Source organism: Triturus cristatus, chromosome 6, assembly GCF_964204655.1.
Source record: "Triturus cristatus chromosome 6, aTriCri1.1, whole genome shotgun sequence".
In the NCBI taxonomy this organism is placed as follows: Eukaryota; Metazoa; Chordata; class Amphibia; order Caudata; family Salamandridae; genus Triturus; species Triturus cristatus.
In genome coordinates this window covers 1055832765-1055976943 of record NC_140589.1, presented here as the reverse complement: position 1 = coordinate 1055976943, position 144179 = coordinate 1055832765, and the positions used below count along the sequence as shown (strand labels likewise).

Genomic DNA, 144179 nt, shown 5'->3' with positions numbered 1-144179 from the left:
TTAGAGCGTATGCCCACTATATTCCATGATAAAATAAAAAAAATGTCCATGGCAACAACTGCCTGCTGAGCAAGGCCCTGGTCTAGACTGTCAGGCACCTCAGGTATTCCACGATCTAAAGTAGCCACTTCTTCGGTTGCATTCACCTCTTCACATGTCATACCCCATTGATTTTTACATGAGTTGGCCAGGCTTCCCTCATTGTCTGGTTGACAGGGCAAAACCTGCAGTCAATCAATCTCAGTTAGACCAGAACGTGCTTCAAAATGGTTTGTCAGGGTGATAGGCTGGGGTTAATTAAATTGTCAAGATTGGGTCTAAGTTGGTCTTGCCCTTTCAGGGGGTATAAACCCGACTGGGGAGGGTAAAAGAACCCTAGGAGTTATGCCCTTACAGGGCAATTCACTCCCGTAGCTTCCTTTACATTTCAACATAAAGAATGCACATCTAGGGTCCCTGAAGTTGAGGACCACACAGTCACCCCCCAAAGATTTCGAGGTGCGGCCTAACCAGCCCACCTGCCATGCCATAATGATGTTATCGAGCTGACACTTTATTTTGCTAGTACACCAATGGGCAGATTTATTTATAAGACTTTGGCAATCTTCACGCAACCCTGCTGGCAATAAGGGGACTCCACCTAGTACCAAGGTAAAAGGGGTTCTGCCTGGCGGTAAATGTAATAGATCTTGCACATCATCCCTGCCCCAGTTAATAGGTGAGAGTGTTGGACAATTAGGGTTTGCATGATGCATCCTACTACTTGTCCGCCAGACCTGAACAGCAGTGCTACCCCCTTGGCATGCATCTCGCGTTTTCCTAAGTGGAATTTTTTCCCGGGAATCCCAGTCAGTTGGCAAAATAGATTTGTTAGGGGAACTACATTCGAAGTAGGAGAATGTGTAGCAGTTAGAAGGGCACTCCTCTCAATGAGGGGCTTCATGATTCTCAGTGTGTAAAGCCACATCCCTTAACAGGCTATGTTATGTTTTCTTTTTGGAATCCCTCACCACTAAACAAAGCTGTTCTTCAATATGACCCAGATGTTCTAGGATAGGGCTCAAGGCCTCTAATATCATTTGATTTACTTTAGCAAGGAAGGAGGTATCCAGTGTCTCTAAAGAGGCCCCCCCGCCCATACCACCTCTTGCCCTATTGGCACTCCCCTTTAAAGTCCCCTTCCTGTTATTTTTTGCACAGGGCACTGTCCCGTTGACTTAGGATCTGCCTCCACCACCTCTACCCTTTTTCTTTTCCCTCCTATAACCTGTGCGCATCTAGGCTCCTCCATAAACAGATCTGATTTCAGTCAATTTAAATCAACATTTTCACAAGCATTTTCTTTAACAATGATATTTACCTCTGGGGAGAGTGGTATTGGGGGCCTGGACTTAATGTCGACGGTGGAAATATCAGCCGAGGGCAGAGGGAGTACTGATGAAGTAGGGGCAAGTGAAAAGCCTTTTCTCCGTCATTTCAGTTTCCTTATTAATTACCCCCTCAGCTTTCTGTAGAAAACCATCCAATGTGGCACTAGTGGGGGTTACGACTGGAGCCACTTTCTGTCTACCCATGACTAATAGACCAAATACACAAAATATTTTAAAAAGAGGCAAAATGTCACCTCAAGGAATCTTAGTTCATCTCACCTCTGCTGAATGCTTCGAAGATGAAGTCTAGAAACTAGGAAACGGGCTCGAAACAGAACATCCAGGAGAATTGACCCAGCCCAGCCTCGATCGGCCGCGAACAGTCTCAGAAGAGCCCGCTCTTTGACCAGTCTTCACACAGGCACGCGCTCTGGAGCCTCCCGCGCTGCGGGAGCCCAAGGGAGTTTTTGTACGTGCCTCCACGCACTGGAGTACGTTGGCAGCGTCCGCCGCGAGTGTCACTGGGGCTTGAGTTCCTGCTTCCACCTCATCTCTGTGCAACAGGCGTCCCGCGCTGCGGGAGCCCAAGGGAGTTCTTGTACTTGCCTTGGGGCACAGGAGTACATTGGCGGCATCTGCCGTGAGTGTCACTGGGCCTTGAGGCCCTGGCCCCACCTCGTCTCTGTGCAACAGGCCTTACACGCTGTGGGAGCACAAGGGAGTTCTTTAATGTGCCTCCGGGTGCGGGAGTACGTTGGCGGCATCTGCAGCGAGTGTCACTGGGGCTTGAGTTCCTGCCTCCGCCTCCTCTCTGTGCAACAGGCATACCATGCTGCGGGGGCCCAAGGGAGTTCTTGTACGTGCCTCCGAGTGCGGGAGTGCCTCCGAGTGCGGAAGTAAGTTGGCGGTGTCTGCTACTGTAAGGATCAATGGTTTTGTTCCGCAGGAGCGCCAGGAATCCTGAAGAGAAGTCCTCTGTCGTCCCTCACGCCCCTTCCGCTCTATCAGACTCTAGAGCCAGGAGGGACGCTAGGGAAAACAGGGAAACAAAACAAGGGTAGGCGGGGGAAAAAGGCAGATCGTGCAGCACCCAACTTCTAGGTAACAGGCAGAACTTCACAGCTGTAAGACAAAGACACTTCGTTAATGTGCATTGATTTCCCCTCTTTCAGTCTAACCTTGTGTGAGTGAAAATACACATACCATGCTGTTTTTGACTTTGGGGATTCTCAGCATGTATCCTATTGTAGACGTCAAGACCCCTATGTGAATACACAAAGATTACAACCAATGTTCACCACTTTCCTGGACCAACAATCTATAACTGTAATGGTGGCTCTTACCCCTATCTTCTAATGAGTGTGAATCGGCGGAATGCTAGTCTCCTTGTGTGTTCACTGATAATTGGAGATGAATATGACAACGAAGAGCTGCAGGGAATATGGGTGGAAAAGAATGTAAGGGATATGCGTGAACAACTTTCTCCCAAATATACTCATGCAATGACCAATGGTTACCGTGTTTAATGATGAAGTACCACTGTAACCTATGATACACCCCAAGGGTCCACGCCAGTTTCTCCTGCCTAATGGGGAGGGTAATGAAATACGAATGGAACTAAAGAGAAAACAATATTGCTCTGGCCAGAAGAGTCAGAGAGAATCCTTAACCGCAGGATTCGTGTAAAACAAGCACAAGAAGTCCACAACAGCGAAGAGAACCGCCCCGTGAGTAGCACCACGCTACTAACACCGAGGCCTTACTTGACAGAGGCTTCTGGACCGTGGGCGACCTCAGCAGGGCAATTGGACCAGCGTGCGGCTACCGTTGATGTCCCCCAACAACTCCGGGAAATACAACCACTGCCGCACAAGGAACAGCGCGGAGCTCGTACGGTCCGCGACACAACGACCTCTGAACCGGAAACAGGAAACGCTACTAAACAGGAAGTCAGGCAACACAATGAAGGGACGGAAACGGGCTAACAGCTAGAACGCTAAGCAGCGTTAGAAGCCCTCGATGCTCCTTAAATACCTTCCGCATCTCCAGGCTTGTCCGCGGGGCATGACAGCACACTCCCCCTAAGAAACTCTCCCCTGGGTTTGGGTTTGTCGGGGTACCGATGATGGAACTGCCGTACCAACCGGGGGGCATGTACATCACGAGCGTATTCCCATGTGCGCTCTTCCACCCCATACCCTTTCCAATGCAACAGATATTGGAGAGAACGTCCCCGGGTACGCGAGTCCACAATGTCCTCCACTTCATATTCCTCCGTGTCGGAAACAAGGACAGGAGCGGGTGCGCTAGGGAGACTCGTGCCAGGCTCAACAGGTTTTATCAAGGACACATGGAAAACCGGATGAATCCGAAACGAAGCAGGTAACTCGAGCTTCACCGCCACTGGATTGACCACCTTAAGGACAGTGTATGGACCGATATATCTGGGAGTAAACTTGCGAGGACCCTTGAGTGTAATGTTCTTTGTGGAAAGCCACACTTTATCCCCTGGAGCATAGATCGGTTCCAACCTCCTGTGCAAATCAGCCCCCTCTTTATATCGTGTTTTGGCCATGTCTAGCTCCTCCAATGTCTTAGTGTGTAGGTTCTGTAGTTTCAGCACTAGATCAGTGACAGCGGGAGTAGGGCAGTCAATCGAGACCCCCTCAGGCAACAACTTCGGATGAAAACCGTGAGAACAAAAAAAAGGTGTCATAGTGGTGGATGTATGTGGACTGTTATTATACGATATTTCTGCCAACCATACCCACTCGTCCCAGTCAGCCACGGAGTGTAAAGCTTGATTTCTGACATATTGCTCAAAACACTGATTGACCCTCTCGGTCTGGCCATCTGACTGCGGATGATGGCTAGAAGAGAGTCGCACATCAATCCGTAGCAGAGCACATAAGTATTTCCAAAACCGAGATACAAATTGAGCCCCTCTATCTGAGATCAGAACCGAAGGCAAGCCATGGAGGCGGACAATGTGTTGTAGGAAAATAGAGGCTAATTCTGAAGCTTTGGGTAGACCAGGTAAAGGGATGAAGTGTGCAGTCTTAGTGAAATGATCCACAACTACCAGCAAGGTGTTATTCAATTTCTTTGTTACTGGTAGATCCACTATAAAATCTAGGGAGACCGTATGCCAGGGACCCGGAGGAGAGGCAATAGGCAGGAGAAGACCCACGGGATTCTGATGGGAACTCTTGGTTTGGGCACAAACATGACATGTCTTTACGTAGTGTTCTATGTCTCGCAACATGGTTGGCCACCAAAACTTTTCCCGTATGGTCTTAGTAGTTTTCTTTATTCCGGGATGCCCTGACAGGGGATGTGAATGATACCAATCTAGTACCTGGGCTTGCAAATCAGATGTAGGTAATACTACTCCTCCCTGGACGCAAACATACCCATCCACCGTGCGAGTCTCATGCGACCCTACAATGGCCCGCATGTTCGCCGAGAGCTGACTCTCCTTAACATGGTCCTGAAATATGTCTCCGGTGATCACTCCTCCTATGATGTGTTTCTCGGGAATGATAGATGGCGCTTCAACCGGATCCTCTAAATGTTGAAACCCCAGCCGGGATAGGGCATCTGCTTTGCCATTTCTAGATCCAGGACGGAACTGTATAGTGAATTCATATTCACAAAAGAATTGAGACCAACGAAGTTGTCTCATAGACAGTGCCTTAGTTGTCTTAAGGTATTGAAGGTTGCGATGATCTGTATATACAACAACAGGAAACCTGGCTCCCAGTAGGTATTGCCTCCACTCCTCAAAGACCTTTTTTATCGCCAATAATTCTTTATCACCCACAGCATAGTTGTATTCAGCCGGAGTGAATTTATGAGAGAAATAAGCTACAGGATGACACTCGCCACTCTCTGGATCCGTTTGACTCAGGACCCCTCCCACTGCCACCTGCGAGGCGTCCGCCTCCACCACAAAGGGCAAGGCCGGGTCAGGATGTCGCAAGACAGGTGCGCATGTGAAGGCCGTCTTCATGCGCTGAAATGAGGATTCAGCTGCAGCAGACCACACATACAAACTCCCCTTTCGCAATAGCGCAGTGAGAGGAAGTGCCAATTCCGAGAAATTCTGAACAAAACGCCTATAAAAATTGGCGAACCCTAAAAACCTTTGAAGCTCTTTGATCGAACCAGGTGCCGGCCACGAAAGGACTGCTTTGACCTTGATGGGATCCATGCGGAGACCGTGGGGCGTAACAATAAATCCCAAAAAGGGCACTTCTTGCGTATGGAAGGAGCATTTTTCCAATTTGCAGTACAGATTATTATCACGCAAACGTTCTAATACCTTTCGGACATGACCCATATGTTCAGACAGAGAAGAGGAATAGATCAGTAGGTCATCAATGTACGCGATGACATGAACGTCCAGCATATCCCAGAGCACCTCATTGATGAAGAATTGAAATGCCGCTGGGGCGTTACAAAGCCCAAAGGGCATCACTAAGTACTCGAATAATCCGTATTTCGTGCAGAAGGCCGTTTTCCATTCGTCTCCCTCCTTGACCCGTACCAAATGGTAGGCGCCCCTCAGATCTAGTTTAGTAAAATACCTGGCGTTGCGTATTCTGTCAAGGAGGGAGGCGATCAGAGGCAAGGGATAACGGTTTTTGATGGTGATATTATTCAGTCTCCTATAGTCAATACAACATCGCAAGCCCCCTTCACGCTTGGGAATGAAAAACAGGGCCGAAGAGGCAGGTGATCTAGACGGTCTAATAAACCCCTTCTCCAACATCTCATCCAAGTATTCTCTGAGATATAGGTTCTCCTTCTCCGTAAGGGCATAGACTCTACTGCACGGAATCCTGGCTCCAGTCTCAAGGTCTATTCTGCAGTCATATACCCTATGCGGAGGAAGGACCTCTGCTTCCCTGGGATCAAAAACTGTGTACAAGTCATTATAACAGGCAGGTAATTCGGGTACAGGGTTGGTCACTTCAATCTCGAGCGGATGCTGGACCACTGCCACCTGAGCCTCACAGTGTGTATGAGGGCGGAACGTGAGGGTCCCTTCTTTCCAGTCAATAATGGGGTTATGCGTGTGTAACCATGGAATGCCTAGGAGAACAGGTATTTGTGGTGACCGAATTAAGTCGAATTCAAGGACCTCGTGATGATCAGGTTGTATGTGCATATGGAGATCAACTGTCTTATGAGTCACTGGCCCCGAGACAAGCGAGCTCCCATCTATCGTAAAGACCTTGGTGGAAACGTCTTTCACGACACAGGGAATTAGATTACTCCTTGCCCACTCCTCATCCATGAAATTCCCAGAAGCCCCTGAATCAATCATGGTGGATACATGGATGCCAAGATTTTCTACAGTGAGATAGGTTGATACATAGAGGTGAGGGATAGGTGTAATGTCATGTTCAGTAGAGGAGACTGTTAGACCAGAACTGCCCAAGGCTCCCGTCTCCACGAAACCCCGGCTTTCTAGTTTCCCGAACTCTTGAATGTATTGGGTTTGACTGGGCATGTCCTTAGGAAATGACCAGCCTTTCCACAATATAAACAGAGCCGATTAGCTCTTCTCCTTTGCCTCTCCTCCGCTGACAATGGCCCTCTCACTATCCCTATCTGCATTGGCTCGCTGTCATCTGTACCCTTCACAGCTTCCACTCTCTTCTCCTTAGCAGGCACAAAACGTGGTTCACCCTTCCCTTTTTCAAGTTTTCGTTCTTGGAGGCGGTGTTCGATCCTAACCACTAAATCTATCAGCTCATTACAGGCAGAGGGCAAGTCCACAATTTGAGAGAGCGCATCCTTTAAATCGTCACGGAGCCCTCTATAGAATAAAGTGCTCCGTTTCTCCTCGGGCCAATTGGCCTCGACCACTAATCTCTGAAAGGAGGTAATGTAACCCACCAAATCCTGGTTACCCTGTCTCAAAGCTAGCAGTTCGGTGTCAGCTGAATGGGTGTACGTATGCCTGTCGAATAGTTTACGAAATTCCCCTGTAAAGGCAGAGTAATTATATAAGAGGGGATCATCTCGATCTATCAAGGGTATAGCCCAATCAGCGGCTGCTCCACTGAGGTAAGACACTAGAAAGGCTACACGGGCTTGATCCGTGGGAAAGCAAGAGGCTTTACACGAAAAGTGCAACTGGCAGTGACTGAGGAAAGCCCCGCACCTGGAAGCATCACCCGAGAATCTCTCTGGAGGGGCCAGAGGGATGGAGGTAGGGGTAGTGACATGGATCACGGAGGGCGTGGGTTCGACTCTTCCCCCAGCAGCTCCTGGCTCATGCCTGTGCTGCAGAGAGTCGAGTCTGGTTGACAAAGCCTGTGTCTCCGCCTGTAAATTACCCAACATGCCAGCTAAATCAGCGAGTGTGACTGCTCCCAGGTCCATGGCGCTCGGGCAGAACTATCTATTTTAGGCTTAGCGTTCTGTAAGGATCAATGGTTTTGTTCCGCAGGAGCGCCAGGAATCCTGAAGAGAAGTCCTCTGTCGTCCCTCACGCCCCTTCCGCTCTATCAGACTCTAGAGCCAGGAGGGACGCTAGGGAAAACAGGGAAACAAAACAAGGGTAGGCGGGGGAAAAAGGCAGATCGTGCAGCACCCAACTTCTAGGTAACAGACAGAACTTCACAGCTGTAAGACAAAGACACTTCGTTAATGTGCATTGATTTCCCCTCTTTCAGCTACGAGTGTCACTGGGGCTTGAGGTCCTGCTCCCACCTCCTCTCTGGAACTCTGTGAAGTCTACCCTGAAAGCAGAACCCAGCAACCTGTCTGGGCTGGAAACTAAGAGAATTAACTCTAAAGCCCTACATCTTGCCCACCATGCCTTGCACGAAATTGGCTCTCAATATCTGAAAAAGAGAGTCCATCTGAACTCCCCCGGCAGGGCGTTCTGCTCAGGAAAGGCTCAACTGATTGCCATCCTCTGCTTTTAAAAAACAGGGAAGGGGGCACATTCTTTTCAGTGCGTGTGGCCTGGATCTGGAAACATCTTCCTGTGTTTCTCAGAAATATGTTAAATGCATATGTTTTCCGAAAACAACTGAAAACGTATCTATTCTGCCTCTGATGTCTTCACTCCCTTGGTATGCACATTATCCCTGGGCCACTTTCGAGTAACCGTGCACAGTATACATTCTTTCTTTCATTCATTCATTCAGCAAGCTCTTGACACATAGACCAGAATCAAACTCTCTAAGGGAATGTATAACTAACAGATCTATCTCTGTGGCACAGAGATAAACACCCAGTGGGACCTTTGTGCCCCAGAGTGTATGGAAGGTTATCCAAGAACTCTGGAAAAAGGAGACAGTGAAGAGTGCAAGAACAATGATGTGATCTCTTAGCATGACATAGAAAAAAACAAAATGTACCCTCTGGGCCACCATCAACCTCACGAGTCATGCTAACATGGCACCCTCTTATAACATTTCTTCATCAACAGGTCAGTGTAAATAGTTACCTAGGTTTTTCAGCCGAGTATTCAAGAGACTTCACGTAGGTCCATTGCATCTTCAGCCTGATCATACCTGGCCTTTGGATTCCCTGCAGTCAATCTTAGCTTAGTAGACTACAGGACAAATGATAGGCTTCTGTCTTCACGGCTTTCCTTCTGGCCTCCTTCATTTTAAGGCTTCTAGCTATGGCTATGTGGCTTAAGTCTCGAAATAGGAGTATTTGGTTCCCCGATAAAGTAACTCCTTTTTTAGTGTGAGTATCTTCAAGATCTGTTTCCAGATATCTTACTTGCCAAGGACCACAGGATTATGCTTCTTTTCCGGAGCTCTTTGTTGTAATCTACATAGTCCTGTCTTTGAATTGTGCAGAACCTCTTGCTAGAGAAATAACTCAAGTACATTGCCAAATCTGGCTTGTTGACCTTTAGGGTTCTAAAATCTGATGATTTTGCATCTGTAGAAATGTTCCATCTGCTCAATTTAATACTTCAGATTTGACAATCGAGGTTAGAATGTACTAATGGATCCTGGAACGTCCAATAAATGTACTCTTCATTATTGCACTATTGATTCTCATCAGTCAAACCATCCCTCCTGTTGGAAGGTACTCCATCAGCAGTGAATCACCGCTTTATAACTTGCATTCATAGGTCATTTTTTGCTCTGTGGCTTCTACCTTGTTGTGTGGTTTTTCTATAAAAGCCACCAAAATCATTTCACTCTTTGTTATTTTGAACTGATGTTCATCCTCCTCTTCAGATCATTTAGAAGAAGAAGGTGGCATAAAGTGTGACAATCTGCAGTTGAAATACTAATTACAACTATATTTATTTCTAAGGGTGGCCAGTAAGCATTCAAATAAAAAACGAAGGAGTGGTAGACAGTTCTGAAGAGGTTAACTTGAAGACATGTGAACCATGTTTGTAGAGAGTTGATGGGGGAAATATCTTTTGAACTTCATTGTTTCCAGACCAATCTGACAAGCTTTCTTTGTAGAAAAAAGATCATGTGGATTTATATTTAAATGTATTCTGATGTGCTCGGTTCACCGTAACCTAAGGACCTGGCTGGATCCTGTGCATTGTCACGCCGCCTCAACAATTCGAAGCATCGCTTGGACCATTAACTTTTGGATAACCCCTCCATCAATCTAGTGGACCTTGACCTTACCTGGCCTACATTGTTGCCCTTGGCTCCGGCCGGATCGTGCATTCGCCTTCAGCTCATACTAGTGAACCTTCACTGCACCTGATTACCGTTGTTGCCCACGTCACTGGACGGCTCGTGTATTCTCACGACTCCAGGCAATTTCGGTTACAATCAGGCATGTACACATTAATGTCCTGATGATGATCCTGGTACCCTTCTGACAGGATCGAAACGTCGTTGACCCTTTCTAAAATAGCATGCACGTTAATCCATTGTGTTAAAAAAGTGCATTAGCTGTTTTGAAAAAGCTTACAACATTGGATAATGTAAAAAGCTCCTTTTGTCTTGCCTGAAATGCCTTTGTTTGTTTTGTAATGTTATTGTTCTAATCGGATACAGGACTGTGTCCCACAAGTACTTTGTTCCTATATGTGTGCATATTGTTTTATTGAAAAATTAAAACGGTTGTCCGGCTGGACTTCCAGAATATAGTATCGATTCTGAACTATATTTATCTAATCATTATCCTAACTATTTGAGGATCATTTTTGTTTGTACTGAACTATTACCCAAGGTCCTCAACTACCTTTTTGGGTTCCCTTGTCCCTTATAAATATATCAACTACTGTTGTGGCAGACATCATGTCACATGCAAATGCTCATTGTACTTCAAATTGCATCATATGTCCACTACCTGAAAAGTCAAAAGAAAGCTGGACACATGTAGTTTAGCTTTGTATCACATTTAACAGATACAAAGCCCAGAAAACACTGAGGTCCAAACAATCAAAAGATAGATGCTCTGAATTCACACAGCACAACACTCCATATAGCCATATGGACATCCCCAATCCTGCTTGGTACAGGTGATGACGCCAGCCAAAGTTTGTTTATCCACAGGCCAATACACCTTTGAAGGTTTTGGATGTCCCTGAACATCTATAACATAAAGATATGCAAACACTAGAGTCCCAGTGGGCAAGCACTTCACACCACACTTTGGTATTGCATACTCAGATTGTCTTGTAAGGATCAGTGTAGACACCCACATATGATCCCCACATTTCTACATCACACTAACTAATGAATGTCACCAATCAGTGAATGAGTGTAATACTATTGCAGATGAACCATCAATTGGCAAATACACCCTGGTCAACATGTAGGCACTAATGTTCATGGCACCAGTGATGTTTGCACTCTCATTTCATTGTATAACCAGTACTTACCAATGAGAACTGTTGTACAGTCACTGTATGTACTGTGAGCTCTATGGCATCACATGCAATAGGGCAACCATCACATGAGAGACGAGACAGTAGTGAGGCTACATCACTCCTCACACAAGCAAGACCAGTTGCCTGTCTGGTACATTTGTCACCCAAATTTACTGAGAAATATACTCACTTCATTCAGCCAGGTATCTGCTCAAAAGGAGAGAATTGAATTTGGACAAAACTCTGCTGTCTTCCAGGTCAGAAAGACAATAGACACAACACAGCAGCAGGCATTCACTACCACATTTAAACTAACAATGACTCATCTTGTGTGTGGCACATAGGCCACCACCAATTTGTTTGGTGAAATGCCTGTCAGAAACACTCTGAACGCTACCAATGATATGCATGACTCTGGCCAGGATTCCCTCCCCCCCCCCTTGTCACTGTTGTTGGGCCCTCAACTGCCCATCAAGGTCTGGGTAGACTATTGCCAGTATGCGGGTCATCAGGAGGTCAGGGTCTTGCGCGTGCCCCTTCCATGATGTGAGGACTTCTCCAGCTGGACATCCACGATCTTCAGCTTCTCCCACCTGTTTATGCAGTGGGCACTACGCTGGTTGAAGAACCCAAGGATCCACACCTTGTGGGCGATGGCTCTCCAAATAGCCTTATTTTGATGGGCGTTGACCTGTATAGATGCAATAGATATAGAAACAGATTGTAACTGGAAGTTTGAGGATAACTGTCAGCCTGATACACATTACGTTGACATATAGCACAAGCCTTCATCAGGAGTCAACATATTACATGTGTCCATGTCACATGCTACGCACAACTAAAGCATGGATACACGCTTTTGTGGTCATCTGGTGCCTAATCTCAACCCTGGTCATGACCTACACTGACTGAACTGGCCCACTAACATCATGTAGGCCACGGGCATCCTACATTGAATGTGATGTGAGGTACCATGACACACAACACATCGTTTTGATCTTCTTAAGGGTAAACTACCTGTGCATGACTGTCCAGACACCTTTCCTGCCAGGCCCGTTGCATTGATGCATATGGGCCATAGAGGGGAGTACCATAGTATACACAACATCTTAAGGCTAAGGTCACAAGGTAAGGGCGGGTATGTATGACACTAAGAGGTACCTCTATGGGGGCTATGTAGACATGTGAATTACTTATATGAATATCCTAGTAAGTCAAACTAAGTTTGTGTTGTTTGTACTGCCTTCACAGGATACTCCTTTTGTCATATAAGGCACTGTATACCATTGTAGGCGTTGTGTGATAGGGAGTATTGTAGCCAAGCAGATGATTCACATTTCAAAATCTATTCAAAAGTAATCCATTGTCTACACTGTTCATGTCTCCGTTGTGCAAAAGGCCTGTACAGTTGAAGCAACACTATTAGAAAAGTGTCTACAGACTTGTGTGAAGGGACAGTCATTAGTGACAGGCACACATTGACACTGTGGGTCAATGGAAATAAGTATCAGGTCAGGGCATCACCTCAGTCACCATGCCTCATATTATCCATGTAACAGCTATCAGGGCAACTAGTGAGACAGATAACTCTTTCTGGGAACATCCATGGATCAGCAGGTTTACAAGGACATTAGTCTGTGCATCAGTTCTCCTACCACAGTAACTCTGGTCCAGGCTGGGCCAACCCAGACTGCCCACGATAAATGTCATGGCTTTCTCTCTGCAGGCTGAGGTTACTTATCCCACATGAACCTCACATTCCCACCAGTTCAATACAGAAATGTGAAACTTCTGGCCATTTCATATGTGAACATACAGTTGTTTGGCATTCTGAAGGGGTCTGTGAGGTATAGCTACCTCCTAGACAACTGTTTTACAAAGTCTGAAGTGGGACTGAGTCATCATGAGCAACTTGGCTAACATCATTCTCAAATGCTTATAACAGTGTAAGACATGACTCATGGTGTGAGGCCTACACATACCAATGCACATATACCATGATGTGCATTGAGAACTAATTGTAGCTACTATGAACTTGAGCCCTGCATAGAGATATGCATGTAACACAAGTAGAAATCACCCTTATCACACATTCCAATGGTGGCCTTCTCTCCACAAAGTCCAGGGCACCATAATCCATTACATGTGTGCCCTATGTAGGGGCCATACAATGTATGCAAGCAACACAATGCTGACACTCAGAGGCACATTGCAGTCAATGGGAATAGAAAGAAGCAGCGAAATGGAGTTAAATATGTATTTGCAAAACGTACCTGTTCCTCTGGTGAGCTATAGAGCTGAAAATACAGGGGAAGGACCTAGTCTACCAGGGCATCCAGGTCCTCTGGAGTGAAGGGACGGGCCCCCTCCCCTGTAGTTCGTGCCATGATTGCTCTCAGAGATGGCAAACAGCAACTAAAATAAAGGAAGTGTTTATACCAGCAGTGTCAGAAGGCAAGTGAGATTTTTGCCAATCGCTTCGTACATGTATGTCACCTACACAGTCATCAGCAAAGGAGAACACAGCCATTGGGCTGCGACCGTCACTATCCCCAACGTTAACCTATGGCTGTGTCCGCCATGCATGCGACTGCCCACCGCACGGTTGACTACCACAGGTGGTGTACATTCGACATTTCCTATTAGCGAGGTCAGGCATCTGCCATGCTAGTGGTTGGGAAAACTGTACATAGGCAAAATGTGCGCGGTGCACTGTACACCGCTGTTGGCAGTATTTTCACGAGCTACCCTCATTATAGTGACAAATTACATTTTCAGAATTGATAATGTATACAGTTCTGTTACAGACCTGTGAAGACCACCTTGGGGGTGACAGGTGAATGTTCAGGATTAGACAATGAAGATGTAAAATTTGTACTGCTTCATTAAGCATTGATGTCCAGACACATGCCTTTTGCCTTACTCTTCACATGTGTTACTCTGCAAACTGTGGCCAAAATACATGTGTTACTTCTCAGGTAGGTACCCTGGGAGAGGGAGGAGAGGCCAGCTTCCAGTATATCACCCATTCCACACGTACACACCATGGAAGAACGACATGTCATCTACAAGTTCCGTTTGAATAGGCAAACAATCATGGATTTATGTCATCAGTTGGTGCTGTGACCTTTTAAATCATATCAATAAACCTACATCAATAGCACCACTGGTTAAACTCATGTCCGTTCTTTATTTTTAGTCCACAGGCTAATTTCAATTCACTGGCTTTTTCAGGTGGAATGTCACAACCTATGTTCAGTCAGGTATCACAGAGGTTCTAGCAGCACTTTCGAGACACATGGCCAGCTACATCAAGTTCTCCAGGCGTGAGGATTTAGCTACTGTGAAGGCATATTTCTATGGATGTGGTCACAGCCCTCATGTAATTGGATCTATTGATGGCATCCATATTGACTTAGTACCACCAAATGACAGGGAGCAAGTGTGCCAGAACAGGAAGCACTTCCATTCTATCAACATGCAAGTTGTCTACTTACGGGATTTGTACATCTCAAATACCTGTGCCTGGTTCTGGGATCTGCACATGATTCCTTCGTACTGCGCAACAGCACCTTACCCCAGCTGATGTCGCAACTACTAAAGGAGAGGGACTGGCTTGTAGATAAGTGTAAGCTGTCCTAAATTTGTGTGGGAAATGTCAGGTAGTATGAACTGAAAGTGTGTATCTAAATGTTGCCCTTCCGTCTATCTTCCATCTAGGAGACTGAGCATATCCCAACGTGCCATGGTTGTAGGCACCGCTGAGGAATCCTTCAACGCCAGGGGAAGTCGGCTTCAATGAGTCACATGGGAAAACCCAGCAGCCAGTGAAGCTCCTGAAAGCCAGATTCAGACGTCTGGACAGGACAGGGGAAGACCTCCTCTACTCATCCGGGAGGGTGTGCAAGATCACCTTGGCCTGCTGCATAATCCACAGCATTACCCTGCGACAGAACATACCTTACATCGCAGAGGATGCAGGCCATGAAAACCCACCAGGTGGGGTCCCTGAAATGCCAAAAGATGATAGTGGTGAAGAGGCAGGAGCTGACTTCGTTCAAGATCTCATCCAAAACTACTTCTCCAGACTGTAAGTATGGTGCAAGATGTGATGACTTTAACTATTCTTGCAGCTCTTGTAGTGATGATGTGAGTAGGATATTAATGCTACTTACTAGCAGTATATGGGTCTAGAAATATATGGGGAAAGGTGTTTGCATTATAAGTGTAGCTTTGTTCAGCTCTAAAAAATTTCTTGGACTGTGTTCTCTAGAAGTTGACAATATGATGTGTGTCATATGTATGTTTTCTTAGCTAATCTCTCTGTTTTGGTTTGTATTAGGTACCTTCTCTATGTCATCTTAATTTTGACATTTCAGAGTTGTGACATTAGCAGGTATATGACACTCACGGAGAACTTTTGAAGCTGGTCTTTGTCCTGTTTGTTTTGCCCAATCTGAGGGGACGCTGCATTGATTGAGGAGGGCCCGCTACGGATGCTGCTGAATCCGGGACTGCGAGTTCCAGGGTGCTTTGTGACCAACTTAGTCGGCACACCTGGTTACTCTTCCCGGCCACGCCCCCATCGTCATTACTACCTCTCACGGCCCCCGCTTCGCGGGAGCCGCTCGCTACACTCACGGAGAACTTTTGAAGCTGGTCTTTGTCCTGTTTGTCTTGCCCAATCTGAGGGGACGCTGCATTGATTGAGGAGGGCCCGCTACGGAGGCTGCCGAATCCGGGACTGCGAGTTCCAGGGTGCTTTGTGACCAACTTAGTCGGCACACCTGGTTACTCTTCCCGGCCACGCCCCCATCGTCATTACTACCTCTCGCGGCCCCCGCTTCGCGGGAGCCGCTCGCTACACTCACGGAGAACTTTTGAAGCTGGTCTTTGTCCTGTTTGTCTTGCCCAATCTGAGGGGACGCTGCATTGATTGAGGAGGGCCCGCTACGGAGGCTGCCGAATCCGGGACTGCGAGTTCTAGGGTGCTTTGTGACCAACTTAGTCGGCACACCTGGTTACTCTTCCCGGCCACGCCCCCATCGTCATTACTACCTCTCGCGGCCCCCGCTTCGCGGGTGCCGCTCGCTACACTCACGGAGAACTTTTGAAGCTGGTCTTTGTCCTGTTTGTCTTGCCCAATCTGAGGGGACGCTGCATTGATTGAGGAGGGCCCGCTACGGAGGCTGCCGAATCCGGGACTGCGAGTTCCAGGGTGCTTTGTGACCAACTTAGTCGGCACACCTGGTTACTCTTCCCGGCTACGCCCCCCTTTCTGACCCCTCCTACTGATTGAGGTCTCCGCCCATACGCGCCAGCGGGACGCGCCAGGGACGCACACCGGGGCGAAGACCGGGCCGTTTGAGGCCGTTCGAGGACGGTCGAGATCGGTCTCGGTCAGCTTCCCTGCCACTTTGTCCTCTCGTGCCCCCTGATTCCTGTCCTAAGGCAGCCCTGGGAAAATGGCCTTGAGGGAGACACGGAGTAAGACTCTGATAGCCGCTGGGAAGTCCCAATGCACCCTGGACAGCTATTTTGCTAAAGCTTGCTCTTTATTAATTGAGGACATTACTACACTTGAACGACGCATCTCCCAAGAAATTGAATGGGTAAGGAGATCATCGTTGGGCCCCCTAGCCTCCGCAAGGACTCCGGCTCAGAGACTTGATGGCAGTCAATCAATGGCTGGGAGAGAGGGCTCAATTGAAATGTCTGAAACAGTCAGATTACCATGTCCCACTACAGCAGGCGCCTCTAATATTGATTGTACCATTCCATCTCAGGTAGATTTTAGCATATTATCCCTTCCCTCACCAAAGCCCCCTCATTCTAATTCCAGCCCCAATACCATTGTACACGGCAGGGAGGAAAATAGTTCAGGGGCTAAGTTGTCAGATCTTAACATGGTAGGGGCGAGAGAAGGAGCTATTCCTAAAAATAGTAAGAAGCCCCAGACGTCACGGGGGAAAAAACGTAAAAACACCAAATTATTAACTGCACCACAGAGCCAGAAACCTGAGACAACCAACAAACGTCGAACCCCACTACAACCTAAAGGGTTCTTGCCACCTAATGTATCATTTCAGAAATCTGATAATATTGGATCAATTTCTGGGGAGGAGGATATCACACTCTCTGACATTCACAAATTGATGAGGCTGCTGCTCAAACCACTAGAAGCACGCCTGGGGAAAATTGAAACCTCCCTAAGTTGTATTGCAAAGGAATTGGCACATATAACATCTCCTTGTGTAAAAGATGCCATAGCCCCAGATATTGACTTGAGTGGTGTGACGAATAAAATACCCCTCCCAGCTATAAACTTGAATCCCCCTACTATTCCCTCAAAACCCCATATTCCCCCTCTTCAACTCAAATTACCAGTCACAGACCAGGCATTAAATAGAAGTTTAAAAGAGAACCCGCCTGCGCCTGGCATTAAGGGCCTGAACAACAGTAATATTGGGAAACAAATGATCATTAATTTACCGCCTGAGGCCAGCCCATTTACAGTAATTTTAGCAGGTGTCCCTGCCTTAAAAGAATCAACGCAAGAGTCAGTTGAATCGCTCAAAAATAAGGTTATCAATTGGCTCACAATTAACAGACCACTTCCCGATGGAATAAGCAGCCAGGTTTTGATGGTAAGAAGAGCTTCATGGCTGGGTGGTGTAAAGAAATCCATCCAGGGAGACTGTGTCTTGGTCAATTTCAGGGACCCTAGGACAGTCTCCCATATAACCAACTGGCCCTATTGCGATAGGGGAACTACAATCCAAGCTCTACCACTATCTTTCTTCTATCCATCCCCACTACAAGTGCAGGGAGAGGGTGATTGGGAACTTGTACGCGGCCGAGGCTGCAGGCGGAGCTACGAGAAAAGGGGTATCCACTATATGAACGATCTATCACACCTTGACTATTTCCCCACGCAGAATAGATTTGGGAGTTTAGATTGGGTGGATTGACTGCTCTGGACAAGCAGTAAAGAGGAATGCGTCCCACTTTCCCTAACCAAGGAATCTAATTCTGCGAAGGTTGAGATCAAGAACCTGATAGCCAATTACCCTGTATATCCTGATATCCCGCAATGTGAGGCGGTGATTTCCGTAGCCCCTATTCCTGCTACGAATACATCCCCAATGCACGAGCTGTGCAGTACTCCAGTTGTAGACGAATCCACTGGCAGCATTAACTCCCCCGTTCTAAAAGTGCTCTCATGGAATGTGGCGGGCCTCGTTAACAAGTTGCATTGCCCAGAATGGAACACATTTGTCAGGAGTAAAGACATTTGTATGTTCCAGGAAACCTGGGCTTGTGACGAGGTGACGTATCCAGGATACGCGTCATTTTCCATGCAGGCGAAATGGGGAGGGAAAGGACGTCCCTCGGGTGGACTTGCAACATGGTTAGCAGCAGACTTGGGATGTAGCGCTGTTTTACACCCACTTTCCACAGAGGATATTCTTGTGGTATTACTGGAATGGCCAAACCTTAATAGACTTATGTTGGTAAATGTCTATTCCCGCCCAGTAATTAATGGGCTCGAATCCCGTACTATAGAGGAACTCGCTTTAGTTCTAAGTGAAATTCCTGCAGATACTCCCTACTTAATTGGGGGTGATCTTAATTGTCATTATGAGCCTCTCCATGGCCCACTAGACGGATTGGCCGACGAGGAGGATGCGCTTTGGTCTATACCCCCTCTGGAGGCGTCCGGCCCAAGAGCATGGACACCCCTTGCGGTCCAAATTACAACACTAACCTTAAAATTCGGTTTGCGGGCCTGCAATGGCCGGAAAAAATCCGACATTCCACCAAAATACACATATAGCCGGGGTGGGAGGGAATCAAAACTGGACTATATTATTGTTCCCCTAGCAGCCTGGCCTTCTATTAAAGACTTTAGGGTCTTGCCAGGTGTGGATAGTGACCACCACGCTCTGGAAGCAGAATATATTCTTCCCGATAGTGCGGCCATGAGGGATCAGACCTCGTCCCTTCGGACGGGTCTAACACTAGCTAATAATAGACGGAGAGTGAGATGGGAAAGACTACTTTTAGATCCAGACAATCTTCCCAGTCTTTATGCCCGGGTAATTCCCATACTCACAAAAGCTCTGGAAATTACTGATCGAGATGATTGCCCTGATAACCGGACGGAGTGGGGAATACTCCACACAGACTTAATTCTGGCACTGTCTGACATCCTCTTTACAACGCAGCAATGACCTATCAAACGCCCCCCCCCCCCAGTCCCTCCTGGTATAATTGTGCATGCCGGGAGGCCAAATCGAACCTTCTGGCTGCAATAAAAGAGGGCTTAGGGATTGAGGTCATTAGGGCTAGGCGCTCAGCTTATAAATGTATGATTGGCCTTGCTCAAAAGGAATGGGAGCACAACAAGTGGGAGAAACTCAAAACCACATTAGCACGTGCAGACTCCCGCTTATTCTGGCGCCTTGTAAATACAGGGACAGAAACACAACCTGATGCAATTGAGCCAAATATTTCAGCCATTGCATGGCAAAACCACTTTAAATCCCTATATAGCACATCAGGTTTACCGAAGTTAACCAATTTTAATATTGACGAAATTAAAGGGCATCCTTTCACTTTAAAGGAGGTACGCGAGGCGATAGATAGTCTAGCTCCTGGCAAGGCACCTGGCTTAGACGGTCTGCCTGGTGACCTATTTAAATATGAACCAGCCGTCTGGGCTCCATACTTGCTGTGTCTATTTAACTCCATTTTGGGCGGTATGGAGGTCCCAAAAACTTGGTTGGGAGCAGAGATCGTCCCAATATTTAAAAAGGGATCTCCTCTGCTCCCTTCCAATTATAGACCAATAAGCCTAATAGATGTCCCACAAAAGCTGTTTGGTAGACTGCTACTGAACCGTCTCCAAGTATGGATTGCAGAGAAGGACATACTGAGCCCATATCAAGCTGGGTTCAGAGAGGGTGTCTCTACAATAGACCAGATTTTCCGATTCGATATTTTATATTGGAAAACTGTGACTTTTCTGGGCAGAGGCACGCTGTATACGGTCTTTGTCGACCTGCGAGCAGCATTCGACTTGGTGCCCCGCGCCAAACTATGGACAGTACTTAAAGACCTAGACGTACCGGGTGACATCCTATCCATGTTGATGAGGCTTCATCGGGGCAATTATGCCAAAGTGAGGTGTGGCAGGGGAGGTGCTCTTTCAGAGGGTTTTCCCGTGGACACAGGGGTCAGACAGGGTTGTGTGTTGGCACCGACCCTGTTCTGCCTCTTCGTGAACGGTGTTATAGACTTCCTGACAGGGCTAAGCTATATTGATGCCCCAGTGTTGAATGGCAGGAGGGTACCCGCAATTATGTTTGCGGATGATACTCTCCTGCTTTCAAAATCCCCGATGGGCCTTCAGAGAATTTTGGACGGATTTATGAATTTTTGCGAGCTTCGTGGCTTGGAAGTGAACGCGACTAAAACCAAGTTCATGACCTTCAACCCATCCTTTTCAACCCACCCAAACCCCACGATAGGACACGAAAGACTAGACCGGGTTTCCACATTTGAATACCTAGGTGTTACCCTGAACCAATCTCTGACCTGGGACACTCACATTACCAGAGCAAATTTGAAACTTGCCCAACTTGCAGGTGGCATATCTAGGATGATATCTAGGTCCTCCTACAAGCCACTTGGCCCACCTCTTCATATTTACAAAACCCAGGCTAGAGGTGCAGTAACTTACGGGGGTGAGATATAGGGACATGCAGCGTGTCAGAAGTTGCAGGTAACCGAGAACAACTTTATCAGGCAATTGACCGCTCTACCATCAAGCACCCCGCTTCTCCCGCTGAGACTGGACCTCGGCCTAAGACCAATCACTGAAGAGTTGGGACTTAAGCCCCTGACCTACTGGCGTAGAATATGGAGTTCTTCAGAGTTATCTAGCTACAGAGCAGAATTAGAAGAAATCTTGCGCCTCCCAAAGGTGCTGCAAATATTCTGGTTTAAATACATTAAGAACACTTTTGAAAGGATGGGGAAACCGGAGCTGTGGCTCGACCCGCGGAGTGCTTGTCCCAGGATCTCTCGTAGATCGTTGGCGGAGGCATACCGCGAGTATAAGCTACAGGCAGCAATCGAATCCCCCTGTCAAGATTCGCTGTCTAGACACTTCCTTGCTATCAAGGATCATTACCATCTGGAATTGGTCCTTGATGATGTCAGCCCACCACTAACACGGAAATTGTATTTGCAGTGGCGCTATGGAACACTCCCTTTGAGGGCCCACACAGAGCACTGGCTTAAAACGCAGACCACTCCGAATTGACAAGTATGCCCTCTTATGCGAGAAGATGATTTACATATGATTTTTTTTTGTCCTGCATACAACACTCCACGCAAATATTGGCTTGTCCCACTTCTTAGGAACCTAGGCTTTAGGGAACATCGTCCTGCATTTAGAGTTTTAAAATCTGATCTGTCTGCCCCCACTGTATGTGCAGTAACCACATTTCTAACTGCAGCATGGTTTATTCGTAATCGTCTTATGTCTAGATAACAACACACTTTTAAAATGTTTTAAGATCGGTTCATGATTTTATCATTGTTTATGTTTCATTGTTAAATTGATATTGTATTTTTTTTTTGTACCTTTTATGGTCCTTAGCGACCGAAATAAAGATTTGATGATGATGATATGACACTGTTCAGATGAATGAAGTGGACATTGGATTGGTCCTGGGAATGTCTGTTACAGAGTTTGGGTGTGAAAAGCTAATACCAAGACAGCTTGCACAGTTATTATGGAAGTTACCTGGCTTCCATTGGACTTGTTCCTTCTGGTGTGTTGGTCCTAATGCAATATGTGTGCCATCACATGATCCAACAACATGGGTTGTGCCCAATTCATGCTATCCTGCCTTCACATTGGCTAATTCCTCATTGTCTATAAACTGGATGTAGCTGTTGGTGTGTCTTCTCATTGTAGGCCAAAGTGCTTGTAGCACATCACTGGCATATGGAATATACAAATCTTAAGGTCCAACCATACCTAGAAATACCATGGTCTGCAGAAACAAAAAACACTTTTATGAAAGCGCGATTTGGCAACTTACCTGGCTTAAAACATGCGGTGCCCTGGTTGAGACCATCTAAGCCGTCTATGTGCAGATTATGCAATGTATGGGATGAAAGTATTCTACATCTTGTTTGTATATGTACAGTAATGATGGTGGAAAGAAAAAGATACTTGAAAAACTGCTTTATTGACAGAGGTGTTCGTACCTGCGGACACGTCATGGTAGTCTGTTTTGGACCAACGGATATTCAAATGATTTCCAATTTTACAACATTTTTAATACTTGCTAAAAAGAAGTTGAATGCCTGTGAGTTGGCCACAGGAAATCTGGAAGTCCAAAATAGCTAAGGACTAAACTTAGGACGAAATTTATGATCTCATGCGCAAGTTATAGAAATATTAATTGATATATTTTATATTAAGTTTTGGAAAGCTGATGGTTTGATGTAATGTTTATATATTGTATTTATGTCAAAGAAAACATTTAACTTTTTAAAAAAAATTGAACTATATTTCTAATTGGTGCATTTTCGCAAAGAAAGTAGTTATTGTTAGATTTTTATTAATTATGCAAATAAATTTACCTACCTACATCACTGGCATGTGTTTGTGACATAACACCTGTAGCAAGCAATAATAGATTGAAATGACCATGTGGTCAGAAACTGTTGTACTGACATGCTGTTCTTTATTTGATGTAGGATTCTTTTTGTGAGATATGCAATATGGCTCCAGCTGATGACGTAGACCTAATTTATTGTTGCCTATTGAGTAGGATATTGTCAGATTTATCTCCTCCTTCCATTTTTGTGAATGTCTGTATGTGATCATTGACACAGGATAACTGAGTAATGTCTTATTTGCTGTGTGTCTGACATCATGTCAACCTATGATTTGAACAATGGAATAAAGATGTTGCCAGCCCAGACACTTGTTGTGACATGGTACTGAACCTGAGTTGGACATTGTTTACATACAACATATCCATGCCTACAGAAGTCCTTAGTTTTGACATTGCAAAGTTAACATAGTAGTACATTTGCATAGTTATTTGTGAGAATTACAACAGGAGACAACGCTTTGGTGAAGTGTGTTTTTAATGAAGTGAACAAGGATAAGATCAAGAAATTCCCTTAAAATAACACAGTGCAAACAAAAATTGAAGTCTTTAGTCATGGTGAATGAAACCATTGCAGTTGTGTCCAAATTGTCAGGAGTCCATAGTTCAACATACTCCTCCCATCAGATATGGAAAAGTGGGCAGGAATAGTCCACAAAGTAAATGTGCAGCACACACAGAACACAGGAGCAAGGTTTCATCCTGGTGGTGGTGGGTGTATTGCCATCCTGAGCTTCTGGATTTTTCTTGGGCGTCCCTTCGGTTTGCCAGAGGTAGGATCTGGAGCTACTGAGACAGGGGCAAGTGCAGGCATCTCCTCCTCTGATATGGAATCCCTTCCTGTGGCTGCACAAGATGTTAATGGTCCGGATGCACTTGGACCACAGGAAGGGGTAGATGCAGGTGGAAAAGCCCTGCGGAGAGTAGTGTTGATGTCCTGCAACACACAACCAGGAGGGCCACCTCAGTGTGGATGCTGACCACCTCAGTGTGGATGCTGGCCACCTCGGTATGGATGCTGGCCACCTCGGTGTGGATGCTGGCCACCTCGGTGTGGATGCTGGCCACCCTCTGCAGCTCCGTAATTTTCCGGATTTTAGTCAATACCTGGCCCATAACACGTTGGGAGTCCTAGTAGACTCCAAGGACTTGGGTGATGGCAGCCTGGGTGTCTGTAAACTCAGTGGGTTCACTCCCACTACGCCTATCTCCAGGGCCCAGTGCCCTTGACCCAGACTGCACCCTCCCACTGGGCCCTGGTTCCTCCATGACTGGTGTGGTGATAGCCGTCTCAGAATCCAGGACTGAGTGGGACAGGATGTGACTGACTGTGCTAGGTGCACAGGTTGGGGGGCAATGGTTGGATATGTTGTTCTAGCTAGGGTTGGAGGAGTTGTTGGGTGCACAGTGATCTCCACTGTTGGCTTCTGCCCAAGCTGACCACATGGGCCCGGACCATCATCAACGTCCACCTCTTCAGGAGCATTGTCATAACTGAGGGCTTTGTCCTGGGGTGGGGAGGAACTCTGTTCGAATTTCAGCCTATGTGCAGGTACAGTGGCGGATTGACCTGTTGACAGAGAACATTGTTAATGGTGGATGTGAGATATCTACATCCACTTTGTTTGGGTCAAAGTAAATGGGGAACTAGAATGGAACAAAATAGATAGAGATTAGTATTGTCATCTATTTGTGTGGAGTTAAAGTTGGTTACTAGACATTTGTTGACATTCAATAGATGTAGTAGACATCATCTGCTCATTAGATGTGCAGATATGTGGCATTTTGGCTTTAGAAATAAATGTGATATCTCCAAAACTCTGCTACAAACACAATGTAGTCATAACATTTGTAGTTGTCCTTTCCATGCCTAGTTGTGTCTAATACAGGCAAACACCCAGCTTGGTTGCATATTTAGTAGTATTCATGTGAGGATTGCAGAGTCAAGGAATCACCTGGCACTGCTGAACTGCTGAGTTTCCTTCATGGCTCACATATATTAGGGGTACCCCCTTGTTATAGTGTAACACACGCAATCAGTAGTTCCAGTTGATAGGTCCAGGACACCATCCAGCTAAGTATTGAGCCGTATATCTGAGTGGAGCATTGTCTGTACATTGTACAGTTCATGATGAGGGAAGTTCAGTAGTGACATGGCAGACAAGTGAGATGGAGCAAAAGGAGTCCAGAATCTTTGTTACAGTTACAGTTACAAGGATTCATGGTAGATATAGTCAGTTGAATCTCACTTCACCATCTCTTGAGAAATGGTAACCTGCATGACAGTGGAGATCAGTAGTCACATGACAGACACGTGAGAAAGGTCAAAAGGAGTGTAGCATCTTGGTTAGAGGTGGAGTGACAGGACATACATCATGGTAGTTGTAGTCACTTGAACCTCACTTTACCAACTCTTGAGAAATGGTAACCTGCATGACTATTGAAGATCAGTAGTAACATTGCAGACACGTGAGAAGGGGAAATAGGAGTCTAGCATCTTGGTTAGAGTTGGAGTGACAGGGCCTCATGGTAGTTGTAGTCCTTCAATCTCACTTTACCCACACTTGACAAACGGTTACTGTACTATACCTGATGGTAACATGCATTTGAGATGGACCATGCATTTACATTTTATCACATAATATGGGTCCTGGATTGATGTTTTGATGGCAATACACTTACAGACAGCATTGCAACATGTTGCATGTCATGGAGTTGGATACATGTGCTCTTATATGCAGCAATACACATTGCCACAGACGAACCAACATCTCGGATACTTTGAGTATTGCATGTTAGGAAAGTAGATAGAGAGCACAATAGCGGAGGCAGAGTTGGAAGCAAACAGGACATTGTGAAATTGTGGCATTGATTGAAGTGTAACTTACCACAGCCCACTCTCCTCTCTATTCCTGTCAAGCCCTCAGACTGCAAAATGGCCAAGACCTCCTCCCAGGGAAAGAGTTCTAATGGTGTGCTGGAGGGCCACCGCCAGTCCTCTGAGCCTCTAGGTGGTGATTGTTGTACCTTGTATGCACTCTCAGCCTGAGATTGTTCCACCTCTTCCTAATGTCACCCTGTGTGCGCAGGGTGGTACCAACAACATTCACTCTGTTGACTATCCTGTATCACATTTCTGTTATCCCATTGAGAGGTGTATGCTGAACTTGGGATCCAAAAATGTGTGGCTCTACTCTAATAATTTCATCCACCAGGACTGGCAACTCTTGCTCAGTGATGCATGTTTTTCCCAGGCATGGTGAAAAAATATAATGTGAGTGAGTATATGAATGAAAAACAAGCAAGTGATAGAGGTAGAATGGTGCACAACAAAAATTACAGGTGGTGGAGGGTGCTAAATGGGATGATGAAAATGAGTAGCAGAGAAAATGTCTGTCTGGCTTGCTTTGCTGCAGTTGTGAAGCAAAGGATGCTGGCCAGGGATGGGGTGCGTTTTATAGTGTGATTTGCAGGCGTGTCTACTTGCCAAAGCACATGAGGTGTGTAGTATTTAAATCCATCCAGTGATCACTGTTGTGGGGGGTGTTCCGCGTGTACCCCGGCGTTAAATCGCTGTTGGGTAACCGCCATTTATTAACCACCGCTGTTAGACAGCGAGTACGACTGTGTAGTTGTAACATTCTAGGCGAGTGGACCACAGACCTGACTGCGTCGATGGACACACCACCAGCATTGCAGATCGCTGCAGTCCTGCCGGGTAGACCGCCATGGCTGCGGTTGGCATTTCAGACAGCACAACTCGTGATACAGCAGGCGGTAGATCGCCGGCACAATGGTGTCATACACGATGTGGACATGGCGTTCAGGCAGTCGGACCACCAAACTCGTAATTGGGCCCTTAAAATAGGTAAGATGGGCGTCTGTATGATTTTTAGGGCTTCAGTCACCGACATGCTGCGTTTTGATCCTTGTGCAGTAAACAATCTAGTACTCAACCATGATTTAAAAGAGCACATTTACAGAGTAGTGTTTACAATTTACCGGGTAGCAAATTCCTTATGTGTGTTTTGAGAAAAAGGAGAAGATGTTTCCTGAACAAGTGTTCCTGAAAAAGCAGCAGGCAAAGCAATTTCGTCATTCATTGCATCGCTGCAGAACAATTTTGTAACATTTGATACCTAGGCACCCTTTACCCATTCATCTGGTAGACCCCTTTCTGCAGATTCATCAGACTTCCGTGGCAACGGTGGTATTTTGACCAATACCCACACGTATGCTTGCATCTTCTGCACAGTCTGCAGACTTGGTTGTATCAAAATAAGTTGTGCAGCAGCCTCCTCAATCACCACAATGATACTGTGATGGATTTGAAACTTTTGCGGTCAGTGAAATCTGGTTTTGTTTTTAGAAACCTATTGCAAACTAAAGTAGCGCACAACAATAAATAACTTACTGCATCGGAGGTAGAAAGCAAAAATGCTGCGCTACGGGCTTGTGATTTTTTTTCTTTAAAGCAGACGCGAAACCACTCTTACTAACTAAATTCTATTTTTTAGGTCTTGCCTAGCGAACGCAGCGCATGCGCTGCATTTGCCTTGACGAGACTATTGTTGTTGGTTTGATTTCGGAAGGGAGGCAAACCATGTGCGCGCACGGACAAGCGATGTGCACGTGCATGGCTTCTCCTCTGAAGGGGGACAGGAAATGTGCACTGTGTACACGTGCACATCTCCTGTCCCCTTTCATCCCTGTTAATTTCACAACTGTCCCCAGGCTCTTACAGTGAACCAAAGCGTTGCTTGTTTGTTTCAGCAGCGGTATCAGCTGGTGCAAGAAAACGAAAAGCAAGACGGAGGTAATTAATTTAGCATTTCGGGAAAAAGGGAGAGGGGAAACAAAATTACATTTGGCAAATGAATGTGTGAGTAAGTTCAGGATGGCCAGTGGGTGCTTGAATCTACAACACCATTAAAGTCAAGGGCCATTTATCTCGGATGATTGGGAAAAGACGGTTTGACAAACTGCAGATTTCTAATCAATAATAATAATAAACAGGACAGCAGAGCGCGTTGCGGCGGGGGAAACATGCCTGCTCTGCCGACATCAAGTGATATGTAAGGGCTTCGCCAGCAATTGGAAATCAGCGCCAAGCCTACGCTTTTATAAAAGTGCAGCCTGATTTTACGGAATTCCTGTCACTGAAGAAGGGAAACAAGGAACGTTAACCTGGAAAATGTGAGAAGTGTTGATGTCAATGAAAGACATTTCCAATGAGAACACACACGTAAATGCATCCGTATCAGTGCTATGTTTTACATAACTTAAAATTAGATGGTTCGTTTTAATATTTTCTAGAATCTTGGAGCAGTCGGGGTATTTGGGCATCCTGTCAGCATGTGTTAGTCCATACAGTATGGCATGTAAGCTAACCCATGCATGCACAGCACTGACCAAAAAGGTCTGCGAAACTGATACTAAACACATTTGCTACCAGCTACCTTTTTTTTTTCTTCAGCTGCAGACAGGGCTTTACGGGGAATGAGAAAACTAGGGGGTTTCTCAAAGGGGCGTGGCCGGTGTAATTAAGGGCGTGGCTTAAAAGCACGTAAACTAAAAAATCTGTGCTTAGCATAGTGTGCCGCCCGACTGGTAAATTTGCTGCTTCTGTCACTGCATCCAGATAAATAATACAACAAGTAACAATACACCTACAGCAAGCCAAGACTATTGCCTTTGCTAATAGTTGTTAGGTGCACAAGCTAAATAAGCAACAACTTTTGCTTCGTTATACAGCATATGGAAAATGCGTCCGTTCTGAAATTATGAGACTGTGAAAGAACTATAACGAGTCTCTTTGAAGTTAAATCAAAGGCAGCAAAGGGTGGTACTGCTGCAGAGTTAAATAAGCATTTGCAATGCAATACGTCTCGCATTTACGCTAGTTTGAGCTATTGACATTGCAAACAACAATGCCTTTTATATTTGTTTTCATTTTAAAAACATAAATAAAAGGCATTGTCATTTACAATGCCAATAGCTTTAACTCGTGTAACTGCGAGACCTATTGCATTGCAAATGCTTGTCTTGCTTCAGTGACTGGCTGGGGTTTGTGAGAGGTTAATAAGGAAATTGGGACTTCAGAATTTGACAGCACAAATACACTTTCGTAAAGCAACCGTTCTGGTAACTTCTTTATAAAATAATGTTTATGAACCAAGAACTTTGTTACCCTAGATATCTCTTTGCATGTGTAAGGAATGTGTAATTTACAGACAGTTTATCAGTTGACGATGACAAGCTCTCATAGTAGTGAATGTGGAGTGTGTATGGAGAGTGGTAGGGGGTGGAGAGGTTGGTGTTGTCAGTCACTTAAGTTAATGTTTCGTGTGATTAACAGTGGGATGGGAGCATATACATAGCAAAGCCAACACGTCATTCTTTGCCTTATCTGGGTGCTAAACCTGTGACTTGTGCATGAAGCAGAACATATAGTGATTGTTAAAGTTGTATTGCAAACTCTTTTGTGAGGGTATAAAGAGGTCAGTTCAATTTCCATTTTGATGCTTGATTCTTCAAGGTGCGAGAACTGGCAATGCCCATCCAGGTTTGCATGCTGCTCCTCACATCATGCACTCTAACAATCTACATGTGTGTACTTACCAATGACTGCAATTATTATATTATAGACCCTGTTGTCAGCAATCGATAGTCAACAGCCAGCTGCTGGCTCGATATCTTCAGACATGCTGTGGTGTTATTGCACCATCTAGTGGACAAACACAAAAACAGCTTCCCTTTGCAACACAGTGAAACGTAATCAGAACAATTCGAATGGAGGAGAGATGTCAGTTTCTGTGCATGATGTAGTGAAGTACCCTACCCCGTGTTTATGCCTTTATTCATTTAAGTGTTTGATATTGCGCAAAATAATGTTTTAGCCACTCCCAACCTTCTTTAGATAATAACCACGTAGGTGTGAATGACTTATTGACCTTAAAATGGAGAGCACTACAAGGCTTCAATTATAGTCCCCACTTTCCGCAACACCGAGGGGTGACCTGGTATTAAGACAGTGATTGTAACTTCAGCAGGTCATTCACGAACAAGGCACAGGCATCTCAACACAATGAGTATCCCCGGACCTCCCCCGTGGTATCTAACCTAATACCCCACAAGAAAAATCTCTCAATACCTTTCAGTAACACATGGTACAGGTACACAGCCCATGCTACTCCACGCCTCCGTCCCACCTCTCCCTCCAGCCTAGTCACCTCAGACTTCAGTCTGGACATGTCACTCAATGACTCTTCAGTATCTGTTTCCCGATAACCTTCTCCCTTCTTCTTGCCTCCCATCCTGCACTTCAACATTCTCTCTGCCACCTATCCTCCTTCAATTTTTGACTGCCTCCTAACCCTTTCCATTCTCTCCCCTCTCCACCTTCTTTTCAAGTTGTCTCCTGCTGCTTTCCATTCTGTCACATGTCCTGATCTGGCTCCTTGCCCCTCTCACCTTGCAGTTTTACCGTAGTCCCATTCAACAATCACCCGAACACTTTCCCCTCTCACCACACCGTCTGTCTCCCCCTCCCACCACTTCTACTATAGCCCCACTTTCTTCCTCCGACATCTCTCCTTTCTTCTTTTCACTCATTCAACTTACCTTCTCCCCATCACATATCTTTCTGATTTTGTCATTTTATTCTGATGTTGCACATTACTGCACCACACCAGGCCCTGGATCGATGGATGGGGTCCAGGGGCGCAACTAGACCTGTACTTCGGGAAGGGGAGGGGTGCTTATACTCCCAGCCAGGGCTGGCTCGAGAGCTGGTGGCAGCCATTACAGCAGTCTTTTTTGGCACTCTCCTCACCCATATCCTCCTTCTCCATAAATTCCCTCACTACCACTCTCCAACAGTGCACCTCATCTCTCCATAGCCCCTCTCTGACGTACATTCATTTTTTTTATAGTGCTACTCATAGTTCACTCACACTCAGTTCTTTGATCTGCATGGTACATGTTCTTTGCAGCAGGCACATTAACCCCCTGTGTGGCTTTACAATGAGCCAAAACAGCAACCAGACAAAATTCTGAGCCCTCACAAGTAGAAAAATGAATCACTAGAGTTATCTTGATATTTTTACTGTTGCCAGAAAACTACTTGATGCACAAATACTCACTCCGCTGTAAACCCAAAAATATAAATAGAAAACATTATAATTTATAACGCCAATAGCTTTAACTTTTACAAACGCGAGACCTATGGCGTTGCAATGCTTGTTTACTTTTGTTGTAGTCGAGTTATTTTAACACTTCCATGTTGGTATTCAACACCATCAAGTATGTTACTCTCGTTTGACGGAGCCCCAGTCACAATAACAGTCCTGATTGTCGAACTCTAAGGGGGATATTCTCAAGAACGTGTGATAACTATCGCAAAATTTGCTTAACGCAACTTTGCACATCGCAGTCTATCGTGGGAAAATAATGCTGTGTTAACATTGTATTCTCAACCCGGCGGCACCATGCGGTAGTCTCATAATAACGCGCCAAATGACAGCGTTAAAATGAACACGACGCCGAAAAAACATGAAACACGAATGCGAAAAAAGTTGCGATGTGGCCAATCGCGTTACAAAAATCAGAGATAACCAGCGACAGGCCTGCAATTCCCACGCGTCATGTGGGAAAATGCACTATGAAAACACAGAAAAACACAAACAAAATAATTCAAACTGCGTAGCACCATGGAGGAAGCCGGAGCAAGTACAGAAGACGACCAGACCCCACAAGCCCCCAGGAGGACATGCCTGGGACCTCGGGATCATGGAAGGGCAAGGAGAAGACGAGGAAGACGAGGTTCGGTCTGCAGGAAAACAGGATCATCATCACGGAGGTGATAGAACACCACCAACAACTGTTCGTCACCTCCAACGTGCCATTGGAAAATATATAATGCAATATGGCAGGCCATCCTGGACAAGGTGAATGCAGCCGGAGTGAGGAAGAGGACAATTGGAGAGGTCAAGAGGCGCTGGAATGATGCGAAGCACAAAGCAATGAAGAAACTCGCTGACAACCATCAGGCAGCAATGCAGACTGGAGGTGGCAGTCCAGCGGAACACCAGGAGTTGGATGAGATGGAGGAAATGGTGTCCACAGTCATCAGTGGGGAGACGGTGGCAGGAGTTGGGGGTCCGGGCACTGCTCGACATGATTTGACACAACAGCACCAGGGTGAGTACCGAACAGGGGATGGGGGAGATGGGCACAATGGCACACATGCACAATTACGTACAGCACACTGCACACCCACAATGACTCTTGAGCATGTCCCTGATCCCCTTGACACAGTGCGGCACACATACAAACAGCAAAAGTGGCCCCCTTCCACTATGGGCATAAAGGTGTCCGCCACCACACAGCACCAATCTCACAACCAACCCATGCACACATGTGAAAACCAGCAAATCTGCGTGTCTGTGAGCCACACTGACAATGCAAGTGACACTGGATGACGAATAGCATGGCTGCAGTCCAATAATAGTGACATGCTGCACGCCAGGACACTGAGGTGGCTGAATGTGGAACACATCCAGAAAGGATTTGTGAAAAAAGGGGTGCCCCTGAAATTCCTAAATCAGGGCGCTTGTAACATTTGTTAACAAAACAATTTAGGAACAATGATTAAAATGACATGGACCTGCAAAGCGAACAAAGTAAATAAATGTATGTACCAATGGATACAAAAAATATAACATTTGCTTTATTATTATGACATTAGTTATGAACTATGGAGGGATTACATGTACATGTTCATGTTTCTTCACACATCCAAAGTTGAAACAAAGAAGGAAGGACATATATTTCATAAGATTATTGAATATTTTAACCTATGGTTCCTTTTTTCAACTTAATCAATAGGCTTGAATATATATCAACATACATTTTGAAAAGAATAACAAATTCATGTGGTCATGGCTTTATCTGTGTTGAATCCTGATAAAAAAAGGAACCATAGGTTCAAATATTCAATAATCTTATGAAATATATGTCCTTCCTTCTTTTTTTCAACTTTGGATGTGTGAAGAAACATGAACATGTACATGTAATCCCTCCATAGTTTATAACTAATGTCATAATAATAAAGCAAATCTTATATTTTTTGTATCCGTTGGTACATACATTTATTTACTTTGTTCGCTTTGCAGGTCCATGTCATTTTAATCATTGTTCCTAAATTGTTTTGTTAACAAACACATCCAGAAAGGAGCAGGTCACACCCTGACACATCCATGTGCACACACAACCCCTGGCGGCAACAACACATCTGCGGATAAACCATGCCCAAGATCCCAAATCAGCCAAGTCTGCAACATCTCAGCACTGTAGAAGCACAGTAGTCAAAGGCACTCTGCCTCAAATTGATAAGGGGCAGCAAAATCACAGCTGCAGGGGCAACTCACCCACAATGCAGCACACACATTGCAACAACAGCACATCAGCATTGACGACAATGTGGAATGAAGTGCAACACTTTCACTGCAGAACAGAGGACGCAACTGGTTCCGCTTGTGCATGGAAACTGGTAAATCACATCTGGCATAGCAGGAAACTGAGATGAGAGTGTACGCGTACAACCTCACATCCCTTATGTAGTTCAAATGTCCACTGTCCAGCATGAAATATCCAGCTCCTCCCAAACAGTCACAATGTACATTGTCATGCAGTCTGTATGTAAACATTTACAATACGTCAACATACATGGAACACCCTGTCAACCAGCATCTCCCCTTTACATTGCAGAGGGCCAATCAACACCTCCTGCAGAGCAGACCAGACATCTCTTAAGTGATGATGAAGAGGACCCCCTGGACATTTGCCCCGGCACCCTCCAACGTCTCGTGAACAGGCTCCACACCCCCAGGAGCAGTGCAAGCCAGCTGCATCGAGGTTACCCACCCCCTGCACAGACCACACAGCAGGAAGCACCCACCACCATGGCTGGCTCCCAGCACCTCACCCAAGAACACATGGCATTCCAAGGCCAGGTGTTAGACTGCCAGAAGGAGGTGGCTGAACATGTGCAGGTGGGGTTTGACAACATGGCAGCCAAACTGGATGACATACGTGGGTGTCTGAGTGACATCAGGGACCACTTACACTCACTAACAGACACACACAGTTCTCTCCATGATGTCCAACAATCCATGCCCAACACCGCTGGAGTCATGCCTCTGAGAGGAGAACTGTCTACTCAGAGTGGCCTCAGCGATGTCAGCCGAGAGTTGGCACAGATGATGAGGATAATGGAGAACATGGAACATATGCATGCGGAAAGAATGGCTGCCATGGATGCACACCAGTGGAAAGTTGTTGGTATCTTCCATGCCCTGCAGATCCTCATCATGGCATTGCTGCCAGTGAGGCAGTCGCAGATGAAGGCTGCTGGTACTTCTGCACACACATCTCCGGCCCCTGATGTGTCAGTGGCACACAGTGCTGCAGACCAAACATCAGCACCCACATGTCAGACAGATGATAGAGAGGATGAGGATGCGGGTGATTCCACCTGTGTAGTAAGAAGGAGACAGTAGCAATCCTCTTTGCCATATGCCCTGTTCCATCTTGGTGCTGCCCTCTGCATCATGCCCTGTAACAGCACCTCCCACTGTCCCCCGAAACACTCCGCGAGACTCACCTTGGACCTCGACATGGACTGCCATATTCTGTTTGCTCAACAATGACACAGCAGTCACACTGCGGACTGTCCTCTACCTCTTTCGATGTACTTGTCAATCCCTAAATGACTCTGGCTGGCCCTACACTGGTCTACAATGTAATGTGGTGTTTGCATGGCCATGTACTGCTCCAGCTCCGACAACCCCAACGAATGTGAATAAAACATTCAAATTGACACAGATGTGTCATGTCCGTAATCGATCAAGTTTGAAAGTATGGATAAATGTAAGGGCATTGATTGAACAAAAAGGTACACCCTGGGAAATGAAAGCAATGCGCATGTGTGACCGTGACACACATAGGCAGTGAGATGACTGGGAATGTGTGCACTAGCTGTGGCCTCAATGCACAGAAACAACACTCGCGCACTTTCACAACTATGCCCCACGCAATGTTAGGAATAGGGCTGTGTATGTAATGTCTAAGTCGTTGGCAGGCCTAAAGTAATGTCCCCCATCACATTTGACAACAGAACATCTCTTAGCATACCTACTAACACTCAACTGGGTGGACACAGCCTGTAGTGATGGATCACATTGATACACATGGCAAGAAGTTGGACACCATACTCACATTGCTGAAGACACGTAGGAGCACAGGTCTATCAGCAACTATCCCAACCACAATGTCTGGCTCACAGAGGTGGAGCTGGCAATAGAGACTCACCCCTCAGTGAAATGTGTCAGTCAGGCCCTCACTGTGTACGGACAGTGCTCATTGAGGCACACGATTTGTCATTCTAATCAACACTCATCACAATTGAACACTAGTGAAGTTGCATATACTTAATTTGCATGTGCGTGTCAGTACGGGCAAGACAAGGGCCACAACATGCAGACCAATGCATCAGACACTAGCAGGCAGCATTTGGTCATGGTACAGTTCCACGTGACAGCCGTTGTGCATGTGCCCAGGATGTTCGGACAGGGCGTTGGTGGCTCTCGTAAAAACGGCACCCCTCAGGCCTGCGGCAGTTATGTGGATGATTTGCTACAGTTCGGAGCAATGAGTCGTATGTGTGTGCAACGTTTAGACGTATGGGTAGTTGTGTACGTAAGGGTCAAGGGCATTCCATGCAAGAGTACCTTGAGCCAGGACTTCTGTGTGTGTTGTGTGGATACGTTGCTCTTTCATTTGCGCTGTGCTTAGTTTGGGAGTCATCGTCATTTGCTATGGTATCTCTCTCAGGGGGTACCGGCAGCATGCAAGACCAAGGTCGGAGGTTCAGATGTCCTTCCGCATTATGTATTGAGATAAAGGTGCTTTCATCCCTAATGTTAGTCTGACAACTTCTTGCATTCTGGAAATGTGATGTGGCTTTCGCGCTGCAAATGATGCTAGGCCTTAGGCTTATGGTACACCACTGGCGAAACACATACAAGCACTGATGGCGTGTGCAATGATGTAGACTCTGCCATTCATGATTCGGGAATCTGTTTCAGATAAGGGACCTGGTGGACTGCAGTGTGTACTGGCACGTGGTTGGAGACACACCGGTGGCAGAAGGTGAGCAGTGAGGCCTGGGTCCGCAGTTTCTGCACACTCTCTCTCTCTCCCCTCTTCGCTGTCTGTCTCTTTCTCGCTCTCTTTCTCTTTCTCTTTCTCTATCTCTTTCTATTTCTCTCTCTCTCTTTCTCATTCTCTCTCTCTCTGTCTCCCTCTCTTCCTTTCACTCTCTCCCTTTCATGCTCTCTCTCTTTCTCTCTCTCTGTCCTTGGATGAGCTCATGACACACCTTCTTATCTTTAAATTTTGTCTTGCAGGCTGTGACTTACAGATTGTCCAGAGAAGACCCGCCATGACTCTTCCACATAGTTGAATTTAGTTTAATTTGAATAAATTGTTTTGTTTTAAAATTCAAAGATGAATGACTGGGGGCTCCTTGGGGTGGTTGTGATGGGTGTTGAGGCCTTCTTGGGACTCCGAGCTGCATGATCAGTGGCTCCATGGCATCTGTCGTTCTGCAGGTGTGGCTCTGGGCTGGACTCCCTTTCATGGTGCAGGTTGTCGTCCGACTTAACACTAGGTAAGAGCAGGTGTTAAATCCCTCCTGCTAACGCGCCTTATCGCATGTTTTGTAGACTTATCGCCGATCTGGCTGGTCGTTGAGAATGTTACGAAGTGGTGTTGTCACGGCTTTTTGCACGAGAACGCCTACTTTGCATCTCATTAGTGTTAGTTGCCGGTGTCATCTGTGGCGATATTTTTTGCGGCTGTTATCGCCGGAAAACTGGTGATATCGGATGTTAGCACCAGCTTGTGAATGGTGCAATTAATTTATCCCCACTTTGGCGGCGATAAAGTGATGTTAACTCGACGATAGGTCCTTGAGAATATACCCCCCAGACTCTTGATTCTGTTGTTATTAGGATCCTGTTTTCTTTTTCTACAGGTCTTACCAACTATAATGTCTTTTCAGAAGATTTCATGTTCAAAGAGAAGTGAGCAGTAGGCCAATGTGCGGCATAGCTAAATACATATGGTCCCAAAGGCGAGACCGTTTGTATTGCAAATGCTTGTTATTAGGACACTCCTTAGTTATTTCAATTGGCCTCTGCACTGTGTGAGATGTCAGAGGGAAATGTAGTAACATTTATGGGCTTGGAACCCCTATATTGATGTTGCATGCTAAAGGACATTCCTCCAGAATGTTCACCTATAATTCAGCCACAGATCTCCATACCCTTCTCAGTTACTACTTCTCTTAGTTGGTACTGCTATACAAATGCTTTACAAAGATATTGCTATTTAAGAGAACTAAAGCAGGTAAAGAAGCAGCTCTTAGCTTTAGGAGCTGTATTGATGACTGTCCTAGAGATTCAAACACAGTCATACCCAAACTTTCCCGTCGTTCCTTGCTGGAGTACAATGTGCCCATCTTGCTTGAATGATTTTCTGATCTTCCTCTACAAAATTTAGATTTATGGTGATCTTGGAGTTCTTCAAAGAGAGTTGGATGATGGGTTCCAGCAGTGATGCACTTCTGCCATGGAAGAATTGTATTGAAGTTAAAAAAGGTCATATGGTACCTTTTTGAAACTGTGACTTACATGAGACGAAGTAGTCCGAAGATTCATTGTTAAGTTAATAATGTTTGGAAATACAGAGTTCCTGTGGAAGGTTTGCATGCCTTGTTTTGTGCAATCATCAGTGCTTTAAATGGGGGGAAAATAGTGCAGGTACTCATTTAAATGTGGCGAGTGGGCGGGACTTGGGGGGCGGGGCTTAGGAGATGTCATGCAATACTTCTTGACTTCTATACTACTTGCAGCACATACCAAAACACATGAGAAATGCATTTTAATAAACATAGAAGGTTTGTTTACTCAGTACACAACGAAAGCCAAACGCGACGATATTTTAACATTTCCTTGTTTTTTAATATTTGCAACATCAATCTGTTCATTGCTGTTGCTTGGCACAATACTATATATTCTCGAGGGACACCGAAACATGCAGACGTGCACACACAAGCATTCCACTCATTTGCTTTAATATATCTTCCATGAGTGTCTCTATTCTCTCCCCCTTTCTCTCGTATTTCTCTCACACAAAAACAATCACAGGCAAGCAGACAAACATAAGCAGACTCCTACACAAAAGAATCAGGTGGGATTAAAGCCATTTGAATCTGGTTAACTCCCACGGCTTTCTGAATACCGCTGTCACTGGGCTGCCTCAATTTCTGTGTTTGCAACACAGCATGATGGTGAACACCCCGACATTATGCTGATGAGCCCAAGCTGAATAGTTCAGCGGGGGCCCGGCTCAGGTCTACAGAAGTGCCTTAGCTGTCAGAGTCAGGCCGCCAGCACCAGCGTTTAATGAGTATCGGTACTCTCCTCAGCAGTAGAGAAGTGCCGGTACTCAGAGAGATAAAACTAAGAAGTGCCGGTACTCAGTACCTGTGAGTACCGGCCCATTTAAAGCACTGGCAATCATACTATGTTGCAAAGTGGAAAAAAATAGCCTTGAGATAGCAGGAATCACAAAAGAGTTGTTTCATTTTCCCATGGCGCCCCAAAGCAGGATGACTTTGTTTGTAGCTTCCAGCAACAATTCAGAACTATTTATGCATCTGCTGGCGGTGCAGTAAGGCAGCTATTTTACCCGCACCTTACGGAAGCCCCTGACTTTACCGAGAGACAGGTAGACAGAAATTGTGTGGTTATTGTGCATAGGGATGTTAATTAAACATTGACTGAAAATCAATTGATGCCTTGTATGGATAGTCATGGATTACTTTGTGTCTGGTTGACAGTGCTTTATCTCAAGTATAATTCTCTGCATAAATATATGAGAACCTTCACACACATTTAAGGCAGTTTAATTCTATCATATTTGCATTCTCAAGGAAACTGCACTGTTTATACTTGTCATTTAGGCTTTCTAAATACTAGAGAAACTGGAATATACATCGCCAATTAAAAATGAATGAACAGAATACCATTAACTGTAGTAAGAAGTCTGAACATACTTCCTAGGTATCAATAAAAGCAACATTAGCACATTTAACCTCAATAAAAGAATTGGAAAATAACCAGCTTTAAGTGTATACTGACAATGTGCAGATACAGCACAATCAGCTTGGTAATATCAGGAAGTTCTATATAGTTGGAACCCCCTGTAAAAAATACTAATTTTTTCCCACATTGTTACCTTCCTTAGGTTATGTGATATATCAATTTTAAGTCTTGGAATATAATTCAGAGGATTCCAAAATCTCTTGCATGCAATCCAAGGCCAGTCAGACATAATCGCCAGTTAATTAATTCATTGTTTCTTTTGGCTTCTGACATTTTCCTACAAGGGACACAGTTGAATAAGGAGATAAAAGCAAATATAAAGGTAACTATTCTGTCAAGAAAATCAGTTCTTATCACTTTTAGGCCATGATCCTCCCCCTCACCCAGTCCTTTACAAGATAAAATTGAAACAATGTTGGAAGCAGTCCTTCCTAAATATAGTTAAGCGCAATCAACTCCAAGCGTAAACACCTAAACAGGTAGCCATCAGAACACTGCCAGATGGGTGCGTGTAAACTTTGCAGACCTTTAAACGACTCTGCATGTTAGGTGAGAGGTATATTTGTACAAAAGTGATATAGGAGACGTGTGATCCCTAAAATGTTCATTTGTGATTCTGGGTAACTTGGTTCTAATCCCAGTTTCTACACTAAACAAAAGATAATCTACCTATTTCTCATGTTATACGCATGCTTAATATAAATATGTGCAAAAGAAACAATTGATGGATGGAATGCTGGACAATGCAAACATTCACCCCCAGGTCTAAACTGAGGTGGCATGGTGAGCAAAAGAATTATGGATTTAACCCAGATCTCTTGACCGGGGGGTGAATGTTTTGATTTGTTCTGCATTCTGTTCATCAATTTTGTGTCTTTTGGGGTCTTGCCCTAAGTGCGCCGGGTATGCCCAGACGTGGGTCCCGGGCTCACTGTGTCCCTGGAATCAAGCTATCCCGTCTGATAAGGGGTGAAACCCCGAAACCTGTCCTATGATGCTTGTTTCCGGTCCAGGGAGGAACTGGCTTGGCAGTTCGGGCTGGACTGTTCCCATGAGACACAGGGTCAAGACTGATTTACATATGACCAGGTCTAAACTAGGGTGGCATGGTGAGCAAAAGAATGATGGATTTAACCCAGATCTCTTGACTGGGAGTGGATGTTTTGATTTGTTCTGCATTCTGTCCATCAATTGTGTGTCTTTTGCTAATATGAATATGTAGCATTACAAAAAAACAATAGTTTGGTTTTCTTGGGTTCTCCTAATTCCAATATCTTACCCATGTATCCTGGTTTGGTTAAAGGGACTACACATGCCATAAAATCTGTGCACAGTACCTGGTATTTGACAATCTCTTGCTAGATTAAAAATGTGCTCTGTGCCCGCTCAGCTGCTCTTTAGACTGAAGTTTGCAACATGTAAAGATACTTTTAAAAAGAGTTTTGATGTTGGTCATAAGAAATGGTAAATGCCTTTTTGGATCTGTACAGAACACCACCCCACTTTCCCATCATTTTGCAGTTGTCGTCAGACAAGAGAAGTACTTTTCTGTTTCCATAATCCATTGTTCGTAATCTCAAACTTCAAGCTGGCAGCTTCTTTAATTTCTGGCAAGCATGCATCAATGAAATATTTTTCCAAGATGTTTCTATTTTCCTTCATAAACATTTTTTATTATAATGAGGGCATGTACATAATTCTAACACAAATGTCGCAATCAGGAATAGTCTGCTACCTGGTCTAGTAATGTTTTCTGTGAGGCAGTATGTTTTTTAATGGTTCTGGCTATCCATGACAAGCCATCCATGATATCCAATATAAAGCACTAATCTGTAGGAGTGTTCAAAGGACCATCTATGACAGCGTATTGTTAAACGTCTTTGTTATGATGACCTTTGCAGAATCCTGGCTCAGGAGTTAAAGGTTAAAGCTCCTTTGTTCCTGAGATAATCTACACAGCAAAGTGGCAAACCACAACATGCTTGGCAGCAAAGCAAAGTGGAAGGTGCTGATAATTGAATCTATACCAACATTTTCAGATGTCTGCTTTCTGAAGCCAGAAGTTGCCCAGGCTTAGTTCAAGAGGAGGTCTGGTAAGGAACACTCATTAATATTGGAGGCAGCCTTGTTGATGTGGACCTTGGCAGAGGAGCTCCACATGAAAATCACAGGAATGGCCAAAAAAGGTCCAGATTAGATAGCATAACTGGCCGAGATGGTGGATAGTCTGGTGGGGTAGGAGGGGAAATTGACTGTCCCCCTCTCCTTACTGAGTGCAGCTTCCAGTGACCAAGAAAATGTGTAAATACCAACAGGGGCAAAGGAAGGTAGTGTTCGAAGGGGTTACCTTGAGGGGATTTCTATCAATTTGACTGCTAAATAATATAGATGTGAAATGTGTGTGAAAGCAAATCTCATGCAAGCTAGAAGATCAAAATAATGTGAAAATAACAGCATCAAAGATTGATACAAATGTTGTGGACATTGACAATGGTTATTATGTTTTGTCTTCCAAAACAATAAATAAAGATGATAAAAAAATTGGGGGCAGGTACAGTTGAGGAATATGAGAAAGCCTCATATGATCACATCCATGATGTTGTTGCAGGTAGGCAATCGGACTTTCTTCATCATTGTCACCTTGGCATGTCGACATACAAAGGCTAGGAGTCCTTAGGTTATAGTACCAGTTATATAATCTGCCTGGGCATTTTAATAAACTATTTTTTATTAGTTGAATTGTTTCATCACTTTTCTTTTTTGCAGAAACAACAGATCACGTCTGAAGAATTTTGACAGTTTCTAAGTCCATAATGCCACCACTGATATGAGTTCATTTTACCAGAATTTTAAAGATGACCGGAATTATCTGAAGGTTGAGATAACAACACAGGACCTCAACACAGTATCTGTGACCAATACTGCTACATTTCACCCTGCGTGTTATTTTTTATTACCACTTCTTAACACTCTTAGCTTTTTTATGAAATTTACGTATGGATCATACCTACTGTTTTTATAACAGAATCTTTCTTACAGGACAGTCAATGAAGTAATGCATAAACAAAAAAACTCAGCACTGTTATCAAGCAAGTGTTGCACGGAAAAGATAATCTTTGACTTATTTAAATACAGTTTTTTCCAAAATATTTCAAAGTATCGTACTGGAATACTTTACAGATTTTGTGACGTATCAGGTGACACACTCTGTTTGCATTTATTGAGAAAAGAACATTTTGTACTGTGTGATTTAATTTTAAACCCTGTTTTATACCATCCCGAAAACCACTTAATTTTACAAGAGGGTCTTTTACTTTATCAGTTCAATTGATTGTTGGATTGTACAGAAATATGGTTGTGAAGAATTATCAACTACTAAGCACTTTCTTTTAAACAGTGCTTAATTTGTAAAATATGAAGTGCAGGTGCTCCCAAAGTTTTTAGGAGGCCACCCCCCCCCCCCCCCCGGCTCCACCTACTACCTCCCCTGACTGACCAAGTACAACACTTTCCCAATTAGACAAAGCTATCAATGTAAAACAGCACAGTGACAGACATCACTGACTCACTCTTTAGGAGCTGGCATTAGCACAGGCGGTGCCCAGTGCAAGAAACATTTTTGGTGCCCCCATCAATTACCTCCTTCTCCACGGATTGCCTTACTACCACTTTCCATTATGCCCCTTACCTCTCCATGGTTCATTTCCTCTCTCACAAACATTTCATTTATTTTTATAGCGCAGTTCATACCAGTGCAGGGTGCAAGAGCACTTTATACCATACACACATTGTACAGAGACAATGAATCATTCTAGGAAATGTTTTTAAAAATATGAGGATTTCAAGGTGTAAGATCACGTCATCTATAGTTAGGTAGGCATTATATTTTAAGAGTGGTCTGGAAAAGCACAAACTCAAGGTTTAAAATGTACCACAGTAATTGGGGTTGTCTTTACTAATGAGAATGTTTTTTACCCAAACTAACTAATGACAGTTTTAAGGCCACTGTGTGGAATAGGATTGTAATTTATGAATTATTGGTAACTAAAGGATCTCTGTTACAAAGCAGTAACCCACCGAACTTTTTGCAGCAGGCATGTTAACCCTCTGTACTACTGGTGAGTTCTAACTTGCAGTACACAAAACTCTAATCCCTCTCCAGAAGGAACATTATTACCACGTTATCTTTGACTTACCAAGAGGAGTCACTGACAGTGGTGGGTAAATAATGTCTGCGGCCTCGGGATGGTCTATGTAGTTGTAGTCTGTGGAGTCCCTCACTGCAAACAGCTGCTCTGACTGCCATGATGATGTACTGGAGACAGGAGTCAGTTACCGGTCTTAGAAGGCCGGCTGCCACAGTGAAATAGACAACTCTGGCTCTCTTCTCTGCAGATAGTCCTGTACTGCTTTGCATCTAATATGCCGCAACAACTTTAAGTTGCTGTGAGAGGGCATGGTGTGGCATGTTGTCTTCAGAGCCGTGACTCGGTCTTTAGACACTCAGCGCCAGCTCTCACCATGACCAGCAAAGCCGCCAGCAAACCTCCAAAAGCAGGAGGGCACTCAGGGCAGCACAGGTCAAGAAGTTCATGGCTGTTCCTTACTGTAATTCCAACAGCGGCAGCAGCAATTCCTGGTGGCAAGACAAGAGTGCTTGTGCATCGGCCTGTGCCAGCCACAACAGAGGCCTGAAGGGCTCGCGAAACCATGATTTCCTGAGGCTGCTGCAGCAACAGGCCAGAGAGCAGTGCATGGTTTGTGGAGGCAATGCCCACTCTAATCAAAATGGGCCGCAAACAGCACCACTTGTCCGGTCAGGGGAAGCTGCAGTTAAGAAAATTGTGAATCCAGGCTGGAACTGCCACCTGGATATTCAACAGGAATGTGCGCTTTGTGTGGAAAACATGAAAAGCATCCCCGAATCCAAGTGAGCTGTGGTCCGGCCCGTGCAGGGCAGATTCTGTCTTTGCCTCCAGGGAAGAATGCACCCAGTACTGAATGCACCGGAGCCACTTGTCCCTGAGGCTGTGGTCGGCCCTCAAAAAGACTGATTTGAGTTTTTTTTTTATATCTGGAGCTGTTTCGAAAACAATGTGTCAAAAGACACAGTACAAATCCCCTGAGGCCAACTACTGTGAGCTCTGAGGCAGGTAAATGAATTGCATGGGGAGCGCAGCAGCAGCACTTTTCTTTTTTAATTATGTGCAGGCCGCAGTGCTTCATTCGGATTCAATTTGGGTAGATGTGAATGCGTGACTAATGCATTTTAGTGCGGTGATGCGGACACAAGCGCTAAAATGCATTAGTCTAATCCCTGATGGGTGGTACTTGGTAGGGTTGTCCACTGCCCAGGGAGGTAAAGTTGATTCAACAGCCTGGGAAATAAGTGCTGGTGCTGAGCACCGGAAAGCACTGGCACAAATTAAGCACTTCATTTAAATAAGTATTTTTGTACCACATTGCTCTTGCTGAAGCATCTATAGACCTACATCTAATTAACATTTCAGTGGAGAATGGAAAGGCGTTTAAGACCAAACCATCCATGCCTCCACCACACTCACTTTCTCTCAATGGCTGTTTTTGACAGAGGAAAACGTTTAAGTGTTTTTTTCTTTAACATGTCAATTCTGTCATTATTCAAGTACTTGTATAGAATAATTGCTTTCTTTAACCCCTTGTCTACATGTTATATCTGACAGTGCTGATGTAAACTAAGTGCATCTATTTCCAGTTGTCTAACAAGTCCATCAGGTTTTCAACAACGCTAAACCGTTTATCAGGCAGTCATAGGAAAACCTGTTTTGGATGTTTACTTGAACGGATTTGTTGTTGACCCTGTATATAGTTATGAAATGGCAAATTAGATTTATAACAGCTTTAAGTTGTATTAAGTGATATTTTTCTTTCTGTAATACGGTTAATAAATAAAGTTTGTTTATTCAACTCCTTTCTTACATTTTTATGAACCTTAGAAAAATATGTCCTTCACATCTTAGTACTCTTTTGATTGTAATAAATATTAAGGGTGTATTTAGCTGTTTGTGGCTTGGGATGACTTCAGAACATGAAGTTATCTTTGAACATTCTAATACTTCAATCTTACCTTATTGACTGTTCTTGTGCATTGTAAGACAAGATAACAACATTTTCATAAAAATACAATGTACAATTGTCAAGCAAGTAAAATTCAGTTCTATTTTGCTCTATTTTCTGAGGTATTTTAATTGACCAACACAATAAGATGTACAGCACCCAGTTGGAGAATTCAAAACCCTTTTTTAAAAGGCTAAAATGTTCAATATACTACTGGTACTGGTAGCGTGAGAGACTGAGTGCAGGTACACAGAATCTTCTCTTCCCTTATGCTCCTACGCTACAATGTGCTGCACTCATGCCCGCCCACAGCAGCAATGTACCAAGTACCATGGATTCTCGAAGGCAGCAGGAACAGCAGTAGTTAACGTCGCTTGCCCTTTGATAGGAGAACCCCAGAGTGCATTGTGCAGATGGCTAGTGTAAATTGTCCTGCTCATTTTTGCAGTACTGCACTTAAATTCTCTCTTGGTTATCTGTAGCCAACTAGCTCAAAGGGCACCCTTTTTTTTGCACTGTTCCCTCCCTCCAAGAGCGGTCGTGAGAGAGCTGGGCGTGCATCAGGGTTGGTGAGTGGAGTGTCGCCGGTGCTGGTATTAGTTGAGTCTGTAATTGCAGAGAGGACAAAGCTATAAAGGCCTGGGCAAATGGAGTGTTGCCTACATCTCCTGGCTGGGCATTATTAATGCCATCAAGATGAACGTGCTCCCCCGTTTGCTTTACCTCTTTCAGGGGCTACCCACTCCATTGGAAAGTGGTCTCTTTAGAGAGTTGCGACAAATGATTACTAGATTATTTGGTTGGGGAGGAAAGCTCGCTTGCCCCATTGCCTGTTCACGTGGCCACGCGAGGCAGGGGGTTTGGTGCTGCTGGAATTTAAGGGATACTACAGGGCGGCACAGCTGTGCGTAATCACAGAATGGTCGCTGCGTGCCTCTGAGAAGCACTGGCTTCATATAGACAGACAGATTACCGGCCGAACCATATGAGATCTACTGTGGAAGCCAAAACAGACCGCCCAACGCCTACATCAGCACACCCACATCCACCACATTACGGGTATGGGATGCTATCACAAGGAGGTTACAGCTGACCACCTTTCCATCTCCTTACACGCCCATACATTTTAATGCTGTCTTCCCCCTGCGCTCCAAGAGGGACACTTCGAGGCATGGCAGGAGGGTGGTTGTCTCACAATTTCCCACCTCTTTCATAAAGGCGAGATTCTCACCTTTCAAGAATGCATGAAACAATTCACATTAACTGCCAAGGAGGAATTTTACTATTTGCAGTTTAAACATTGGGTACAGCAGCCCCTGGTGCGGCTGGCCGCCACCAGGGACCTGCTCCCCATAGAGAAGTTTGCCCAATCCGGGTCCTCCTCCAAGGGATGTATTTCCTTTTTGTATGCTCTCATGCAAGCTCTGAGCCCCAGGAAGACCCCGCAATATAAACGCTTTTGGGATGCACTTTTAGATAATCCTCTAGGGGACAAACAGTGGGAGCATTTAAGTAAAGACATAGCGAAATTTAACCGCTCGATGTATCTAAGGGAGGCGCACTACAAAATCATGTATGACTGGGACTTGTATCCCCAGATCCTACACAAGATCTTCCCTAAAACTTCGGATGGGTGCTGGAGGGGGTGTGGTCTACTGGGCGACTTTTGTCATATCTAGTGTGACTGCCCCTCCATGCAGCCCTTTTGGAAAGAGATCCTGTCCCAAATTAAACTCATGTTATGCTACCCTATTCCTCATTCCCTGGAACACACCTTGCTGGGGGTGAGAGATCCAACCCTGAAACGCTAAACGCAGAGTGATAGGTCTATCATGTGGCTCTGCCTGGGGGCAGCAAAAATGGCAGTAGCTGCTGCATGGAAAAAACAAGAGGCAACATCTTTAACCCAACGGCACGCTAGGCTGTGGAGGGCGTTGGCCCTGGAGCGCTTGGCTGACATAGTGGATGACACCAGAAAAGGATTCGAATATATATCGTCCCCGATGTTTGATCTACTAGTTGGAGGGGCTCCCACTGACGCATGTGCCCCACGGCTAAGAGCCCTCAACATGTTTCATATATAATGCCACAACAGCACAGATGGTAGCTTGCAACTAGGATGATGCCCCATCATGGGCCCAGGCGCCCATCCCTCATGTCCACTTCATTATTATTTGCACCATGACATCACGTTTTTTAAATTTATTTTTTAGGTATGTTAAGTTTCCTTTCTAAGTTCCTCTCCTTAGAGGGTGGATTGACAGAAGGTCGTAGAATACTAAATGCAACACAATATCAGTGTAAATATCAATACGTTTTCCAGGCCACAGAACTCGTGAACCAGCTGTGACCTACATGTGATTTCTGTAACTCTTGTCCTATTTTGAAAACTGTTGCAGTGTTCTACTTTTCTGTATCAATCTAAAAACTCAATAAACAGAATTTGAAACAAAGCTATAAAGGACTGCCACTAAGTGAAGATAGCAATTAAATTGGGAGAAATCCAGTGTTTGGGTGCTGGTGGTAGCATGAGCAGAGCATTAATGGAGGAGGTAAGACAGTGTTGATTTAGTTACGTTGTTTGGTAGCTAGCATTGATGCAATATTTGATTACTTTGTCCACAAGTTTGTAACCGGCCCTACCAAGGAGTTCAATAAGCCCATCAATAATGCGGATTATGAGACACCCCTAAGATAAAGGGAAGACGGGATGTGTCAAGGTGAATTAAAATTGCTGAGCAGTAGGCTCAGACTAAGGCCAAGATCAAAGTTGGCAGAGTAGCCCAGGTAGAAGATTGGTAGAACAGTTTTGAAAAGGCAGCAGATAAATCTAGTGTACAGGGATGTGTTGAAGCTTATTCCTGTAACTAAATGTTTATTAAGCTTAAAGCTTGCAGTTCTCCATTTCTACAGATTTTTACAGGTAAATACCATCAGAAAACAACATTTTCCCCATCTGTATTTATTTTCAGAAGTGTAAAAATACAATAACTGTGCTTCTTGAGGGTGACACTCCATGCTGTCTGTCGTGATTTCCAGAACAACAGCTGACCGCATGAGAAATAAAAAAAACGAGTTCACATTTCCCTAAATCCAGGCATATTTTAACATATATGTGTAGCATAATGCTAATATTTACCTGTGGTGTAATGTTTTGCTATGCTTGGCTGCTTAACCCCATTGCTGCTAGACCTCCCCCCCATGTGCTAAGCCTTTTTTTGGCTATTTTGGGTAGTTTGTGCTTAGGCCCCTGTAACCTTTTGCCCACGTAAGGTATCCACGTCAAATTTGCCCCCTTTTTTCCTACACCCTGAGGACTCTAAAGGTACCCAGGGTTTGTGAATTCCCTAGGAGGGGACCAGGAAATTAGACCAAATACAGCTAAATGTGTCTTTTTTCCTGCAAATGGCATCAACAAAGAGGTTGTAGTGCTGAAATCACCATCTTGTCAGCTTTCAGAGACAGGCAGACATTTGTCAGAAAACCAACATTTTCTACACAGTTTTATCATTTTACTGGGACATAGCCTATTTTTCCTATTTTTTGAGCTTTCAACATCCTCCCAGTTAGTGGTAGAAAAGGGTGTGAAAGCAATATATTTCTGAAAAGTAGACAGAATTCTGAATTCAGCAAGGGGTCATTTTTGTAGAACCTTCAACTTTTTTCATAGATACTAACAGTTAAAAATAGAAAATGTTGAAATTGAGTTGAAATAAACAGCCATTTGAACCAATGTTTTCACCTGTAACTTATTCTAAGTAGGATAAAGTTTTGAGAGCAATACACTGTTACATTTGCAGGACCCTTATGGTTTTGGGATATATAGGACTTGTAGGTTCACCTGGAACCTGAGGAACCCAGAGTCAATAACTGAGCTGCGCGTTGCAATGGTTTTTCATTGTGTACCAGGTATATAGCAATTCATTTGGTAAAATATAGAGTGAAAAATAGCTACCAAGGAAACGTATGGTTATTTGCACATATCAGTTTTCAAAATGACTTCATTTTTTACAAATTGTCTTACATTTGGAAGGCAGAAATGCAAAGAAAGTCAATTGGTAATACAACTTGTTCTACTATTCTGTGTTCCCCTATGTCTCCCAATACAAATGCTACCTCGTGTGTGGGTAGTCCTAGTGCCCGCGAGAGGAAACGGCCCAAAATGCAACATGGACACATCCCATTTTTTAGCTGTAGATTTTGAACTTTAGCTCAGCCGTTACCTAGGGAAATATAGCAAACCTATACATTTCTGAAAAATACACACCCAGGGGAATCCAGCATGGGGTGGCTCAAGTGGCTCCCACCAGGTTCTTTTACCCAGAATCCCTTGCAAATCTCAAACTTTATTTAAAAGAAAAACAATTTCCTCACATTTCCTGTGATGGACAGTTCTGGAATCTGCATGGATCCACAAGCTTCTACCCCCCAGCATTTCACAAAGTCTACTGATAAAAATGGTACCTCACTTGTGTGGGTATGCCTAGTGCCCGCGACAGGAAACGCCCTAAAATGCAACGTGGACACACCACATTTTTACAGTGAAATCTGACCCTTTTTATGCAAAGTGCCTAACTGTGGATTTTGAAACCTAGCAAACTTATACATTTTTTTAAACTAGACACCCAGAGGAATCTAGGATGGGGTGCCTTGTGTGGCTCTCACCAGGTTCTGTTACCAAGAATCCCCTGTAAACCACAGACTTTGTAAAAAAAAAAAAACATTTTCCTCACATTTCTGCGATGGAAAGTTCTGGAATCGGCGTGGATCCACAAAAGCCCACCCACCCTGCTTTCCCCAAAGTCTCTTGATAAAAATGGTACCTCACTTGTGGGGGTCGGCCAGGTGCCCGTGTCAGGGAAAGGCCCAAAACATATTGAGGAGAAATCAAAATTACCAATCACAAAATGACCTGCTTTTGCAAGGGGGATCACCTGGATTTTTTGCCCCGTGCTCGTGGCCATCTAGGGATACCTACCAAACCCACACATTTCTGGAAACTAGACACCCAGGGGAGTCCAGGGAGGTATAGCTTGCATTGACCCCCCTACGTTTTCCTACCCAGAATCCCCTGCAAACCTTATATTTAGTTGAAAAAATCACATTTTTCTCCAATGACTGTGTGGGAAAGTTGTGACAACACTGGGCTGACAAAAATTTCCTACCACCCAGTGTTCCCCCAGGTCTCCCGACAAAAATGGTACCTCACTCTTTTTGTAACCTTTACGGTTAGAACGGATTGTGCCACAAGCAAAAGTGTCCACTTTGAAAAATTCCTTAAACAATTGCACAGCAGTGTGGAAGGTATCGAGGTACAAAGAGTGACCTTTTGTTAAAAAGACCTCTACCAAGATCTCACACAATTTTCTCTGAAACTCCTAAAATGGAGGGACAACCAGAGGGGGTCAATAGTGGAATCCCTACCAGTGTACATCTAAAAATTATAGATGTATCCTGTCCTACTCTCAGATAACATATCGAACCTAATTCCATAACGCGCCCTCTTGCTAGGAATGTACTGCCTAAAAACAAAACGGCCCTTGAACAGGACCAAATACTCATCAACAGCTATTTATTTCCCTGGAGTATAGATCTCTGAAAATAGATCTACAAAGTGATCAAGAACAGGCCGAATCTTAAAAAGACTGTCACAGTCAGGGTGATATAGTGGAAATGCTGAAGTATTATCACCAAAATGCAGCATCCGAAGTGAAAGTAAATACAGATAACGACTTATAATTGCCGGAAATATGGCCGTTGCCATCAAGAGACTGGTAGACCAATATGAAGACAGGGGCAGGTTTCCATATCAAGTCCATCAAAAAAGTTAAACTCAAAAATTTCTTCATCTCATCCAGATTTGTGGGAGTCGACCAGATAGCTTTAGAGTGGGGCCTAAATCTGGCACTGTGGTCCCTCAAAAACTGTTCAGCATACAAATTAGTCTGCTCAACAATCTCAGCCAAAAATACATCATCCATAAACAACTGAAAAAACTGTATAGGCAAAAAGTTTCACAATTCACTCTACACCCTGCAAGACCACTAAAGGCAGGCAACATCGGCTGCACCATGTTTGGATCAACCCAGGTTCCAGCACTTCTAATGGGAAGCCTTATAGCCCCGGGCTGCAATTCAGATGCCTCTTGCTGCACCATCGACACATTAGTGTTCTCCTCTAAAACAGGCACTTCATAGAGACTGAGAGTAGCTTCATCATCAGATGATTCCTTGTGGACAGATAACTCACTGTCAGAATCTTGCACTTCCTCCTCTGCCTCAGATGCACTCAGTCTCATAATCATGGTCAGAGGAAGATTCGAAACGCATACCAACCACCTGCTGAGCAGTAATCCTGTGGCTAGCCATAATCCTTACTAATAAAGGTTACTTGACAAATGAGTCAACAACAAACACTTTGTTAAATATGTAATAAACAAAATGTGGCTTTATCACACAGACCTATATACTCCACATGATACCACTCACCTGCCAGCAACACCCGGACTCCCCACCACCTACTCTGCACAGACGCAGCAAAAAAATAGAAAAAGAAAATCACAAATGGGACAACACAATACACATTGTGCACAAATCCCAAAACAATGTCACACTCAAAACATAAGCTAAGTACACTGCTATTATGACACCACTTACAAACAATTCATTCATGCATGACAATAATACTCATTTGGAGTAAACACAACAATAATGTTTTTCTTAGCAAATACCTGTAACTACGCAAATTGCAGATCAACCACTGCCGAAACCACAAGGAGGAATCAAAAGCTTTGCACTAGAATAAAAAGGAGAAATAAAATATTACAATCACATATGCAAATAATGCATCAGTCCACACACAATCTACCAGCCAAGCTAGGAAGCAGAGGGGCCTAAATATAAAGCCAAAACATGCACACACAAAAGGGGTCTCTCTCCAAAAACAACTCAGTAAAACCAATGTCCCCGGTGTCTAGTGGCTTCTACCCCTTAAGGGGGCAAGTGGGCCTAAAAGCATAAGGCCAGTCTGCCCCCAAGGGGGGCAGAAACAGCCACAATAATACCCCCTGAAAGGGGAATGACCCTTGCCCAAGGGGCCGCTCCCCAACAACAACATTAAGCCATCCCTGGTGTCTGGTGGATTCTGCCTCACTTTGGGGGCAAATGGCCTAAAAACATAAGGCTGATCTGACCACAGTAGGGGCAGAAACAGCCACAATAATCACCTCAGTAATGGGGAGAAACCCTTGCCTAAGGGGCTACCCCCCAACATCACCAAAATTGATCCAGAAAGAAATCCCTGGTGTCTAGTGGCTTCTGACCCCTTTGAGGGGCAAATGGGCCTAAAACATAAGGCCTATCTGCCCCCAAGCGGGCAGAAGCAGCCAAAATATTCACCCCCTGGAAGGGAAACAACTCTTGCCCAAGGGACCGCTCCCCAAAAACAAAATTCTGCTTCCACACGCTCAACCTGCTCCAGAAAATCTACAAGTGGCTCCCCACAGAGTCCAGGAAAAGGGTCACAAACACACTCATCAGCAGCAGACTCAACTACAGCATTGCACTCTATGCCGGCACCAGGCAAAGATTCCAAAAGAAGCTGCAAAACATCCAAAATGCCTCTGCCAGACTCATCCTAAACATCCCCCGCTACAGCGGCATCACCAGCCAACTGAGAGACCTCCACTGGCTCCCAGTCAACAAAAGAAGCACCTACAAGATCCTCACATATGCTTACAAGGCCCTTCACAACGCCAGACCCAAATACCTCAACCACTGCCTCTCCTTCCACATCCCCACCAGACATCTCGGCACCGCTCATCAGTCCCTGGCCTCCCACAGATTCACAGGACCACTGCTGGAGGAAGATATTTCTACCTCGCTGCAAAGACCTGGAACTCCCTACCACAGCAACTCAGGCAATTTCCATCTCTGCCTCAATTCAAGGAAAGACCTCAAGACCTGTCTCTTTGACTGAACAGCAGATCCCACATCCCACCGCTCAGCACCTTGAGACCCTTACCGGTGAGCAGTTGCGCTTTATTAGAACACTGATTAATTGTTTGATTGGTTGAAGGATACACCAGTGAAGAATGAGGTAGATTAGGGCAAAGGATCCTCACACACCATTTAAAGGTCTTGAAGGGATTTCCATGGATTAAAAATAATTTCAGAGACTAAGTGTTGTAGGATCATCAATCTATTTGTTTACAGGAGACTTGGTTGCACAAGGAGACTCCTATATTACAAGGAATTTTCTGATCATAAAGGAGGACAACTTATAACCCCTCATGCTCAGGTCATGCTGCATTAGGGGGTACTATCTCTAATCTCTCAAGGGTAGCAAGAGATTTTAGCACTTTGACCATAAGTAATGCATTTCACTTGCTCATATAAAATTATATAGGAAATATAAATTTGGCAGATGTGGGAAATATTTGTGAACTTGGTGAATAATGTAAATAATAAGGAACAGTTTTCACTCTTTGAAGAGGATCTAACACAATGTCAGCCTATCTCTAAACTCATAATCCCAAAACTCTAATGGTGATTATGGCGAAGTAAGTCAATAAAAATGTTATGGGCTTAAGTTACAAACCCATAAAAGCTAAATACACATAAATACAATAAATTCATAAACACTGGCAAATTTTTCTAAAAAAAACAACAAGACTATACACGCAATGAGACAGCATTTTCTTTTGCACATATTCAGATCATGGATCCCCCATAGAATTTCTGATTTATAAGGAGTGTGTACGGCATGCCATACATAAGGTGAAACACAGGCACAAACCTGAGGGTATTGCAGTTGTTATAAAAAAGTTAGAGCCATTCTACAATATCATAAACTGCATTGTTTAAGGAAAGATATCCTTGGGACTTTATAAATTCCAAAAAACAATGTAAAAACGTAACATCCCTTAAGATGAGGAATTCTTGCATGGATATTTGACTAGCGTTTTTGATTAGACATTTCTGCACTTACAAGTAACAATGAGGTAAACCATGTTAAGTCTAAAACAAATTAAAGGCTATTTGCACTGAATGGTAATTATTTCTGATAAGAAGGGTTACTGTCAAACTAGTATATGCTTTGAAACTCACTTTACTACCAATGATTGATCCCCTTTTGTGAGCAAAAAGATGATGAGACACATTTTTTAACTCTGCCTTACTGGCATCCGACACAGATTCTGGATCATGAAATAACTTTTCTCTATTTATTCCACAACACAGTGTGTATGTTTTTGATCCAGGGTATTTCCAGTGCCCAGTCATGTGAAAGGCAGCCCACCATTACTCTCCTGTTTAACACAACCTCTTGTATAGCCCATATATCATGCAATAGGAGTAGGGGCATTACTCTAATGTCATCTATATGCGGCAGCCCTAATTCCCTGTGGCATAGGGTAAACATACAAACACACAAAAGGTGATGGGAGGATGCTAGCAATAAGCCTAACCACTGGCAATTGCCCGGGGTAGCATTCCAACCAATCAGATTTTTGCCCACCATGCCTCCTCGGATTAGACCCAGCTACATGCATATCAGTCTTGACCCGGCTCCTGTAGTTAACAGTCCAGCCTCAACTGCCAAGCCAGGTCCCCTCTATACAGAAACATGAGCAACCCAGGAACGGTTTCGTTCTGATTGGGGCTCTTCAGCCAGGTGTAGCTTCCAGTGGCACAGTGAGCAAGGGACCCACGTCAGCATACCCTTGGCCACTTAGTGTGTTACATCAAACACACAAAAGCCATGTTCACTGTATCACCGAAAACAAGCTGTACCTGGATGATAAGCCATAACTAGGGTGAAACCGTTCCTGGTTTGCTTGTTATATGGATCAGGAAGGACCTGGACCGACAGTTCGGCAAGACCGTTCCCATGAGGAGAAGGTCAAAGACTAATTTGCAGATGTCTGCATCCAAACTGAGGTGGAATGGTGAGCAAAAAAACGATTAGACAAATTGCAAGCATTCCTCCCATCACTTGTGTGTGTTTCCTAAGGTAGACAGCTTATTGGAATAGACAGAAGTCCCTTCAGTCAGAAATTCTCATACGGAATTAGTCTCTTAACATTTGCATTTCCCCATATTCGCAGCTACAGAAATACACTTAGCACAATAAATTGTGCCGGATTCCTTTCAAGGTTTTTAAGCTCAGTATTGACTAGAAAGAAAAAAAGTGCAGTAGTTGCCTTTGCACATTGGTCACATCTTGTTTCAACCTGTTGCGTGTAAGTCCCAACAGAGTTAAAAATAACACCCAAAAGAAACCATGCATTTGTTATATGTTAAAATCTTGCTATGCTATATTAAAACATTTTTTCAGGTGCCTAGGATCCCCACAAAGCATTTCTTAAAGCTAACCTTACATCTAGGTCTCCCATTTAGGCAGTAGATTTATCCATCAAACACTGAAGTGCTATTGGATGCGGGCCAAGAGGACCATGTTATCTGCATAAAAGGGCGCTGGTATTGGGTAATGGCCAACCTGGGCCATGACCGTTCCTCCCTTTGCCATCACTTTCTTCAAGTTAAAGAGGATGTTTGCAAGGACACACACCTGTCTCAGCCCCTAGCTATAGAAAGCTCCTCAGTGCATTCCACATTTATACCAAATCTTACTCTGGCAGTTGTCCCTGTATAGATATATCGAGTGACATTAATTATATGCACATCCACCCCCATCTCCTCCATTAAACGGCACAGTTTGCTGTGTGAGACACATTTGAAAGCACTGGATAGATCCATAAAACCTAGACAGATAGTTTCCCTTTTTGCAACTGTGTATTTTGAAATTCATAGGGACAGATTTAGACCTTGTTTCACTGTGTATTTTGAAATTCGTAGGGACAGATTTAAACATTGTTTCACAGTGCCTATGGCCCTCCGAAATTTGTATTGGATGTGCGTCATGGTATTTTGCTCTTCCACCCACACCTCTAACCTGGCTAACATGACTCTCTCCAACACCTTGACCAGTGCATCCAATAGGGAGATTGGACTGTTTCATCATGGGTTGATCCCCTTTCTTAAAGATGGGTATGATTAATGACTGGGACTATGTGTACAGCAACCCGCTCTACAAGTTGCTTTTAGAATGTTGGTCAACAGGGGACCCCAGAAGTCTTAAACACATCTGACAGTCCCCCATCTGGGCCTGGAGCTTTGGAGTTAGCACATTTTTATTGGATTAACTTTCTTCTAAAATGGGCTCAAACGTCCCGCCACTAGGGGAGTAAATATTCCAAGTGGCCATGCCCTGTCTTCAGAGTGAGGCCTCCTTTCCTCACCCGCATTTAAGATTCTAAAGTAGCCTTTCCATTCACTTGTCGGTATCACTACATTCAAGGTTTCAGCACCAGTATATCTCTCTCTCAAAAAAGGCAGATTAATCACATTCTAGAATACCTGATTATTTCTTACTTTGATAGCAGCCACAGGGTAGCCCAGGCCTCTTCCAGTAAGGTTCTCTTCCTATTTATGAGTGCATGTTTATATAATCTCCTGCACTCTATGATCTCCATTATGGATCGTCTGCATTACATAAGTGCCCCTTAATCCTTTATATGCCGTAGTACATTCACAATTGAACCAGCCTTTTGGGTTTTTGCCTTGTCATTAGGGGGGATGGAGAGCTTTATTCCAATGTCAGTCGACATGTTGATGAAAACCTCTTTACTTTTCATATCATTAGCATTCTTATCCAAACAGATGTTTACTAAAGATTTGTCTGCTTTATTAAATTGGCCCAAAAAAACAAGATGGTCCATTCTGTTCCACTGAATTTGAGGGGCCTTGTTCTCTGAAACCTCAATGCCTCCCACATTTTTGCATAGATTAGAGTCAACATCTCATAAGTGACTGTCAATCTAAAAGCTTTGAGGACAGTGATCACTAAACTAATTGACATAGGTTTAAAAATTCTGGATATGGTGACTCCAACTGTTTTATACGAAAATAAAATCAATCACACTTCCCTCCAGCTGTAAATGTGTCTGCGAAAAGGGCAGCTGGTATGCTCAATTCATTCCCAAACAGCAAGATGTGTTTAACAAAAACGTGGTTGATCAGACTACCATAACCCTCTTGAGTGAAGTGAATTTGATAATTGACCTTAGCATCACTAAAACCACAGACCTCCCTAACAGAGACATGACATAAATGACTATTAAAGTTCCCATCCCATTTTGTATGAGTCATGTCCTCCCCCATTAAGTGCACTTAAATCTCTGTCCAGACTTTCAACCACGCCACTTCTCTGTGTATCTAAAAGATAACATTTAAACATACTACCCGCACTCCCCTTGAAGCTTCTATTCCAATAGTTCTGATAGACGGACTCGCAAATCTAAAACTTATAAACACATCCTTCTATAAGGGTAGAAATATAAATCTTCAGTCCACAACTAAGGCCTCCTCGAATTGTAGTGGACTGAAGGTAAGTGGAATGTCACAATATATATAGTTTTTAACCTAAACATTTGATGTTACCCAATATATTCTGCAGGGCCGCCACTTAAAAAAAAAAATGAAAAGCGAGAAAGAACTTACAAAGTTTAATGGCAGGCCTGACTGAGTCTCCCCAGGGTTAGCAAGCATTCCCTTCTAGGTAACGGGGCATGTGTCCTGCAGTGTTCAGAGGTGAATAGTTATCCCATTGCCTCTGACCCTGCAGACTTTACTCTGTCATCAACTACTCCTCTCCATTAGCAAAATTACTTATCACCTGGGAGTGCCTGAGTAAATCAGTATTCACACAAGTGTTGAGGCAACTAAAACCAATGGCAATAGAAAGGGCATAGTTAGTAAGGTTAATGCTGTGGGAGATTGGCTGAAGAGATGACATTTCATTGGACCTTTTTGAGACGGTTATGAAAAGGATGTGTGGTCGAAAGAAATAACCAAAGGGACAGGTAAAATCTGAATATTTTCTGTGTGAAGAGGTCTAAGTCGCAACAAAATCCTCTCAACCAGATTTGGGGTTCACAAATCGATATCCCACATTCCACTTGAGAAGACCTAACCCCTCATCCCACCCAGTTCACCTTTCCTGCATATATGATGTCCTGTGCCATTTCATTTGTAAGTCCCACTTTCTGGCCTAAATAGTTTACAGATTTATATTTTAAGTCAGACCAACTTTCAATCTTCCCTTCAGAAAAAGGTGGTACATTTGTCAGGACAAAGACACCCGGGGCTGCAACGGGAGGGGGAGCTAAATTCTTCATATTACTCATTTTTAACATTTCCAAGCTGGGGTTGTTAACAATGGGTGCTATAAAGTTGTAACAAAGAGGACGAAGTCCCATCACCCACCAAAGTGGCATGCTTCATCATCTGGGGCATGCCACTTCGGTGGGTGATGGGACTTCGTCCTCTTTGTTAGGACTTTTTTTCTGAACATTTCTCACGAGTATTCGGTTGGTTGACCAGAGTATCGGTCTTTTCCCTTTTGGTTTGTTTAGACCCACGGATCTGTATTGTTATATATTGAGTCAATAGGGGATGTGTCCGTGCTGGTCTTTAAATTTCCCTGCGACCCTCTTTACACTTGCTGTTTTTGGATGCTATAAAGTTGTGCCATCATTATCTAATTGCCTCCTAAGAACTTGCACCCCATGCCCCTGTGCAGACCCTGCCACCACAGATGCCCCTCCCAGTGGAACCAGTGTAGATTTGTGACTGATGCTATTCTCTGCCCCTCTGGACCCTGTTTTTTGTATTTTTGCAATAACTTCACAGAAAAGAACTACTTGCTTTTCTATCATAGTGAGTCAACCATTAATTTTATTCACATTAGCTAACACCATCCCTTCGAGGGTAGTAAACATGGTTAGAATGTAATTAATTATGCTTTGTTACCAAATTTGTAGATCTCCCTTGGTTACTTTCCCTCTTTCCTGCACAATATATGACTCTTTAGGGGATGATAGGTGTTAGAAGTGTCATCCTTAGGGTGGTCTTTCCCTCAACGTTTTGCCTGTTATCTCCCAGTTTTGCTGATTATTGTTGTTGGCCTTAGAACGCTCAGCACTTTATCACTGCTTACCAGTGCTAAAGTGCATGTGCTCCCATAAACATTATTACATTGATGTATATTGGTGTACATATTTGTTATACTGGTAAGTCCCTTGTAAAGCCGTATATGCATACCCAGGGCCTGTATTTAAAATAGTACCAGTGCGCTCCAACACTGATTATGCCACCCACAGAAGTAGCCTTTCAAACCTGTCTCAGGCCTGATACTGCAGTGCCTGTGTGTGCAGTTTACTGCCACTTCGACTTGCCATTTAAAACCTACTTGCCAGACATTAAACTCCCCTTTTATTACATGTAAGTCACCCTTAAGGTAGGTCCTAAGTGGTAGGTCCTAAGTGACCCTATGGGCTGGATGCCATGGAAGTTAATGGTAGGACATGCACTTGTATGTTTTGCATGTCCTGGTAGTGACAAACAGCTTATTATTTTCACTACTGTGAGGCCTACTGCTCTCATAGGCCAGCATTGGGAATTCCTTAGTACACTTTTAAGCTGTAATTCCTGATCTGAGAAAAGAGCTTTTTCATGTTTGACATTTTTAAATGGTAATGATAAATATTCCCTACTGGTGAAGTTGGATTTAACATTACTGTTTTAGAAATGACACATTTAGAAAGTGGACATTCTCTGTACTTATTGCTCTTTTTTCCTAACAGTCTATCTCCAATTAACGGATGGGTTGGGTGACAACTACACTTTGTGCATTGCTTCTAGACAGGAAGGTGAGGCTCATCTGCATTCTGAGCACATTTGTACTCTACTTACTTTGTTTTGGTTTTATTTTGCTCAGATAAATATCAACTATTTTTCTAAACCTGTGTGGAGTTTTTTGTGTGCTGTTTTCATTGTCATTTCTCTGTGTGTGTATGTGTGTGTGTGTGTGTGTTTGTGTTGTACAAATACTTTACATATTACCTCTGAAGTTAAGCCTGCCTGCTCTGTGCCAAGCTAACAGAGGGTGAGCACATGTTAATTTAAAGTGTTTATTTAGTTTCCCCTGACTAGAGTGGTGGTTCCTGCCTGGTCTGGGCGCATACCTCAGTCAACCTGGAATCCCATTTCTAACAATGGGTTACATATCCTAGGCGATCTTATAGCCGGAGCCTTCTTTTTTCTGTGGTGGAGGATTATCCAAAGCCAGAGACAAGGATATTGACAATGGAGGATTAGTTGCAAAGCAGGTGTTACCTCTGTCAGATCTGATCAACCAACTTGGCTGTTCCTCCACCGGTTTTCTAGTTATTAAAACATCAGAAGAGGATACTACCTCATGACCTTCCTAGATGTCTCCTTGCTCAGTAATACACTGATGGGTTGCCTCAATTCTTGCGTCTATGCTAGTAATCTCCTTGTCTAGGACACCCATTGCACTTGACAAAAAATGTACTAGGATATTAAACTGGGTACCTTTGTTTCCATTGACAATGGAGTTTAATTTCCATTTCCCACTGCTCCTCCGTATCCAACACTTTTGATGAAGGAGCCAAGAAACTTGACCCAACCCAGCCTCTTCTGGGCTCTGACTAGCGCACACTGGCCTGCTCTTGGCACAGTCTTCTCATGGGACATCCCGTGCTGTTGGCCCCTCTGTGGGGCTCTAAAGTGCTAACAAGCGGACCCTCCCCCTCTTTCTGGCACAAGGAATTCTGGTCACTGTAGTCGAAAGTGGCGTGATAAAGTTTTGATGCAACCCACGATATGCGCTACGTGTGCCACTTTTAAGTACTAACAGGCCCTCCTCCTGGCGTAAGGGATTTTACCACTGAAGTCCAGTGTAGCCTGACAAAGGGACCCTCTCAAGAAAAATTTATTTGGAAATGGTCTGGGACAATGTTAGGTTATAACTCAATTTTTATTCACATTTTGTTTTGTTGACCTTCTGGCCATACTTGGCACTACGGCATCCTTCACTCCAAAGGTGGGTGGAGTCCACATCCTTTGCCTTAGTTATAATGGATACCAAGCAGATCAGTCTACAAAGAAAACATACACATTTTGCTTAATATTCCTCTAATAATAAGATGGTAGTAAATATAAACAGGGCCAAAATTATTGTCTTTGGAAGGAAAGCTGTATCTTATACATAGTTTATGGGATCTACTAAATTGGAGGAAGCGAATTCCTGTAAGTACTTAGGTGTGTGGCTCCAGAAAGTTTTGTGCTGGACGTATCTTATAAAGGCCTTAAAGACAAGAGCACTAATGTCTTTCTCATGGTTAAAAAAATGTAATAGACTCCATAGAAGTTATTTATCTAGATCATTTTTTGCACAAACTTCACAATAATACAGCCTCAGATTTTATATGGAGCAGAGATTGTATGTTTGGGTACCGTGCTAAAAATAGATTCAATTGCTGGCTGTTTAAAAAAAAAAAATGTTGAGTCTGTCTAGCTTGTTGATGGTCCAGGTAATAAGGACAGAGCAAATTTAATGGCCTAGGGTTATTTTACAGGATCTCTTACTGTGTGTTTCTGGGAGAGGCTTAGAAGTGCTCAATTGTGTGAAGTAGCAACCCTTTACCAGGAAGAAATTTCTATAGGTGAAAGAAGCTTGGCTATGGAGGTAAGCAGCTATTTGCTCATGATAGGCAAATACTTGAAAGTAAAGGTATTCATACCTGGTTTGGACAAATCTATAACAAAGGATAAGTGATTACCTGGGTAACAAATATTCAGGTGAATATATTCAGGTGAATTCTAAAGTCTCTTCTCACAGTATAAGGGTATTCTCCAACTTCTAAAGCCTCTTCTCACAGTATAAGGGTATTGTTTAACACCGCAAAAAATGAAGCCCTGAATATCCCCACTGCCCAATTTCCGAATAAAAGCAGGCTAGATAAAAGAGGAGCCACACTACTCAAAAGTCTGCGAAGCTTCGACCTTATAATTGCTAATGGGAGGTTAGAAAATGATATTCCAGCAAATTATACTCATAAGGCGCCAACTGGGAGATCCATTATAGATTATCTAATTGTTTCTGCAGATTTCTTTTGTAAACTCATAAGTATGGAAGTTTTAGGAACTGATTTTAACGACCATATGTTGATCTGCTCCATATTTAAATTTACTTGTGCTAATGTAGGCCCCCGGAACTTTAAAGGCAGCACAGTAGGGTTCAATGCAACAAATGGTAGAATCTACTGGAATACGCAATCGACTGCTAAATTAAAAGCGAACTTAACAGCTTTGATAAAAGATCAGCAACACTTAGTAATGGCCGAGTGTGACTCTCCTCAATTTGATTTACTTGAAGCCTTTTCCCATAATGTAGGTTCTTTGTCTACATTATGTAAATCATCGCACGTCCCAGCTAAACGGAGATCACATTTTAATCCAATGCTTACTATAAATAGGGAAATAAATAAATTAATGAGTGCCCAGTTCCTGGATTTTTCTGTCGAACAAAGTAATCTAATAAACTTATTAAAGAGGAAAAGGCAGAGGAAAAAACACTCCTTAAAACAAATAAAGGAAGATGGCATTTGGATACAGTTAAAAGAGGCGGCCTCAAAAAATAACTCTAAAAAGTTTTGAGAAATAATCGCTGACTGCTGTGGCACAAGATTGAAATCTCATCCCATTCCTATTAAAGAAGAGAAATGGAAACTCCACCTGGTAGAACTCTACTCTGCTAATTTTAATTCTACCAGCCCTGTCCCCTCTGCACCCAACTCTTCCGAAACTCCTGTATTCAACTATGCACATTCATTGAATGATGTGGTTGGATCTATTAAAAAAATGAGATCCTCAGGAGCAATGGGACCTGATGAAATCCCCATGACAGTAATCAAAAAGGAGCCACTTTTGTGGGCCATGTATCTAGCGCCATTGTTTAACTTTTGCTACTCCCAGGGAACACCACCACCATCTTGGTCAGGTAGTATTTTAATCCCTCTGTACGAAAAGGGCCCTAGAACTCATCCGAGTAACTATCGGCAAATAGCCTTATTAGATGCAGCGGGGGAAATATTTGCAGTATTCTCGATCACCTCACGGAATGGGTGATGGAGAAGAAGGTCCTCCCTATAGAACAAGCAGGTTTTTGGAAAAATCATTCCACCCTGGATAACATCTCCATGCTGAAACTAATTGAGGAGAAATACACAATTTCGTATACACGGCCTTCATAGATTTTTCAACGGCCTTTGATAAGGTAGACCGACCATTACTATGGAGAAAACGCTAATGGTTTGAGCATTTTCTATAGTGCAACGGACAGAAGGCATTTTTACATCTGCTGGTGGTTTCCAAAGCAAAAATCCCACCAGCTCTGCTTTATGCTATCTAATCAATCCCTGTAAAGGATTGGAGTTTTTTAGATAGGATTGAAGGACAGAGTTTACGTACATTATGCATTTTTAACACGTTAGTTCCATCAGCTGCTATTAGATTGGCCTGATAAGCTCCTATATCCAAGGTTTATCCAGGGTTTTACGTTGGGGATATCAGTTAGAAAATAGCTAGCCCTCATTAAGAGGTTCCATGTGTCAAGAAATCTTTGGCGGAATTGTGGGGAAATATTCCCTATATCGTGATTTCTCTTTGGCACTAAAACCCTTCTGTATACAAGAAGAATCACTGATTACCTGCCCGCCATTAGAATTCAAATCCTTTTTAAAAACCTCAAGTGGTAAGATCAGCTATAATAGAGATATTAAATTATGTAATTCTAAAGAGAGATTAAAGATAATAGCCAGGACGAGCTCCCCGAGAATTTCTCAGAAATATTTTCATGAAATTTAGAACATGGAATTCGCATGAATCTTTTACCTTTAAACGATTTAACAGCAAACTGGTCCCAGAACATGAAAAATTGAAACATTTGTAATTTCTGTTTGCTGAGCATACAGAACCTGGATCATGTCTTGCTTGTCTGTCCAGCATTGGTTTTGAGTCGTCGTCACTGGCTTCGGACGATGTTTTTACAAAATGGTGTTAAAGATGTAGCTTCAGCCCGCGACTTTTCTCTTTTGACCGAAAGTAGTCTGGGTAAAACTATTTAACTTTTTTAAGGAGTTTATGGATATATTTTAATCTTTTATATATTCTTTTAAATGGGCTGTTCCCTTGTGCCTGTGGCCCTATTATGGAGTAATAATATTCTCTCCTTTTTGTGATTGTATTTTACACTTAACTGCTCTTTGCACAACTTGGATATGTCTTGCTTTTCGCCCACTTTCTTCCTACTAATTTTAAAACTCGATCGTCTATTGAAGCTGGATTTCGGATTGTATTCTGCACATGAATTTGCCGCAACTCAACTGCTTTTTTGCACATGTTGCAAAGGCTTTGTTACTCCTATTCTCTTGTTGCTAATTTCAAACTCTACTTTTTGCCGAAGCAGGATTTTGAATTGTATTTTGGACATGAACTGGCTGCTACTTAAATGCTCTTTGCACAATTCGGGATATGCTTTGTTACTTCAATGCTCATGCTGCTAATCCCAAACTTCATTTTTTGCCAAAGCTGCCATGCGTTGAAAAATTTGTATATGTAGTTCATGCCATTAATGTGTTTCCGCAAGAAACAGGAGTAGATTTATTTGGGTTTTTTTGTAAAAGGAAAACGCATTGCTTATCCAATTACGTTGATTGCTCTAGAATATGTTTCCGTCTTTTATCAAGTATTGATGTGATGTACATTATCCTATTCTGATTTTTACACGAAGCTGCCAATGTTTAGTATGGTCCACTTATGTTATGTAAGGGAAAATTTAAGACCTGCTATGATGACTTTCGATATTTTATAATGGTCTAAGAAATGAGTTGTCCTTCTGTTTTATTATATTTTATGTAATAATTTGTATGTATCTTTTTATGTGGACCTCATTAGAGTTCCAAATCTTTAATAAATATTGAATTGGATTGTCAGGTGAATCCTTAAGGAAATACTGTAAAGAGCAATCTAATGATCCCTATTTAGACATTTTCCCTAGTTAGAAAATGAGAATGTTGATTTTAAAATTTCAAATAGATACTACTACTTGTTTTGCTTTTACGGACAAAGCAACATCAGTTTGGAAAAATGGAGGAACGTGTATTTGTGGTTTAGCTCCTTAAATAATATTCCACATGTTGTTTTGGATTGTTTATTTTTTGCAACAGTTAACAGTAAGGATTTTAAAACCTATGTTATCTACATATTTAATAGAGGCCTGTTATGCAGCAAGACTTCTATTGTTTAAAATGCTGTCTTTGGATGTAACTTATGCTGTGGTTTTTTTAAATTTGTTTTACAAGTAAAATGTTATTGTTTTTTCAAATTGCAAGAAACTCAAATATTGGTGTTATTTACTGTAGGTAGGTATTTAATTGCTACTAACGAAAAATTATAAAACTTGTTAGAAATTGGGTCTCTAGTTGGCAGAAGTATGCACCTTGTCCAAGTAGGGACCACAATCTAAGTCAGGGTCAGCTAGATACACACTTTAAATTAAAGTGCACTCACCCTCTGGTAGCTTGGCACAGAGCAGGCAGACTTAATTTAAGAGGCAATGTGTAAAATATGTGTGCAACACTCACGCACTCACAGTAACATAATGCAAACACCACTAAACGACTCCTCACATTTAGAAAAAAAGGGAATATATATCTGAGTAAAACAAGACCAAAACGACAAAAAAAAAATCAGAAGTCAAGATATGAGTTTTGAAAGATTAAATGCAAAAACAGTGCTTAGAAATCAATAGCACTAAAAGGTTACCTGAGGTCACAAGGGACTGAGGTAAATCCAAAGTTCAGGCCAACCGCGATAGATGGCAGGCCGGCTACGAGACTTGCGCAGGCCCAGCTGCGTCATCGTTAAGCTCTTTTGCGATGCAGGCAATGCCTCGTCATCAAGCCATGCAGAGCATCGTTGTTGGACCGCTGTCGTCAAACAGCCTCAGTGTCGAAGGTCGATGTGTCGGTTCCAATCAGCACAAAGGTGACGATGCGTTGAGTTTGTAATAAACCAGCTGCAGAACCCACTTCTGAGGCCCAGGACTGGAGGGGGGGCACCTCAGGCAAGGAAAGGAATCACTGTTGGCAGAGTCCAGCAGCACCAGTAGAATTGCAGGAAGTCTTTTGTGTCCCTGAGATTTCAAAAAAACAGGAGGCAAACCAGCAAATCCTTGGAGTCACTCTGGGTTCAAGTGAGATGGGTTCAGTCCTTGTTCTCAGTAGGGCATAGATCAGCAGGCAGATCAGCAAAGCAGAGAAGCAGTTCCACAGAACAGTTAGTGAAGGCAAAGTGGCAGTCCTTAATGCACAGGATTCTTTACTCCAGCAGAGTTCCTCCTAGGTCCAGTAGTATACTGTCTTGGTAGAGTCAGAGCCCCAGTACTTATACCCGAATGTGCCTTTGAAGTGGGGGTGACTCTAAAGCAGTGTTTTGAAATGCACAGGGCCCCTTTCAGTTCAGTCCTGTTTGCCAGGCTATCTGTGGGGGGTAATCAGCCCTTTCTGTGGGACACAGGACACTGCCTCTTCAGATGTGTCAGCTCCGACTCCCCCTTACTGTCCAGGAAGGCTGTCCAAATGCAGATGAATACAGATGATTCCTCTGTCACACCCACCCTTCCTGTGTTTGTGGCTCTCTAGAGGGAATGCACAAAGTGTAGCTGACGCCTAGATGTGTATTGGAGACAGGCTGTAGGCACATAGTGCTAAGTTAAGAGCCGAGAAATGTCCGCTTTCTAAAAGTGGCATTTCTTAAACTGGTAGGGTAAAATCCAACCTTACCACTATTAAGGATTTATCATTACCATACCAACGATATGAAACTTGATTTAGCTTCTCATTTCTAATCTTGAATGACAGTTTAAAGGTGTTTTAAGGAATTCCCAATGCTTGCCTGTGAGAGGAGTATTTTATTTATTTATAAAGTTTGTATAGCGCGGGCGAGACCCTAAAGGAAATCAGAGCCCCTCACATTATAGGGTGAGTAGGATACAGTTTGTAAAAAATGACATTTGTTATATAAATGAGAGTGACAAGGTAATGCTGGAGTTAATTGATGCACAACAATGTAGTGGTCAGGGCATCAGGATAGCAGGCAAGTGAGTAGACAATAGGTCCTAAAAGTCACTTGGGGCAGAAACTTGTTCATTAGTATTGTTTTCACTTCTTTTTTAAAAGAAGAAGAAGATGAGATTCAGTGGACATCCGGTGGGAGAGAGTTCCATATCTTCGGGGGGAACGGGAGAAGGCTCTGTAACTTGCTCTCTTTTTGCGGAAAATGTGTGGTCTCAGTAGCAGTGAACTTACACTTTGTGAGGATCTGCATCCCCTTGAAAACTCTAGCTTTTGAGCCAGATTTATGTGGGTCTTGAAATGTAGGGCCTTATGAGTCATACAAGCAATCTTTCGCTATATTCTTGCTTCGTACGGCAACCAGTTTAAGGTTTTTAGTGCTGGGGATATGTGATCATTTCTTTTTGTACCGGTTATCAGTCCGGCTGCGGCATTAAGGGAGGCCCTTAGCGGGGCCAAAGTCTGTTTGGGAAGACCACAAAGAGTGGAGCTTCCGTAACCTAGCCTGAGCAGTACAAGGGCTTAGACCGCCATCTTGATGTCGTCCTGAGGTAGGAAAGGTTTGAGTTTCCTTAGTGTACTCATCTGATATTTAGCTGCCTTGGTGGCATTGCATATATGATTCTGCATGTTTAGGCTTTTGTCTAGTGTGATTCCAATTGATTTAGCTGATTCAATAATGTGAGGAGAACAGTTGAAGGCTGTTAGCTGTTTAATCTAGAGGTCGATCTTGGGAGAGTGGTTAGGAGGAGCGATGAGGAGGAATTTCGTTGTGGGGGTGTTGAGCATTAGGTGGTTATCAGTGAGCCACTTTTGAGTGTTCATCAAGATAGAGTTGAGTGAAATGAAGTCTTCTGGTGAGGAGATTTTCAGGTACAGTTGTGTGTCATTTGCATACACGTGGTAAAGAATGCTCATGGAATTCAATGAATTTGCAAGTGGTTCCATGAATAAGTTGAAGGGTATGGGTGACAGTGCAGACCCCTGTGGAACCCCCATATTAACTGCGGAGGGCTGAGAGAGGGATTGATTCACCTTGACTCTTTGGTTTCTGATGTGGAGGAATGATGTAAACCATTGCAGTACCTGCCCTGATAGGCCCATTCTCTGTTCAAGAATGGAGAGTAAGCTGTTGTGTTTAACAGTATCGAAGGCAGAGGACAAATCAAGTATAATCAGGAGACAAGAATCATTTTGGTCTAGCATTTTTAAGATGTCGTCCAAGATGTGAATGAGAGCAGATTCAGTGCTGTGCCCTTTGCGAAAACCAGATTGATGTTGATCCAATAGTTGGAGTTCCTCTGTGTGTGCAGAGTTGAATTTGCATGTACTTTTTTAGGATTTTTGCAAGAGTGGGGATGTTGTAGATAGGGCGGAAATTGTTCGAGTCAGAGCTGTCTGCATCAGGTGTTTTTAGACTGGGGGTTACTTGTGCTATTTTTGGGGAGTCCAGGATAGAGCCTTGTGATAGTAAAGCATTAACAATCTTTGCCCATGGAGGGAGGGGTGTTGTTTTTATTTCATTGAAGATTGAAGGTGGAAGTGGGTTGCTGAAGTGATTAGATGGGTTGATCACTAGAAGGATGTTGTAGATGTCATTATCACTGAGAGGAGTGGAGGTGTGCCAGGACGCATTGTTCTTAAGGACATCACCAGGGGGACCGAACCCATCACGACCCAGAGTGGTAAATGGATGAACTATCCTTGTATTGTAAAGAAAAGCGCTCTTCGATTCAAGGTCTCTTTCAATGCTTTTTGTTTGCTCCTCGAAGAAAGCGGCAAATTCCTCGCATGAAGGAATGCTGTCCTCATGAACTGTCCGGTTGGTTACGTTGTGCGATTGTTGCTTCTCGATTTTGAAAAGTGTTTTGGGATGGTTAATGGCTTGGGTAAGTTGAGTTCTAAAGAAGTCGGCTTTTAGCTTTTTTGATTTGTCTGTTGTAAGTTACCAGAATGATCTAAGGAGTTTTAGGTGTCCGGTAGAAGGTCTGGATCTCCACATTCTTTCGGCTGACCTTAGACAGCGACGTACAGAGTTTTGGTTTTCATTGACCCAAGGTTTAGAGATTTTGGTAGAAGCGTTTTGTTGTTGTAGAGGGGCAAAAGAGTCAAGGATGCTTGAGATAGAGGAGTTAGAGAAGACTGTGATTTCATGTACATCTTCCATGTCAGCTTGTGGCGTCAGGGCATTGGTGCATCGGCTTGCTAAGACTACAGGATTGATGTTTTGGAGGTTGCTTTTCTATTGCTTTGTTTTCATTGGATGGTCACTCTTTGGAGTCACTTCTAGATTGATAAGGAAGATGATGCTATAATGATAAGACCAGTCATTTGAGACAATGGAATCCAGTGTGATGATGTTCCTTTTAGATATGATAAGATCCAGGGTTTCGCCCTTGTTGTGGGTTGGGCTGTCGCAGAATTGGATCAGCTCATAGTCTGATGGGAAGCTTTTTAGGCAATTCACTGCGTGATCGTTTGGGTTAGACAAGTGGAGGTTGAAGTCTCCAAAGACATTTTAGGTCACTAGGGGGTCATCGTTGGATGTGATAGTTTCCAAGAGTTGTTCAATGAAGGATAGATTGTCTCCAGGGGGGTGGTAGAAAGTGTGTAGTCTGGAGATGGAGTTGTTGTTTGAAATGTTGGTGCAGAGATATTCACTGGAGATCAAGGTGACAGTTTCTGATTGGGACACCGAGAGTGTATTTCTATGTATACAAGCTATTCCCCCACCCTGTTTAATGGCTCTGTCTAGACGAATTATGTTGTAGCTGGGATGGACTAGAAGGTCCAGCATAGGAGTGGGGGAACAATTTAGCCAGGTTTCAGTGAGGATGACTAAGTCAAGTTCATTTGTGAGGATGAGATCGTAGATATCAGGGGTATATTTACTCGCTGATCTACAGTTGAGAAGAATGCATTTCAGTTGGCTATTAGAGTGGTTGGTGTGAGTCCGAGGGATGTTAATATGCTTGAGGTTGTCACTATTTATACCTCTATGATTGAAGGCGGGTTCTTTATAGGGGTTGGCTTGAATGGTTTGGATTTGGCCCTTGAGGGTCTTGTTAGTACCTGTTGTAATGGTGTATGAAAGGAGTAGATCGTGGATATCATAGTTAGATAGATCAGCCTTCAGTCTTTTCAGATGGGAGGAGGCATTTGGGAGGGGTAACGTTTTTGAGTTAAAGTGAGGGGTGTGAGGGTCTTGAGCTGGATAAGTGCATGTTTGGGAGTTGGCCCGGGTCTTTAGTGTACTACTGTTTCTGAGCAAGGGTAGATGCTCGAACGTGATGGCTGTCAAATTATGGATTTCGTCTGTGAGGTGGCGCAGGCAGATAGAGATCTCATTAGGGCGAGTAGCCCAGTCAGTGTGGTTATAGTTGGTTAGGGGTTGTGGTGGGGGTTCCGGTAGGGGGAGAGGCCTCATGAGAGAGCTGTTTGGGCAGATGCTGCATTTTTACAGCCCCAGAGGGCGAGTGAGTCAGGGAGGTCTTGTGGAGGACGAACTTGTGTGTAGAAAGGAACTGGGGTTGGGGGGAGTGTAGGAGGGGGGAGGGTAGGAGGGTCAATGGACCAGGGGTAGGATGTGAGAGATAAGGGGATGAACGCAATGGGTGTTTTAGGTCCCAAGGATAGAGCTTTCCTTGCCTTATTAAGGGCTGATGGTGGCCTGGGATGGATCTTGCCAAGTGGGGCCACTTGAGAGGGATAAATCGGATGAGCAGGCGAGGTTACAGCAGTGGGGGACCCGAATTGTGTTGGGGGAGTATGTGATAAAGTAGGGCAACTAGTCATTGGAATCAACGGTCGTGTAGGGGATGAGGGCTCTGTACTTGCTAGGCCAGGGGACTGGATGAGGTGGGGATCGCTTAGGAAAAGGGTAGGGCTAGGAGAAGTTGGAGTCACCACGTATGCTAGTTGATGTGCTTAAGTGATATCATGACAATTAGTGTGAGATGAGGGTAGCTGTGGGCTCTTATTAATCACTGCTTTCTTGACTGTAGGGACAATATTATCCATTTTAAATAAATTGTCGTACGAAGCTTGAATCAGTATGATTCCATTGTTGTAAAGGGATGCCTCACAATACTGAAAAACTAAATTGGCTGTGACCAGGACATGTACAATTTAAAAGTACATGTCCTACCTTTTACTCACAAAGCACTTTGCCCTTAAGGCTACCTAGGGCCTACCCTAACCGTGATGTAGGTGTAATAAAAGGGGAGTTTAAGGCTTGGCAAGGGGTTTTAAAGGCCATGTCAAAGTGGCAGTAAAACTGCACACATGGCTCTTGTAATGACAGGCCTAACACAGGTTTGAAAGTCTACTTGTGTGGGTGGCACAACCAATGCTACAGGCCCAGTAGTAGCATTTCGATTACAAGTCCTGGGTATATGGTATACCACTTTACAAGGGACTTAGTTTAAACCAAATATGCCAATAAAGTATACACTAATATCACCATGTTTAGGGAAGAACCACATGCACTTTAGCACTGGTTAGCAGTGGTAAAGTGCTCAGAGCCCTAAGGCCAACAAAAAGATACAGCAAAAAGTGGAGGTAAGAAGGCAAAATGTTGGGGGGAGACTGCCTTAAGGAAGACAGATCTAACAGTCCTATCTTTTAAGTATTATTACGTATGTTTGAATCTTGTATTTGATGTTTTATTTAATAGACACATTTCTAAAAAACCACATTTTGACTGACTAATGGTACGCACTAACCCCTAATCCCTGACAGAATGATTAAATACTAGCCGAAGCCCAACACTTTCTTTAAGCAATTTTTTGTCATGTTGGTTGTGTTAAATGTTTGAGATGACTGAAATGACCTTGCCAGTTAGTATTGCAAAATGAATAATTATATATATATATCTATTCCCTACTGGCGGTCGCCAGTAGGTAGTTATAGTTAGGACCAAGTTTCCATAGGAAGAGCATTTTTTGTTTTGCTTATAACTTTGGCGTTGTTTGATGAATCTTCATGAAATTTTCCAAACTAATTCTTTGTTCATATCAGCTCCTATGTTGAAAGTTTGGGGGTGATTCGTCAAGGGGGGGGCTGAGAAAAAAGGGGGTCCCAAAACGTGTTTTCTCTATGTTAATTTCCATAGGAAACTTTTGACAAAGCTACAGGTCGAACGGGTGAACAGAATTACCCCAAATTTGGCAGGGAGAAGGGTATTGGTCTAGAAAGCACGCTTTTGTTTATTTGGTGTAAATCCGTTCAGAAGTTTTTGAGAAATATCGAAATTTACAAATATCGATATTTGGAAATTCTGCCATCTGATTGGCTGAGGCGTTAAGAGCACGAGCTTGCTGCTTATTGGTTTGGAGCACTGTGAGCGGTTGCAACTAGGAAGTGTTGGCTGCCATTTTGTGATTCTGTTGAAGCGTGTAAGGGGAAAAAAGGGCAAAAAAAGTAGGAAAGAAGAGGGTAGGAGCACTGTAACCTCTGTGGGGTGTTTAGGGTGTGCTATAGAGGGGGTGCGAAGCGAACTACTCATACCTACCAGTCTGAAAGTGCTGGGTACGAAAATTAAGTGAGGTATTGCGTAGAGTCTGATGCTGCCAAGGTGAGCTGCTGCGGGACTCGGGGATTAAAGCGTGAGCCCAAACTGTGGGTCTTATGTTGTGAAGTCAGGTGCCCTCTCTGTTGCACCACACCTGTGGAAGTAGTGTCAGCATGTGTTTATACCTACTAGGACGAACTACTGACTCCTACTGGTCTGAAAGTGCAGGGGTACAGAAAATATGTGAGGTATTGTCTAGAGTCTCATGCTGCTAAGCTGAGCTGCTGCCAGACTTGGGGATGAAAGCGTGAGTCCAAACTGTGTGTCCTATGCTGTGAAGTCATGTGCTCTGGCTGCTGTGCCACATCTGTGCAAGTAGTGTCAGCATGTAGTTATACCTACTTGGAGGAACTTTTGTTCCGAATATTTTAAGTTGTGTATGGTGTTTAGGAGGTGTTATACAGTGAGTGCGAAGGTAAATTTGCGCGTATCAAATCAATTTGGTATTTGGAAAGTGCAAACTACTCACTCGTACAGGTCTGATGGCACTGGGGGCGTAAGCTGAGCTGCTGCCAGACTCGGGGATAAAGGCACTGAACTACTGACTAAGCCTGGGCAAAGCACTACGCTACGCTCGCGTAGTTTGTGAAGTTCGCGCTACTTCGCACTACGCGAACTGCACGTAGCACAGTGCAAACACGCGTAGCGTAGTGTTGCGTAGTGCTGCGGTCATTTTTTGCTTGCTGGCGGTCCTCAACGTCAAGTTGGCGACCGCGAGCAAGCAAAATGACATCCCGGCGAGACTTTTTCCTTGTTCGCGATCAGCAACCTCAAGTTGGCGATCGCGAGCATGGAAAATAAACCTCCCGGCGAGAATCCCAACGCAAGGAGGTCAGGTTTCTCATTGCAAGTGGTCGCGTATGCTCGGGACCGCTCGCGATGAGAAACTACCAGTTCACGTTGAGAAAGCTGCCGCTCGAGTAAAAATCTACTCGAGCAGCAGAAAACTACAGCTCGCACTATGCAAGATGCCATTTTCAATGATTACACAGTGCCGGTTGCTTGTCGGCACTGTGCATTCATTGAAAACGACATCTGGCACAGTGCGAACAAGGTACTACGCCGCTCATGAAGTGCTACGCGTAGCTCGCGTAGTGCGAACTGCACTTTGCGTAGCTTCGCGAAGTGCTACTTAGCGAACTACGCCCAGGGTTACTACTGTCCCCTACCGGTCTGAAAGTGCGGGGTACGGAAATTAAGTGAGGTATTGCCTAGAGTGTTATGCTGCTAAATTGAGCTGCTAGTAGACTCGGGGATGAAACCATGAGCCCAAACTGTGTGTTCTATGCAGTGAAGGCCCTGGAGGCCGGCGTGGAAATTATGTGAGTTATTAAGTGAGCGACTGCCCAGAGTCACATGGTGCTGAGCTGAGCTACTGGCGGAGCAGGGGATTAAACTGTGAGCCCTGTGCTCTGAACTCATGTTTTCGGGCCGCTGCGGCACACCTGTCTAAGTAGCGTCAATATGTGTGCATATACGTACTAGGAGGAAGTTTTGTTTTCAACAGTGTGACGTCTGTAGGGTGCTTGATGGGTGCTACAGAGGGAGTGTGAAGTTAAATTCTGCCATTTCCAATCTATGCGGTATTTGTAAAGTGCAAACTACTCACTCGTACGGGTCTGCAGGCGCTGGGGCCGGTGTGGAAATTAAGTGAGCTATTGCTCAGAGTCACATGGTGCTATCCTGAGCTGTCGCTAGAGTCGGTGATCAAAGCAAGCGCTCTGTGTTCCAAAGTCAGATGGTTTGGCCGCTGCGCCACAGCTGTGTGGAGAATAAATTTTGGCGAGGGTGCAGGAGTTGCCTTTACCTGGCCCTAAAATAGCGGGCCTAAGTTGTCAGTTATAAGGCGGCTCTAAAAAGAGCTACATATAGGTGCGGATGCACAGCTTCAGGTTATTCAGAAAAACTCGATTTCCCTGATCTGTGAAGTGCACTACATCTCTTCTGTAGATATCGGCCATATCAAAACATTGTTGTTGTTGTAGATCAACTCCATTCTATGGTCTCTGAGGTATGCAGACACAGCTTTGTTGACATTCTTCCTAGATCTTTCAATCTGAGGACAAAATTGGTTTGACCATTTCTACTTCTGTCTTTGGCATATATTGGAATATACAAAGACAGTTTGAGACAAAAGCAACATCAATTGTCGAAAGGTGTCCTTCATTAGCATTTCCAAACCTACCCCAGTCAATGTGCCTAGGTCGTTTCCACCACAATGCACAATCATGAGGTCAGGGTGTTGGAGATGCAAACAGGTTTTAACCAAAGGCAACAATTGGTGCCACTTCAATCCTCTCTGTGCAAACCATTTAATGTCCACATTTTGTAAACCTAGGTCTAAGTCAATACGTCTCTGTTCTGCATACCTCTTGCACCAGAAAACATAGCTATGTCCTACGATCCACACTAGCATTTTGAAAGAATGGCTGGAAGGTATGGACAGATGTCTGTAGCTCATGCAGTTCCTTGGTAGAGTAAGAGATATGTTTAAGGATGGGGAAAAATCATTTTTTTTCCACAGAAAACGATAATTGATTGGAAGATAAGAAGCATTGGGTACTAAAAACTAGGGTGCATATTAGTTGCGTGAAAAAGCATGTTTGTCATTGGTTAATAAAGAGCAGTCTAAATGTGGAGTCCATACGATAGGATGAAATGTGCTCAGCTCAACCAGACGTGCTACTTGCATTTGGAAGGTACATTTGGAACTTAAAACAATGGTGAACTTTTAACCCGCAGGTGCTGTTAAATGTTCGAGAATAGGCTGGAGGAAAAAACATTACGTTTAAAGAAATCATGAACTTTTAACCTGCAGGTGTCGTAGAATGTTCCAGAAAGTATGGTGATAAAATAGGTTGAACTTCTGACCTGTATGTGGCGCGAAATATTAAGTAGCTTTTCAGATGGAAAATTCAAAAATAACCAATGGAGATAATTTTTGGGATGTCGATGAAGGAATGAAGTATTCTGATTTGTTCTTTACATGTATTTATATGTGGAGCGACAGAGAAATTGTGCCATTATTGGTTCCATTCTTGATGAAAGCGGTGCATTACATGTACTGTGTGACAAAGAAAGTATTGCATGCGTGTGTAACATTTGAAATCTACATACCAACTACAAAGGTGAGGTAGAGATGAACAAGGTGTGTTATGTGTTCTGTAGTAGTGATTAAGTATTTGAGGTGATTTTTTTAAGTTTGAAAGTATTTTTTATTTCAAAATAATATACTGTTAGTAAAGTGTGGTGTTTCATATTGGTTATAAAATATGCATGAAGTTTGACCTGTTGTTAAATAAGTACTTTACATTGTTTAGGAATTTTTCACAAAGAAGAAATGCAGTTTGTCATCTTTAAAGGACTGTATGGTTTTGAAAGTGAGGTACAGCATTAATTTGAGTTTGCTAATGTATTCAGGCGATATAAAAAAATGTCCCACTTTGCAAATTATACTTTTTGTGGAAGTAGTGGGGAAGGGGGGGGGGGGGGTAGGAGATGTATGTGTTATTAAGTTAAAAGCGATAAAACCAAAACCAGAAATGTTATGTGGACAGGTTGTGGTCTCATTTTTGACAGTGAGAGGTAGATTTGAATATAAGTCTCGGTAGGTTGTTGTACAGTGAGGCCGTCTACAGTGTTTGGAGATTACATGGAGAGGAGATGGAGATAGTAAAAGTGATATGTTCCTTTTATATGTACGTATAGTTTGAATCGTTTGATCATAGGTTGACATATAATATGAACATGGTTTCTGGTTTGCATTTGGGTATCGTTAAGAGTTTTAGTAGTTTGTGACTAGTGAATAATAAAAAGGTAGATATACTAAAATATATGGTATTAAACGTATTATTGATTGTCTGTTCTTATGAAATAGAAGTGGTTGGGGAGTGTTTCTTTAGAAGAGATGTTTTATAAATGTGTGAGAGATAAAAAAGAAATGAAAATGTTCGGTATATTTTCTGTATGACTTTCTTGACATTAGTAAACTACATGTGATTATAAGTGATACTAATTGTCAGGCTGTGTCCCTGTGCTGAATATACATAGGTGTTTAAGTGGTCCGGGTTTTACCGGTGCTCAGCTTCACTATCCCTTTTGAGACACTCGTAAATTTTTTCATTCCATTTAATGTCTTTAATATACATACAGTAAATGGACGGTATATCAAAAGTTTGGGAATTAGAACTTTGTTTACTCTCCCCATCCTCTGCTATATACTCTGCAGAGTGTTTAAACGACTTTATTAACATACAGATGTCTAGCTAGTAAAGGTGGTGTAGGGCCACTGGGACCATTTATAAACCGTGCTATGGCATGGTTTATGTTTTACCTGCCAATTTGCATGTTTGAATACTTTTTGCTGATAAGCGTTCCGGAAGACACCTGTTAAAATGAAGCCCGTGTATGGGTATAGTGGCACTACTAGGAATGGTGGGGGTTTCTGTTTGATTTCGTATGGTTAAGCAAGGGCAGGGGTGGGGGTGGGGGAGGTGGGTATGTTGGTGATTAAAACACAGACTTTAGTATTGTGCAGATGTTTAGCTACTAAAGGTGATGTAGTACCACTGGGACCATTTATAAAGCACCCTATGGCATGGTATATGTTTTAGCCGGAAATTTGCATGTTTTAATACGTTTTGCTGCTGAGCGTTCCGTAAGACACTTGCTGAAATTAAGTCCCTGTATTGCTATAGTGACTCTACCAGGTTTGCTGGGGCTCTTTCTTTGATTTCGTAAGGTTAAGCAAGAATGGGGATGAGGGTGGTGTAGTGGCACTGGGCCCATTTATTAACCGCTTTATGGTATGGTATATGTTTTACTCACAAATTTGCATGTTTTAATACCTTTTGGTGATGAGTGTTCTAGCAGACAGCTACGCAAATCACACAACATTTCTGTGGATAACAAATCTTCGTGCTGATAGACACTCTTGCACTGTGGTAGAAGGCTGCCAGCATTGATGGCAAATTATGAAAGTTGGTGCCATTGTACATTTAAATGGAAGCTTGGACAATTTCTTTGTTATTATGGTGCAGTCAGGGCTTTAAGTGGGAAAAAAACTGGGGGTGCTCTAAAAAGGGCGGGGCAAACCTGTTAAAGGGGTGTGGGCTACATCAAGATAACTAGCAGTGTGTGCTTAAGAAAGTCCCCTCCAATTATCCTACGTTCGGAAAACACGCTCTTTAAAGGATTTCCCTTCCTCCTACAACGTGGCTCACCTAGCATGATGTCTCCACTTCTCAGTAGTGAGCAAAATGAGCATGCGCACAACGATGTGCATGCTCTCACTGCAGTCCAATAAAAAAAAAAAAGAAAACTGACTACCTTTGCGAGGGCCGAAAATAGAGCCCGATAGAGACCCGTTTTGAGGCCTTCTGAAAATAACTGCTGGTGCTCAGAGCTGGCCCACTTAAAGCCCTTCATCCATCTATTCTAAGCACTGCGCCATCCAACCATCTTTCAATTCATTCATACATTCCTACCTACATACATACATACATACCTCTGTCCCTGCACTTATCCTAAGCATCTATCAGCCCACTCGCCTATGGTAAGCACTGTGCCATCCATCCTGTCATACGCCCATATATCCATACATACATCTGCCCCAGAACCAATCCTACGCATCTATCAGCCCACCCGTCTATCCTAAGTACTGGTCCATGCATCCATTCATCCTCCCATCCATTCATACATCCATATATCCATCCATCTAGCTATCCATTCATCCATCTGGCCATTTATCCACTCGCACTTTATTCAACTATCCGTCCTTATTTCCAGGTACCTTCCGCCCGATCCTAAATACTGCGTATTATACTCATCCACCCAGCCTCTTAAGGGGCCGAAAAGGCTGGCGATAATCATTGACAGGCAGATGTTTCTGATAAAGAACAAGAAAGCTTTGAGTTGCTCTTTGTGGGCCATAGTTCACCACCCTTCTCTGGTGGTGTTTTAAACAAAGGTTGATCCAGCTAAAGAAATGTAAAGCAGCTTTACAGTGTAAGACGGTAATTTAGAAACATAACAGGGCATATTATCAAGAACAGCGTTAAAATTATTGCCGCTTTAGCGGCAGGAAACTGCCGCTAAAGCGGCAATACTGGGTTTGATAATATTCCCTTGTGAATTCCCATAGCAACCCAGGTTCTGGTGTGAAGCTGGGCTTCTATGGGAATTCACGAGGGCATATTATCAAGCTCATTATCGCTGCTTTAGCGGCAGTTTTAACAATGTTCTTGATAATATGCCCCTAAGTGAGCCTGGCAAAGCGTATGTTTTTGTAGCACTACAAAATGACACTGTGAAAGGTGAGAGCAGGGTTGTGCTGGAGTTGGCTGCGTGTGGTCATCTCCAAAGGCGCAACCAGAGCGAAATTTCGGGGGAGGCTAATTCTTTCAGCAATAGGCAGAGTGGGGATGTAGGGGCTCTAAAAAGGGGTGAAAAAGAACAGAGCATCATTTACAAGCAAATGGTCTTTTGAAGAGCTGTGAAGTACTCTGGTGCGGCTCTGTGTGTGCGATTGGGAAGCTGTCTCAGGGAGTCCGGGGCAGTGGGCATTGCGCGCCTGGTGGTCTCTCTGCTAATCATGCCACGATGATGTTGCTCCTGTGCTGCAAAAAGAGAAGGGAAATCATGAGATAAAATGGCTCCTTTTAAAGGATTTCTTTTCTCCTACAACGTGACTCACCTGGCATGGTGTCTCCACTTCTGAGTAGTGAGCAATGTGCATGCTCTCACTGTCTCACTACAGTCCAATAAAAAAAAAAAACAACAGACTACCTTTGTGAGGCCCGAAAATAGAGCTCCATAGAGATCCGTTTCGAGGCCCCCAAAAATAAACTGCTGGTGCTCAGACCCCCCCCCCACTTAAGGCTTTGGGTGCAGTGTTATGTTTGCGAAGTTGTAGATAAAATTGTTAGGCTAATAATGGTCATTTTTCTGTGTGCCGTTTGGTTGATAATATCATCCTACGTACATAGATTACAATTTTTAAAAATACTATCTATAAAGTTGTCTGTGGTGGGTTGCAGAGGGAGTGCTGTGGGGTGGTGGGGTGCGATGGGGAGGTAAAAAGTACGAGGTAGTGCAGTTACATGTAAATTGTAAAGGTGTATGTAAATAATTAAATAAATACTTGCTGTATGTTCTATGGCACTACCCGTCATCCTACTGCTCCCCTGCCCTGCTCCATCACGTTGCAGCACTGCCTCTGGAAGCCGTCAGTAGAACTTATGTAATTGTATGTTATTATTTTAATATATTGAACTGATGTAAAAAATAATTGAATCTATTTTTTTTTTCAGAAAATTATTTCGTTTGGATTAAAATTTGAAAATGCCTAGAAGAACTGAAAAAAAGACAATAGAAAAAAATATATATATTTGAAGTAAAGGAAAGATTTTCAATTAGAAAAAAATTAGAGTACTACACAAACAGTTTCTTCTGGTAAAAACACTAGACAATTTCTGAAAAAAATATTACGAACATTTAATGAAAATAACATCACACAAAGGAAAAAGAAGAATTTTTCAAGTATGGAGAAGGAGAATTCAATTTCAAATACCAGGAAAAGAAAACATGATAAAGAAACAGTAACTTTTACCCAGAGACAAAAACAATTTCAATAAATTCGTCAGAGACTTTTTCGGACTAGAGTGATTCAGAATTTAATGAAATCATGCTGCAAATATAAAAAGAAAGTGCTGCAATTCAAACAGAAGCAGTGTATTGAAAGTATAGTGGATACTGTTTTCACTTTAAAACAGAAGTTATTAATTGTGATTTTGAAGAGGATCAAAGTGTTGAATGAAGTAAAGCGTTGAAAGAGAAAAGTAGAACAAAAAGACTTGTGAACAGAACCAACTTTTGCAAAATCTTTAGTGGACATTGGAAACATACTTCGACTAGTGGGCCTTTTTTTAATGAGGAAAGTTACTTCCAGGAAAAAAATTACCATTTGCAGTTGATACTGGAGGTCGTTGCTACGAAGTTCAGGATGGTTGTCCACTTCCAAAAGAGGAATTGGTTGGTAAAAGTGCAGAAGAGTTAATAGCTGAAGAAGTACAAGGGAAACGTACACAAGCTCCTCTGTATAAGTGGGGTTGTAGCAGTATTTGTAGTATTCGACAGGAATCTATTGATATAATGCGAAATTTGCTATGAGAATATACACAGAAAAGTATTAAACAGAAGATTAAGTTGTTGCAGGGACTAGATCCATGTAATGTAAGAAAATATACTGAGAAGCATGGGCATTCTCTGGCTTGTCTTTCAAGAAAAGTGTGTAAAAGTGTTTTTTCATTACTTGAGGATGTTAGCAGTACACCATTCAGAAATGCGGAAGTTTGTAAGGAAACTGTACTATGTAAAAAGTCCTGCATTATGTTTAAGTGAACTAAATACAGGTCTTTTACATGGTTCTTTATCAGATGTTCAAAAAAAGTGTGATGATATTGAAATGCAATATTTTGGTTCAGAAGAGCAGTCCATAGAAAGTGAAAGTTTGACAATTACAGATGTTGAAGGAGATGGGAAAGTGATTAGCACTGATCAGTTTGAAGAAGAAATTGGAAAGTTTAATGTAGTGTGCTCTGAAATACCAAACTATGTTTGTGTTTGTTGTCGACGTACTCATTATAAAAGTCAAACTAGGAATGTTGATTTGTATTTGAAAAGTGAAAAGGAGAACAATAGTAAGGGGGAAGAATTTGCAACTTACTTGTTGGTGGAAGGTCGATTTGAGTTAGGTAGTGATCAACGTATATGTAATTATTGTTACAACAAATTAAAAGAGAACAACATGCCTGCTAGAGTAGTACATAATAACTTAGAATTAGTAGCTATTCCGGAGGAACTGGCAGAATTGTATACATATGAATCGGTTCTAATTCAATCTGTTCATCCTTTTCAAACTATAATTCCGATGGAGCCTAAAACAGGTAAACTGCCACTAACAGACTTGCAAAGAGGGCTGAAAGGAAGAGTGGTGTACTTACCTTTGGATTTTAAGAAAAATATTGAAACTATTGCAGGAGAGAAAGAGGAAAATGAGGCAGTAGTCATTCTAGTAAATGGTGTACCAACAAAGAGTCGGAAAATATGGCAAGAATTTGTGGATGTTAAAGTTGAAAAGGCTACCTTATATCTTATAGAGAACAATATTTATTACAAAACTGTAAATGTAGATGAACAGGTGATAAGTTTAGAAGATGAATGTGAAATTTCAAGTGGTCAAATAGAGAAAGTGGACAAGTCAAGGACTGAAGAGATTTATGAACATTACACAATATGTCCTTTGCATTAAAAATAAGTAATAGGAAGCAGCATTGAGTTATTTCAAATGAAAAAAGCACAGGGAACTCCAATTAGTGTATGGGAGAAGAGCTTGGAAGCTCGTTGTTTTCCACAGCTGTTTCCTACTGGAGAATGTGGACGATATGATGACCGACCTGTACGGATTCCAGCTTCAGAATATCGGTCAACAAGGTTATATTCTGAAGATCCTAGATTTCGACAGTGCATTCCATACATATTTCACCTTTTGTTTGAAAGTGATCTGTCTTCTCTGTTATATGCAGTGAACTACATACTTAAAACTGGAGTTCCTCAATCACTTCATTCTGCGAAAGAATTTGTGGAGAAAGTTCAAGAAACAGATGAAAATTTAGAAACACAGTTAATCCATATGATGGCATGTCAACGTGGAACAAATGAGTATTGGTATCGTCGTCATGGAGAACTTAAGTGTATGTTACAGAACCAACATGGTTTGTCACACTTAGCTGTGCAGAGTATGCATGAGAGGATTTGCTTGAGTTTCTAAGAGAAGTGAATTCCAATATAAAAAATGTTAAAATAAAGACTCCTGGTGAACTGTGTTCATTGGATCCTGTAAATGTGTTCAGATATTTTACTCATAGGTTTCAAGCTATGATGTCTTTTATCAGCAATAAAAAGAATCCGCCTCTTGGAGAAGTTACCGATTTTTTTTGGAGAAAGGAGTACCAAGCAAGAGGTGCACCTCATATACATATGATACTATGGGTTAAGGATGCACCTACATTTGGAACTGATTCTGATGAAACAGTATTGTCTTTCATCGAACAGTATGTGACATGTGAGATTCCGAGAGAAGAAGGAGATAGAAGCTTGAGACAGCAAGTTTTACATTTCCAAAGTCACAGTTGTGGAAAGTACTGCAGAAGAAAATACAAGTCTAAAGTAAAATTTTACACCAAACGTCGGTTTGGTTTTCCACGTCCAGTCATTTGTAAAGGAAGAGTAAATTCATTTTTTTCTTCTGTAAGGCACACAATAACTCGGAAATCTCCAAAGAATACCTACAACTTAAAAATAACAGACGTCTCAAAGTATATCAATGATTATAATCCAGTCATTTTAAAAATGTGGAATGCGAACATGGACATCCAATATGTTGCAGATAACTCAATTGCACATTATGTTACATCGTACATAACAAAATCTGAAAAAACAGAGATGAAACAAATGTGGGAAGAAATTGCACAAGAGAAAAGCCTTAGCAAAAAATTGTACAGCTTTACTTTGAAAATGCTTTCCCACGAGAAATTGGATCCTATGAATGTTCAGACTGCTTGTGCTCTTCAAGTTTATATTCAAAGTCACGAGGAATCATTTGGGTAAGTTTAGGTTTTGCCTGCTCACGGAATAGAGTGTTGAAATCATTAGAAGAAATTGAATACTTAGCAGCAAATGAACCAGACAGTACAGACATTCTTAAAACGAATATGTTGGACACATACTATCCGAAAAGGAGTCGACATCTGGAACAGTTATGTCTGTATGAAGCACTTCAACATTACAGCGTGAAAAGAAATGTTAAACAGAATTTAAAAGAAGGAAAATATGCTGTAGTCGGGTGTCATGGTTGTTTAGTAAAACATGCAAAGGGTAATCTTATAAATCACAAGAAACTCAGTTGTGAAACTTCAGATAAGCGAGTATTTTACTATTTAGCACTTCTCCAACTCTGTAAACCATGGCGTAGCGAAAGTGAATTACTTGGAGATTTTGACTGCTACGAAGATTCTTTTAATGCATGTAAAGATAGCATTGCATGTACAATTTTCCCTACATATTTAAAAATGTTGAATGATGAAGTTGAACAGGAAAAGACTATTACAGCTGAAATAGCTAATGAAAGGTCTCAAGATAGTCAAAGTAGTGGTCAATGTAGTCAAGATCCTCTTGGACAACCAATACTGGAAAATGAAGCAGTGATTGCTATGCATGAAGTCGAAATTGCAATGCAACAAGCACACGAGGAGAATATTACATTGGAAAAGTTAGAAGAACAACTAAATGTTGAACAGAAAGAAATATATGTACAAGTGAGAGAACAGATAAAACATGGTTTGCTGCATAAAAAAAGAATGTGTGTGTTAATCTTTTAAACCTCTTCTGATGTACATCAGTGGTCAAGCTGGGACAGGTAAAAGTTTCTTAATTAAAGTTTTGACCAGTTTTCTTTAAAAAACTACTGGTTCACATTTATGTTCTGTGGTAACAGCTCCAACTGTATTAGCTGCACACAATGTTAAAGGAGTTACTTTGCATAGATTACTGATGTTACCAGTTGAGCATGATAATAAATTACAATATCAGAAGTTGTCTGGAGAAGCTTCTCATGAAGTGTCAAGAGTGCTGAAGAAAATGAAACTACTAATTATTGATGAGGTGAGCATGGTCTCAAACTTAATGCTTGCTGTTGTACATTTAAAATTGCAACAGGTATTAAAAACAGATTACGACGTTCTCTTTGGAGGAAAACATTTAATTGCATTCGGATATCTGCTACAACTAACCCCTGTAAAAGGAGAACCAGTGTTTAAAACTCTTCTACATGAAGACACAAATAAATCTCTGGGAAGTATTGGAAATGTGAATCTGTGGTTACATTTTGAATATAAAGAACTCACTCAGAATATGTGACAAGCAAGAGATGAAAATTATGCAAATATTCGAAAAGATGTAAGAATTGGTGTTCTAAGCAAACATGGTAAAGAAGCTTTTCAAAGTTGTCTACTAAAGAACTTGTTTACAAATGAAAACACACCAGCAGAAGTAATGTACAAGAAAATGAAAGAATAAAAGTCTGTAGTCTGCTTAATGCCTACATTGGAAGAGTGTTATACATTTAATAGAGAGCTTATGAAATTAGAAAATCAAGAAATAGTTCACATTGAAGCTATTGATAAAATCGAGCATCAAGGAATAACAATTCTTCTTTCAGAAAAACTACAGACTAAATTGGATTCTCTGGAAAAGTATGTATCAAAAACTGCTGGCTTAGAAAAAATGTTAGATGTATGTTTAAACTGTCGGGTAATTTTGAGGCGTAATCTGAATGTAGAAGAAGGTTTAGTGAATGGAGCAATGGGGAAAGTTGTTGAATTTGTGAAATATCAAAATAGAAATGGAATTGGATTCTTGAAAGGTAATTTGATCAGATTACAGAGGTAAGACAGATTGCGCGTTGTGCTGTAAGTTTTTTGCTTGTAAAGGACTTGTATATTCGTAGAAAACAGTTTCCCTTCTGTTTAGCATATGCAATAACTATTCATAAATCTCAAGGTTTAAGTGTAGATAATGCTTTGGTAAATGTAGGAAGAACTGTGTTTAAAGAGGGAATGGTATATGTTGCATTATCTCGAGTTAGAACGTTGTCTGGTTTGTATTTAATTGATTTTGATGAGAGCAAGGTTAGTGCTGATGTTAATTGTGTAAGAGAATATAATCGTTTAAGAAGGCTTTATGCTCCAAGTTTAGGTGAATATCCTATTTATGAGAAACGTGTTGTGTGTTCAAAATGCAAACATGTTGAAAAATCAACTATGGTTGGAAAGCAGAAACTAAATCAAGAGAAAAAAAAAGATGTAAAGAAACAGAAAATACAAACAAGTGATGATGTTGTCGGATACCAATTAGAAAATCCTTCTGGTGTCAACTGCAATGGTAATATTATTCTAAACATTATATTTTATCTTGAAGATGTTTATGGTGAAATTATAGAAAGTCAGGAAAAAAGATTATGTTCTTCACTTTATACTTTATTTGAAGAATTGAGAACTGATAGAAGTAAGATCCATTCTGCTTCTGGTATTTGCCAACTGTTGGATACATGTACTAGATCTTTTACGTTCAGTGCTAATATACAAGATGCACAAGAATTTCTGATGGTTATGCTTGGAGCACTAGAAGATGAAGGAATTCAGATTGAGAGTTTATTTGGACTCAGTTACAAATGGGAACATAAATGTGAACAGTGTTCATTAACTTCAGGCACTATAGTTGACAGAGAACGATTTCTATATTTGACAATACCTGACTGCAAATCTGTACTATTTTCCAAATTAGTAAAATAAGCTGATCACGAGATGATCTGTTCTCGTTGTAAATCAACAATGCTATCTACATTATGCCTACAAAGATATGGAAAATATTTGATTATAATGCTGCAATGCTGTAGACCAAATGGAAGAAAAGTGGAAACCAAAATTAAATATTTTGTTGCTAGTCAAGTATCTATTTCTGGAAGAACTTTTGCAACAGTTGCTATTGTTTTCCATGCCGGAAGTACAACCACAAGTGGACATTATACAGTTTATTTAAAGTGTAATAAGAGTCACTGCAACCATACACACTTGGAAATGAAACCGAGATTGCCTAATGAACTACCCAACTCATACTTGATATTTCTGAAACAAAGATTTTAGATACATCATTCGGCCTAGTGGGAAGGTGTAAAGATACTTTAAGGAATCCATACTGGATGATTTCAAAGTGAAATTTTTTATACATTATTTGGCGTATTGCAAAATGTGAACAGAAACTACAAAGTAAAGGTGAGATTTGAAAAGTAGAAATAGTATTGGAAGTGTTATTTGTGTTGATTTTGTATTATATTTGCGAGAATTAGGGATTTGTTTTTTTTAACAATCTAGTTGATTGTTTTTTTTCCCCTGCTGTTTATGATGAATCTACACTGACATCACTGTGAACAGTGAAGTTAAGTAGAAGCTGATGAGAGCACAAAAAGGGAGAAAAATTGTTTTCTGAATGTTAAATTATTTTGTATTATTTAAAAACTCACTGTAATTTGTGAAATATATTACATTACATAGCAGTTTTGCCGTTTATTTCATGTAGTTGAAAAGTTAGAAAAAACAGTACTAATGACAAATAGCACAATAGTAGTTCGATATTTAAAAAACCTTTGAAATTCACTGAAAAAACCATAGGTTTTACAGACGTTATAGTTAGGAATTAGCATTTAAAAAACCTTAGAAATTCATTGAAAAAACATAGGTTTCAGGGACGTTATAGTTAGGAATTAGCATTTAAAAAACCTTAGAAATTCACTGAAAACAATTTGTCCTTTATAGTTAGTTGAGCTAACTATAACTCGCGCGCCCGCAATGCACTGGTGATGACGTCACATATTACATCACGCATGACATGGTCACTGACATCACCCATGACATCTCAAATGCCATCACTGATGACATCATCCATGTGATGGTCTGACACACCTCCTCACACTCTAATATAAACTTTGATACACGTACTCTAAAATACAGACTACCATTTTCGAAACCATAGACACACCAATACCAGATACTAGATACTCATCCACTGATTCCTATCTATATATTGTAAACTAGACATACACTCATAGAGTCACTCATACATGCTGTCACTCATCATTACATCAGTATAATATCCACTCATACACCTATACATACATTCACACAGTGCTACTGATCCATACAGTTACTCACACATCTACTCAGTCATGACAAAAATAAATCACACCAATGTACTCACCTATGTAGATATATACACACCACCTGACTTATTTATACACACACCACCTTCCTTATTTATATAGATACTAACACATACTTACTCTTTTATACAATCACTAATACAAGTACACATTCATGTATGTAGACACTCTTGCAATCACTCTCTCTCACGTATAGTCAATTATACACCTCAACACTCACATATACTGTCTAAAAACATATATAGTTAGTCACATATATACAACTGAGACATCAATTCACTAATCAACACACCTGTACACACAGTCAGCTACCCATATAGCCCTTCCGAGATGCACTTTTGAATCTATACAAACAGTGAATCAGCTATTCAGACATGTATGCACAGAGTCAGACACCCCTCACCCACCCACATAGACACTCAGAGACCCATACAGATACTCATACAATCAATCAATAACCCATATAGACACTGATGAAGCTACTCACCAACCCATGCACCTGCTTACGCACCAACTGAGAGACTAATATAGACATTCACACAGTTTAGCCACTAACCCATGCATTCAGTAACATACGTTCAATCAGTGACTTATACAGTCAGTCATGCATCTATTAAATAATAACCCGGGGCGTAGTTCGCGAAGTAGCGCTACGCGTAGCTACGCAAAGTGCACTTCGCACTACGCGAACTATGCGTAGCACTTCGCGAACTGCGTAGTACCCTGTTCGCACTGTGCAAGATGCCGTTTTCAATGATTGCACAGTGTGGACAAGAATCCGGCACTGTGCAATCATTGAAAACGGCATCTTGCACAGTGCGAGCTGTAGTTTTCTGCCGCTCGAGTAGATTTTTACTCGAGCGGCAGCTTTCTCATCGCGGACTAGTAGTTTCTCATCGCGAGCGGTCGCGAGCATACGCGACCACTCGCAATGAGAAACCTGACCTCCCCGCGTTGAGAATCTCGCCGGGAGGTTTATTTTCCACGCTCACAATCGGCAACTTGATGTTGCTGATCGCGAACAAGGAAAAAGTCTCGCTGGGATGTCATTTTGCTTGCTCGCGGTCGCCAACTTGACGTTGAGGACCGCGAGCAAGAAAAAAATGACTGCTGCGCTACGCTACGCGTGTTTGCACTGTGCTACGTGCAATTCACGAAGTGCGAAGTAGCGCAAACTGCGCAAACTACGCGAGCATAGCGTAGTGCTTTGCCCAGGCTTATTAAATAATCCATTCAGGCACTTGTACATCTGCTCATTCTTCAATAGACCTTGGCATAGATATATATGAAAAATGTTTAAACTTTACAGAAACACACATTCACTGGATGATGTCATCAGTGATGTCACTGATCATGTCATGAGTGATGTAATATGTGACGTCATCACCAGTGCATTGCGGGCGTGCGAGTTATAGTTAACTCAACTAACTATAACGGGTGAATTTCTCTGTCAAATGTCCAACTAACTATAACGTCTCTGAAACCTATGGTTTTTTCAGTGAATATATATATATATATCTTTATATATATATCTATATATATATATATATTACCTACTGGCGGTCGCCAGTAGGTAGTTATAGTTAGGACCCCTTTTCCATAGGAAATCCGCAACATTCTATTTTGAATAACTTTGGCGCCGGTCGATGAATCCTCGCAAATTTCTCAAAATAGGTGGGGCGCTACGCTCCGCTCCTACCCTGAAAGTCTCGGGGGGATACGTCAAGCGGGGGCTGAGATAAAAGGGGGGTCCCAAAACGCGTTTTTCCCATGCATTTTTCCATAGGACCTTTAGAACGAGCTACAGCCCGAACGGCTGAACAGAATTACTAGAAATTTGGCAGAGAGGTAGTCCCTATGTCAAGGAAGTGCCTTTTGTAGGTCTGGTGTAAATCTGTTCAGTAGTTCCTGAGAAAATAGCATTTAAATCAATATATATATGTGGGCGGAGCCTAACCACACATCTCATCCTGAGATCTGATTGGCTGTCAGCACTTCATCCAAGAAGTGTTGGCAGCCATCTTGGGACCAATATACATGATAGCACCTCATTAAAAAGCATTGCAGTTAATAGAAGATTTTAAGACTTTAGTTACATTATAAATCATTTGTTGATGGTACCATACTCATTTTAGGAATTGTGGTATGTTCTAAGGTGATTTCACCATGTGAAAAAGCCTTCTGCTGCGATATCATGATTGAGAGAAAAATATTTTCTCATGCTTTTACCACAGAGGTTTGGAAGGTGATCTATAAGCTAAACTGAGAGCTTATTTTCTGTAAATTCACATTATCTTTCTCAGTCATGTGAGAATGAAGTCTGACATTCTCAGTAAAACATGTACATCCAACAAGGGCAGAAACTGTCAGTTGATTCCTTTGTGTTCTACTGCAGCTTTCCAGAGTGTTCCAAAGAACTACTAGAGCGCTAACCGTCCTACTTATGATAAATGTATGGCACACCTGAAGCCATCTTGCTTGGATTAAAGTGGTAACTCTTAAAACATTTAATTAAAAAGGAACAAAATGAGGGGGTTCATTTTTCCATAAAAAGTATGATTAGTGCTGCAGAAAGAAAAATTAGGGCACATTTTGAGTGACTTCTCAAATCCTGGCATGCAGACTGAAACATGCACTTTCAATACCAGCAGCAGTTTTCCCTGGTGAGCAGTAGCTTTACTACAGTGATCTAATGAGCAAAAAGAGTGCTAACATTCTGATTTTATGGCATATGTGTGACACATCTGAATGCCTTCTTGATGGAATCAAAGTAAAAAACTGAAAGTATTTCCTACTGAGGAGACTGCAGTAAATGAGGAAATTAGGAAACTTCATAACAAATAAGTCTCCCAAGATGGCCACCAGAGACAAAAGAGCCCAAATGTAGCCCAAATATCACCCAGATGTAGCCCAAGTATAGCCCAATGACAGAATGTCCAATAATGTTCTTAAAAACAACTAGAGCACTTACTGTCTTCATTATGACAAAAGTATGGCACACCTGAAGCCATCTTGATTGGAATAAACTGGTAACACTTAAAACATTTAATTTAAAAAGGAACACAATGAGGGGGTTCATTTTGCCATAGAAATTATGATTAATGCTGAAGAAAGAAAATGAGGGCACATTTTGAGTGACTTCTCAAATCCTCTTCTATTTCATTAAAAAATTCTGACATGCAGACTGAAACATGCACTTTTAATACCAGGAGCAGACTTCCATGGTGAACAGTAGTTTTACTACAGTGATCTAATGAGCAACTAGAGTGCTAACATTCAGAATTCATGGCAAATGTGTGACATATCTGAATACCTTCATGATGGAATCAAAGTAAAAAACTGAAAGCATTTCCGACTGAGGAGACTGCAGTACATGAGGAAATTAGGAAACTTCATAACAAATAAATCTCCCAAGATGGCCACCGGAGACAAAAGAGCCCAAATGTAGCCCAAAATCACCCAGATATAGCCCAAATATAGCCCAATGACAGAAGTGTGCAAAACACTTATTATTTTGTGTTTTTGCAGTGTTATATAGTGCAGACTTGTCAGGTATTGGAGTGCTTTACATGAGCATTGGTTACATCACACAAGAACAAATTAATTTTGGTTGTAGACATGGGGAGACTAAGTGATTTGACCAGAATCACAGAATGTCGAGCTGAAGCAGAAACTTCAACCTGGTTCCCCAGTTGCAAAGTCTGCAGTTCTGGAAGTAACACCACATCCTCTCCCCTAAGTGCAACATTTAATCAAGTTGTCAACTAGATAAAAAAACATAAAGATAACAAATAATTTAAAAGTGCTTTGTCGCTATTTGAAAACTCAGAAAATATGTCCTTATTTTAGTCTTTTAGAGCACTAACCATAATTTTGATGCCAATAAGACCCTCTCATATGTAATTTCTAAAGGAATGCTCTAGGTATTACAGTTTTGATTACATCAAGATGATGTCAGGCGTTCCACACTTTTGTAATAAATATAGAATGTTAGCAATCTAGTTGTTCATTAGGATACTGTTGAGAGGCAGAGGCCAGGGGCACGGACTCTGAAAATTGAAGGCAGGTAGGAGGGTGCAAAGGCAACAATTTAACCACACTGAGCAGGCAGGAAGGGCCGTGGAAGCACAACAGACTATGGAGGGCAGTGGAAAGGGGGGCAGGGGCAACAAACCAACAATACAGGACTTGCAAGAGAGGCTGTTGGAGGGAAGATCTATTACGGGTCAAGGAAGCTAGGGGCGGTCCCCAGAGCCCCGGGAGCCACCACAGAACTGAGCAGGAGAGTGAGTCAGGGACAAAAGGGGCACCTTAATTTGAGCCGGGGTGCCTAGGAACGCTTGCTCCAAAAATGAAGAAAACAGACATATGAGACATGGAATTGGAGGCAGAATACAATGGCAGTTTAATGAGAAGATGCAACTTCAAAGAAACCGCAGAATAGAGACATAAAGTACAAAATACAGAATCCAGATAATCATACAGCTGTCATGATATTCTCTGTATCTCAATTAATGGACTGACAGAGAGAGAGAGAAAACACATCTATAAATGCATCATGAGAAACAAGTTACACCAAGGAAAATGTTACCTAGGGACACTCACATTTACTCTTAGAGCAAGCATTCCTGCAATTACAATACAACATCTTTTAAATGCAAAAGTAAAGAGAACAATGGTTAAACATAACATGACATTTCATATAGGTAAAATAGAATAAGATACTTCAAGCAAAGCAGAGCAAGACATTTTAAGCAAAGGAAGACAAGAGCTCCCAGTTCTTGGGGAAAACCTGCACAGCCTGTTAACCTACATACAGACGGCGAGGTTGTCCGTTGATATCTGTGGGTGCTCCCTTTTTATATCATTTTATGGGCTCCTTTGCACGCTACATCTACCTACGTATGCTACCCAAAAGCTTCGTCTGCAGATTTTACCAGACATTTCGTCATTTACCCACTTAATGCTGACAATGGACTGGGTGAAAAGGTCAGTCTCTCAGGCCAATCGCTTATCGTAAGTTCCATAGAGCAAGCAGAAAATAATGGGTATTGTACAGGAATTCAATATATTCATGTATAAAATCTCCTCAGTTCTCCTAACTTGACGCTCTGCGGTTGCCACTTCCTTAAAAGCGGGAAACCTGCCCAGGAAGCAAGTACCAGTCCAGGATGCAGCCTACTGTATGTCGACAGCTTCAGGGGGATGTTGAACTTTGATACCGAGCACGGAGCACTCGGGTAGGGTGGGGGCTACTAGTTTGGAGCAGAAGCCTCGCAGACCTGCCTTCAGACTGCTATACACTAAAATTGCAGAGCTATGGTCAATTTAACAAAGAGGCCTACATATTGAATAGAAGGGCCTACACAGGGGTTTTATGCTGGCTGAGTGGTAAGGATGTCTCAGGATAATTATATAGCAACACAGGACCCGCTGGTCAATTTAATACGGCCTACAAATGCGGCTGGCAGGGCAAGGACAAGGGTCTCATACTTCAGGTGTGGACAGAACGGGCCAGGGGCCCCCTGTGATACAAAATCTACCCTCCTTCAAGGCTGTGGCAATGTAATAGACCATTGTGGGCAGAAGGAAGAGGCAATGGTAGTACAACCATACATGCCAACAGACCCGATTCAGCCAGGAAACGTCCAATGTTTTTAAGCTCAAATGGGCTTTATTTGATCTGTCTCCTGTCTACAATATCTTCTTTTTCAATGTAACTCAAAGGGGAAAATCAATACCCCAGTTTTTTTTCAAAATCTCCCTCTTACCAAGTTCAAAATGTTCGCAAGTATGGTACATTGGATCATGGAAGGAAATGGGATAGGGACATGGACTTGGATAACAGAGGACAGGAGAGACATGGAGAGGTGCACCAAACTGACCCTGCAGGGCAGGCATCAGGGTTTGCAGCAGCACAATACACCACACAGGGCATGCAGGACGGGAGTGCAGCACAACAATCCATAGAAAGCAAGAGGGAGGGGACAGGACCATGCACATGGACAACAGAGAACAGAGGGGCAAGAGGCAATGGTAGCTAGCTGACCATAATGGACAGACAGGAGAGAAGGCTGCAGCATAACAGACCATAAAGGGCAGGAGGGACGGATCAGGGGCATTACAATGGAACAGACAAGCCAGGAGGGAGGGAGTAGGGGTCTGCACATGTAAACAGAGGGCTGGGGGCAAGGGGGCAGGGCAGGAGCAGCAAGATGGCCATGGAGGTCAGGCAGGATGGGCACTAGAAGAAAGACACAACATGAAGAGCAACAGTGAGACTGTGATGGCATACACACAGACCATGGAGGGAAGGTGGGAGGGGGTCAGGGGCAGCTAACTGACCACACAGGGAAGGTGGGAGGGGCCATGGCAGCACAGAAGACCATGCATGGCAAGTGGGAGGGTTAGTGGCAGCACAATGGCTATGATGGGCAAGAAGGAGGGTGCAGGGGCATGCACAAAGGACGATGGAGGATAGAAGGGAGGGTCAGGACCTGTGCACAGACAAGAAAGTTCAGGGGAAGGGGCCTCACAACAGACCACACGGGGCAGGCAGGAGGAGCAGTTGCAGCACAACAGACCAGGGAGGGCAGAAGGGTGTGGCAGTACAATGGACCATGTAGGACAGGAGGAAGAGGATAGAGGCATGGCATGTGGACAGGCAGGGTGGAGGTGGCAGGGACAGGTTACAGTCATCTGACAATGCTAGGCAGGTGGGAGGGGAGTGGCAGCTCAACAGAACACTCAGAGTAGATAGGAGTGGCAGGTCCATGGGACATGGTGGGCAAAAAGGATGGAGCAGGGGCATGCACAAAGACATCGGAGGGCAGGGGGAAGGAGAATAGGGGCAGCAAGCTAAGCACAGAGTTTAAGCAGGAGGTCAATGATGGGGCATAGAATTGGGCAATGGAGGGCAGGAGGAGTGGACTGGTACATCATACTAAATTGAGGGCAGTGGCAGCACATCAGACCATGCATGGCAGGAGGGAGGAGGCTAGTCCATGGATTCACACAACAGAGGATAGGGAGGAGGGGGACGGGGCAGCAAGCTAACTGTTCAGAGAAGGCGGGTATTAGAAACTTTATTGTTTTTAAAACATTTTGTCTGTGCAAACTACTTAAAATATGAACAAGTATGCAGCATAATCTCACTTTTATTCAGGAAGAAGAAGACGTTAGTGACTGTGACTCCGGGCTCACTTGGCAAAAACACCCCCTGACCCTCCACCCCCTATCGCAAAATGTAATGCCCGTGAAAAGGGTAGGTGAACACAGTGTTATATAGAACATAGTCCTGAGAGCACGATTGAAAATGAAAACTAGATATAGTGTATGGTATAAACTATGCACCAAAAAGTGTGATATAAGATGAACCAGGCGTGAAATATAATATGCAATACATTGTGCGCAATGACAGATTCATTGGAGAGCGCGAGATAGCACAGGCACTAGCGCGTGCTATGCGATATGCGCCTTGGAGTGTAATATGCACAGGGCAGTGTTGTGTAACCTAACTAGTCTCTAAAGTTGTAATATAAAATATGTGCTGGGGAGTGTAACGTTGCATATGCACTGTGACAAAGATATGGATCCCAAATTGTAATATGTATGGCATAGCACTGTGCGTTATAACATAGGCATCGAGGAAGGCACGTTAGATGGGGCAATATAACCCGTGCGAAGACAAGTGTGGCATGACATTTTCACGGGGTGGTGTTACAGTGCACATGGGCTAGAGAGTGTCATAGCATATGCACTAGCTAGTGGAATACAATACAGAGGTGTGTGGCACTCGGCAGGCAATGGTGGGTGTAACACAGCATTGGGCTCTGTCAGGAGCGCGCTGTGACTCGCAAGTGATGTTCGTCCCCTTTCCAGAGAGTAAAATAAAAAGTATTACACATCCGGCAGTGGATGTGTGTTTTATTAACTGTGAGGGGGGTTTCTTGCATAGTTTTGGTCGAATTTTTGTCGAATCCCCTTTGAATGGCTTGGTGTGCATGTGTATTAAATGTGCCCGTCAATAGCTACCCATGTTTGTATAAATAAACGACAAGGGTGTCTACCGGGATTAGGCACGGTAGAGCATCAGACATGTCAGAGCTTCACTAGTGGTGTAAATACATTCCACGTGGATTAATTGCATGCATAGTCGCCTTTTAATGAATATCACGCAAATCGTCATGGTGATAGGTACGTACGGTTTGTCCAGCATGTCCTAGGCGTGTCTATAAATATATATTTTTTAAAAATAATAAAAAACAGTGGCCGGCCCTGGGGATTGGGGTCAAAAAAATATAATTAGGAGACAGGCCCTGGGGGATGGGGTCATCAGGGCCAATAAATTAGAATAAGAAGGGGAACCACACAGCCCCCCTTCTTAAAAAAATAAAATAAATAAAAGACTGGCATCGTGCCGGAGGCCATGCCCCCTCCATGCAGCACTCTGCAAACGCGCCCCCAACAGGCATCTCCAGTATGCGCCAGGGAGCTGCGCTGCAGACAGGTGTTCTGAGGCCAAGCCCCTTTTTACACCTCTCTGCAACGCAGCTCTGTGGCGCTTACTGGAGGTACCTAGTGGTCTAGTGTGACCCTAGGGACCCTTAGGATTCAAGGGGACTTAATCTCTCAACTTAGAACAGCCACAGGGCGCGTTTACACAGTGGTGAAGGGAGGGGACGGGGCCTGAGGTGACGTGTGCAAACACGCACCATGGCACGTTTTAAATTGGGGATATAATTTCCCTTCAATACTGAGGGCCCCTGGGGGCTAACTAGCCCACCAAGTGCTTCCAGTAAGCGCCACTGAGCTGCATTGCAGAGAGGTGGTCCAGGCCGTGCCACTTTTTACACCTCTCTGCAACGCAGCTCTGTGGCACTTACTGGAGGTACCTAGTGGGCTAGTTGGACCCTAGGGACCCTCAGGACTCAAATGAACTTAATCTCCCAACTAAAAACGGACACAGGGCGTGTTTACACAATGGTGAAAGGAGGGGACGGGGCCTGAGTTAACGTGTGCAAAAACGCCCTGTGGCCTGTTTTAAGAGGTAGTTTTAATCCCCATGCCCTAATATATACTAGGGGCTTATAGAGGAGGTAAGGCTAATCACAGGGGGACCCCAACGCATAATGTTCCCTAGTGTATGTAGGTGTTTTCACTGTATTCTAAGTGTCTTTTAACATAGCACTGGCTCTAGGACTGGTTAGTCAGACTCAGTTACCACCAGTATCCGTCTGAAAAAGTTGAGGGTACAGGATGATTTTGCAACAAGGCTTCTTTCTGCTCTTCTTTTTGTTCTTTCTGCACGTTATCCTTCTTCCTGCACTTATCTTCGTATTGGAGGACTTCTGTTGCTTCTTTCTGCACTTCTTTTGTTTCTTTCTGTGCATTTTTTCTTCTTTCTTCACATGTCCTATCTCTGTAGGTATAGTTAGAAATTAGCATTTAAAAAACCTTTGAAATTAACAGAAAAAACCATAGGTTTCAGGCACGTTATAGTTAGGAATTAGCATTTAAAAAACCTCAGAAATTCACTGAAAAAACCATAGGTTTCAGGGGTGTTATAGTTAGCTGGACTTTTCACTTGTACAAAACCATTGAAATTCCCCCGTTATAGTTAGTTCAGCTAACTATAACTCGCGCGCCCGCAATGCACTGCTGATGACGTCACATATTACATCACTCATGACATGGTCAGTGACATCACTCATGACATCACTGATGACATCTCAAATGACATCACTGATGACATCACTGATGACATCATCCTTGTGATAGAGTGGCAGACCTCCTCTCACCCTAATATAACCTTTGATACACACATTCAAAAATAGAGACTAAAATTTTCAAAACAATGGACATACCAATACCAGTTACAACAACCTCTTCAGTAATTCTAAGATCCACATACACATCCACTCATTCACCAACTGTCCAATACAGTCACTCATACATGTACTCACTCATCATAGGTACTCATACACCTATACATCCTGTTACACAATGCCACTCATCCATAGAGTTACTCACACACATAGTCACTCATGCTAATAAAGAATCAAACATACATTTACTTGCATATACAGTTATACACACACCACCACACTTCTACGGAAACTTACACATACTTAGTCTTTTAAACAATCACTTATAGAAACACATACTTATTCATACAGGAACTCTTTCAATCCCTCACTCTCACATATACTCACATATATACACCAATAGTCACATATACTAGTTTAAAACATATGTAGTTACTCATAAAGACACTATTGAGACAGTCATTCACTCACTAACACACCCATACACACACTCATCCACCCATACAGTCCTGCACACATACTGTGTTCAACACATACCAACAGTGAGTCACTCATTCATGCACCTATGCACTACGTAATACCCCCACCGAACCATGCAGACACTCAGACTGATACTCAAAAAACCAACTAATAACCTATATAGACACCCATGTAGCTACTCACCAACCCATGCAGCCACTTATACACAAAGTGAGAGACTGATACAGATATTTACATATTTAAACATTACTCACTAAGCCATGTATTCACTATGATACACTTAATCAGTCAGTTACACAATCAATTTTTCAAAAACAAATCATCCATTTAGACACTTATATACCCATTTATTCTTCCATCGACCTTGAGATATACATATATAAAACATATTTAATTTTCAGAAAAACAGACATTCACTGGATGATGTCATCAGTGATGTCATCAGTGATGTCATTTGAGATGTCATCAGTGATGTCATGAGTGATGTCACTGACCATGTCATGAGTGATGTAATATGTGACGTCATCAGCAGTGCATTGCGGGCGCGCGAGTTATAGTTAGCTGAACTAACTATAACGGGGGAATTTCAATGGTTTTGTACAAGTGAAAAGTCCAGCTAACTATAACACCCCTGAAACCTATGGTTTTTTCAGTGAATATATATATATATATCACCACGAATTGCTGATCTGAAATGAAATCAGCGGGACACATGCTCTGGGCACAAACCAGGATTTATTCAGCATATAAAAGCACTTCTGCAGATCGTGGAACATCCATGGCAGACGCGTTTCTGGCCGGAACGGCCGTCATCAGTGCCAGTCCCACAGGCTAATGTTTCCTCGTGAGCTTCAGAGAACACTCCCTTTGAAGTAGACTCTAAGCTCCTCCTCTCTCAGGCAGGTGTGTTGGTTGCGCTTAGAATCCCAGGTCCAATGCATGATGGTACATGCAGTCCACATGAGGTTCCAAAACAAGTGGTGTGGAACTCTGGACAGCGATATTGTCCCCAATTTTTTGGCGCTGGGCTGCATTTCATCGCAAACGTCCTGGAAATGATGATCCCGCTGAGACCTTGGTTTGTGCCCTTATCAGGCAGCACATTGCCGCCTCCTCTCTCCCCTCGCTTGATTAAAGTCCATAATGGAAATACCTCTGCTTGGGGGGGCGCCGCGCTTGTACTCCTCGTACTGCACCAAAAGTTTGCTGATGCGCGGAGCTCCTGAACGAGAGGGCGTGCCCCTGTCGGTATCAGCGGAACCCGACTATACCTCACCACGAATTGCTGATCTGAAATGAAATCAGCAGGACACATGCTCTGGGCACAAACCAGGATTTATTCAGCATATAAAAGCACTTCTGCAGATCGTGGAACATCCATGGCAGACGCGTTTCTGGCCGGAACGGCCGTCATCAGTGCCAGTCCCACAGGCTAATGTTTCCTCGTGAGCTTCAGAGAACACTCCCTTTGAAGTAGACTCTAAGCTCCTCCTCTCTCAGGCAGGTGTGTTGGTTGCGCTTAGAATCCCAGGTCCAATGCATGATGGTACATGCAGTCCACATGAGGTTCCAAAACAAGTGGTGTGGAACTCTGGACAGCGATATTGTCCCCAATTTCTTGGCGCTGGGCTGCATTCCATCGCAAACGTCCTGGAAATGATGATCCCGCTGAGACCTTGGTTTGTGCCCTTATCAGGCAGCACATTGCCGCCTCCTCTCTCCCCTCGCTTGATTAAAGTCCATAATGGAAATACCTCTGCTTGGGGGGGCGCCGCGCTTGTACTCCTCGTACTGCACCAAAAGTTTGCTGATGCGCGGAGCTCCTGAACGAGAGGGCGTGCCCCTGTCGGTATCAGCGGAACCCGACTATACCTCACCACGAATTGCTGATCTGAAATGAAATCAGCGGGACACATGCTCTGGGCACAAACCAGGATTTATTCAGCATATAAAAGCACTTCTGCAGATCGTGGAACATCCATGGCAGACGTGTTTCTGGTCGGAACGGCCGTCATCAGTGCCAGTCCCACAGGCTAATGTTTCCTCGTGAGCTTCAGAGAACACTCCCTTTGAAGTAGACTCTAAGCTCCTCCTCTCTCAGGCAGGTGTGTTGGTTGCGCTTAGAATCCCAGGTCCAATGCATGATGGTACATGCAGTCCACATGAGGTTCCAAAACAAGTGGTGTGGAACTCTGGACAGCGATATTGTCCCCAATTTCTTGGCGCTGGGCTGCATTCCATCGCAAACGTCCTGGAAATGATGATCCCGCTGAGACCTTGGTTTGTGCCCTTATCAGGCAGCACATTGCCGCCTCCTCTCTCCCCTCGCTTGATTAAAGTCCATAATGGAAATACCTCTGCTTGGGGGGGCGCCGCGCTTGTACTCCTCGTATATATATATATATTCAACCATCTCCAACTTCCGCTACAGAAATCAGACTCCGACACTTGGGTAAGCTTCACCATCCAGCTTCAGTTTATTTACTTCGCTTGACGCGTTTCGGCACACTTGCCTTGTTCACAATGGGAAGTCATTTAAAAAACACCATTTTTAAACACATAGTCGAAGGTAAAAATTGTAAATTGATACTTGTATAGCGCACTACTCACCCGCAAGGGTCTCAAGGCGCTTGTACGAATACCGCTGTGGAACCCATCCTGGCTTTCCCTGTGAGGCGTCCACTCCTGGGCACCCGCAAGGTGGAGGACAGGCATCCTTAGCGTTGTGGGGGCCGTTGTGGAGATTAAGCAAGCTATTGCCCAGAGTTGCAGAGTGGGACTCCATGATTGGAATGGCACCGAGACGAGAATTATCAGGTCCGTTGAATTTTTGAGCCCAAGACCCGCCGAGGCGTGGAATTGAACCCTGGTCCCGGGCTAGACCTCTGCATCAGGGTCTGCCGCTCTAATCATTGAGCCACACTTCTCCACAGGTCACATGGTTGTTTGTTAAATAGATATGGTAAACAGACTACGCAAATGAAACATCATCATTGACCGACTCATTATACCAGTAGTTAAAATCACTACTAGACCCACATATATAATATTATAAAATCCATATTACATAGGTTAAAGCTTAATAAAAAATGTATACCGTGCTTGTTGAAAAATAAACTGTCTTCCCTTAAAATTAAATTATCACTATTTAACTTGAAATTTAATTACCACAATAATGACTATTTCCTGATAAAATCTCAAGATAGCTAACAAATCAAAATATTACTCATGGTATACTATAAATCATCATATCCAATCAACCTTGGTGTCGGTCACAATGTCCATTTGCAAAAGAGCATCAGGCTAGTGCCCCAATGTTAAGTCATATCCAGTCCATGGTTCTGCCAATAAATCAAAAAGGTTTCAATTTAGTAAAAGTTATTATTATTAAAGTGCGAGTGCATTACAGTACATCTGATATTAAGTGCAACATTCCTATAATTTTACATTATTTATGATTTACTGTGCCAAATAGCAATTTTAAAGTGCAAAACTGTTACATAAACCAAAAGATCTTCTTAAAAAATTCAAACCGTTATAATAAAAATCTAAAAATTTCAAAAAACCTCTATATTCCATGTCACCAAGCGAATAGATTCTGCTAAATATTTAAATACCTCTATTGTATTATTATACCTATATTGCACCTCACGGGAATATAAGGACACAAGTATATAAAATTGCTAGTGCAAAATCATGTTATTCCCATATTTCCGTGAATTACCAATTAGGCGCACTATAACATTCCCTTGATTATATTTTACAGTATAGAATATTATTGTCTAATGACTCAATATACACTTTTATTGATCATGTTGCCACATACTCATGTTGCTTTACTAAAGTATACCTATTGATTGACCTTCTTTCTTCCTCTGAGTGTTAAAAATTAGTCTTCAGCTAAAAATTAATTAAAATTAAGATGACAAATGGAAATTTGAGTTAGCAATTATATCAAGTGTACATATAGATCCTCCTCTATATTCAAACCATTTGGGATTTTGGTATTGAATAAGAGTATGTACTTTGACTCTAATTTACGCAACTTTCTTTCTCTATCACCACCTCTCAGATTTTTGGGGATTTGATCAATTGCAAAATAAACAAGATCATTAATGTTTCCCTTGTGTTCTTCATTAATGTGGCGAGCCACCACATAGTTCTTATCATTATTCTTAATTGCTCTCAAGTGTTGGAGTATGCGAATATGGACCATATTCGTAGTACTACCAACATACATTTCTGGACATGAACATTGCAGAACATAAACAACATAGTTACTTTTACAATTTAGTGAGGTTCTTATCTTCCATGGGCTATTAACCCCTTCAGTGCCCATGACGAGCTGGACTCGTCATGGGCCGCGGTGGCGCTGTGCCCATGACGAGTCCAGCTCGTCATAGACCCCGCCCGCTAATTCAACGGCCGGCACAGGGCGGGGAAAGGGGCGGGCACTGAAGGGGTTAAGCAGGGTAGATGTTACCAATTTTTCATTCTTACCATGTTTACAGGCCTTACACTTATAACATTTATGGAAGCCCGGGGTGGTCTGTAACCAACTCTTTCCTCCCTTCTCCACAGCTGGACTTATTTGAAATAAATCCTCTCTCATTGATTTTGCTTTGTTAAAAGTTATCATAGGTCTTCTCGACACAAGGTCATGTAACACCTGATCCTGCTTTATTAGGTACCAATGCCTACACAGGCTATCTCCCACTTTTGCCTGGTAGGCATTGTACCCTGTAATCATTCTGATCTGATCTTGTGTTCGTTTTCTCTTTTCCCTTAATTTCACTTCATCTGGTTTTAACAGTGTCTCTCTTTGTATGTTGTTTACTTTTTCTTTTGCCTGATTCAGTACTTTAGGAGTATATCCTCGTTGTAAAAATCTCTTATTCAGAGCACTTTGAGCATCACCAAGAGTTTCATTGTCACTGCAGTTGCGTTTCATCCTCAAATTTTCTGCATAGGGAATACTCATTTTTAGACTAGCAGGGTGAAAGCTTTCCGCATGCAGTATTGTATTTCCTGCAGTTGGCTTTCGATAAGTGCATGTTTGTGTTTTCCCTTGTGAGATATACACCTCTAAATCTAAATATGTGACGCTCATGTTGCTTATGTGCTCAGTAAATTTCAAATTGAGATTGTTCTCATTGATTTTATTAATGAACTCATGTGCTGATTCTTTGGAGCCGTCCCATATAATAAATAGATCGTCGATAAAACGGATCCACTTGATTACATGGGTTTCCCACTCTCTACTGTGGTCGACTTTGAGCACCTGCTCCTCCTACCAGCCCATATGCAAATTAGCATAACTGGGGGCGAAGCAGGTGTCCATCGCCGTCCCTTGTAACTGCCTGTAGGTGTCACCACCAAATAGAAAATGGTTATTGTTAAGACATAGTCCACACATTTCAATCAGCATACTGGTATGCTGATACAGATTGATGAATATCTGGTTTAAAAAGTGTCTGATTGCCCTTATGCCATCATCATGGGAGATACTGGTGTATAAACTCACCACATCCAAAGTAATCAACAGATATGACTCATTCCATACTGTGTCCACTATTTTGTTAAAAAAATCTCTTGTGTCCTGTATGTATGCAGGAAGTGTCCTCACATAAGTCTGTAAAAATGCATCAAGGTATCTAGAGGTCGGTTCAAATAGACTACCAATGGCTGAAATAATAGGTCGCCCTGGTGGTCTTTCTTTATTCTTGTGGATCTTTGGAGTTAAATAAAAAATTGGTACTACCGGATTGTCTACCTTTAAAAACGAAAATTCTGATTTACTGATTAATCCAAATTCTCGCCATCTAGTCAAGTCCTATATATATATGTATTTAAAAGCTCCTGAGTTGCCCACGTATGGGAGAGCACTCTGGAAACAGCGATACCATCTAGACGTCCCCGTGGAAGAAATGCGGCCAGACGCGTTTTGAGATGAATCACTTTCTCAGTGGCCGTTCGCCTATGTCCTACAGCCGTGCGCCACACCTTTAATGTGCTGCAACTGCCTCCTGATAGGCGTTTGTCTTTTAATGCAGTCCTCACAGGATTGTGGTAAATGTAGTGCGGCACAAATTAAACCCTGCATGGGTGCCGGAAGACTAGGGTCCCAAATGCTCGCCCTGGATGGGCTTCTTCCACTCAAAACATCCCAATTTTCGGTGCTGGTTCCCACATGACGCTGGGGCAATCCCAGGGCGAGCATTTGGGACTAGGGTCCCAAATGCTCGCCCTGGATGGGCTTCTTCCACTCAAAACATCCCAATTTTCGGTGCTGGTTCCCACATGACGCTGGGGCAATCCCCAGTTAATGTCCCGCTTCCAATCCTGCGGTGGTGCTCTCCCCGCGGTTGGACCTGCCGCGTAGAAATTAAAGCTCCTGAGTTGCCCACGTGTGGGAGAGCACTCTGGAAACAGCGATACCATCTAGACGTCCCCGTGGAAGAAATGCATCCAGACGCGTTTCGAGATGAATCTCTTTCTCAATGGCCGTACGCCTATGTCCTACGGCCATGCGCCACACCTTTAACGTGCTGCAACTGACTCCTGATAGGCGTTTGTCTTTTAATGCAGTCCTCACAGGATTGTGGTAAATGTAGTGCGGCACAAATTAAATCCTGCACGGGTGCCGGAAGACTAGGGTCCCAAATGCTCGCCCTGGATGGGCTTCTTCCACTCAAAACATCCCAATTTTCAGTGCTGGTTCCCACATGACGCTGGGGCAATCCCCAGTTACTGTCCCGCTTCCAATCCTGCGGTGGTGCTATATATATATATGCCCTTCATGCCATGCAATTTTGCTAGTTCCAAGGAAAGACTCGGGGGATACCTGCCCTTTTTCTCATTGTTTCCTGAAAGTTCCAAAGCTGCTTGAGTCAATGCAAATATCTAACCATCTGACTGGCCTGCATGTACTTGTAGTTAGGCTTCTGTAGAAAGGTGATTTTGGGTATTCCCTGTAAAGCACTTCCTTTTTACTTTTAATATGAGAACACTGGAAGACGTTAAGTCATTATTCAGAAACAATGGTTCATTTAGTTTAATGTTTTCCGCAATTATTCTTAATTTTGTAGATTCGAATGAGGGTACACATTGAAGACACATAGAATGGGACTCTTCAGAGCACTCTTAAAACGTTTTGGACTGTCATACCAGTAGGTATGCATGGAATTGTTTTGCTATCTTCTCCCTCTTACACATAGCCAGGTTATTCTTGTGCCATTGCTGACTTGCCTAAAACTGAAGCCAGTCTGAACCTGTCCCAAAGTCTGGCACACCAACATTAGTGGGACCTAGCAGATCAACCTGCCGTTGTGTTTGCGGCCTGTTTTTGACATGCTATGTGCAAATCTGGGGAAAGTAGAACTTGTCTCCTATTTCTCTCTGGGGTGAGCCTGGCTTTTGGAGAGTGAATGGTCACAATCACATCTCTCTGCTTGCTCCCTCGTGAGGCAGGCGCGTGGCAGCATGTTGGACCCTGTCTTGCTTTAATTAGTGTCAGGAGTGACTTGTGGTCCTCTCTGTGGTCACTTAGCAGCTGATGTGACGGAGTATTATCTGTATATGTATTGACAACTAAGTGGAGTGATGTTGGTTTTGTGGTCCGATATGGCAATGTGAGACCTGAATATGATTGAGCCTTGATAGACACCTGCATTGCATCACACTGCTGCACCAATTGTTCCCCAGAATGTATTATTCTTTGCAGTATGGAAGACCAGAATTTATTGTGAAGTGAAGAATGCAAAAAAAAATCAAGAGTTGACAACATTGAACTGTCACTCTTGTTGAAAGTAGCACCCTCTGTGTTATCTTTTTAAAACGCCCCAGAACTGAATCAAATGGCCTATTACCAGAAGCTTTGGCTCAACGTCCTTCTTCAACAACCAAGTTACGTAAATAATTTAACTCTTCACAGTGAAATGGGATTTGCATACCCAATCCTGCTACATATTTTTCTGATTTCCCTCAAGACCATTTGATAAACCAGGTGCAAACACTAATTGATCAGAAGGATGCATTGGAGTACTGTACCTTTACAGAACTCTAAGAGGTCTTCCATCCAATACATTTGATCGTGAGCAACTGGGAATCATTGCTGAACACAAGCAAAAAATATAATCCCTCTTACCACCTCAAACTTTGCACCATTAACCCAACCTTTTGGGAGCATTGACACACAGGACACACCCAAACTGTTGTCTGAGATGTTTCATAATATTGTCCCTCAAAGGAACTGTGACTTTAATTTTGATTCCACCTCCCCCAATCTTTTTCCTATTTTTCAAATCACCTAGGGCTTGATTTAGATCTTGGCTGATCAGGCCCCACCGTCACTTTTTAAACAGTTTCACTGCCCACCACTTGGCGTTCTGCCCGCTCTATTTAGATGTTATTATGTCCGTGGACTAAAGCTTGCCCAAGTGCCGCCGCCTCTGCCAGGAATTTTAACCTGTGCCAACAGTATCATAGGCGGAAGCAGCTATAGACGGGAGTCCAACCAAGATTACCTCTGGGACAATCACAATGTGCCTTTCAGTCGAGGAAACTGTGGCAGAGATATCTCCTACCTTGAGTTGGTGGAGTCGAAGGTAATGTGGTAGAAACGTACCTGTTTTCTGTTTCCCACTTGCGTTTCCGTCTTAAACCCCAGTGTCCAGGTCCTCCCTCTGCTGCTACTACATGACCACGACATTAATCAACTGTTGTCGCCTGGATCTAAGGTAAGCTTCTTTTACACTTGTCTTACTATGAATAGTGTGTTGACAATTGCTTTAGTCTTGTGTATTTTTACATTGATTTTACATGCATTTTTTATGTGTAATGCATTAGTGTACAGTTTACAACTTATCTTGGTAAAATGAACACACCTGTATTGACACATAAAGAAACATATGTTGTGGGTGTTGTGCTTGTGGTGCTTCTGAGAGTGCATTCAATAGTGTGTTTTATTGTGTGTTATGCAATATGTAAGAAAAGGGTCATAAAACATTACCTACATATATTTTACAAGAAAACACATATATGTGTATTGACACACAAATCTGTAGTACCTACCAGTCCCCACTCCACCAGGGACTCACACCATCAGCAAACCATTGGTAGGACAATGTCAGCACAATGGAAACATCTTAATAGCCTCGGTGCAAACCTTCCGACCTGACAGCAATGGAGTACTGTTAGCCAGCAGTGGAGTACGCTGCCATGACGATGGTGCACCACTTATGCAACGGGATACAGTAGGTCGACGCATGTGGTGGTTCATCCAGCATATATCTAAAAACGGCGGATGGGTTACCGTCAGCTTGATGGAGTACTTGGATACTCTGCTGCAGAGGGACGATGGAAGTCACACCAAGATCTAAGTCATGACCTAAGTTTCCAAAACAAGCAGAAAATAGCAATACTGGTACCCCTTTTGGATTTCAATTATCCCAAACTTGGAGGCAGTGGCTAAGGTAGTCTTGTTACAAACGGATAAGACAGAAAACCATGCCCCGGTTACTTACCGGTAATCTTCATTACTCCGTGTATTGTCTTCCACGTCACATGACAAACAAAGTGAGCTTCAGCTCCACACCAGAACCCTCCAAAGCAAAAGTTAGCCTCCCCTGCCTCCCATCCCTTCCCAACATGGCTGACCCATATCACCTCTGACCTCTATAAGAGGAGTGTCGGCCCAACCCACAGCCCGAAAAACTACCAAGCCCCAAGAAATGAAGCCGATAGCACCCCAGGGAGGGAGGGATGGTAACTCATGTGGTGAAGAAGACAATACTCTGAGTAATGAAGATTACTGGTAAGTAACCGGGGCATTACCTCCTCGTAAGTCTTCCTCACCACATGACAAATGAAGTGAGCACATACCCAAGCTAAGAGGCTTCATGGCAAACAAGAAACCAACCACAAGGAGTAGATGACACAAAAACAGGATTTAATACAGAGTACAAAAACAAACAGATCAAATCACACAGGCCCCAGGACAAAAGGCCACAATGGGGAGATGGAGGACCCAGCCCCGAGAACAACCTCAGCAAAAACATGTGCGGGGAGGCCCAGGTCGCATCCCGACAAATATCCTCGGTAGAGACACCCTTAAACGAGGCCCAAGACACAGAGAGGCCCCTGATGGAACAACCCTGAACCCCGCAAGGAAGCTCAGACCCCTGAGACTCGTAGGCAAGCAAGATAGTCTGCTTAATCCAACGAATCAATGTGGAAACCGAAGGCTTGTGACCAGACCGGACCGGGCCAAAAGTCACAAACAAATTGTCACAACAACAGAAGGCAGAAGTGCAGTCCACATACACCAAGACCGTCCGCCGAACATCCAGCAGAGACTAAGAAGCATCAGAGCCCGAGACATCCACCAGAGGAAAAGAGGGCAAAACCACCTCACTGGAGGGGTTAACCAGCAAAGGGTCCTTGGGAAGAAACCTAGGGTCAGGGCGCAACACCAGACAATCCGGTAGACCGAAGGAAGGAGCCCAGCTCGCCCATCCTACCAGCCAAAATGATTGCCACGAAGAACACCACCTTGAGGGTGAGAAATTTCAAATCCACCGAGCCCACGGGCTCAAGGGGGACCCCTGGAGGGCCTGCAAAACCAAAGGAAGATCCCAGGGTGGAGCCAGGCAAATAGCCAGAGGCTGCTGCAAAAACCAAATCCGCAGCAAGCGAGCCACCAGAGAATTGAGACCTCCAGCGCCAGACTGCAGAAAGCCCGCAAGGCTGCCCACTGAGCCCACAGGGTGGAAGGAGCCAGACCCAGGCAAAACCCTTCAGCCAGGAAATCGAGGACCCGTAAGGGATCCACAGACACAGGGTTGAGCCCGTTCAGCCCTCACCAATGAGAGAAGGAGGACCAATGGCGGGAATAAGAAAGCAGAGTAGAAGACCTGCAGGAGCCATGCAGCAAGTCCACCACCCCCACAGAACAACCCCCAGCAAGTAAGGTCACCTCTCAAGAGCCAAGCCTGCAGATAGAGCCGGCACAACATCCCCACAGGGAGCGGGGGGCCCGCAATGGATAAGTAAGATCCAGAATTGCTCAGCACTCCTGAACAGCCAGCTCGCTCAGAAGATGAAGCCAAGGACAGCGAACCCATCCAGGAATAACCAACAGGAAAAACGCCTTCTCCAGGTGAATCTTGCACAGGATGCGCGCGATCAAGGGAAACGGGGGATGGCCAAGGGAACGACAAAACATCCAACCACCAAGCCCCTGGGCATGGAGGGAGAGCACAGAAACAAAGCAGGAGAGCATTGAGCTCGTCCGCGAACAAGTCGATCCAAGGACGGCCAAACCAGGCCACAAGCTGTTGGAACACCGAGAACCTCAGAGAGAGGGCAGACAGAGGCAGAAACACCCGGCTCAGGCGATCCGCCACCTCATTCTCCTTCCCCGGCAGACACACCGCCCTGAGGGACAAGAGTGAAGACTCCGCCCAGGACATCAGCTCCTGGATCAGAAGCCAAAGGGAGCGAACCCTGCACCCCCCGATGATTGATGTACCCCCTCACCACCTGATTGTCCATCCGGACCAACACATGCTGCCCCCTGAGAAAAGAGGCACACTACAGGCATACCAGGAGAACGGTCTTCAGCTCCCGAAAGTTGGAGGAGCACACCGCCTGAAGCCGATCCCATTGACCCTGAACAGATCACAAACCCAGGGTCGCCCCCTAGCCCAGGTGACTGTTGTCGGTTGTGACCACCCGGGACGGGGAGACCAGGAAGGGGAGACCCCTGGAGAGGTGAGCTTTCACGAACCACCGGCCCAGCTCGGCATGGAGCTGCAGAGACAAAACCACCGTGATGTTGTAATTACCGAGAAGGGACCCCAACGGGCCAGGAGATAATTCACTAAGGGGTTCAAGTGGAGGCGAGCCGAAGGCAGCACATTTGTGGTAGCTGACATCAACTCCTGAACCCTCAACCATTGATGAACAGGAGCGGAATCCAGACCCAGGATGGAACCCAAATCCCGCCACAAGGTGTTCCTCTGCTCCAGAGGCAAGAACACCATCCCCTGGACCATGTCCAGCCGACACCTAATGAACACCAAGTCTTGGGTTGGCAACAGGTGAGATTTCTTGAGATTGATCAGGAATCCATGGGAGGACAAAACTTCGCAGACCCTCTTGATGTGAAGTGTCCCATTGGAAAAAGAAGAGGCAGAAATCAGCCAGTCATCCAGATAAGGAAAAACCCTGATACCCTCCCTGTGGAGGATACCCACCAAAGGAGCCAAAACCTAAGTAAAAACCCTCTGGGCAGAGGATAAACCTAAAGGAAGTACCTGGAGCTGGTAGTGGAGGCCCTCCACGCAGAATCGAAAGAAGCGCTGCGAGGATGGGTGGACGTGTACATGGAGGTAGATGTCCAGAATATCCAGGGATGCGATCACCTCACCCTGAACCAGCAGCAGCAGAATCTCCAGAATCCATTTTGAATTTTACATGGGGAATAAATGAATCAACCCGCTTCAAATCTAGAACAGGAAGATAGTCCCCAGACACCTTCTTCATCAAGAACTAGATGGAATAGACACCTTTTCCTCTCTGAGATGCTGGAACTGGCCGAATAGCACCCTTGGCGAGGAGATCCTCCAGCAGGGCTACCTGCTTCACTGGAGTGGAATGCAAAAACAACAGTTGATTGACAGAATGCAGAACAATGTCATACATTCACCCCAGTACAGAGATCTGGGCCAAAATCCATCGTTTTGTTGCTCACCATGCTATTCCAGTTTGAACCCAGCCATTTACAAATCAGTCTTGACCCTGTGCCTCATGGGAACAGTCCAGTCTGAACTGCCAAGCCAGGTCCTCCCTGGACTGGAAACAAGCATCCTAGGACCGGTTTTGGGGTTTCACCCCTCTTCAGCCAGGATAGCTTGATTCCAGTGGCATGGAGAGCACGGGACCCACACCTGGGCATACCCGTCCCACTCGGGGTGACAAATGCAAAAACAACAGTTGATGGATAGAATGCAGAACAATGTCATACATTCACCACAGTACAGAGATCTGGGCCTAAATCCATCATTTTTTTGCTCACCATGCCATTCCAGTTTGAACCCATCCATATGAAAATCAGTCTTGACCCTGTGCCTCATGGGAACAGTCCAGCCTGAACTGCCAAGCCAGGTCCTCCCTGGACTGGAAACAAGCACCCTAGGACCGGTTTCAGGGTTTAACCCCTCTTCAGCCAGGATAGCTTGATTCCAGTGGCATGGAGAGCACGGGACCCACGCCTGGGCATACCCGTCCCACTCGGGGTGACAAATGTAAAAACAACAGTTGATTGACAGAATGCAGAACAATGTCATACATTCACCCCAGTACAGAGATCTGGATTCAAGCTATCCTGGCTGAAGAGGGGTGAAACCCCGAAACCGGCCCTAGGATGCTTGTTTCCAGTCCAGGGAGGACCTGGCTTGGCAGTTCGGGCTGGACTGTTCCCATCAGGCACAGGATCAAGACTGAGTTGCAAATGGCCAGGTCTAAACTGGGGTGGCATGGTGAGTAAAAGAATGATGGATTTAACCCAGATTTCTTGACTGGGGGTGAATGTTTTGATTTGTTCTGCATTCCGTCCATCAATTGTGCGTCTTTTGCTTTCTCGCTCTAAGTGCGCCAGGTATGCCCAGACAGGGGTCCCGGGCTCACTGTGCCACTGGATTCAAGTTATACTGGCTGAAGAGGGATGAAACCCAGAAACCAGTCCTAGGATGCTTGTTTCCGGTCCAGGGAGGACCTGGCTTGGCAGTTCGGGCTGGACTGTTCCCATCAGGCACAGGATCAAGACTGATTTGCATATGGCCAGGTCTAAACTGGGGTGGCATGGTGAGCAAAAGAATGAGGGATTTAACCCAGATCTCTTGACTGGGAGTGAATGCTTTGATTTGTTCTGCATTCCGTCCATCAATTGTGTGTCTTTTGCTCACTGGAATGCAAGGCAGCGGAGTGGCGCGGAAAGCGTCCGGAGGAACGGAGCTGAACACAATGGAAAAACTGTCCCAGATAGTCAGGAATTAGAGGCGGGGAAGAGGCCGCAGGCTGAGACCGGGATATGTTGAAGAACTGGGTGCCCCGGCCGTGACCCCTCCCTCGAAAGGGGAAACTGCCCCTAGCAGCAGACGTGTAAGAGAAAGCCCTCTTGGGACCAAAAAAACAGCCCCTGGAGGAACGGATGGGCGCCAAAAGCTTCCTGTCCTCTACGGACTTCTTCACCATGTCCTCCAGGGAATCACCAAACAGCTTAAAACATGAAAAAGGAATTTCCATCAGGTTCACCTTCTGGGCAGCATCAGTCTTCCAGTGGCGAAGCCAGACTTGACGACGGGTCTGAATTGCAGCGCCACCAGCCGCGGCTGCAGCCCCCAAGGTATCGAAAGAAATATCTGATAGAAGTCCAGTTTTCTGTTCCATCAGCACCAAAGTAGGAACAACATCAGCCCCCTGGTCCAGCAACTCTGCCAAAGACTGGAAGTCCTTCAATAAAAACTGGACCGTGTATGATAAGTACGCCCAAGCACGGATGGAAAAGTTGGCCGCCGCATAGGCTTGTTTGGCAGCAGCCTCCACCCGCTTGTCCACTGGATCCGAAGGAGAAGCATCCTCGGAAATTATTAATAAAACTTTCAGTAAAGGGTCCCTCCAACTGCAACCAAGCTATGTGATTTTAAAAGTTTTGTTGGTCCTAGTGGCACTAAACATTTCTGAGTATGCATGTGGATGTGAGAGGCTAGTAGTCAAGTGTGGTCAATTTGTAGGGGTCATATACATATATATATATGAATGACACAGATAGCATTGTCCATGTCAAAAAAACAATGTTTCTGCTGATTTTTTGTAAAAAATTAAATTGTTGAACATTCATATTAAAGAAATGTGGAAGGAAACTACAGACGTAATGAATGTTTTTTACCCTTTTTGATAAAAATTATGAAATAATGATTTTCGAACTAAATAAATTTCATGTATAAAAATAAAAATTGCATGTTTGCAATGTACTCATTGTGGATAGCCCCATAGAGATGTGGTTAGCCTTTATAAAAGCAATATAGGTCTAGTGGGAGGTTCTTGCATTGGTCCTAGCATGATTGACCTACAGGGTAAATGAAATGTTCAACCCAGCAATACAGTTAATTCTACAATACATGTTAAGTTTCAGTGGGAGAGGTGTGGCACAGTGGCTAGAGCAGCTGAGTCCAGAGCGGAGCGCGGGGTTCACGGTTCGATCCCCAGTGGCATCTCAGCTCAACATCATGTGACTCTTGGCAATAGCTCACTTAGGGCCATATGTAGGTAACACACTATTTACCGATTCATAAATACCGAATTTTACCGATTCGGTATTTATGAATCGGCAAATAGTATGTAGGTAAACAATCGGTAATTATTACCGATTCGGTAAATATCGGTATTTATGAATAGGTATTTACCGAATCGGTAATAATGCATCCCTTCCCATTCATTCCTATGGGCCTGGAGGCCCATAGGAATGAATGGGAAGCCATCTACTATTACCGATTCGGTAAATACCGAATCGGTAATAGGGGAAGCATAATCATGGGTGGCAGGGTGTCACATTGACACCCTGTTGCACCCCTGATTCGTGCATGTGTGCACATGTGGCGCACATACATGCCCTAAAGGGCATGTATGTCTGCCACATGGCACTGTCAAAACAGCAAAAAATTGATTTTTGAAAGGTATTCGATATTTATCACCAACCTGTATTTGGTGGTAAATACCGAATCCTGAATACAATGAAACACTCACTTGAGTGCTCCCTACATATGATTTAAGGATTCGGTAATTTACCGAATCTGTATTTTACCGATTCGGTATTTTACCGATCCATTACCAATTCGGTAAATTACCGAATCCTTAAATCATGCCTCCTACATCTCAAATGCCTAAATACCGGTCGGTAACGGGATATTTACCGAATTTCGGCTGACCGGTATTTAGCTACCTACATGAGGCCCTTAATCTTCCCGATGACCCCCAATGTCTTGAAAACTTAAGATGCTACATTTGCACCCAGTAAGGTAGCGCAAGAGTCAATCGCCACCAAAGTGCAACCAGTGTACACATATAGTATATAAAATAGACCCAGGAGTAAAAAGCTTGTGGAAATAAGGTTTCCATGGCACAAGAGGATGTTGCGATGGGGACAGTAATGCCCCATTAACAAATGAACAGTTATCTCCTTAGGAATTTGAGATTTTATGGAGGTTACAAAAAAGCTAACTGTAGATCACTCGAGTCTCCAACACCACTAGTCAGATTCCCTTTGCTAAAGTCAGACTTATATCAGAATATGCATCGAAAGGCTTATTTCATATCCTAAATAAGGGAACATTCTCAGATTGTTAAAAACATCAGCTTTTAAAGATGTACACAGCAAAGACCTTCTGACTATTTAATTTAGGTCACTCTAAAGTAGTGAACAAAATGAAGCTAAACTAATGACTTAAGCAAAAGCTGAACTGCCCCCCTCATTTCTTAGTAGTAAAAACATACTAGAGAACTGTTGTGTTAAGATCTTGGAAACGCCAGCCAAAAGATACTAATTGTGTCGTAATAGAATTATCCGTTGCCAGATAGCAGAGGGTCTGAAGCAAATAGCTTATCGAGCTCAAGAATAAATTATACAAAAGGCCCAGACAGAATTCAAGGGTTGCCCCTGAGACAGATAACAATTGCAAAGACGGGAAAAGTTGAAGGATGCGTACGTAACCATCATCAATTTCAAACAATTGCATTCATGAGTATGTCCCTGGGCTTATTTTACCTCCAGTTGACATTTTCTCCTAGCATTACTAAATAGCTTGATAACGGAGAAATGCTGAACATTTGTAAGTCAGATGAGATTGTTTACCTTCAAGAGACATAGCGACTGACTGAGTGCCCTATTAATTCAATTCAATTCAAAAACTTTATTCGGATACAAATATATCCATAAAAGCACAGATCAAATAGCAATATTATAATATATTAATCAATTAAAAAGCACAGTTGATTAAAAAGCGATGCGACCTCATAAAAATATTTTTTAAATAGGGACTTGTAGAATATGTGTGGTTTCTATCATAACAAGAAAGATAGATTACATCAATAGACAGGGTTCAGAATATTTTAACAATAATCATAAATACAATATTGGAATAAATCATTAAAAACAGCCTTCAGGAGGTACACATTGTATCACGTGCACGTACTGCTGCCTTCAAAAAAGAGCCTACGAGAAAAATTAATTCATCCTCATCCAGTTTAAGAATTTTCGTGTAAGCAGCTTTATAGTAAATGGTGGCGCTTTTTTGAAGAATGTCATTCAAAACCATTTGATATATTTTCGATAAAAATTACAAAAGAATAAAAAATTTAACATTGTTTGGTTGCTTCGCTCATCACAGGGGCATGGCAATTGATCATGGTTTACATTAAACCAAGGGGAAAACAAAGTAAGAATTTGAATGTACCAGCCCTTAGGTGGAAAAGCAATCCTTTCTCCCATCGGCCTATGGGTTTTAAAAGATAACTAGATGGCAGATGAGAGGTATCCTCTTAGGGCATATACCTGGCAACGGAGGATTTCTGTACCTCCTTTCCGTATCTTGCTTTACTATACTGTGCATACAAAGCCTCCTGTAAAACTTTTTTGCTTACACCCTCCGAATGGGTGGGGTTTAGGAAGATGTGCACAAAATTCACACTATTTAAGCCCTCTCTTACAGCAGCAAGCCAAGGTATATCCCTGCCCTTCTCGCACTTAAGGCAATCTGTTATAATATTTCTAGTGAGGGTCGCTGCCGGGTTTTTCCAGATTGCAAGCCTGAATATAGCTGGTTGAGCCTTAATATAATCTTCGATATATAGCAGTTTCAGTTCTTTATGACAAACATACTGTGATGAGGAAATCGAAACTCCCAGGAGTCTCTGACAGAATCTATTTTCTTCACCCTGGATACTGTTGCACTTTGTAAAACCCCAAACCTCTGCGCCATATGTTGCAGTAGGGATACACACTGTGATTTAAAATGTTTGTTAAAGGCTAAAGCCACCTCTGTCTTTTTGGGTTGCGGAAGGCTGAAGATTGAGTTAATAGCATTTGAAAACTTTTTCCTGCTATGAGCCACATGATCAACCCAAGAACCATTTGCTGCAAATACCAGCCCCAGATAGGGAAAAGTGCTAGTGCAATGTAATCTTACGGAGTCTATGGTGAGTGTATTGATGGAGTACTTTTTCGGTCCACAAGCCATTAAAAATAATTTTTTTAAATTAGCGCGTAGATCTAAACCCGCTGATGGAACAACAACTCGTTTTTAAGAGACTTGCTTGAATTCAATTCACTCGTATTAACGTATTAACATGAAATACTAATTGTGTCTTGTGACTAATCATCACGAAATACATGAACATAAAAGGTAGAGAAGCTTGCATATGTGTTTACTAACCATTAATACGGATAGCGGACTAAACGCGGCTGTAACAGGGAAAAACTTTACTGCGCATGCGTCAATTGCATCTACGCAATGTGACGTCTAAATGCTTGGAGGGAATTTCCTGCGCATGAGCAGAACGCCTTAATATGGCGTCTTCAAGACCCACATGCATGGCACCTGCTTCGCAGTTTAGAAAACGCTCTATTTACTAAAAGATACTGCGAGGAAAGTACTAATAATTTAAGGGAAATTGAGTAGAGGTGGGTGGTATACAGTGAAACCATTTATTTTTTAAATTCATATTTTCTCTCTTTGACCTTTTCATTGGTTTGTATTTGGGCCTTCTCACCATGACTTGAGTGTTCTGAGTGAAAGTCGTCTGCGCATGTCAAACTGAGGCACATCCGGAAGGATGCCACCATATTTGAATCGCCGCCAAGGCCACAGACTGCTAAACCCTTGGAAACTAGAAGTCGAGAGTTCAACCGTTTAAGTCATATGGACATTGTTGATAATTTGTTGCTGATATGAATAAAATCCGACTGGGAAAATAAAATTGAATGTAAAATTAAGCGGATGGCTTTATGAACAAAAGAAGTGCTATGCCATCATGGGGGGGCGCTAGAGGGCGCACGGCAAGATGGCCGCACTGTAGTGCAGCTCCGCCGGCCGCCGTCATTATCCTTAAAATATCCTGCTCCTTATAAGCCATCCACACCGTTAAATGTGTGGCAGCTCATCTACAACAGCTGCGCATTGCTTTGGCAGTGTTTGAAGACGGTGGGCGCTACCTGCCAGGTGAGAACTGTGGGTGCCAGCATATCGCTCCGAGACAACATGGCGGCCTGGTGAAACAGATTGGGGAGTGCGGACCTCAGAGTGCGACTCGAGCGGCGCTTGAGTCCCTGGGGCACAACGCTACATATTGCTGCTGACACCGCAGGAGCTCCCGAGTGCCTGTCTCAGTCTACGTGCCCGGTACTGTTTGCTGCTGGGGGCCGGCGGGTGGTGGTGCCGTGAGTGTGGTTGAGCGCGCGGCGCTGGGACAGGCCTGCTGTGCCCGCTCGCAGCCGGCGCGACCCTGCTGTGCACCTGGCAGCCTTACCGTGGAGCATTGTGCTGGCGGCTCCTGTGACCTGGGATATCGGCTGAGTGACGCTGACCAGAGCTGTTTGATGGACGCCTGCTGCTGTGCGGGATCTGGAATCGTGGTGGGTCCGGACTGCTGGGTGTGTGCTGGGAGGCTGTGGCACCTCCTGTCCTGGCGGCCCGACTTTTGAAGGCATCCCGGAGCCGGTGCCCTGGAAGGGGCACCTCCCGGGTTGGAAGAATTGTGCTGCAACAGCGGCTGGCTGTCACAGAGGTTGGTGTGAGGGCTTGGGCCTGTTTATCCCTTCGGCCAGCGGTGAGTCTGCGGGACGAGTTGCTACTGGGGATTCTTACACATCGGGTTGACACATCAGCAGCGCATCACGACGTGGGTTGTTTAGCACGCTTGTTTGTGGTCATAAGGTGCATGGGAATTGGGGATCTGTGGTGATCGTCTCCCCCTAATTGACTTGATGGACAGCTCCATTGCCTGCTAAAGCCTGGTATTCACAACGCTGACACATCTCTTGCACATGGCTGTGGAAAAAGCGCTGTCAGCTATCCAGGAAAGCTTACAATCAATAGACGGAAAAATTGAGGCCCTCAATGGTCGTATGGATCATATATCGGCCAAGCTAGACAAGCAAGTAGTCAGGATTGGCGAAGCAGAGCAACAAATATAAAATACGGAAGATGGACTAGAACAGGTCATTACCAAAACTACTGTGAAGCTCCTAGCGATCATTCAAGCTAAAAACGAAGACATTGAAGCACGCTCGAGGTGCAACAACATTCACATTTTGGGCCTACCCGAATCCACAAATGTGGGGAAATTGGAAACGTACGTAGAAAACATGCTTCGTGACATCTGTGGTGCTGACAACCTCCCTGCCCTGCTCACAGTGGAGTGAGCCCACCACTCTCTGGCGGCTCGCCTGCCTCCGGGTGCTCCTCCCCGTCCAACCATTGCTCGCTTACTGAACTTCAGAGATAGGGATGCGGTGCTCCGCATCTCCCACCAAAACGGGACCATCACGTACCAGAGAAACACCCTGTCATTGTACCCCAACTTTACAGCGACGGTTCAAGCGGCAAGAAAGGAATTCCAACCAGTCAAAAAGATTCTAATTGCGGAGAATGTGCAGCACGCTATGCTCTACCCAGCCCGCCTCCGGATTGGCACTGATGACGGGGCCTGAGTGTTTCCTAACTCCAAGTAGGCCATGTATTATGCCAAGACTTTCCGCCGCAGGAAACAGGTTCCTGCAGATGCATCGGATCCCGAGGCTTGACGTGCATCACTCCCTCTCCAGGGCTCATCTCGCTGCCCATTCCACGGCCTGGCGGCCATTGAGATCACTGTTGTACTTGGTTCACTGACTGCTATGACTTGAAGCATCCGACTTATTAGAGGCTTCGCCTATACCACTGCAATATGTTGCTATTAAAGGTGATGAACATACAACTATGTTCCTTAAAGCTTTGGCCATCTTTGCAACCACTGTGAAAGTAATATTACAATGTCGGGTGCTGTCATTTCAAGCACACGTTTAGTGTTTTAGGGAGCACATGTTACTCGATGGCAGCCACCTCCCATGTCTACTAGGGAGTTGGATGTGCTGCGGCGTCCCCCAACGGGTGTTCCCCTTATCTGTCCTTATATTTGTTTCCACATGTTGGGATCGGTATTGTTTCGAGGGAATGGCTTTGGCACATTGGGTTTGCTAAAGTGGGTGGGGGGTTTAAATGTTGGAGTTATGGGGAATGTTCAATGTGATTGTACCAGAATGTCAGCCACGGAATACACTGTTGGCGTTACGATTTTACTACAAGATGCATACTGTGCTGGTGTTAATTTTCCTGGAATGCATTGATGGGCGATAACTGTATCTGTTTAACGTGGAATGTCCGAGAGCTGCATACTCCCAAAACAATTCGCCAGGTTTTTGCCTACTTGGATCGTCAAAGGATCCAGGTTGCTCTCCTACAGGACACACATCTGACCAAGATAACTGAATCTAAAATTGCCCTCAATTGGGCGGGGTACAAACTAGATTCCTCGTATTCTTCCTACGCCAGAGGGGTTATCACTATGGTTAAACGGGGTGTCCCATTTACGCCTATCAAAACGTACATAGACGATGAGGGGCGATATGCCATGGTCCATGGTAAAATTGGGGTCTCTCTAATTACTTTTATTAATGTATAAGGCCCATTGTGGATGAACCAGAGGTTTTTGCACATATATATGGCACGTTGCGAGACTGGCCAGAAGCAGCTATTGTGTGGGGTGGTGATCCCAACACCTACTTGGATCCTGCTTTAGATAAATCTAGACCACACGGGATTCAAACGCCCCAAGTGGCTCAAAGTATTAAAAGTGCTATGATGGAATTTGGACTGGTTGACGCTTGGAGGCTTCGAAATGGTACAGCGCGGGAGGGTACACATGCCACACCTGCTCTTCACAGTTGGTCCCGCTTGGACTATTGGCTTCTCAGTGAAGGGGCAAATGGGTGGGTCACTGACATTGCGGCTCTCTCACGCACGCTCTCCGATCACAACCCAGTGCGGCTCACTCTCAACATACCATCTACGGTCCATCACCCATTCACGTGGCGTTTCCGATCAGAGGCCCTCTTAGACCCCATATACTTTGATACCATTAGTAAAGCCAATCAACAATATTTCGATAACAACACTGGGACCGTAGAGAGCGCCACCACTCTCTGGGAAGCCTTCAAGGTGACCATCAGAGGGGTTTGCATTGGTACCACAGCGGGTATTTTAAATGACCTCAGGGGACAACTGGCGCAGAAAGAAGCCGCTCTGGTGGACCTGGAACGTTACTACACGATCAAACCCAGTGCAGATACGATCTCTCATATTCATGAGCTAGTCCTAGAATACAATGCCCTGGCAGAATCTGAAATTCGATATCTCTCACGTAGACATGTAGCCAGGGCATATGGGGTGGGTGGGCGGCCAGGCCGCAATCTAGTCGTTAAACTCCAACTTCGTGCCAACCATCATCACATATCTAAAATACTTGATACTCAGGGCGGGGAACATTACACTCCTCAGGAAATGGTGGACCAGTTTCGCACCTTCTATGCCAACATTTACACACCAAAAGGGACGACATCTGCTCCGGCCTTCAAGGAGTACTTAGCGAACATTGCTTGGGTGTGGCTGTCGGATAGCCACCGTGAGTATCTTAGTCAACCGATTGACGAATCGGATATAAAAGCGGCGATATGTGCCTAAAAAAGCACCCGGGCAGACGGCCTTACGGCGGAATTTTATAAAGCATAAGCTGATTTAATTACACCCCATCTGCTGGAAATGTACGCGAAGGTTCACGAATCTGGCATCTTGCCACCATCTCTTCATCAAGCGCTGATTATCACGTTGCTTAAGAAGGATAAATCACCCGACCTCTGTGAGTCTTATTGGCCTTTATCCCTGATCAATCTTGATGCTAAAATACTTGCCAAAATTCTGGCAACACTTCTCCAGCCTCTTATGTCCTGTTTGGTCCTCCCGGACCAATCTGGTTTTATGCCAGAAAGATCCATGTCCCATAACCTCAGAACCATATTTGCGATGTTTCATGTACTTTACCCAAACATGCATGCAGCTGCCGTAATGTTGGACGCAGCAAAAGCATTCGACTCAATAGAGTGGGGCTATATGTTTCAAACTTTGCAGGAATTTCCTTCTGTATATCTTCAATGGGTGAGGCTATTATACACTGACCCTTCTGCACAGGTGTGGTGGGGTGACTGACATCAGTACCATTCCCGATTGGTAGAGGCACCGGGCAGGGGTGCCCCCTGTTGCCGCTGCTGTTTGCCCTTGTACTGGAGCCCCTAGCCTGTGTGATCCGTCAGTGGCATAGGGAAACGGCCCTCAATTTTGTACACCGATCTGTTGGTAGAGAACCGCAACGGTACCTATCTCAGGTGTTGAGGGAATACATCAGATTTGGACTGATATCTGGTCTCACTATCAACTGGGACAAATCGGTGATAATACCGCTGACATTCATAACACCCCCCCCCCAGTATGGAATACCCATTGTGGTGGACTACTGATCCAGTTAAATACCTGTATGTCTGGGTGCATCGTGACCCCGAGGTTGTCATAAGGGAAAACTATGGCAGGGTGTGCACCTCCTTAGAGCAACAGGTCGATAAATGGTTAGCATTACCACTATCCTTGGCCGATCGCATTGCTGTTATTAAAATGGTTATCCTGCCATGCTTTTTATACTTTTTCTGTAATATCCCTTTAAAACGTACTAAATATTTTTTTAGAACCATGCGAACCTCGTTGTTTAGGTTGATATGCGGAGGTCAACAAGCTAGAGTAAGTTGGATACACTCATGCTCGATTACGCCAAGGGTGGATTCAGCGCACCGGATCCATATATGTACCACCTATGTGCACAGGCGCAGTATGCACACTACTGGTTCAGCCATCACACCTACACCCCACACGTGGCAGTGGAAGACGGCGACGCTCACCTGATCTCGCTACTTGGCATCATCACACACACACGTAGAGGCACGCCTAGACATGAAATTAACACAGTGGACACAACTATCAGAGCCTGGCAATAGGCAAACTGGCAGCTAAACTACCTATTTACGCACCGGCACTGCCATTAGCTCACCACGCTGCACTATCGGTGACACAAGAAAAAGGCCCTCTGCACTCACTAAGAGAGGCGGGTATTGACACCATGCAGGATGTCTATCCTGGCGGGAGTTTTATCACTTCAGAGGGGTTTCAGTACATCACCAACCCCACACCACTGTTCCTATTCACAGTACACAGACTCAGGCAAGCTATTAAAGCACACTACACTACATATCCATCGAAACCACCAAAGTTGCAGTTGCTGCAATTGCTGCTGGTTGCGCCCTCACGCCGCAGACTGGTCACCAGGCTATACAGAGTGGTGCGTGATGAAAGAGTCACTGGAGCAGATAGAAGCCTTACTCGATGGAATGATAGGCTGATGCCTCCGACTCACACCAACTGAATGGGGACACATATGCAACCTAACTAGCGCCCTTACGCCGAACGGAAATCTGCAAATTATACATTTTAAACATATCCATCAGATCTACCACATGCCTTTTAGACTACACAGGTGTGGGCTCCGTGATTCTAGCAATTGCAAGAGGTGCACCCAGTCAGACGGATTTCTGGCACCTAGCGTGGGATTGTCGATTGGTGTTCCACTATTGGGAAGAAGTTGTGAAACGTCCACAGGAAATGTCGGGGGCGATATTGAATTGTATGTCTGCTGTGCTATGTTCCACAACTGAAGGGTACCCTGGGTAGATTTGTGCGTATTGCATTATTGATGGCTAAGCGCCGAGTGGCTATTACCTGAGCGTGCACACTAGCCCCGAAAGCTGAGCATTGGATCAAGGATATGGTATATTGCAAAGAGAACCTTGAGTTGTATGCGGAGGAGTTACCAACATCATCCAAGCCCACGGACATTTGGGAACCGCTGCCCCAATATCTTCAGCAGCGTGTACAGGCCACTTCCCAGACTGTAATTGAATGATATAAGTATGTAATTATTTGTTCACCGGGTCGTTCTACAACACTGTTCCTGGTCAAGTCTTAAACATCACTGCTATTTCATACTGGGTCAATCACATTTTGTTTGTATGTTCTTAACTGTTTGAGCTGCCTTGCATGACAGCACCGCTGTATATTTCACTTTGAAAACTCAATAAAAAGATTACATCATGGTGTGATGACCTGGATGCCCCTTGTCTGTCCAATTAGAATTCACATTTTTATGATATTGCAACTTTAGGGGGTGGTACATGAATCCCAAAAGGTATAATTGGGGTGGTTTAGTTAGATAGATAGTATGGGCGTGTGTTGAAGAATGCCAGGATGCTGATGCTGTCGGAGTGATGCTGATGAAGAATCTATTGCAGAATTTCTTACTCTAAGCAATTGATAAGAAAGAAGATCGCAGAAGAATCTCGAGGAGTAAGACAGTGTCAGAGAGGGGTGCGACGAGTCGTCGGTTCTACAGAGGTCCACTATCCTGTCCTGAAGCCTTTGTCACCTGTCCTGTCCCAGGGGACCTTTACCAGCTCTTTGTCCAGGGAGTTGGTCTTCACACCATCTTGGGCAATATAAATTTGTATATTTCTATTGTAGTGCTCTCTCTATCCTCTCCTTTCTGAGCAAAGTCATTGCATTAATCTGAGAGTGTATTTGATTAATTGAATCTTCCTTCTTTATTTAATGGTGTCTGTGGTGTGCATTTGAGATGGTTCTCTCACATTTAAAATTTAGATAAAGGTTTTTAAAACTTCTTGTGTCTGTGCTTTATTTGCTTATAAATCAAAGTGAAGTTAAGGTCATGTGCATTTCACCATCAACTAGTTCCAACTAATTTGGTCCATCGACCAAATGGAAAGAACTTACTGATCAGTGAAAGGTTAGTTAGGATAAACAACTAATCTAAAGAAATTAATCCACTTATAAAATTTTTGAAGAAACTCCAGCGGTTTTACCAGATATTGTGTGTAGATATTTTGCTGGATCAGTTTTTTGGTAGCAGAGCTATGGTTATTATTGACTAGTTTGGTGATGAGTATTAACTTTTGATTATTGATTTATGTTTTAACAAGAAAAGTAAGCGTCTCGTTTTATGTTGCCTGGAAAATTCCCGGGAAAGGAATAGCGGGTGGTAAATGGAAGCCACACTGCAGTGAGGTTACTCGTCTGTGGGAATAGCACTGAGAAACTATGCAGGACTGGCAGTGTTAAATTAGGGACTATTTTGTGCAAAAGTGAGAGTGATTGATAGCAGAGAGTTCGCTGGTGAAACTTTGGTCTTATATCTCCTAGTAAGGGTAACACCGAAGGAGTAGCAGGTTCTTCCGAGCTTGAATGAAGGGTAAGCAGAAGGTTTTACTCGCAGTGTAGGGTAAGCGGAATGTTTTACTCACAGAGCATGAAGAGTAAGCGGAAGGTTTTACTCGCAGTGGAAAGAAATAATCTATCCTTTGGTTTTAGTGGAACAGGCAGAGTAGCGAATGTTTTTATGTTGTTACTAATAAAGAATTTAATGAAAAGTATTGAGAAATACGTTTTTGTATTACCTTGTGAAGGGAGGGTCAGTCGCTGGAGTTGTACTGACGTCACAATAGGCCGCGCTAGGATTGGTCAAACCACAAGTGTGAGCCAGATTCTGATTGGTTGGGAAGTAGAAGCCGCGCTGGGATGTGACGGAGAAAAATTGTATGTGGAATTCTGATTTGGCTATTGTAGGGAGTCACCCAGATAAACGATTTCAAGGGTTTGTGGACTACAATTTTATATATCGGCCCTTACCCAAATTGTATATAGAAGAGAGGAAAATGCCATTAATAAAAAGAATTGAGAATTTCTTTAAGAAAGATAAGCCAGTGTTGACTAGAGAGGGACATTTTAACTAAAAATCCTCCACCGAATCAGGAAGGGACCAGTGGAGTAGTTACTCCAAGTGCACCAGTATTGGTAACACCCTTAGTTCCTCAAATTTTACATGATAATTCAATAAATAGAGTACTCCAATAGAAAGAAAAGGAAGTTCTGAATAAAAACAAGGAAGAATTGATAAAGAAAATAAATCAGATGAAGTTGCATGCAGAAGCCCTGACAGTACCAGTGACTATAGGTCCTGTTATACCATTATTTGGAAATAAAATGAATGTTCCAACTCCTCAAACTATACCTATCCCTGTGGGTGAATCTCAAAAAGAAATAGTAGTAACAGAAGATCAAGTCAGTGAATGCAGCTCAGTTGTTTCTTTAATGGACCACCCTATAAGAGAGCCAGTGACTGAAACCCCAAAAAGAGTTTTACCTGATTATTTGAAAGAAAGAGAGTCAATGGCACCTTCAGGATCTAAAAGAACAACAGCAGTCACTCCCGAAGATTTGGAAAGGTGGGCACAGGGAATAGAAAGACTAAGTTCAGTCCCAAAGATTCTAGACATTTATAAATTAAAAGTGGAATTGGAAGAAATGATTGTTGGAAATGTGGGAATAGGGAGATTGAATGATTACAATGAAGAAGAGTTGTTGTTTATATGTAGAATTATTACGAGAAATGCAAAGGTGTATCATGAGAAGTTGATGGAAATAGCTGACGAGATTGGAGTAGATATAGGGAAATCTAAAGTGTTTCAAAAGCCATATCGAGTGAAATTTACAGACAAGGATTTGGAAAATATGAATTGTCTGGTAGAAAGCTGCAGGTAAAAGAGTTAATGAACATTTTGCAGAAATGGGGAGACATTGACAAATGGAAAACTAGGTGGACAAGAAAGAAGGCGGAAGCACAAGCCGAGGAAGCATCAACATCTGCTTTCTTAATGAAAAACTCAGAGAAGGTAGAAAGGTTGTGTACCATGAGAGACGTTCCTGGTGGTGGATATGTTCATGTTCCATGGCGCAGACAGGATATTTTGTCATTTACAAATGATTTTCCAAAATTGAGGGAAAAACCAGTGGAGCGGTACAAACAGGTTGAAAGGGTTGTGAAGGTATTGAAGGTTTTGTTGAAAGACCTGGATGGTTTGTTTGACATCGTAGTGCCTGCAGATTTGTGGACAGAGTACAAAATCACAGTTGATTGGCCGAGTGAGGAGTATGCTAGAGATTCGAAGGCAGGAGCACCCTCAGATGAGGTGATGAAGAAATATCATCAAGTAATCACCTTCTTGAAAGGAAAGATTCCTCCTAAAGAAACAGATTGGGTACAGATAGACAGAACAACTCAAGAAACAAATGAGTCTGTACATGCCTACTATGAGAGGCTGTTACAAGTATTCAAGCAGTATAGCAGGTTTGAAAATATTGGTGATAAGGACATGGGACATTTTGTGTATCGGTTTCTGTATGGGTTGAAACCAGAGATTAGTCAGATGATTCAGCAGCATATGCATTGCTGGTAAAGCAAAAGCATTGATGATATCTTAAAGTACACCAAATACTGTGGCGACGACATTGAGGCCAGGCATAAAAAGTTAAAGGAGAAAATGATGTGGGCTCAAGTGAAATTGGCAGAACAGCGGGAATTAAAATTAAATGCACAGACTGACAAAGAGCCGAACAAAAGGGATCAGGGAACGAGTGGTGGTAAATGGAGAGGTTGAATGAATAGAGAGGAAGCGAAAAAGAAATGTCCTTGTCATGGATGCGGAAAGCTTGGACATTGGAAGAATGTGTGTAAGAGTATTCAAAATAATAATGGGTCAAATCAAAATTTAAATCCACAAACGCAGAATGAAGGGGTTGTTAATCAGCCACAGCAGGTAGTTAATCCACAGTATCAGGTGCCATCAGCTCCTATGCCAAGCTTTGTGAGCCATCAAAAGCACACTGCAGACGCCGGATTTCCAGGAAGAAGTGGTAAGAAAAATTCTGTGATTTCACAATATATTTTGAAAAGTAGCGAGAGCGATACCGATGATCAATGACGGTGCCTGAGAGGGGAGGAAGAGGGGTGCGTACTTGGCGCATCCTTGCGGGTAGATCAGTCAGGTCCATTTATTGATGGGAAAGTGGAAGGTAATTACATCACTTTTCTGTTGGTTACTGGTGCTACCCGTTCTACTGTGAAAACAGCAGACATCCCAAACCTGCCCCTCTCGGGAGATTGCATCCAAGTCGTAGGTGTTTCGAACCAGCAAATTAAAACCCCACTTACAAAGCCAATGGAAGTGCACATAGGTAATTTTAAAGACATGCATAGATTCATAGTTTGCGATTCCAGTCCTGTAAATCTATTAGGTAGGGACTTATTGTGCAAAATGAACTGCACAATCTATTGCATACCGGATGGTGTTGCTTTCCAAACACCAGATGAAGATATTATTTATAAAGTAATGCTTGCCAAGCAAGGTACCGAAGTGAATGAAATGTTTTCCTTGATGACTCCAAATGAATTACCAGAAGAGTTGAAAACTACAGTGAACCCAGAAGTGTAGGATTTTACAGGAAAAGAAATTGGATTGATGGCAAATGTAGATCCAGTGAAGGTGACAGTGAAAGAAGGTGCAGTCTATCCAAATACCCGACAATAAAAAATGAGTCTAGAAGTAAGCGCAGGAGTTGCTCAAGAAATTGAGAGAATGATAGAACAAGGCATTTTAAAAGAAATAATGAGTAGTCCTTGTAATTTGCCCATAATAGGACTTAAAAAGCCTAGTGGAAAGTACAGAGTAGTACAGGATTTACAAAAAATAAATAAAACTGTGATGCCTTGTTGTCCAGTCGTACCAAATCCTGCAGTGATTCTATATCAGATACCTTGGAATGCAGGCTGGTTTACAGTAATTGATTAATGCCAAGCCTTTTTCTCTATTCCATTGCATCCAGATAGTCAGTATCTGTTTGCCTTTAAATTTGATGACCGTGTCTTGGCATGGTGCGAGTTCCTCAAGGGTATACAGAGAGCCCCTCGATCTTTAATCAGATCCTGAAAAAGTGTTTGGGAACACTAGTCATGCCACCAAACTCAGTTCTAGTACAGTATTTCAATGACCTATTAGTTGCATCAAAGACTCGTGAAGACTGTGTCACTGACTCAATTGAATTACTGAACCATTTGGCAGAAGGAGGACACAAAGTGTCACCAGAGAAATTGCAGTTTTGCCAACAAGGAGTGAAGTATTTAGGCCACAAATTAGAAAGAGTCAGAAAGGTAACTCCAGAAAGAATAAAGATAATCAAACAGATGTCACTACCTCACACCCAAAGGGAAATGAGAATATTTCTGGGAGTAGTTGGGTACTGTAGGCAGTGAATTATGGGGTTCTCCCTATTAGCCAAAACATTAATTCAGATGACCCGGAGATGTGCAAAAGACCCAATTGTTTGGACTGATGAATGTGTTGAAGCATTTATAAAATTACGAGATTGCCTGTGTGAGGCCCCTGCTTTAGGCATGCCTAATTATACGAAAGAATTTGCATTATTTTGTTGTGAGAGGGAAAGTTTTGCACTTTCAATTTTGACTCAAAGGCATGGAATGAGCCAACGTCCAGTAGCTTATTTTTCTGCTACTTTGGACCCTGTGGCTTCAGCTCTACCTGGCTGCTTAAAAGCAGTTGCTGCTACTTGTTTGAGCCTAGAGCAAAGTGAATCAGTTGCGATGGGACATTCAGTTAAGGTTTTCATCCCACATTCAGTTGAGATTCTTTTAACAAGAACTCAAACTCAGCACCTTACTCCCAGTAGGATGACTAAATATGAGAGAGTGATTCTGGGAGCAGAAAATGTGACAGTAGTAAGGTGTATAATACTGAACCCAGCCACCCTATTACCAGACCTCTATTGTGAAGAAGTGAAAGATGAAGTGGATCATTATTGTTTGGATGTGACTGAAATGTGTACAAAGCCCTGTCCTGACATTAGGGAGGAGCTCCTGAAAGAGCCAGATCATAAACTTGAGATTTGAGGGAGGAGGACTCAATGCAGCTTATGCAGTTTGCAAACTTTCAGAAGTAATTGAAGCATCCCATTTACCAGGAGTCAAGTCTGCACAAGTAGCCGAATTGATGGCCTTAATTAAGGCAAGCAAATTTGGGAAAAATTGGCGAATAACCATATTTACAGACAGTCAATATGGTTTCAGGATTGTGCACAACTACGGCCAAATTTGGCTGCAGAGGGGATTTCCGACTTCCTCAGGATCTCCGATTAGAAATGGGAAAATTGTGAAAGAATTATTGGATTCAATTGCCAAAAGAAGTAGCAGTGGTCAAGTGTACTGCTCACCAGTCAGGATATGACAATATAGCAGCCGGTAACCGATATGCTGACCAAATTGCTAAATATTGTGCCTAAACTAGTATGGCACTTAATCGGAAAATTGAAACAAGTGAAAACAGATGCCAACTAATTTTTTTCTCAGCTCCAGAAACATGGGCTGAAGTGAGACAATTACAGGATGAGGTTGAGGTGAGAGAAAGCGAAATCTGGATGAAAGCAGGTTGTGCTAGAAGAGCAGAAGACGATGTGTGGGTTTATCCTGATGGCAGACCAGTTATGTCAGATTGCCTACTCTCCCCAATGACCTGAATGTACCATGGTAACACTCATGTAGGTAGGGATGCCATGATTAGACTATTCAGACAAAATTGGTATAATCCAAAGTTCAGGGTAGTCGCAGAGAGCCTCTGCCAGAGATGCTTCATTTGTCAGCAGCAGAACCCAGGCAGGAAAACAGTAGTCAGTTGGGGAAAAATTGGAAAGGCGGAAGGTCCATTTGTGAGACTGCAGCTCGACTTCATAGAATTGCCACAGTGTAGAGGAATGAAGTATGTCCTTGTCATAGTGTGTTTGTTTTCACGATGGGTGTAGGCATATCCCACTAGGAGAAATGATGGTCTCACAGTTGCTAAATTATTGTTGAGGGAGCTCATTCCTCGATTTGGTTTCTCAGTGACTTTGGAATCAGATAGATGACCTTACTTTAATAATGAAATACTTTGATTGATCTGTGAAGCATTAAAAATTGATCAGAAACTGCACTGTGCATACCGCCCAGAGGCTTCTGGAGTGGTTGAACAAATGAATGGCACGATCAAGTCAAGACTGGATAAAATGTGTGCATCCACATCATTGTCATGGCCAGATGCATTGCTTCTGGTGTTGATGGGACTCTGAAGTATTCCTGACAGGAAAACCGGACTAAGTCCCCATGAGGTCATCATGGGAAGGGCAATGAGACACACATTTATTCATGGAAACAAATTGATAAGTATAAATGATGATTTGGTACTGGACTATTGCAAGGGATTGGTTGACCTAGTGCATTCTGTCTCTCACCAGGTTGGAGAAGACACAGTTGCCAGGCAGCTAACGCAAACACATGATTTGAATCCTGGAGATTGGGTGGTAGTGAAGAAACACGCCAGAAAGACGTGCCTAGAACCCAGGTGGGATGAGCCTCACCAAGTCATACTGGTCACTACTACAGCAGTAAAGTGTGCAGGGTTACCCAATTGGATACATGCTAGCCATACCAAACAGGTTCCTGAACCTTCTGATGAAGAACTGACTGAATCAGTTGAAGTAGCTGAAGGTTGTGAAGTCGAAGAATCTAGAGTGATAGATTCCAAAATAGTAGACTTGGAACAACCGAGCACAAGTCAGGAGGGATGGATACCAGAAATTGATAACCCTGATGTTATTGTCCAAATAAGAAGCAGAACACGATTAAAAAGACAGGACAGTAGTGAGGATCAGATAGGTGTAGATGAACACGCTCAGGAAGAAGAAAATAAAGCAACCACAGGACCTGATCAGGAACAGCTAGGGAAAGGAAAACACACTCAGGTAGAGGTGACTGAAACTGGTCACAATTTTGAGAGGGGACAGATAGCAGAGGAAGAACACGGTCAGGCAGCAGCAAAGCAAATTGCAATAAGACCTGATCAGGACCAGTTAGGAAGAGAAGAATAAGTTTGGGCAGAAGAAGAAAAGCAAGTTGAAGACAGACCCAAACAGGACCAGCTAGAAGAAGAACATGTTAAGGCGGATGAGATAATAATAAAAAGACCTGAACAGGAACAGATAGAGAGTGATTCAATGGGAAAAGAACAGATTGTGCCAAGACCCTCTGAAAATAAAAGAACATTGGATAAAGACGAAGAGGGTGAAAGTGCAGTACAAATAAAAAGAGCCAGAAAAGGTGATAACTGGCCAGGAGGAGTGAAAAGACTGAAATATGTTCTGAAAAGAATAATAGAAAGACCAGAACAAGTGAATGAGATCTCAAGTCAAACTCGGACAAGACAAAAGAAAGAGAGAAACCTACAAAGAAGTCCAAGATTAAAAATTCTGATTAATAAATACCAAGGCCCTGAGTGAACCTACGTCATATTAGAAGAATTTGAGAATCTGGACATAAGTGAGAAATCTGAAAACCAGAATCCCACACAGATTAAATAAAAAGAGTAAGACTTCCTTAAGTTAAAATCTGAAATTCCTGGTGCCAAAAGTAAGAGGAGAAATCATCTTCTCTGAGCAAAATGGCAAGAAATAGAGTCACTGAGCAACCAAAACGAAGTTTTATACGGAGATGTTGTATGCGTGTATATACAGTCCTATATTAGTGATACTAATATGGTTATTCTTAACCGTAGCAGTTCCTTTACTTATGATAACAAATAAGAAGAATGACACAGATACTAATGAAAATACAGCTACATTTAAAGGAGATAGGGTAGAATTACAAGCAGTGGATGAAACAATTTTCCATCACACAGTAACAGATAATGACACATCATTAAATGTCTTCACAAAGTTATTAATCCAATATGTTGACACAATGGAAATTAGTGATTTTTATATTTGTATGACATTACCAGCTTCAGTATCAGGAGTACCATACCACCACATACCACTAACATATGGCATTTCATGTAGTGTATTAGCAAGTCTGTTTTACTCAACTGGGAAGTTACAGTATTATTATTCAAACTTGGATGTAGTATTTTCAGAACTTCCTATTCGAAGGAACATGAATCCAGTACATAGTGCGCAGAGTGCACAATTCATGGGTGAATTCTTCCTTACAATGAAGTCTACAGATTTAGTTAAAGCACAAAAGAATAACTTAACTTGCACATTACGAGAAGAAGAAAATGTATTTTTGAATTTAGTTGAAGAAAGATGGCAGGAATTCCAAAAGAATGCTGCTGAACAGAAAACACATGTACCAACATGGGCTGAAAGGGAGGGAATTCATACCTCTGGCAAGGCTCATGCTGCGATGTCCCTGGATTTTGTAAAGAAAGGGAAGACCTGCATTCATAGATTAAAGACAGATTATAATAACATATTTATTGGTTCCAGTGTCTGTGAACATAACTTCCTAATTTTGGGAGGTTGGGGACTTAAAGGAGGAACTGGTCCGGTATTTCCTGGGATTTACTATGTGTGTGGTAATAATGCTTCCTTTAAGCTACCTGCACAATGGTACGGAAGCTGCTACCTGGGGATTGTATTTCCTAAAATGTATCATATTAAAAGAATCACTGGAAGCAATGAAAACACTAATGGACTAACACGAAGGAAAAGGGCTAGTTTTTCTGAAATAGTGGCTGATATATTTAGTGCATTGATACCTTCAGTGGGAGTCATAATAAATTCACGTATAATTTGTCAATTGTCAACAGTAGTTGATCGTCTATTGACGGATACTGCTGGGGGTTTCTTGATGATTAATACAGAAACGGTTGCGATTAGATCAATGGTTTTACAAAATCATCTTGCACTTGACATCTTATTAGTGCAAGACGGCGGAGTCTGTGGAAGGTTGAAAGTCCAACATTGTTGCACTTACATTCCAGACAAAAGTAAAGAAATTTAGAGGGTTCATTAAGAGTATTACCAAAATTCACGAAAATTTGAAACCACTGGAGGTTGACAGTGTTTGGGGAAAAATAACCAAAAGTATAACTTCAATAGGGACTTGGTTTACTAATATAGGAAAAGGACTTCTAGGTAAAATAATCCTGCCCTTATTTGGTGTGACAATATTAGTATCAACAATAATGGTTTGGTGTAGATGCTGTAGAAGAAGAAAAAATTATTAAATAAATGGAAAGGGGAGGAAAAGAAAGAGGGAAAACGAAGAAATAGAATTAGAAGAGATGAAAGGCAAGATCTATAAAAAGATGAGAGATTTTGAGAACAAAGGGGAAGAAGCAGGCCCGGACTGGCCGTAGCGGGCACCGGGCAATCCCCCGGTGCGCCGCACAGGTGGGGGCCGGTTTTGGGCCCGTGGGGGCCGTTTTTTTTACAGGGCCGTTTTTTGCAGCATAGCTGCAAAATCGACCCTGTAACAAAACCGGCCGAAAACCGGCCCTGGCAAAGAGCTCGGCGGCACCCTCAAGCCCCGGGGGGGCCGGCCGAGCACTTTGCCAGAGCCGGTTTTGGTTCCCAGTCCGGCCCTGGGAAGAAGAAAAAGTGAAAGACAAAATAGAACTTGGGGAATACTGAAGCTGGCATCTGTTTTGGGATGGGTATTTTATGATGGCACAAAATGCCATCAGAGAGGGGAATGATGGAGCAAGGACTCGTTTTTAAGAGACTTGGTTGAATTCAATTCACTCGTATTACCATGAAATACTAATTGTGTCTTGTGACTAATCATCACGAAATACATAAACATATAAGGTAGAGAAGCTTGCATATGTGTTTACTAACCATTAATACGGATAGCGGACTAAACGCAGCTGCAACAGGGAAAAACTTTACTGTGCATGCGTCAATTGCATCTACGCAATGTGACATCTAACGGCTTGGAGGGAATTTTCTGCGCGTCAGCAGAACACATTAATATGGCGTCTTCAAGACCCACATGCATAGCACTTGCTTCGCAGTTTAGAAAACGCTCTATTTACTAAAAGCTAATGCAGGGAAAGTACTAATAATTTAAGGGAAATAGAGTAGAGGTGGGTGGTATACAGTGAAACCATTTATTGTGGAAATTAATATTTTCTCTCTTTGACCTTTTCATTAGTTCGTATTTGGGCCTTCTCACCGTGTCTTGAGTGTTCTGAGTGAAAGTCGTCTGCACATGTCCAACCGAGGCACATACGAAAGAATGACACCATATTTGAAGCGCCACCAAGGCCACAGACTGCTAAACCCTGGGAAACTAGAAGTCGAGAGTTTAACCGTTTAAGACATATGGACATTGTTGATAATTTGTTGCCGATATGAATACAATCCGACTGGGAAAATAAAATTGAATGTAAAATTAAGGGGATTAATTTATGAACAAAAGAAGTGCTATGCCATCATGGTATGATGACCTGAAAGCCCCTTGCCTGTCCAATTAGAATTCGTATTTTTACGATATTGCAACTTTAAGGGGTGGTAAATGAATCCCAAAAGGTATAATTGGGGTGGTTTAGTTAGTTAGGTAGATGGTATGGGCGTGTGTTTGAGAATGCAAGGATGCTGATGCTGTTGGAGTGATGCTGATGAAGAATCTATTGCAGAATTTCTTACTCTAAGCAATTGATTAGAAAGAAGGTCACAGAAGAATCTCGGGGAGGAAGAGAGTGCCACAGAGGGGTGCTATGAGTCGTCGGTTCTAGAGAGGTCCACTATCCTGACCTGATTCCTGTCCTGAAGCCTTTGTCACCTGTCCTGTCCCAGGGGACCTTTACCAGCTCTTTGGCCTGGGAGTTGGTCTTCACACCATCTTGGGTAATATAAATTTGTATATTTCTGATGTACTGCTCTCTCTATCCTCTCCTTCCTCAGCAAAGTCATTGCATTGATCTGAGAGCGTATTTGATTAATTGAATCTTCCTTCCTTGTTTGATGGTGTCTGTGGTGTGCATTTGAGATGGTTCACTCACATTTATAATGTAGATAAAGCTTTTTAAAACTTCTTGTGTCTGTGCTTAATTTGCCTATAAATCAAAGTGAAGTTAAGGTCATGTGCATTTCACCATCAACTAGTTCCAACTAATCTGGTCCATCGACCAAATGGAAAGTATTTACTGATCAGTGAAAGGTTAGTTAGGATAAACAGCTAATCTAAAGAAATTAATCAACTTATAACATTTTTGAAGAAACTCCAGCGGTTTTACCAGATATTGTGTGTAGATGTTTTGATGGGCCCAGGAGAGTATATGGTATTGGAGTATCTGTTGTTGGTGCACCGCTGGATCACCGCCATAAAATCTACAGAGCCCTGTACTAAAGTACATAGGGCGTTAGGTGTGCGGCCCATTAAGACCGCATCATCCGCATACAGTAGGGCGGGGAGTATATTGCAGTTAATTCTAGGAACATCAATAGTAAGTTTTGCCAGTGATTTATGTAAGTCATTAATATATAAAATAAAAAGGAGGGGGGCCAGTACACTCTCCTGCCTGACCCCTCTGCCGATGTTGTTGTCTTTCGATACCTCCCCAGCCCTACTGATCCTCACCCGGGCATTCAGGCCCGATGCAAATTGGCTAAAAAATGAACTAAAACCTCGTCCAAGCCATATTTAAAAAGAATAGACCATAATCGTGACCTGTTAACGTAGTCAAAGGCTGAGGTAAGATCCATAAAAGCCAGATAGACAGGAGATTTTTGGGCTATAGTATATTTAATAATCAAGTTAAGGTTTAGCCACTGTTTGGCTGTACCTATTTTACTTCTAAACCCTAACTGACAAGGTTGTAAGATATGGTCTACCTCAGCCCATGTCCTTATCTTATTGTACAGGATCCTCTCTAAAATTTTCAGTGAATTATCGAACAGAAAGATTGGTCTATAACCGCTTGGATTGGATTGGTCACCCTTTTTAAAAATAGGTACAATAATTCTAGAAGACCATGTGCTTGGAATCGTAACATTGGTTGAATTATTAAAAACATGTAATAAAAGGGGCGCCCAGAACTCAGGTTTGTTTTTAATGAGATCAATGGGCAGCCCATCAGGGCCAGGTGCTTTGTTCCCCAAACTCTGTTGAATGGCGTCCTCCACTTCTGACAGGGATATCTGAATCCTAGTAGCAGCTTGGTATTCATATGGATCCTCATTTTGAGTTGGCTCGCTGGTTATGTTACAACTAATGGGAGTCAGTGAGTGTCCCATATACCTCATATCTTTAACTGCGGCCCAGAAGCCATTCCCATTCTTTAATATGGCAGCACATGCAAGGTTATCCCAGCGCTCTTTTGTAATTTCATCCTTTCGTAGCCTAGTAACTACCTTATATTGTTGTTTCAGATATTAAATGAGAGCCGGGTCTCTGGGGCTCTTTATGAGTGCCTTACGAAGCTCTCTATTTGCTGCGGAGCAATTTCTATTAAACCATCTTGGGCCAGCGTGTGTATTCACTATGGGTCTCGATAGCATGAGTTTAATACCCTCACAGAATTGAACAAAGGCACCAATTGCCTCGGGATTATGATATTTTAGTGACAGTCATGTGTCGATAAGTGGCGAGTGTTCTCTTACCATATTGAGGAACAAATCATTATTATCTATACCTCGTCAAACTAATCTTAAGTTATCTTTGCAGGGCAATAGGTTACATGCACCACACTCTTTGGCATAAATTGGTTTAGGGGCAATTCTCAATATTATTTTGATGGGATTATGGTCACCTTGAACAGTTGGTATAACCTCAGCTTCTAGCAAGGAGTCTTTTAAGGTAGCGGAAATAAATATAGAATCAATGGTAGAAGCACAGCCCCTGTCTCTATATGTTGGCTCAACATGCTTGTCCTTACAGGGGTACTGCAGCAATTTCCATAACATTAAGTAAATTGTGGTTTCATAGGTGATCCAATAATTCTATCCCCATATTACATGGAGGCATGTTAGTGAAAAAATCCATCACTAATTCATTTTCCCTGGAAATCCTAATGTTAAAATCACCCCCTAAACAAATACCGGCAAGATTGTTGAAACCCTTGTGATTTTGTAGGGTTAGAATGAATTTGAACAAATTAATGAAATTCATGTTAGGTATGGTGTGGAAGTCATTGTTATAAAAATTAATTAGGCAAATAGAGACCCCCCCTTGTGTAAATCAAATCCTGAAACTTATCATTTTTAGTATCAAGAGCCTTTGTGCTGCCTCCGGCGGAGATGTTGACCCAAATAGAAAGTCAGTCAAACGGGCGGCCTGCCTTATGGGTAGGGACAACAGTATTGAAACATTCAAACCCTTCTCAGTGTAAATCTTGTGTAGCCCAGGTTTCCTGTAGCATAGGATGTCCTGTTTTTGGACTATTTCTACCAAGTCTGGTGAATTTATTTTAGATGCCAGACCGGCGTCAATCCAACGTAATATATTTAGGTTTGAGTCAGTAGCAAGCAAAGTTGGAGTACAATGCCCACAGGGCGGTTGCTCATTTAATACGGGCGTGATCTCATTTGATACCAGGGGGGATAACAGTCAGTCCTGGTTATTCAAGCCAGCCAATGGTAAAAACCTATTCTGCATGGTTACAGAGAAAACATCATTGGTTTTTAACCCCATGGTTGGTTAATAGAAGTAACCCAGTGGCAATGAACAAATGTGGGTTAAGTTAATAGTGTTTACCTCCTGTACCATCAGTAATGATCATATCATTGATGGGTTTCGGAAGTTAATAACTATACAGTTCCCCTCGATGTTCTTTGAAGACGGCCCTACCCAGCCTACTCTGCGTACCATGATAATGTTGTTTAAGTTTTTCACACTAAACCCTTTATGTTTTGACAGTCAATCAGCTCTTTTGTTACGCAGTTGGTCCCATGACTCTACTTGATTTTTCCTGAGGGGGGGTACCCCTGCCCGGACCAGAACAAAGGGGCATGATGCCAGTGGTAAACTCAATACCTCCCTGCTAGCCTGCGTGATTTCTGTTCTCTCGGGGTCTAAAACCTCTGCTCGGGGCTTAGCACCCCCTGGGTTTACTCTATCTAGGATGCTCCTAAGTGCGCTACAAGGGTCTAAGGGCTGTGTGGGGCAATAATTGGCAGGCAACCAACACCACAAGCATTGGAGGAGATTTCCTGCATTGTGATGGTCTCTGATTAAAAAAATTCTTTAACTTTTCTACAAGTGCCACAGGACCCGATGGGTGGGGTGGGTGGTATGAGAATCTGTAGATTACAATTGGATACACTGTTAGATACACCATTAATTGGCAAATTAAGATCCAGCCCCTCAGAAGTAACAGGCTTGATGGTTATAAGTTGTGAACTTAGCCTGTTTGACAAAGTATCCAAACGATCTAAGCGCTTCCAAAGGGCGGTAAAGTTCTTAACAATTAAGCCTTTAACCCCTTCGCCGCGGCGGGAATTCCGCCGCGGCGCTGGGGGGGTTTGGGGGCATTGCGGTGGCGCCGTGCTCATGACGGAACCACTCCGTCATGAGTCACGGTTGAGCTGTGCTCATGACGGAGTGGTTCCGTCATGACTCTGCCCACGGCGCTAATCGCCCGCACAGGCGGGGAATTAGCGCCGCGTAGGCGGAGCGGCCGCCAACGGCCGCAGCATGACGGAACCACTCCGTCATGAGCACACGGCACCCGTGGCTCATGACGGAGTGGTTCCGTCATGAGCAGGGAAGGGGTTAATACGTCCAAATACAGTGTCCACAATAAAGTCAATAAAGGTGTCATCATGGCTACTACAGTTAGAAAAGGGGAGTACAACGTCAGTTTGGGTGCAGATGGATCGGCTCAATTCTTTAATTGGAGTAGTTTCTATGGTCTCAACATCCTGAGTGGGTGGTGGGGCCTGTATCCATGAACTCATGATGGTGCGAGATGAACTAGCACAAGGTGGTTGTTTCCTCTTTGAGAAAATGGGTTCAGTCAACTTCCTTTTACGTTTGGCCCCTAAGGCTGCAGGAGTTGTAGACGGATCCACATTTAATAAAGATACAGCAGTACTTTCGCCATTACAAGTCTCATTGAGGAGGTCCTCATTGTTATAACTGGATCCTAAGCATGATAGAGTACTCAGGGCGGTGGCCTTCATGTTGCAGAGCGAAGGGAGGGCAACTAAATTAGTTGAGGTCGCCCCCTATAGCAGGACCGGCCTGAGGTGCCTCAACTCCAATGGACAGGCACCTCTCAGTTATTACAATCTCATTGGCAACTATGTTAGCTGACCTCTCGAGCATACTTTCTATGCTTGTAGTGACAAGCCGGAGGGGTAATGTCCCTATGCGTTTCCCCATCATCAAAATTGAGGCAGATTTATCTTTTTCAAAAATGATGGCACTAACCTCGGCAGTCTTCTCCGTTAGCAGATGTTAGGGGTGGCCCAGCCCTGCCTCTTCCGGGTGCAGATTGGCCCCCAAGCCCGGGCATGCCTGCGCGCGTCCCACGCTGCAGGAGCCCTATGTAGTTTTTAAGCATCTCCTGGCGCGTCTCGGCAGCAGCTGCGGCGTCCCTGCCACTGAGCTTGCTGGGAGGTGTAGTCTCCTACCTCCCAGCAGCCGTGAAGAAAAAATAGTGGCAGCGTCGGCGGGGGAATGAGCACACGGGCTCTGCTGGCTCCCCTGTGGTGGCGGCTGAAGGCTGGACCGGGCTCCTATTTATATTTTCCAGGAATGTTTTGTTCCAGACAAAAAAGCAAAAACAAAGGACCCACTCTGGTGGTCTATCAATTTTTGTTTCTAGAAAAGTGACATGTTTTTTCAGTTGATTAACGAGGTCAGATTGCCTGACTATTACGAATGTCTTTCGTAACAGGTGCAGGCTTACTTCCTTTCATTCCATATAGTATTTTTAATATTTCTCCCACAAAGATGAAAAAAGGGAGTGCTTTTCAGCACTTATCAGACAAATTATTGCAGTTAAAGCCAACAACAAGGCTTTCTCCAGAATACCGGAGATTGTAGCACCAAGTTGCTCTGGGGCGATTATAAAAAGGATTTAGCAGCTGCATATGACAAGGTCTTCAACATTTCTCCCAATCACTACCCCATCTAACATGAAGACAAACCTGGCAAAATTACATTAAATTCGTTACACAGTTTGGGATTAGGAGTGATCAGTGGCAAATTCCCCAGTGATATTCCTCTGCGTTTTTCTCACATTTCCACCAAAGGTTTGCAGTTCTGGACTACACAATATCAGATGAGCTTCTCATTTATTTTATTTTCTTAAAATTTTGCCTCTTGCTGACAGTGATCATTTTCTGCCAAGTATTTCTACCATCCATGTGTACTCTTGAAAATCCTATGAAACAATGAAAAGTGAGAATATTACATGGGACCTTTCCACCAAGGTGTCATCCCATTTCTTGACCAAGAAGAAGGGCCCTTTGCACCCTCCACTTACACATTCATTGCTAATCAGACAGTCATTGGTACTATAGACACTTAAAGAGAATGAAACACTCTTTTCGTCTGAGTATCAAAAGATACTATAGGGCACATGATATTATGGCACTGAAAATGAAAGGTAAACAACATCGGTGTAGGAAGTAGTGTAGAAGGCAAAAACTGAAGCAAAGAGGTGGCTAAATTTGTTCACGGTGTTCGAAAAACTGTGATTTTGGAAAATTATATTAATCGCTTTGAAAATCAAGATGCAAATTGGGTTGTTAATTTCATATCTGTCCCTTGTCGTTTGAACTTTATTGGATCTTAATACATGACCGATGAGACACCTCAGAATCTCAGAAGGAAATCTGATTTAGAGTGCCGAAAGACCACTATTGGCACTGTTTTAAGAGTATCTGGAGAAGGCTATTTCCACTGAAAGGGTCCTTAATTGTTTGCTTTGTACAAGTGTGAGTGTGTGTGTGTGGTGTGTGTGTGGGGGCGGGGGGGTTGGCAGGACCTAAGGGATCCTGGCAAAGGATTTTGAAACTGAGACCAGCTTATGGGTAACATGATGCACATCTCTGTGCAATTTTTATTCCTTCTCCAAAACAGGAAGTTGTTTGTACATAGGGCTTCAAATGGAGGCAGCCATCTTGGTTTTTGCCCATGTTCTTGTTGGCGAGAAGCAGATGTAATCAACTGCCATCTATCGACTTCCTGACATTGAATTCCTAAACAAAGACATCTATAGCAAGATGGCTACCAGTAGACTCAGGAAGTATAGGCTTACTAGAACTAGGTGTTGCAGAAAAGGTTGTAAAACACCATGATCGTTATTCAGTCATTTAATGACGAAATCACCTTCTAAGTCTAGAACTCGACTGTAGGAGCAGAAAGCAATACCAATGCTGTCTCTTTGTACCCTAGAGATGCTGAAGATGCGTGGGAAAAATACCGTGTTCTGAAGCAGTAAGTGTGTGAATTAGTTGCAAAACACTGCAGAGAATCTCTAGCAACTGGGTCTGGTCCTGCACCACAATGGTATTTGAAACCATGGGAGGAGAAGATGTATGGAATCTTGGACCTATCAGGGATGGAGGGGATTTCTGGAGGATTGGAATGTGGACGGACACAGAAGGAATTTGGTAAGTGTCCATAATCCAAAATAAAAAATGCACAGCTATGTAGCAAGAGATGTTGATGTGTATGATGAATCTTTAGCCTCTAATATCATAGATATATTGTCCTTTGCACACCCGCCAATGGTTTGAAAGACTGGAACTCGGATCTTTCTGGACAGAACCTGACTCGCTGGTGGCTACTTCCAAGCTGCAGCTAAAAAAACATTATTGGGAGTATATCCCCACCAGTCTTTTTTGTAGCTCCTCCCTTGGTAGGCTGACAGACCAATTCCTATCTACTAAGGATTGTCCCACTAAGGAGTCTTTTCTTGACCTCCTGCTCCAGCAATTAGCAGAAACCCTATATGAAAAATGACACTACAACACATTAGAACTGGGGTCATTCATAGCACTATGGAGCTCTAAAAGGAGTGCTGTTTATTCACCTGTTTGCACCTTATGTCCGCGATCTGCAAATGAAACTATACACCATGTGCTATTTTTCTGTCCAACATATGCAAAGCCTAGACGGAAATGTATATGCCCACTGTACAAGTATCATGGGTTTCGGAGATACCTGGAGGCAACGAGAATGTTGAAGAACGATATATCCATTTACACTGTTTTTACTCTTAGTAAGTTTTTATTCATGGCTGAGCTTATAAGGAAAGCTAAAGGTCTTGAATTTTTGATCAGGAGAAATTGGTTGCTTCCACTGGCTGATTGTATTACACATGAATGTACTTGTTACTCCTTGCTGTGTTACGAGAATTGTTTTATAATTTTTATGAAAGGTTTTAAGGGATTTTAAATGGTCTTAACAATCTCGAAACATTGTACTTAAATGATTGTTTTATAGTCTGTAAGTTTTAAGGAATCAATTTACCAAAATAAACTTTAATCATCATGAACATATTGCCCTTTGTAGGTCTGGCAGTATCCAATAGCATGACTGGTATAGAAGTATATGTATAATCTTATGACTTAAATTGCTTTTTACACAACTGTATTAATGCATTGTTTTATAAAGTATCAATCTGAATGACTTAGAGCCACTTGCCACAGTATATAGCATATGGTAGTCTCAGGTCACAACAGCCATTGTGTAACTTCACTGTTCATAACAGCATTGTGCTCTTTCAGCAGGAGCTCATCCCAGTGGCGGCTGGTAGGTTTTTGAGGGAGAGGGGTGGACCGGACACACACATGCACACATAACAATCACAGTCATGCATTCACTCACGCGCGCACGCACACAGAAACGTATCCATTCACAAGACTCTTTACCAAACATTCATACATACACGCACGCACCGAACATTAATTTAAAAGAAAACACATGCTTACCTGCAGCCAGCTCTGTCTCGGAGGTTTCAGGAGGCCTGGGACTGCTGCCTTCCCTCATTGGCTGACTTAAGGTCAGCCAATGAGAGAAGGCAGCAGTCCCAACGTCATCACAGAAAGGTATGGGGTCAGGTGAGACTGCTGACCCACAAATATCCTACAGTGGCAGGAAGCACGATGGGTATGTGTTTTTTGTAACATTTTAAAATGGAATTTAAATAATATATCAAGGCACTGCCATATTTACATCAATGTATAAAATAATAAATTACATGATTTAACCAACGGCAAAATCAGACCTATTTCCTTTGACAATTCAATTAAAATGACTTTTGCTGTGACAATTTGAAAGTGTATTTAGAGGAAGGGTTATGCATCCTTTATAACGGACATAAACATTTTTATGGCAATTGCCTCAAAGCTTTCAGCTCCACAGATCCCATGCAGAGAAGATAGTGCTGTTGGTTTTAGGCCACAAATAGATAAACATCCAGCAACTGTGGATGGGAAATCGAGGCTAGGCAAGAAAATGTTAGTGCTAACAACCTCGGTAGTCAAATAAACACCACGTGAACCAATGGCAGCTAAGGCATCAAAAAGCATGGGTGGTGAAGTATCTGCAAACATCTCAACCAAGAGTTAATTTACATTTGCTAATAAACATCGTCTACCTGGAACTGCAAAATAACCATCAACCATGATATCTAAAACAAATTCAGCACCAAAAGCGAAGGAGACAGTACCACAGGCAGTTTCTACAGACAAATAGGCAACAACGTCAAAAGAGTTATGGGCCACTTCAACTATTTAAATTGAGTGTGTAGATACTTCCGGCACATCACTAGCTACCACAATAGCAGTTGTGGACAAAAATAAGATGTTTACAGTACAGTACTGTGTTGCTAACAACGATGTCTTCAACCTTTCTGAAGAAACGATTCTTTTAACAACATCTAAGGTCAATGTAGGAGTTCAATCACCATCCATGGTAGTTTTGGATGCCTGCAAACAACTACTATCCCACATAAAGCCACAAGAATTAATTACCATTCATTTACAACTTCTGGCAATATCAAGAGGCAGTGAAAAAGTTCATGTTGACGCATGTTTCACTCCAACCCACTTGGGTCGTATTGGGACTCCCTATCCCACAATGGATTTGTACCAGCATGCACTTCACTCGAGGCTGTTGTATATCTTGGGAGTGAATAGGGAGGAGTGAGGCACTGTTACGTGTGTTGCCTTTGAAGAAGGACGTCAAGTCCGAAATGCGTCGGAATGGAGACTGCCATATGGTGTTTTAAA

At 43.3% G+C, this 144179-nt stretch overlaps 1 long non-coding RNA gene across 1 annotated transcript; it reads right to left on the bottom strand.

Annotated features, from left to right (window-relative positions):
* Positions 1-23364: 23364 nt before the first annotated feature.
* Positions 23365-139469, bottom strand: LOC146820980 (uncharacterized). Its single transcript, XR_014963078.1, has 5 exons — positions 139363-139469; positions 79331-79478; positions 51960-52024; positions 51718-51751; positions 23365-24471 (listed from the first exon to the last, which is right to left on the bottom strand). It is a non-coding gene; the product is annotated as an uncharacterized LOC146820980 (long non-coding RNA).
* Between the last annotated feature and the right edge of the window lie 4710 nt (positions 139470-144179).